Source organism: Enhydra lutris, unplaced genomic scaffold, assembly GCF_002288905.1.
Source record: "Enhydra lutris kenyoni isolate GAN:26980312 unplaced genomic scaffold, ASM228890v2 scaffoldscaffold17, whole genome shotgun sequence".
Lineage (NCBI taxonomy): Eukaryota > Metazoa > Chordata > Mammalia > Carnivora > Mustelidae > Enhydra > Enhydra lutris.
In genome coordinates, this window is record NW_019154101.1 from 17518757 (window position 1) to 17662935 (window position 144179).

At 38.0% G+C, this 144179-nt stretch overlaps 1 protein-coding gene across 7 annotated transcripts; it reads left to right on the plus strand.

Annotated features, from left to right (window-relative positions):
- Positions 1–4187: 4187 nt before the first annotated feature.
- On the plus strand, positions 4188–112591 carry LOC111147601 (cAMP-dependent protein kinase inhibitor beta). Of its 7 annotated transcripts, none has more exons than XM_022503735.1 (6): positions 4188–4350; positions 28548–28645; positions 66803–66836; positions 70753–70820; positions 106340–106516; positions 111761–112591. In XM_022503735.1, exons 5-6 carry the CDS (start codon positions 106348–106350, stop codon positions 111826–111828), a joined length of 237 nt encoding a protein of 78 aa, XP_022359443.1. In that variant the 5' UTR covers positions 4188–4350; positions 28548–28645; positions 66803–66836; positions 70753–70820; positions 106340–106347; the 3' UTR covers positions 111829–112591. The 7 variants fall into 7 exon arrangements, with proteins under 7 accessions (XP_022359443.1, XP_022359445.1, XP_022359442.1 ...); XM_022503737.1 differs by lacking the exon at positions 66803–66836 and adding an exon at positions 52039–52048 and having other exon boundaries at positions 28548–28641; XM_022503734.1 differs by lacking the exon at positions 66803–66836.
- The last annotated feature ends 31588 nt before the right edge of the window (positions 112592–144179 follow it).

Sequence of the window (144179 nt, forward strand, 5' to 3'; positions counted from 1 at the left end):
GAAAGTGTTTTAAGGACATGCCAAAAACTTGAGAAAAATACCATTTTTCTTTTAATTTAAAATGATGTACTCCTCAAACTCATGGCATATGTTTGAACAAATGATCAGAGATGGAAAAAATTCAAGAGGTCTCCATAAGTAGGTTATTTGTAAACAGAAGTGTGAAGAAATTAAATGACATTGCCTAAGCATAAAAGGTGTTGGAAATAATCATATTTCCTACACCAATTATGAATACTGGAACACAAAAGTCATTCACAGGGACTGTAAATTGACTAGCTTGTCTGGAAAAAGGATTTGTGTTGGGAAATTATAAGAATTGAAGTGAGATTGAGATGGGTCTGTATGGTGTTCTAGATGTTGAGCTGAGGAGTTTGGAATGAAAAAGAAAGTCAATTCAGACTTATAGAATTTTAGATCAGGACAATCTTTTGATCATAAAACTTCTGTTTCCCTTCAGCGAAAATTGACTTTAGTGAGAATACACACTATTAATGGCATTGCCACTTGGGATCAGAATCCAAGATTCCTGGTTGTCAATGTTTGTTAGTTTTCGTATACTCTGTTACTATGTGAAATAATGATCCATTGACTAGGAGCAAGAGAAACTGTAATGATCATTGGGAATACTTTGCTATGAAATTTCTACTTTAAATACTAAGATGAAAGCACTCTCTTCCACTTCCCTCTGCCTCACTGTATAGTCTCAGATGGCTGGATTACCAGCCCTTGATGTATGTGGGTCTGCGATATCATTTCTTCCACACAATAGGAGCAAAGTCACCACTGGGCAATTCAGGCTCCACTCCCTTCTGCCATGGCCACTATGTCATCCAAGCTCTGTCTCAGGGCAACTTCCTTCAAGGTCACCCAAAGATGGATGCCTCTCTAACCTGCTGGGAATCTCAGCCCAGTTATGTTTATGCTCTGTTGCTACAACTTGGGATTTCTCACTGTTATCACCCAGAAAATAATGGATGGAACCTTAGATGGAATTTATGGCTCCTGTTCTATTTTAAGCAGAAGAGTGTGACTTCTTTTAAGGGGAATCCATTTGATTTTGGTAGCTACTCAACCATTTCTCTGAGTGCCTGTCAGCTGGAGGAGGAGGATGGGGTAGTACAGTTAGAATCAGTTTCAACATTTCTTTCTTCCTTCTCTAAGGATTTTTAAGACTGTTCTTTATAAGTCATGGTTTGGGAATCTAGCTCAGCCTCTGCTACAGATTCACAAGTTCACTCTTCCAGTCCTGAATCTTATATTTTCAGGGAGCGATGAAGTGCAATCATCCTGTAGACTCTCCGTAGTACCAGGAAAGGGACCACATATGTCCTCCAGAAAGGAAGATGGCTGAAGAGGAGGAGTGGAAGGTACCATTTGGTCAATTCTCTATAACCAAGTGGGACACTGTCCCAAGTACACAACTTCTCTCCTCAGTGCATCTTGTTTCCAAAGACAGATAGCCACTTCTAGGGATGTCAAGTCTTTCTAGGCAGTTTCATATGTGTTAAATTTCATGGTTGGAAAACTTTAGAACATTGATAAGCTTCACATTATTATATATCTTGGTTTTCCAAATAGACTTGAAGAACTATCAGCCCCCAGTGTCATTCAGAATGGCTATTTCTGTGGCCTCAGCCAACCTTCCTGTGTGGACTGAATGCCAGTCTCTGAAAAGATATGTTTGAATCCTACTCAGTCCTTGCGAATGTAACCTTATTTGGAAAAAGGGTCTTTGAAGATGTAATTAAGATCAGGAGCTCCAGTTCCGATCACCCGGGTTTAACCAGGTAGATCCTAAATCAGATGACTATCTTATAAGAGGAAAATACAGACCGCAGAGAAGAAACAGAGAATATGTGAAGGTGCACCAGAGATTGGAGTTAGGCAGCTATACTCCAAGGAGCACCAGTGATGACCTATAGCCAAAAGCTATGGAGGCAAAAAAGGATTCTCCTTAGAGCATTCAGAAGGAGCACTGTCCTGCCAACACCTTGATTTTGAACTTTGGCTTCCAGACTGTGAGAAAATAAAATTCTGCTGGTTCAAGTCACTAAGTTTGTGGAGGTATGTTATAGCAGCCCTAGGAAATGAGCACACTAGCCAATGGCAATGTAAAGCAGGCTGGTAGGGACTGCTGTATGCCTCTCTGGCCCAGGTCTCAGCTAGCCTGGCCCTGAAGACAGCAAAACCGGAGGTCATTGCATCATCTCCCTCACTTGCCTAATAGAAGTGAGAGACTACCAAAAACCTTCAATCCACTATAAGTAGACAATAGCATTCTATAAATAGCATTTTCTTAAGTCATTATTTTGTCTTAATTGAAGGAAATGAGATTACATTTTTTCATTTAAAAACTGCTTTTAAGCACTTGTTTTGTACAGGTACTATTCTAGCTACTAAAGATACAGTGTTCATGGAACATACATTCAAGTGTTTCTGATTATTTCAAATACATAATTTAAAAGTATAATGAAGACTAATGATCATATCAAATTTAACCAAAAATATAGGTCTTACAAGACAAATTTTGTGAGTATAAGGAATACAGTTGCAGAATCATAAAAATCCAATCATGGTAGTATAACTCACATATCTAAACATTTTAGTATTATTCTCTATTAAAATAATTAAGACTCAGAATAATTTCCTTTAGTAATAATATTTAGAATATCTTTGTTATATAAATGTATTTGATAATGTCAAATGGTAAATTTTAAAGTTACACTAAAAATATAAATAACTCAATCTCTTGAATCAATATTTGTATGAACACACAAATAACTATGTTTTCAGAAAATAAAACATACAGGTCAGCTTTTAGAAAAATCACAAGCTTTATTAACAGTGTAGGTTTAAAAAAAGTCAATCAACCTTCTTTTTTTTTTTTTTAAGGGGGAGAGAAGGACGGGGTAGGGAGGGCAAGAGAATCTTAAGCAGGCTCTCTGCCCAGTGCAGAGCCTAAAGTGGGGGCTTCACCTCGGTCTCAGTCTCACAATCCTGAGATTGTGGCTGGAGCCAAAATCAAGATTTGGACACTTAACTAATTGAGCCACCCAGGTGCCCCAAAAGTTGATCAACCTTAAAGGCAGAAACATTTGCAGTCTTGTTAGCTATTTCAATTCATTCAAACCTTATCTCACCTTGCTGGGCTTCAGTTTATTAGGTGAAAATGGCAAGCAATGATTATTACTACACTGTGGAGGTAGAAATATTAAATAATTTAAAGGACCTGATTGTATCACCATTAGTAGGTATCTTAAATGAATTACTTCCCTGATTATATTTTCATATCTCACATAGCCTTTGCCTAAAAAGGGAATTTAGAAGTAGTCAGTAGTGAAGTGGCAGGTATCATAGGCCTTAGATAGGAAGCCAGAGCACAGTACCAATGAGCACCATGGTATTAAGATTTTGAGCACTAAAAATGACTTTCAGGAAAGCAGATGTGATCTCAGGACTTCAGTGAAGATAAACCACCTTCTCAGCAAGCAGAGAATTGTACCTTAATTTTAATTTTTCAGCAGTATTGTCATCCATTTAATATGGATTTTAAAAGACACAATGAAACCCTAATAATAAGGTCCTCATTTTCCTTGGTGAGAATCTTTGGATGAAACTGGATATGCATTGTTATCTGTTTTACTTTGTCCAAAAGTGGTCCGCATTGTATATTGCTTCCCAGTCTGTTAAAATAATCTTCTAATAAACACGAAGACCCAAATTCCGGGTGCAGATAAGAAAACTATGCACATTCCTACCTTCTCCAAACAGCCACGATTAGATCAAAAGGCAACCTTATGACACTTGGAGCACAAACCCTCCGGGCGCGCACAGATGGGTCAACCGACAAGTCACAGCGTCTGGGAAGCGAGAGAGAAGCGAAATTCCCGCACTTACATCAAGCGAATTCTTAGCAGAACCTAAAACAGTCACCCAGGGGAACTGAGAGTGGCAGGCGGGGAGGACATCGGTCCTGTGACGATCCCCGACGATCAGTTGTCTGTTACGTGCGCGCAGGACAGCCAACAAAGAGCCTCCGTTGCGCTTGCCCTCCAGTCCCACGTCGCCCGGGACTGTACCGCAAATGGACACCGCGGAGGGTATGGAGGGCGGGGGCTCGCTCCGCGCTGGGGGCGGGTCCCGGCGGCCGCTCCCTCCGCCCCTGGAGTAGCTGCCACCTCCTGGCAGCGCCCCAGTTCAGCAGCTCAGACGCGGCCGCAACCCGTGGACTGTAGAGGCGGCAGCGAGCTCGAGCCAGCATCGCTGCTCTCGGCCACAGCGGGACTGGGCGAGCCCGAGCGCGAGGACACCTGGCCCAGGCGCGGCGGGAAGCTCTGCGCGCCGCTGGTACGTACCAGGTGGAGGGGTAGCGGGAGTGAGTGTGGCTGGTGCGTGGGAGGAGGGAGAGGACTTGGGGAGTCGGGGGCGACTGAGTGAGAGAAGATGTGGTAAGTGCAACTTTTCCATTTGCCGCTCAGTCTGCGCTAGCACCGGGGGATTCAAAGCAGGTGCCCCGTATGCTAGAGCGACCGCATCACTATGCAAACTAAGGTACCTTTAGAGTGGAAGGGGGCGCTTAGGTCAACAGGGGTAACCAGGGAGGGCTGGTCACCTGCTTTTTGCTGGCTCTGCTCTGAAGGTGGACATTAGTGACCTCCTGTCATAAGTTGTCGAGTCCTTAGTCTCTATCGCCCTCAAAGCCACGTCGTTTTCCGTGGGCTGCGTGTTCCAAGCTCGCGGCCACCGGATCGGCAGGGCCTTGAGCCCTAATCGGCTCTGCCAGCGTCCAGCTCTGTGGCTTTAGCCAACTTGTCTCACTCCCCTAGTTTCCGTTCATTCTTTGACAAAATATGGTACTAGTTAGACCAGATGATCCTGAGGGTCCCCTACGGCTACTGGGATTTCCCCGAGCCTAGGACCCCTGCCCAGGAGGAATACGAGTGTAAAGTCGTCTCAGGGGTTTAGGAGATGGAGGGCGTGGGTCCTGGTTGTTGCTGCTGCAACCCCTTTGGGGAAGCACCTAGATGTATCTTTTGGGGAAGAGGGCCCAGCTACCGCTGCCGGTACCCTCCTGAGTGAGGCTGAGACCGAGAAGCCAGTACCGTCTTCTTAGAACTCATCCCAGGAAGCTCAAAGGAACTCGGTTCCTTTGGAAAGCGCTTGGCATGAGCAGGACAAACGGGAAACACACTAAAAAAACCCCAAAAGCCAAAAAGACACCCCCCCACCGCCCCAAACCAAGCAGGTATTATTTTAGTCAGAGTCTGTAGCACTGGAAAGTGGAGTTTTCAAGGCAGAAGACCACTTAAACATCCACTTAGAAAATAAAAACTAAAAACAATTAATGGTCTGGATACCGAAAAAGTAGTGGATATAAATTACTATGAGCACTGCATCTCTCTTTGTGTACATGTAGATTCAAAATCCATCTCTCCACTCCTCTCCAAGATGCCTTTCTTCATATTGACATTGCTACACATTTAAAAAAATCCTTCTGAGATTTAGTATTTAGAAAGCTCAGAATTTGGATTATTAAAATGAGATGTGATGGTCACATAGCTCACAGAAAGTAGTGTAATGGAGTAGATAGATTCCGGATCAAGGTTGGTTAGACCAGCATTTTGAAAACCTTTTTTGTTTCCTGCTAGTACGATCCATACTGGTCAATGCCTCTCTGTTGAAACTATCTCAAAAGAGTTTATTTACTAAAAAGATGTTCTGGAAGATAAAATGATTGAATTTTGAAGCAAAGTATGATGGGGGGGGAGATGTCTTTAGTAATTGACTTTAGTGTTATCTTTGCCACATCTTTCTATAGCAAAAAATCAAAGGCTAATGTAATACTTTATGCAGGATATTTTAAAATGTGTCGCATTTTATTTGTGTTAAACAAATTTTCTCCTCTTTAGTTGATTTTAAACTAGAAATTTAGATCTTTAGAAATTTACCCCTTTCAGTGATTTTTAAGGAAAAGTTACCAAGTTGTAAAAACATCACTACAATTCAATTTTAGAAAATTTTCATCACCCCCAAGAGATCCCTCATGTCCATTTATAGTTACTCTCTGTTCTCATACCCAGCTTCAGGCAACCACTAATCTCTTTTCAGTCTTTTCTGGACATTTCATATAAATGGGGTCATACACAATACCTGGTCTTTTGTTTATGTCCTCTTTCACTTAGCATAATGTTTTTGAGGTTCATCTATGTTATAGCATGTAGCATGTAGCAGCCTTTCATTCCTTTTTATTTAATAGTTTTCTATTGTATGGATATACCACACTCTATCTATTCTTCAGTGAGTGCTCGTTCGGATTGTTTTCGGTTTGAGGCTATTAGGAATCATGATGCTAAGGACATTTACATTCAAATCTTAGTGGATATATATGTTTTCATTTCTCTTGGGTAGATAGCCTTGGAATTGCTGGGTTATATGATAAACTTATGTATAACTTTGAAAGAGCATTATAGAATGGTATTTATGTAGAAGTTATATATTTATGAAGTGTAGAAAATTCTGGAGAAGTAAGTGTTTCTGACTGGATCATATATGATTTGATACACATGTAGACAGAGGGTTAAAAGAGGAAACACTTTGTTTCCTTTCAGATTTAGAGCTTAAATAATTTTGAAAAAGAAGTAGTATTTCTCAGAAATAAAATATTTTAATGATAGTTGTTTTGGAGCAGTTTATGATTTATAGCAAAATTGAAAGAAAGGTGTAGAGATTTCCTATATACTCTGAGCCCCCAGACATGCAAAGCTTTCCCTGTTATCAAAATCTCCCACAAGACTGGTACATTTGTTACAATAGATGAACCTACATCGACACATTGTAATCATTCAAAATCCATAGTTTACCTTAGAATTCATTCTTGCACATTCTGTGGGTTTGGACAAATATGTAATGACAGGCATCCATCATTATAATATCATACAAGGTATTTTCATTGCTCTAAAAATCCTCTGTTCTCTGCCTATCCATACCTCTCCCCAATTTTCTTTTGTTTTGATGCTTAATGAATGCAAATCAGGCCTAATGAAGACTAAATTTCCTTTAGTGTCCATTGAAAATGGAAAAGAAAGCAATTTGAAAATTGTGTTTTAGAAGTTGATGAGGGGGCGCCTGGGTGGCTCAGTGGGTTAAAGCCTCTGCCTTCAGCTCAGGTCATGATCTCGGGGTCCTGGGATCAAGCCCCGTGTCGCGTCGGGCTATTTGCTCGGACTGGGAGCCTGCTTCCTCCTCTCTCTCTGCCTGCCTCTCTGCCTACCTGTGATCTCTATTTGTCAAATAAATAAATAAAATCTTTAAAAAAAAAAAAAAAAGTTGATGAGACTCAGACCTGAATGGCTTGGTAGTAAATTCAATGGTTTTCCATTCCTTCAATACAAGATTTTAATTGAGTTAAAAAATCTTTTTTTTCCAAATATTAAAAAACCCCTATAAATCCTGTAATAAAATAAGCTTCCTTAGCCATGATGCCACAGAAATCTTTTAAATAATTAAGCATATTCTATTCTTAGATATAGAGATCTAAGGCCCATGATTGATTTGTGAAAGGTACAAAAATTATGTATTAAGAATTAATTAAATATAATCAAATGATTCAAATCATGTATTATTATTTAATTTATTAATTTATTTATTAATAATTTATTAAATTTACTAATTATTAAATCACTATTTAATTAAATAATTAAAATCATGCATAATTAAATAATTAAAATCATGTATTAAGAACAAATCTAGGATTTCTGTATTCCTGTTTTAAAACTTCTGCCATTGGGGAGCCTGGGTGGTGTCAGTTAAGTGTCCAACTCTTGGCTTCAGCTCAGGTCATGGTCTCAGGTCGTGAGATCCAGCCCTGCCTCAGGCTCTGCTCTCAGTGTGGAGTCTGTTTAAGACTCTCTCTCCCTCTCCTTCTGCCCATCCCCCAAGCAAAACAAAACAAAAAAACAAAACAAAACAAAACAAACTTCTGCCATTAGTGCAGTGCTCTTCTGAATCTTGTTGGTCTCAGAAATTTTCATATTAATATGCTGTATGTACTTTTTATAAGTCATTATCAGTTAGTGACATTACATAAAGAGAACATACTCAGAAAATCAAAAGTGGTTATTATTATTTTTTATTTTTATTGGAAATACAATTGATTTTGAGAAATCAAACAATCTACTTTTCACTGAAGTAAGATAAACTATTTTAGCTCTCAAAGGCAAAAGCAGTGTTATGCCCAGGAATTGTATGTTCTGGACTTTATAAGTCAGAGAAGATTGGTGTCCTTCAGTCAGTCCTATTTTTAAAATATGATGGCATCCAAGAGTTGGGATGTCTAGTTAGAAAAGAAGTTCAGAGCTGTCTAAATAAGAATGAAATGATTTGGATTTGTATATATTCATTTTACAGGAGGAGGTAATCTCACCTAGGATCCTGGATCAGTTAGAATAGGATTTCTCAGACTGCAAAGAGGGTCAGGGATATAGAGACACTTAAAGATTATGTAGTCTGGAGCCAAGACAGCTTGAACACTTGTTAGAAGCCTTTACAGGTAAAATAAGTGGAACTAAATTTTTTTCTTCTACCTCTTAAATTCGTTCTTCCCATAGACCCTACTTCCTGCTAAGCCCTAATATCTACCATGTTGATGAAAAAGAATCCCCATTTTGGAATATGGAAATCATCATGGTTAACTCTAAAGCTTTCATTTTTAAAGGGGTGAAGGAAAGGAGGAAACTGAGGTCCAATGTGATAGTTTCAGAAATAAAACCATGGAAGACAGGGAAGAGTTAAGCAGTCTTCCCAAACATGTGTCTTCTTAGGTGACTATATCATTCTTTACTTCTGGACTTCTAGACTAATCTTTATGGGCTGTGCCAATATGTCTCAAAATAAAACAATATAGGGTGCCTGGGTGGCTCAGTTGGTGAAGCAACTGCCTTCAGCTCGGGTCATGATCCTGGAGTCCCAGAATTGAGTCCTGCATTGGGCTCCCTACTCAGTGCGGGTTATGCTTCTCCCTCTGACCCTCTCCCCTCTCATGCTCTCTCTCTCTCTCATTCTCTCTCAAATAAATGAGTAAAATCTTAAAAAAAAGAGAAAACTATATATATAGTTTTTTATGTATATATAGACTATTGTCTATAAATATATATAGATAAATACAAATATGTATATAAATATATATATAAATTTTTAAATTGTTTTTGAGAGAGAGAGAGAGAGAACAAGTATGAATGGGGGAGGGGCAAAGGGAAAGGGAGAGAGAATCTTAAGCAGGCCCCATGCTCAGCACAGAGCCTGATGTGGGGCTTGATTTTGCAACCCTGCAATCATGACCTGAGGTGAAATCAAGAGTTGGATGCTTAACCCACTGAGCCACCCAGGTACCCCAAAAACAATATCTTAAAAGTCAGCGTGTGTATGTGTGTGCACACGCTTGCGCACACATAGTTAAGGATGACTTACAACTCATGCAATTGTATTAGTTTATTATGTTTGTTTATTTTAAAAAATGAGAATAAGTGCTTCTCTCATGGAGTCTCTGGAGCCAGATACACTGAAATGTCAAAACACTGAAATAAACCCCTCTTGTCTCCCTTTCCTAAAGAGGCCTTGAAATCTAATAAGAAGCTAGATTGTAGAGATGATGGATTTTTTCACATTCCAAAGGTTTATAAAGGGTCCATCAAGCCAAAAGAAGATGTTATAAAGTCCAAGGCTTCCACAGAAACCACTCTGCCTCTTAGTTCCTACATCCCTGGAAAAGGCTATCTGTCATAATTGTGTTCATTGCAGTAAGGGAGAAGTAACAAAAATAAAAAGCAATTCTACATCTTTCTAATATGCCGTGAAACTGTGTATTTGTATCTATAGATACTCTTCTAGCTCTGAGGAGGCTGAATTTGAGGGGATTGTAGTAGCCCAAACAAGAGATGCTAAAGAGTAAGTCAGGGATTAGGGATAAAGAATTAGAGATGCACAAGAGTACCTGAAGTCTAGAAATATTAGAGGCTGAAAACGAGGCTTGATAAGTGGAAGAGGAAATTAGAGGGAGGTGGGAGTGAAGAGTGCTTCTCAGATTCTTGGCTTGCGTTTTGAGGCTGTACAAGAATGAGGGCAGATTTGGCAGTTTTACTGGGTTGGATTATGTCTCCTCAAAATTCACGTACTTCTCGATCCTCAGAATGTGATCTTATTTGGAAAGGTCATTGCAGTTGTAACTGGCTAAGATGAGGTCATCCCGGAGTGGGATGGACCCTTAACCCAGTATGACTGCTAGCCTGATTAAGAAAAGACTCAGAGACAGAGACACGTAGAGGAAGACAAGCACATGACAGTGGAGGCGGAGATTGGAGTTATGTAGCTCCAAGGGCTTTGCCAGCCATCGCCAGAAGCTAGGAGAGAGTCATGGAACAGATCCTCCTTCTGAGACCCCCAAGAAAGAACCAACCCTGCTGACACCTTGGTTTTGGATTGCAGGCCTCCCAAGCTGTATGGGAGTAAATTCATCTTGTTTTAAGGCACTTAAACCAAGTGACAATTTGTTACGGCAGCCCTAGGAAACTAATATAGTGCGCATGGGGGAAGAGGATGAGTAAAAGAGGAATCAGAGGTAAAGATGCCCAAGAAGCTGTTCTTTAGGAAGCGTACTCTTAGCTGACGTTACAACCAGGAGGTAAATATAATAATTAGGCCTCCCATGGCAAGCGCTGGAAGGAGAAAGGAAATGGGAGAAAATGGAAGCCTGGGAAGTAAGTTCTTTTGGGAGCCCAAAAACAGAAGCTGGAAAGGGCATTGTTATAGCAACATGGGTATGTAGAGCATCAAAATGTGTGACATAATCAATAGGTCATAGTCACAGGATGAACCAGTAGGAGAAGGCCTGAAAGGATATTTTATTTAACAAGTAGAAAGGCTGTATGATTGGGAGGTGGAAGCCAGATTTTATTGGGTAAGAAATGGAAAGTAAGGGAATGGGGTTAGCCATTAATTTTAGAGAGAGAAAGAGAGAGAGGGAGAGCACAGTGGGGAGGGCAGAGGAAGAGGAAGCTTCTTAAGTGGAATCGGTTCTGAGTGCAGAGCCCCAGGCAGGTTTAATCTCAAAACCCAGAGATCACAACCTGAGGTGAAACCAGGAATTGAAAACAACCAACCTTGATTACCCAACTTCACCACCCAGTTTCTTGGGGGGAATGGAAACTTCTATTTACTGAGCAACATACCAGGCCCAGGCCAGGTGGTTTCACAAATTTTATTTATTCTCCAACCTGTGGAGTTGGCCTTATGGCCAACCTTATGGCCCTATTTTCTAAGTAAGTAGGTGAAAACAACATCTATTCAAAGTCATTTAATAGAAAGTGGCAGAGTTCAGATAAAAAGCCAGGTTTGACTGATGCCTAAATTCACAGCCTACCATTCTAACTCGAAATACTCTGCTCATTCATTCATACTGAACATTCTTTTTTTTTTAAACATTTATTTATTCATTAACACATTATTTACTTTATATCTTCCTAAATTAGCCATCTGTGAGGTTTTTTTTTAATTGTTGTTGTTGTTGTTGTTTTGTTTTGTTTTGTTTTTAAAGATTTTATTTATTTATTTGACAGAGAGAGAGATCACAAGTAGGCAGAGAGGCAGGCAGAGAATGAGGGGGAAGCAGGCTCTCTGCTGAGTAGAGATCCCGATGCGGGGCTCAATCTCAGGACCCTGAGATCATGACCTGAGCCGAAGGCAGCCGCTTAATCCACTGAGCCACCCAGGCGCCCCTGTTGTTGTTGTTTTAATGAAAGCTCTGCACCCAATGTGGGGCTCAAACTCATGACCCCAAGATCAAGAGTCGTGTGTGCCAGGCAGGCACCCCATTTTTTTTTCTTTTCCTCCTTCTTTCTTTTTCTTTCTTTCTTTCTCTTTCTTTCTTTCTTTCTTTTTGTTAAGATTTTATTTATTTATTTGACAGACAGAGATCACAAGTAGGCAGAGAGGAAGGCAGAGAGAAAGGAAGGGAAGCAGGCTCCCTGCTGAGCAGAGAGCCTGATGTGGGGCTTAATCCCAGGACCCTGGGATCATGACCTGAGCTGAAGGCAGAGGCTTTAACCCACTGAGCCACCCAGGCACCCCATATAGAACATTCTTAAGTCACTGCTGAGCATGACACATGTCCTGTGCTCCTCCTCATTATTAGTTGTTAAAGATGGTTACAAAAAAAGCAATGCGATAACTTGGGCAGTCCATCCACTGTGTCCTGACATAGTCAAAGTCCTGTACCACTGAACCAGGTTTGGTCTACTCCAGGTTATTTCAGGTTTTTATTCATTTGTACCATATGGATTTGACAGTGAAGAAATGAGACCAGTCTGCAACACGGGGTGCAATATTTTTTATTTGTTTGCCTCAGGGAAGAGTGGAAGCAGGTTTTCAGGAGGAAGTGAGACATATTTTCCTCATAGGGTAGCTCCTTGAAATGTTTGTGGAATTTTGCCAAAAAATATTAAGGCTCAGGTAAAACCCAGCATGAGTTGTTCCAACTCTGAGGATTCCATGTTTTGGGTTCTAGTTTGAATCCTTTGAAAAGACATATAAACCTTTCAGTTTTAACTGCAAAATGAGGGAAACAAAGCACTTTTTTCCTCATAGATGTTTATTTTTACCAATTTAAATAAGTACCCTATTTTATCCTAATTTGTCGAAAACTTTTTATATTACTCATCAATAATTAGTATTGGTTTTAATAGTCAATGGGTTCAGTTCTTCACTTTGCTGATTTTATCTCAATATGATCCACTTGAAATATGGTTTAATGAAATAAGGATTTTGTGTAACAACAACAGTTTATGCTTTATTTAAAAACATCTCAAATTATCTTAAAAAAAATTGTTGGGGAGACTGGGTGGCTCAGCGGTTAAGCGTCTGCCTTCGGGTCCTGGGATCAAGCCCCACATCGGGCTCCCTGCTCAGCGGGGAGCCTCCTTCTCCCTCTCCCAACCCCCATGCTTGTGTTCCCTCTCTCACTGTGTCTCTCTTTGTCAAATAAATGAAAATCTTTAAAAGAAAAAAAAAAAGATTGTTAAAGGTTTACCTTATTTGTTAACTTCTTTCAGATATTTTTATCATAAGGCCATAATGTAATTAAGAATAAAGATTTTTAAAATTTCAATTTTAACATTCAATACTAATTATCTTCCAGTCTTGGTACATTTATAAGATTATATTTTTATAATCCTATTGCAAATTTTTAAAAAACTGGCATTTTTCCTTATGCAAAGTGACCCATGAAGTAGTTTTTGGCTAGGTGAACTTTTAGCTATGAAGCATAATTTTCCAGTTTACCAAATGGGTACATTCTAATTTTGCTCCATTCTGTGGTAATCATTGATTTGAGAAATGAGAGAACAAAGGAAAAATATACTCAATCCATTAAAATACATTGCTTTAAATATTAGCAATGTTCAAATGTACATTTCAGTTTTTCCAAGAATAATATGTGCTTACTATTGTAAATTCTTCACCAAAAATCTCAGATTCTTACTCTCATCTTTTTGTCAATTATACCTCGTTACGTTATAATGAGTTATTGTACATGTTATTTCCAGACCAGGTAATGTTTGCCACTTAAAATACTCAGTTTTAAACTTTAAAATTTTTAAAGTGTTTTTGAGGCAATATACATTGCAGTGAAAATCAAGAAATTTCAGAATTGTATTAAGAAGAAAATAGGCTCTCTATATATTTCCACCATGAACTATAAAATCCTTTGCACATATGTAGCTTTAAAAAACCAAAACTGATGTAACAGATACCGTATCTCTCACTTAATATATCATCTCATATATGTTTCCTAGGCAACAAATTATATTTTTAATGGCTGCATAGTGTTCTGTTATATTTTTAACTAATCTTTTTTTTTGCAAAGTTATCCTTTCTTTTAATTAGAAAAGTAGTTCTAATAAATCTTATCTCTCATGATTTATAGTCAACAGGAATCCAAGTATATAATGTGAGATTCTGATAGTAGTCAAGTGAATCTAGAACCAATATACATAGAGTAAGAAGAACTATTTTTTTGTCATTGTTTAAAATTAACAACATATTTAGTAAAATAAATTTTAAATAACAACATAAATTATGGTGAAATAATCATAGAGCAATAAATAGTTTGATTACAAATAATTTTTTGCTTAGAAAACTTAGACTCCCCTACAACTCCCTCTATTTTATTTTTTTTTAATTTTTTATTTTTTCAGCATAACAGTATTCATTATTTTTGCACCACACCCAGCGCTCCATGCAATCTGTGCCCTCTCCAATACCTACCACCTGGATCCTCCAACCTCCCACCTCCCACCCACATTTTTAACTAATCTTGATAAATATGCAGAATGTTTCCAAGTGTGGTTTTATTAACTGTCATAGTAAATAACTTTGTTCATAATTTTTACACACTTCACATACCTGTTTGATTAATTCCTTTGACTCTATTTCTTGACATAGAATTGGTAGGTCATAACATATTCACTTTTTAAAGACTTCTGATACATTTTGCATAATTTCTTTCAGAGGGCCTATAAGATTTATACTCAAAATAACATTTTTACTAATATACAAATACTGTTGGAAAAATTTAGAATTTAGAAATCAGTGGGAAAAGATAGCTCATATTTGTATTTCTTTGATCAAATATCTTTGGCTATTTTTAGTTAGTTAATATGTTTATTGGATATTTTGGTTTAATTGTTCTGAGTTACTTTTTTATATTCTTTGCCTACCTTTAATCCTTTTATATTTTGAAGCTTTTTATTGATAAGTATATTAATTCCTTGTATGTTTGTTACACTGTAATTTTTATTTTTTTTTAAGATTTTATTTATTTATTTGACAGAGAGAGGGAACACAAGCAGGGGGACTGGGAGAGGGAGAAACAGGCTTCTTGCTGAGCAGGGAGCCCAACTCAGAGCTTGATTCCAGAATACTGGGATCATGACCTGAATCGAAAGCAGATGTTTAAACTACTGAGCCACCCAGGTGCCTGCATTTTTTTAAATTAATTATTTTTATTCACATATAATGTATTATTTGCCCCAAGGGTACAGGTCTGTGAATCATCATACTTACACACTTCATAGCACTCACCGTAGCACATACCCTCCCCAATGTCCATCCTCCAGCCATCCTATCCTTATGACCACCGCCCCCACCTGCAACCCTCAGTTTGTTTTGTGAGATTAAGAGTCTCTTATGGTTTATGTCCCTCCCGATCCCATCTTGTTTCATTTATTCCTTTCCTACATCCCAAACCCCCCACGTTGCCTCTCAACTTCCTCATACCAGGGAGATCATATGATAATTGACTTTCTCTGATTGACTTATTACACAGCAATTCTAAAATTAGTTTATTTATTTATTTATTTATTTGTTGCCATTACTCATTTAGGGAACATTGCTTTATAGAATACTTAACTTACATTTTACAGATGTCAAAGCTATCCATTTCTTTTATAGTTTTTTATTTTGTTGAGCTTGAGAAGAACCTTCCCACTTATAAAATATTCACCTATTTTTTTTGGTAGGACTTATAATTTTTTTTAATTTAAATTTTAATCCTTTGGAAATTATTTTAGTAGGCATTGAACGAGGGGATCTACATTTATTATTTTATTATTTTATTTTATTTTTAATGGTTAGTCTTGTCTTGAATCCATTTGTTGTATAACTGATTCCTTCTCCACTAATTTGAATCTGATGCCTCCTCATACTTGTACCTCCTGGAGCCCACATTCCTCATAGCTGTCCGACTATCCTGTAGTCCAGGCTTTCCACTCATATGCTTTTTTGGCCACTGTTCCTGCTCATGACTGCGGGCTCTTTGATTGCCTCTCTGAGCTGCCTTGATCCACATCTGTCACTCACCACCTCACCCCAGAAGGAAAAAGAATTCCAATCCCCACATTATAATTGCTAGCTCTTCTTAAATTTCCATATTACCAGTTTTGGAACATAGAATTTTTTTTAGCCTTGCAAAACAGATAATTTTTTAATGCTTCAAATCTGTTTTCATCTTTTGTCTACTCATTTTTTTCTTGAAGCTTTATTATGCTTTGTGCTGTCTCTCCTTGACCTGATCTTGCTTTTTGTTCTTCAAAACCATTCGCTCATGCTCTCTGGAACACCTGTTCAATCACAGTAAACTTCCCTTTACTTCCACTTTTTTCCCGAGCTGTGAAACTTGGTATCTCCCTTCCTCTGAGCTCTTTCTGTTGGAGACTGTTTAATATTTCATAGTTCACAAATCTCAAGGCAGAGAGGTGGGTCACATGCCCTCCATATATCCATATCCCACCTCTAAATCATTATTTCTCCACTCTCTTAGACTCATCCCAATTTCTTTGAGCCATCTGGCTGTACTGCCCTCTATCATTACTCACTCCTATCATCTACTTACTACTTGAACAAAACCTTCCTTCACTGAACACTCTAGTGACTGGTGTCCAGTCATCTTTTCCCAGCCTTCTTCTGTTCTCACTATGGGTGGCTTCATATCTACATCTAACATGACCTCTCAGTTTTTTATCTCTACAACTCAAGCAGTAATCTTTACTATTTCTCACCCAATCATTTCTGTGGCCACACCCTGGACTTTTTATTATATGAAATTATTCCTTCCTACAACTTCAAATTCAGAAACTCCTAGGCATAGCACTCTCTATTCTTTTTTTGTTTTGTTTTGTTTTGTTTTGTTTTGTTTTGTTTAACACCAATCCAAAGATTCAGACCTATACTTGTCCTGTGGGTTCATTAGGATGGCTGATTCTTTGACTCATCTATTTTCACTCTCCATACTCTTACTGCCTGGAGTAAGATGTTTCAAAATGGATTCCATGTTTCCATCAGCACAAGTCAGTGAAGAACCTAAGAACTCTGTGTGGTTCTGGCTCGTCCCTTACCAGCTTCTCCCCTACAACTACAGCACCTTCACACCTTCATCTGTTTTGAGTACTTCATGACTTAATGTCCCCATATCATCTTGTTTATGCAAATTACTGGAGGGATCCATATACTCCCAAAGAACATGAGCAACTTTCCTGGCTTTTCTGGGCCTGAGAGGTTTCCCAGGATGCTATCTATGTAGAGTACGTCCTTGACTTAAAGAGTCTACATGTTTGAAAATTTTGAACTCCCTTAGTTTCTTTTTATATATCTCCTGTCTTCATCTTCATGCCCTGCTTAGTGACAAAAGAGCTATCAAGAGACCCTGGCCTAAATTCTCAAGTTCAGATTCAAAGAGAAAAAGTATTTTTACCTAGTAGCTTTTGCACCAGTCCTAAGATGGACAAACTTGCATCATGAACCCACTCTGTAAGCATTTGCTGGGTTGGAAACATGTAATAAGCCTTTTGGGGCAGGTTTGAGTCACGTACCACTTCTGAACTAATCACTGTGGCTAGGTGTATCTGGAGCTCAGATTTGTAAGATCTGAGTCTCAACTTTATTCTTGGAAACAACTGAATCACATGGAGTAAATATAGGAGGGAAGCCTTCTCAAAGTGGAAATGGATGTTGAGAAGATGAAATTTTTACTATCCATTAAACTAGCGACACACAAGTTAAAATGGAAGCACAAATGGGTGCTGATTAAACTTGTAAGACTGTCCTGTGAATAAAGACTGTGAATGTTATTAGTGCATAGATTTTGTGACATTTACTCAGCAGCATTTTTAATATCTTCATTCTTGACTCTCTTCTTTGTAGTTAGGTTACAAAAGAATTAAGCTTTGTATAAATAAGTTTTGTTTGTTGTAATCCCCTTTAGTCATCATTACTGGATTTTATTTTAAATTCTGTCTGTTACAATAATATTTTGAAGATAAAAAATAAATAAGGGAATCCTTCTTTACACAAATACTTTTGCAGCTAACATTTAAGAAGACATTAACAAAAAACAAGAAAACATGTTGATGCATGATTTGGGAGATAGCAATAGAAATTATAACTAAATTTAAAAAGCTTGATTGTGAGACCAACTCAGATCTTAATTAGTCATGTGACCCTGAAGAAGTCTCTATCTTTTCAGATTTCAGGTTTTTGTCAACTTGATTATACTAATATGAATAATAGGATTTAAGTTTTTCTTCATAAAATCAGCACATTGCAAAAAGTTCCTGAATTATTCTATTAGAGTCTGTAATTCCATATTTTAATGCTACATGTGCCCATTAATTTTCAGGTTCATTTCTCTAGATGGTTATGGATGTCCTTCATTAAAGCTTTTAATGGGGGTGCCTGGCTGGCTCAGTTGGTGGAACATATGATTCTCAATCTTGGAGTCTTGAGTTAGATCCCCACATTAGGTGTAGAGATTACTTAAAAATGGAAGTAAATAAAGTGTGATAGTACTTAAAACAAAAAAAGCTTTTGTGTGCCTGGGTGCCTTCAGGTCAGGTCATGATCCCAGGGTCCTGAAATGGAGCCCCAAGTCAGGCTCCCCGCTCAGCGGGGAACCTGCTTCTCCTCCTCCCTCTGCTGCTCCCCTGCTTGTGCTCTCTCTCTGTCAAATAAATAAATAAAATATTTAAATAAAATAAAATAAATAATAATAGAAAAAGCTTTTAATGAATTTTGGAACTCATCACATGCATCTCTGATATGAATATTTAACTAAATTTAAATAAACAAGTATCTATTAAAAAGCACCTCTTGGATTCAGTTACTTGTGGTTAGTGATATAGTACATACAAGAAAGAGTGAGACTCCATCCTTTCTAAGGACACTTAGAAATATCTGTTTTGAGAAGGAAGGGTGAGATAATATACACAACTTTCCTGCAGGGCAGACAGTAGTAAAGACCACAAAAGAACCAAAAAGTGCTGTGGGGTTTCAAAGAAGACAAAGATAAACTTTGAGATTAATCGGAAAGACTTTATAGAACATACAGTAATTGGGATGATCCTTGAAGGTCTGATGGAATTTCAATGAATAGGCAAGACATCCCTGATTAAGAAAACAGCATGAACAAAGTTACAAATACAGAAAAGAGTGGGACAGACTTATGTATAATTATTTAGGGACTGGGAGAAGATAAGGGTGGAAAGATATGTTGGAGTCGTAGTGATGAATCTTAAACGCTGGCATGAAGACTTTGGACTTAAATTTTTAATTTGCATTCTTACAAGTTTTTGAGTAGCGAGTCATACAATCAGTGCTGCATTCTGAGTCAGAAATAATTATTTTGACAGTTTCTTTAGATGAGGATAAATACAGGAGTGGTGTACATTTTTTTAAAAGAAACCCGATAGAGAAAAAAATGGTTATTAGTAGAATTGGTTTAAAAAATACTAAAGGATTCTGTTTTATGGCCAATTCAATATTAATTGATACTGTCAAGTGGCTGTCCAACAAAAGTAGTATAGTTTTAAATTGGATTAATAGCAGTGTCTTATCCAGAACAAAGGAAGTCGTAGCCCAACTCTGTTCTGCTGTGGTCAAATTGTTCTCCTTCTTTTCCACCAAAAAATTCCCAGAAATCTAGAGGCATAACTCAAATTGCTCCATAGAAAAGGGCAGTTTCCCTGAAATTTTGTACTTACCTGTTCTACTTAATTCTACTTAATAATGTGCTTATTTTATTTTAATATATAAATATGCTTTAATATATAGACTATCAAGTAAGACTCCTTTGTTATGCAAAATTTATCATGTGGTTGTAAGTACTTTCTGACACACAGTCAATTACTTCCAAGAATACAGGTTTCCTAGTTTCAGAAGTGCACAGCCTTAGCAGTGTGTGGACCCCACAAGCTCTTAATAGACTAACAATTCATAGGCTCACAATGCAGATTTCCATTAATTAGGGTTTGTGTTGCATGGGTTAACCTAGACAGTCATATTACTGCTAATGTTAAAGTCTTTGGCAATATGGTTGCATAATCATATATGTGAACTTGTTACAGAAAAATCCTAAAAGCATTGTTATATTTGAAAATGGAGGGGTGTATGTCCAGCTCCTGAGGTGGTGAGGTAAGAGGTTGAGCGACTTTGAGATACTAGGTTTGTTGTGACATTTGTGGGCTTTTGTGTTTTGTTTGGTCATGTTCCTATCTTTAAAATTAGTGCTTTGAGGAACACATGTTGAGTAAATAAAGTTTTGTGAATTACTATTTAGGAAATTTAAAAATTAGAATAACTTTTCCTTGCTTTTTACTGGCCTTTAGCTAGTTAATTTCTTTTATACTCTCTTCTCTATTTTAGTTACACCAAGATTTCTGTAAAAATATTTTAAAATTTATTTATTTACTGAGAGAGGGAGAGAGCGCACACATGTGAGTGGGGGAGGGGTAGAGAGAGGGGTGGAGGGAGACAGAGAGGAAGAGAGTGAATCTCCAGCAGACTCCCTGCTGAGCACGGAGCCCAACACTAGGCTCAATCTCAGAGCCCTGAGATATCATGACCTGAGCCATAATCAAGAGTTGGACGCTTACCCGACTGAGCCACCCAGTCGTCCCTCTGCGAAAGCCATTTTAAGAGTTACTAATCTGAATGGGAAGTTTCCTTCCCAGAGACTAGCTCCAGACCAGCTTTTAGTGATTTGGTTGCCAGACCATGTAGTTCCCTTGACTTTCATGTTATTTTAATTACAACAGAATGGGCACAAAAAATCTGGTTATTTTAGCCATAATACTGAATGGATTGTATCAATTCAGAGATATCTGCTTATTTGCCCTCAATGATTCATCATAGTTTATGGAGAAGAAGACCAGACCCAAAGTCAGGAGATTAGTTTATTTTTGTTTCTTAGTAAATTGTTTAATTAAGAGGTTAAAAATGCCCAGCCCTCATTTATTTTACCATTTAGCCTCGGTGCACAATTTTCTTATCATTATTAAACTATAGTATAAACTCATTCTTAATGTTAAGGAATATGCTAGGCACTGAGGAAACCAGGTTGAACAGAATAAGACTCTAGCCTTTGAACAACATGGGGTTAATGTTAAGTAGGGAAATAACTGTGAAACAGTATGACCAATGCCATCATGGCTGTATGAATCAGGAATAAAGATGCTCAGAGGTGGTTATGAGTAATTCTAACAGAGACAGTTTCTCAGAGGAGGTGATGATATTATTACATCTTGACATCTAACCAGTAGTTTGCCAGGCAAAGGGGAATGTGTCCTGGGAAGAAAAAAGAGACTTAAAATGCGTGATGTTGTTTATGGAACTATCATTAAATCGCATTGTGGACTGAGCAGATGTGGCTGGAAGTTTGATGGGAAGTAGATTCAGAAGTGCCTTACATATCCTGCTAAATAGCTTGGACTTGACTGAGGGTTTTAAATGAGCACAGTAGCAGAATCCTATTTGTATCTTTGGTGTACTGGCTAAAAGACCATGTCTCTTGGAGCACCTACCTCTTCCTCATGATAGAGATCTAAGGGACAGTAAAGAAGATTGGGTGAGGCTGTACTCATGCACTGATGTGTAAGTTTTTAGATTGATTAGGCCTTTGTCCTAAGAGGTAGGTTGGATGTAGATGGAAAAATATGACAATTTAGATTTGTTGAGTGTAGAAAGAGATATTGAGATTGAAGATGTAAATGTGGGTTTAACTATTGATTAGAATTGAAAGTCTTTCCTAGAAACTGCTGTACTTAGAGTTATGTATTGAAATATCTTAGGAACAGGCTTGGAAAATTCTTATGTTTTTCCCATTTTTTGGTCTGTTAACAGACGATATCTAAATAGCAAAATTCTTTGAAATTATGAAAGCTTTGAAAGCCACATTTTAAATGTGATTGAAAAAAGAATGACCTCCTTTATGCGTGTGTGCGCTTTTTTAAATAGACTTTTTTGGCGACAGATTTTGGCTCTGATGCGTTAGTTTTCTGTCAGTTTCTCTAAAGATCCAGGGATAGAGTTTAAATTAAGGATACATTCCAGAGTACCCTTCAGGGGAGGAACTAGCTGTGCTCTGATTTTTCTTTAGCGACAGTCGGAGAGCATTCTGAGAAACGTGTATGGATTATGTAATTAGTCACTTAGGGCCCTTGGCCTCCTGTTAACCTGGCCCTCTTGAGAAGCCGTGCTCTGGGAGCAGCTGGGTCAGACTCAGTGCTGCTGTTGCCTAGCAGTCCCCGAGGAGCAGTCATAAGGGGTTGTTGCCAGGCAACCAGGGGGCCATGGTGGTGGATCATCCCCTACGGAGTTTTACAGTAGTGGGGCCGCCCCCATGGACAAAACAGTATAGTCTGGCAGGGGTCCAAGTCTCCCTGAGAGGCACAAGGGTTGTTAGCAGTAAGTATTTGACCTTAGAATCAAAGATGATAACTTATGTTCTATGAACATGCAAGCAATTTATGGAATTATTGATGTAAATTTAATTAAACATGAACTGGGAGCAAGTCAGGTAGCTGTAGCAGCTAGAGTTCCCATTTCAAATACTTTCTTCCCAGTTTTTTTCTCCTTCAGGCTTAGTTGCAAGGGAAGGTTTCTGGGTAATAGAAAAGTAATTTTTCTTTATGCCTCATGGAATATGTAACTTTCCCTATTAACATTATTTAGCCAAAGTAAATATTCACATTTGAGAGAAATCAGCAAGCTAACTCTGGTCTAGTCAAGTCAGAAGATAATTTACCAGGTCCACTTATTTTATTTTTACTATTTAACACGGTGCATAAATGACTCTTCAGGAGAGTTGATAAAATGTCAGAACTCATCAGCTTTCATAAGAAGGCTGAGTTCTGCTTTTAGGATTTAAAGTTGCCTTTGTTGAGCACTGGCTTCTCCTGAAGATCCAAGCACATATTTTGGAGGCCAAAATTGAGCTCTTTAAATATCTTGGAATAGCACACAGTTGCATCAAAGGCTAAAGTGTGAAGCAGAGGAACATGCGGCTGTCAGATTTGAGAAATAATTAACACTGACCAGCTAGAGACAAATGATATGAATGAACCTTATTTCCCTTCATCCCACTTAGTTTTCATCTAGTACTCCTGGCCTTGGGCTGTCTCTGTTTGCCTGCTGCTGTGGGGACAGAGGAAGCTTCTTTGTTGCATTAGTGTCTATATTCTTTGAAGGAACTATTTTCTTTAAAAATAACAAGTTAAAAGCTTAAAAATTCCTCTCAAGAATTTCACACAGATTTTTGTTTTATACACATAATGCACACTCACTAATGTGTTTAAGCCATTCAGTTAGAGGACTACTTGGATATTTATATCAATACTACATAGAAAATTTTAATGTTTTCTAAGATGTATTATTTATAGCTACTTACTATTTATAAATGATCATTTTGCTCTTTTTATCGTATGTATCATTGGTAGGAGTATTCTATTTATATAAAGTTAGAGAATAGTAGTAATAAATCTAAAACATTAAGCACAGTATGTACTGAGCTTTATTCTTTTTGACTTCAATGAAGTACCCATATCATTTAAACCTCCCAGTAACTGTATATGATGGGTACTATTATTAAAATTATTTTACATGTGGGGAAGTGTAGGCCTGCCCAGAAAGGTTAGGTAATGGGACCAAATGTACACAGTGAAGATTTGTAATCAGAAAGTATGTCTTTAGAATCTGTGCTCTTGATCATTACAGAATACTTTAGGTTCCATGTTGTTTCATGAGGGCAACCCAGTGGGTATTCACAACAGACTTGTTTCAGGTTCTAATGATATGATGAGAGAATGCAAGAGAATGCAACTATGAAATCATTTTACGTAACTAAGTTTGCTTATTTTATGCTATGGGCCAGTAGTCCACAGAAGGGAGCCTTTTAATTATGCTTCTTTACATCCACCCAAATTCTGTGAACGTGTAAGATAAATTCAGGCACTTGGCATTGAAGTTGTTTCTCTTCAGTATGAGATGAGAGGTATATATATATATATATATATATATATATACACACACACACATATATGTATATATTGGTGTATGAGATGTGCAAAAATGGGAAGTGGTTAAAAGAAAAATTAAAGGAAATGAATAAGTGAATTGTTTTTGCATCAATTCTCAAAAAAATATATTTCCTAGAGCTTCGAGGCAAAACAATAAGTGTTAAGGAACTACTGTTTATTTTATTTTATTTTGGAACTACTGTTTAGTCGTAAGAGGAAAATAATATAGGGGAGAAGCCCCAAAAGAAAATATCTCAAGAATGTTGTGAGGCATCATGGTGCATAGTGGATCAATCAAAGGCTTTAGAGTCAGATAGAACTGAATTTGAATCCTGTCTCTGTGGCTTATTAGCTATGTGACCTTGGGGGGAGGTATCTCGCCATTTCTAAGCTTTGAAAAAAGTCCTCTATCTGGTAGATTAATTATGATGATGAAATGGAATAAAATGTTAAGTGTCTAGCAAGGCTTATCACACAGAACACGTGTTTATTAAATGTTAAAATCCCTTTGTCTCCTCTCCCTCCCCATAGCAGTACACTGACAATGAAGTAAAAAGAGAATTATCCTGGGGACCAAAATGTTTAAGGGAATTTCATAGTGGGATTAAGGGGGCAGAATTTGTCAACATTAAGACAAAACTGGTCAACTTTGCCAAATTCCTATATAAAAGCAGTTGTACAGTGCAGGCAGTACATTTTTAATTAGAAAACTTCATTTTACTTTGCCTATTAAAAATGTTTATGATATCAACTTGAATCTAAGAGGACAGCTGGCTGTTTAACTATTTGTATTAACTGAATGGGAAACATGAATAGATGTCTGATTCTTAGTCATTTTCATTGGGTCCTATTAATTCATTCTTCAGCTACTGAGGCTTCATTCTAAGAACGTTTAATAATTTCAGATAAATTAGAAATATGACATGTAGGTAACATTTGATTTTGCTCGTTTGTATATATTTCTTATCAACTACTCTAGCTATAACCCGTTTCTCTCCTGAAAGGGTTTGTGTTTCTTCTGCGGTATCTACCACACGATAGACAACAATGTTTGCTGACTGAATGAGGGGACCAGGTTATTTAGAATTTTATATATGTACAATAGCTACTAAAGCTTTTGAAATTGTAGCAGTTGCCGAGGATTTCATTAGCAGGTTGGTTTAAAAACTGTTAATAGAAATCAATCATATAGGACATCTGGGTGGCTCAGTTGATTAAGGGAATGCCTTTGGCTCAGGTCATGATCCTGGAGTCCCGGGATCCAGTCCTGCATCAGCATCAGGCTCCCTGTTCAGTGGGGAGTCTGCTTCTCCCTCTGACCCTCCTACCTCTGGTACTCTCTCTCCCTCTCTCTCAAATAAATAAATAAATCTTTAAAAAAGAGAAATCACTCCTATCTAGTAGGAAAAATAGGAGAGAGTAAGTTTGAGTTAGTGAGAGGGAAACTTAAGAATAAGTAAATAAAGGAATTTGAATAAAATAATGCTAATTTTATTGTAAAGACTTTTATAAACGAATACATGAGTTTTCCATATTTTCACATTCAAGGTATAAATTTATCTTTTTAGAAATACATAGAGCAAGGGTGAACACAAAACATTTACAAATCTTTAAAGTTATGATGTATCTTTTTCTCATGCAAGTAAAGATGTATGAATTTTCCATTCAGTAATCACTAATTGAGTATTTACAGTATGTCATGCTAAGTCCTGCGGATGGATGAAAACAACATTACCACTCAAGATGTTCACAGGCTACTAGGGAAGATTGTCACACACAATGCCGTAATGCAAAGCTGACCATGGTTAGCACATCAGAGTTTTGAACATAGTGATTTAGTGGCCGGGATTATGATTAGTGTCAAACTGGAGGAATTCCAGAGAGCTTTAGAAAAGGAGCAGCGTTTGAGCTGGAATCCTTTAAGGATGGTCCAGAGTCTGCTAGTAAGAGCAAAGGGTGATATGCATTCTAGGCAGAAGAGCAGTGTGTTTTTTATATGGCCTATTTGTGCAGTTCTTTTGACATCTGTTGTTAACCCAATATGGCCAAGGGGTTCAAACCAGCACATCTTATCACATCTTGTGCAAAGTCTCATGCATGGAAGGTACTCAGTAAGTATTGGTTTTGAGTATCTGAAAGGAATAAATGAACACACTTTTAGATCCTTCTAAATATGTGACAATAATTTCAAGAAAAATTGTACTTCATGGAAGCTTATTTTCTTTACCTGATTATATCTATGCAATTTAAAGGAGAATTTAAACTTTGTAAACTCTGATTAACATTCATCTCACCAAATTTTAGGAAAATAGAGCTCGTGGTCTTTATTCCTATCACTCTGCCCTTCTTCTCTACTTTCTTTGGTTTGTTTATATGCATGTGTTCAAATATATTCCTCCCTCCTTTTTTTTTTTAGTCTAAAAGAAAAGCATCTTGAACTGAGGCTACAGTGCTGTTTATATATGAAGTGATGTTTGGGTTGATATTTTGTGTTTCCTCTTTAAGCAAAACAAACTCATCCTGTTATATATAGTCCACATTTTCCAGTTAAAACCTACAACACAATGATAGAGAATAGGCAGATAGTTCATATTGAAAAGGGTCCCCTAATGTCTAGAGTAATTATTTGGGTTTTAAGGAGATTGCATGAACATTTGTGCCACAAATGACAGCTTATTTTAGTTATGGTAGTTTCAGCCAATTAAAATTTGTCACTGTTTTGAGGCCCTTCTCCCTTTCTTTCCTCTTTAGATTCATCATGTCTTGGAAGTCCAAATATGTTAGATTATGATTCCTTTGGCATTTTTCTCCCTCTGGAAGCCAAAACAAAACTCTTTAGAACATCACAGTCCCAAAGGGAAGTTGCAAGACTTAAAAGTGTGATCACAGCTACCTTTTCTAGGATCCCAATCTGAATCTAGGGTTAACACATAAGAAGCACAGTTTTTATCTCTGCAGTCCTTCAGGGAGGGTAATAGCAGTATTGCACATTTGGTATTTTATTGTATGGGATCACCCTTGATTCCCAGAACAACCTAGAGAGATAAGCAGGATAAATATTTCCATCCCCATGTGATAAGCAAGGCTCTGCCATTTACCTAAGAAGGAAGGAGAGATGATTCGTCAAAGTCAACAGATGACAAGGGATGAGCTGGAACTAGAGCTAAGGTCACTGCTTCTGCCTCTTTATTACAATGTCCTTAGGACTTTCTTGTGCTCTGGGTTACTTGTAAGCTATGAGGAAATATGGAAAGCAAAGGAAAGAGAAGTGTAGTGACATTATTTGAAAACTGTCTTAAAAGATGGCTAGCATAGTGCTATTGGCACTTGGGAGACAAGATACTTTATTTCAGAATAATGATTCAGTATTTCCACTATGTATAATTCTTGGGATTCATACAAATGGAAAGTTCAGTGAGTGTCCCAACATGAATGATCTGTGGAATATGGACTGGAAGGGGCATGTGTCAAACCAGAGAGCCTAGTGAGAGATGTCTTAACATGTCTAAGAACTGAGGGGGTGGAGGAAGGTGTGGGCCTGTGGGAATGGAATTGGAAGAGTGAGCTGAGGATCTTTCTGAGCCTGAAATAGACAGAATTTGGTGGTTTATGAGGAAGAGGGGAGAGGAGAAAATAGCAGACAGCACTGGACTCCTTCCTGCTCTGAATAACCCTCATCAAGTTAGACAGAACATACAAGCATAGGAATATTGATGTTACTGGCCCCACATTTTGTATAAAAAGGAACAGATAAATCTCTGTAACATGAAACATGGTGCTCTCATCTAGAACAACTAGGCATTTACCACGTGCTCAAATACGTGAAAGGGGGGCCTAGTTTACCCAGTGATCAGTTGAAGCCACCTCCATCAGGAATCTATGTGGAAATGAAAATAACCAAGTTGTTTTCTGTATTATTAGTTGTAAAATAGGGGCTTTTGATATATAAGTACTGAAAAGGATATGAACAGGAAAACCAAACAAGTGGGTCGGGTGCTTATTCATAGCAAATTTTCAAGTTACCTCTTGATGTCAAGGCAATACCTGCAGGCCAAATCTCATTGGGGTTGTTTTCTCTTCCAGAATTCCAAATATTATGGGAAAAACAAGGTTCTTCCTCCTTGGCATTGGAATTTAAAGATGAACTGCTGTGGGGATTTATTGCTTTTAAAATCACATGTTTGAGAAAAGTTGTCAGTCAACTCATGAATCTATTTCCAATAGAAATTTGAAAAGCTGAAGAAAAATATGTATCTTGCTATATTGTTGATTTTGCTATTTAGTAAGAATGTGTGTGACTGCTCTTGTTAGACAGTCTTGGAAGCAAAACAGGAGAAAGATTATGCAGAATACAGTTGATGAGTTTGAACAGTGAACAAATGAGAAGAAACACGCTCCTCATTTATAAGGGAGTATTGAGCTGCTTACACAAGGAAATTTATCCTCTTCCTGCTATAAATCAGGAGAGTGTAAAAATGAAATCAGGATGGGGAATGAAAAAATAACAATGAATGTTGTTTTAAAATTGTGTGGCATTGTGGTGTTAAATTAGACAGTGTTATTGCCCAAGGAGCCATTTGTTCTTTTCCAAAGTAGACGAGGAATGAGAGATGTTAATCTTAATAAATCTTTCCCCCCCTTTGTTTCTTTCAGGGATCACAGTATACTGAAAGGCACTCGATCAAGAGAATCTGGGGGAAGCTGGGAACCATCAAGTTATTGAGGCCACACAGGGAGCAGGACAGAAGTAGGTAAGCTTTTGATCCATTGATCCCGCTCTTGAGGATGTCCCTAAAAATGTCTTTGTTACTATAAACCCAGATGACAGCAAAGAAAAGGTACAGTGGTAGGTCTTTATTTTAGAAAACAAATCAATACAGTTTAATCAAAGCTTAATAGAATCTATTGTCATTGTCAGATTAATAGCAAATAATGCATGCTGAGAATCCGAGATAGACATTTTCATCCTGGTGTTTGCCAGAGACCAGTGATGAGTACAGAGGTGGAGCCTGCTTTGATATTTACATTCTTAGCTGGGCTTATTTAAATTGTTCTTAACAGAGGAAGTCAGCTTACCAAAATAATGTTTTAAATTTATAGCCTTGAAAACAGAAGAGAAAGTCATTCTATTACCTATTGGGTCAATTCTAATCTCCTCAGAGACCATAGTAAATGCAGCCAAATATTCCTTGATGACACTGGTAGACATAAATCTGAATTACTCTTTTTTAGAGAAACAGATTTCTTTGTGCTGGTGATATGTGTCTATATATCTATATATCACATATTTCATATTTATAAATATATATATGACAATGGTGCATATATATATAAATGACACCCATTTGTACAGGTGACTATGAATATCTATCTATCCAAATATTTGTATATACTCATATATCTATATAGTATATATAGTGTATGTATCTATATTTATATCTGTATATGCTTATAGACACCTATCATGGGTCCCTTAAAAAGGAGGCTACATTCATATCACAGTCTTAAAATTTCACGAAAATGCTGTTATTTTGGTAGGACTTATATTTGAGGCCACTTCAATCTCTTGGTGATGCATTCTCCCTGCCAGAGAGAGACACTGACACCCCCCCATCCAACGTTGTAGTTCAGAGGGCTGATCAGAAAACATCAGACTGTGTGAAGGGCCCAACATTCTCCTCCCACTCTCAGATTCCCATGAGAACAAAAAGCTCCAAGGGAACAGGGAAGAGTGGAAGATATTAAATTTGATTTAGGCTCATTGCCTGTTTTTCTCAAAACCAGTACAACTTTATTTTTAATAACCCACAGTAGTTTCGTGGAGACAGTGGCGATGTGTTCATTTTCATGTATTATCAGAGCATTTTTGCTTTCATGGCCAACTTTAAATTTATTACTGTAGAGAATAGCATGTCTTAATTGAAATTACCTTTTATTATGAAGCAATTTATTTATTTTTTTTTAAAGATTTTATTTATTTATTTGACAGAGAGAGATCACAGGTAGACGGAGAGGCAGGCAGAGAGAGAGAGAGAGGAGGAAGCAGGCTTCTTGCTGAGCAGAGATCCCGATGCGGGACTCGATCCCAGGACCCTGAGATCATGACCTGAGCCGAAGGCAGCGGCTTAACCCACTGAGCCACCCAGGCGCCCCTTATGAAGCAATTTATACCAATAATTTTATCGAGAGCATTTCCCTTTATCTATATACAAATAACTAAAATCTCCATACTAAGAAAAAATAGCAAATAAAATTGTAAAATTTAATTTTTTGTTTCAGGAAAATTGAGACTAACGTATTTATTGAGTCTTTATTGTGGGTGGAGTGTATAGTGGTTTATAAACATAATCTCCTATAATCCTCACATGTGAGAAAGGTAAGGAAAGTATGATTTTTTCCTGTGATAAAAATGCACCTTGCCAACTGCACACATTTAGCCAGTGGGTGGTGAAGTTAGGATTTGAGCCTAATTTTGTCTGATACTTAAGCCTATGTTCTTGACCAGCTTGGGTAGGAAGATTTGGCATGAGCTAAAATATTCTGTTTAGATGAGCAAAGTATCGTGTTTTCATCAGGTATTTATAATCAGTGGTTGAAAATACTCATTTTTTTTCAGGAACACATTATCCCATATTCTATGAACTCTACAAAAGAGATGAACATATTTCTGATTCATTTAATAAAAAGTATAACACACACACACACACACACACACACACACACACACACACCTCTCCAAAACACTGATAAAAGTAGGACAAAAAGGAGAATCACAGAAATTCATTGAATCAACTGGATATAGAAATGTAGAAATCAACAAAATAGAGTAATACAAGTGATGTTTATTCTAGGAATGTATAAGTAGTTCAATATTGGAACATTTATTAGAATAATTCATAGTCATAGGTTAAAGAATAGAACCCCTCCTTTTTTTTCTAATAGAATTGCAAATAACATTTGATAAAATGCAAATGTATTTCTTTTGAGAAAACACACATACAGTCAACATAGTAATTTAGAAATAGTGAGATATTATTAAATTGTGAAAAAGCAATTTCAAGAAAACAGAAAAATGAGGGTTTTTCTGTTTTCTTGAAATAACCCCAGAGGGTTACTGGGTGCCCAATTTCATCATTTACAGTTAACATCATTCTATACATTCTATCCAATACAACAAATTTTAAAAATGGCTAACATTTTAAAAGTTTTTATATATGCTAGAAAGTATTCTAAATACTTCACAAATATTAAGTCATTTAACCTTCACAATCCTAGGATATGAACTATTATCATCTTCATTTTATAAATCAAGAAGCTGAGGCCCAGAGAAGCTAAATAACTTGGCCAAGGTCACACAGCTAGTAAATGGTAGAGCTGACTAGAACTAAAGTGGTTTAACTCATGTATCTCTCAAACGTTATAATTACTAGAAAAGAGGAGACATCTTTTTCACTTAAAAATGTTTATATTTTTTACTAAAAATCCCAAGAAAAGTAAATGAAGAACTATTGGAATAAGAAACTTTATTAAGTGGTCATACAAAAGATAAGTGTGAATAAATCCATTGACTTTCCTATAACAGCTAAAACATGATGAAGAAATCCCATTTATAATAGCAATGAAACATTACAATCAGTAAACTGTATAAGAATGTGTAAGACTTAAATGAAGAAATCATAACATTTTATTGAGAAACACAAAAGAAGATTAGCAGTAATGGAGATTTACAATGTATTCCTGGATGAGAATAACAACTATTGTAATTGTGTTGGATTCCCCAAGTTAATTTACAAAGTTAGTGCAATTCCATTTAAAAACAAAGAGATTTTAGTGAGATGTTGGCAAAATGATTACTAAAATTATGTGGAAGAAAGGGAAAACACATTTTTGGGAAAGAATAATGAAGAAGGAATTTCATTTCCAAATATTAAAAAAGATTATAAATTTATAACTACTAAGATGGAATAGTACTTTTTTTAAAAAAGATTTTATTTATTTATTTGACAGAGATCACAAGCAGGCAGAGAGGCAGGCAGAGAGAGAGGAAGGGAAGTAGGCTCCCTGCTGAGCAGAGAGCCTGACGGGGGGCTCCATCCCAGGACCCTGGGATCATGACCTGAGCTGAAGGAAGAGGCTTTAACCCACTGAGCCACCTAGGCACCCCAGGAATAGTACTTTTTACTAAAATAGAGACTTAGAGGAACTAACCTTGAAAATTCTCCAGATTTAAGCATATAAAGATGATGTTTAATAAAGACAGCATTTCATGTTGGTGGAAGAAAATATTACTGCTTCAACACAGTTCCAATAGTTGGATAATGTTAGGAAAAACTCTAAAGTTGGATCTTTTATTCATACAATATACTATTATCTATTGATTAAAGAAGAAAAAAACAGTGAGACATAACCAGAAGAAAATGGCGAATACTCTTATAATCTTGTCTAATAAGACCTCAAAGGTAGAAACCATAATTGAAGCTTGATAGACTTGAATATGAACATATCAAAATGTCTATAAATATAAGGAGAGAAAAGACTCAAGCAGCATGCTTAGCAATGTGAAATTTGAAAATTATTTTTTCTTGATTTTTTTGGAATTAATAGATCTGCAGTTTCTTACTAATATTCCAAATACGCTACTGTCTGAAGGCTTGATAAAGCAGAGCCCATCCTGGAATAGTAGTCATTTGGTATTGTACCTGCTGTAGGCACAAAGTATTACTGACATTTTTGTAGATTGAATATATTATATGTCTTAGCTAAAAATTCTAGAGATGATTCTAGATTCTAGAGATGACCAAATAGTGACATAGAAATTAGAATTATTCCACCTAAAAGGTCAACTAAATTTGAGTTATACCATCCGAGAGAGTAAGGGATTTCAGCTAGACAGTTTTATAATTCTTAACATATGCCAAGGCATTTCCTTTCAATAGAAGTTATTTACAACATCATTGAGTAATTTTGAATTTATATAATGTGTTAAAATATGTTATCTCTAATAAAAATGAAATCATTATAGTTTCCTGTCTTGGATTGTGGTATAATTGATAATTGAAGAAGGGTGTCACAATGATCAAGTTTGGAGAGAAGTATCTCCTGTTTTGTTATAGACTATAGTACAAGAAAGATTGTTTTCTTCCTCTCCCTCTAGAGTAGATTTGCTCCTTCAATGCTGGGACCCTATGGCAAGTGAGAAAGCAAAGTTAATTGTCATCAATGGACAATGAAATAAAGAAAAAAAAGTTTTACTTTATTTTAAACATCCAGGTGATATCATCTTGGACCATGACAATTCACATTAATACCAACAAAACAGTGCTTTTCTATCCCCAAACCTATTAGAAAAGTTGCTAAATTACAAGCCCCAAATATCTCATGAGAAAGAGGAAACAGCAGGCCCATGAACTTCCTAGTCTTTTTTTCTGTTCATATCCAGTCCTCCTTAGTGTCTCTGGTCAATGTGTAGATACCTGGCCACTGCTATTCCTCCAGGTCTCTCCTCCTACCCCATGGCTTTGTGTTTGCAAAACTCATTTTCTCATTCCTTGGTTCAGTGAGTATTTACTGAGCACTTACCCCTTTTACCCTGTGCTAGGCTTTGTTGTGAGCAGTGAGGTTACACAGTGGAAGACACTTTGCAATTCCCCAGAGTGTGGGAAATACCAGAACTGTGAGGAGACTCAAAAGAGAAGCTGACGTTTATTTAATAGTTTGGGGAGGTCCTGCAGATGCCATGCTAACTTTCTTCAGTTACGTGAGGAATATCATCTGTTCTGTATGATTGAGAAGGAAAACTAGGTTGAGTGGTTGGGAATCAGAGGAGACCCATTTTTATTTAATCAAAGAAAAAGCTACCTGAAGTTAAATAATAAGCTACCTCTGGTCATTGAGATGGTTCTCAATGTTAGGTACCAGTTAGGTACCGGTCAGGTACCACTAGAATAGGTTAGGTACCAGTAGGTACCAGTAGGATAAAATGTAGCACAAGGAATTAATATATGGGATGGTAAGGGGCTGGGGATGGAGGGGTTGTTCACTAACCTATCTCTGAGAACAAAAGTTCTAGGACCTGTTATTGATATCATTGATATAATAAGGGTTTTCCTGAAGACAATTCAGTGAGAGACTCTAAGGCTGCTTTAGAATCAGGCTTACCAGCTTTGTACTTAACTCCTAGACCTTGGCCAAATTTCCTATCTCTGGGCCTTAATTCCTACATCAGACAGATGAGGATAGTATTAGTATTTGTCTCACCAAATGAGATATTTGTTGGTGAGAATTGAATAAAATAAGTGTAAATGAACTAATTTAAAATGTTTAGCCTGTAATAGACACTTGATAAATAGTACTGTCATAATGGGAACCTAGAGCCTTATCTTGGGAAACACTTGGACAGCCTTAATCCAGAAAATAAAAAGGATACCCATTAATGTAGAAAGTCCCTCTTGCCCTATCCTGGGATTTATAAAAACAAAATCTTTCTAAAATGTGCAGTGAGAAATAGTAAACACATAAACACATACAACATTACAAAACACACTGGGTCAGTAGTTGCATTTTGTTAGCATTTGCTTATTATTCATCTATTCTTAGATGCTGGGAAGATTCTTTTTTTTAGCTCAGTGTCTAGCTCTCTGAATTATGCTAAGGGACCTGTATGGTCAGCCTCTGTCTGTTGTGTCAAAAAGGCTCTTGGACAATGTGTTATGACCTGTTCAAGGAGAGCCTGCTTATGCACACTGGATGACTTTGAAAGTTGCAGGGGCTTTCATTGTCATGTATGTGTTGCAGTACAGTTATGTACTTGGTATCAACCACTGAACAATTTGAATTACCCATTAAGAAGGCCAGAAGAACCTCAGGTGGTTGTCCTAGAGTCCAGTCATGCCAACATGAGCCAGTAAAGCAATGAGTGATTGCCTGGAATACCAACTCAGCAGACCCGCCGACCGCAGGTCATGTGTACCAGCTGCAATTAACAAGCATTCTGTATGCTTGCTTTTCCAGGTCCGCCTTTGATTAGCTCCACCTCATGTTCTGAAATTTCTATCTTGAGACATTTCAGCAATGCAGAGCACAAAATCAACAAAGAATAAAATCCAGTCTTCCTTAGAATTATCACATCTCATTTTATAATATTTGCTTAATTTTTCTTTTTAAAGAAGTAAAAAAAAAAAAAACTAGAATTTGTGAAGTCTCCTTTCAGAAGCATCTATGCATTTGTGTCTATTGTTCCAATCCACTTTATCATGTTACTCATGTATTTAGGCGACCATTTCGATATTTAGTCCTGTTTTGTGTTTTTAAAATTCACACAAATAATATTACAGTGCTTTTCCCAACATTATGTTTTTGAGATCTGTGTAGTTATATATAGTTCTAGCTCTGTTCTCCCTAGTGAAATTTATGTTTTCCTTGGTAAGACATTTGCTATTCACATCTACTGGCTTCCCTTCCTCCTAAATCGGGCTCATGGATGACATCATTCTAACTTACGTCTTTATATATTGTCAACACTGAGACCTTTTGAAAATGACAAAACCTAAGCCGGATGGGAAGTCAGGAAAATGTAAATAAACTAAGACTTTCCCAGGCAAATCACAATGGAGAATTCGCCCACAAATGAAAAACAAAACAAAACAAGACAAAACAACAACAACAAAACAAGGCTCTGGGAGGTGAAATGACTTTCTGGGCTACACAGATGTTTAATAGAAGTCCTTGAAATACCCAGCCCAAATCTCAAATTCAAATAATTGCATGGGGTAAGATAGATAAAGCTTTCTAGCCCATTGTCCTTTTCATCATGTTTTCTTATGTTTAAGAAAGATAGAGAGAATCGCTATGACCCTGCAATTGCACTACTGGGTGTTTACCCCAAAGATACAGATGTAGTGAAAAGAAGGGCCATCTGTACCCCAATGTTTATAGCAGCAATGGCCACGGTCACCAAACTGTGGAAAGAACCAAGATGCCCTTCAACGGACGAATGGATAAGGAAGATGTGGTCCATATACACTATGAAGTATTATGCCTCCATCAGAAAGGATGAATACCCAACTTTTGTAGCAACATGGAAGGGACTGGAAGAGATTATGCTGAGTGAAATAAGTCAAGCAGAGAGAGTCAATTATCATATGGTTTCACTTATTTGTGGAGCATAACAAATAGCATGGAGGAACTGGGGAGTTAGGAGAAGGCAGTTAGGGGAAATTGGAAGGGGAGGTGAACAATGAGAGACTATGGACTCTGAAAAATAATCTGAAGGGTTTGAAGAGGTGGGGGGGTGGGAGGTTGGGGGAACCAGGTGGTGGGTATTAGAGAGGGCACGGACTGCATGGAGCACTGGGTGTGGTACAAAAACAATGAATACTGTTATGCTGAAAATAAATTTTAAAAAAAGATTAAAAAAAAAAAACAAAAAACATTACATTAAAAAAAAAAAAAAAAGAAAGAAGATAATGGCTTCTTAGGGTCACTCAACAGGAAAATGCCTGATAGCCTGCTTTCAGAATAGCTGGTTACAGTATGGCTTTCATCCATAATTTTTCCCCTGTGATTGCTCTCTCCCTTGCCCAGGTGAACCTAATTACTCTTTCCACTGGATTAGACCTCTGTCCCTTTTGTCCCAATAGGTAGAAAAATGTGGTTAGGTGGGACGCCTGGGTGGCTGAGTTGGTTGGACGACTGCCTTTGGCTCAGGTCATGATCCCGGAGTCCTGGGATCGAGTCCCGCATCGGGCTCCCAGCTCCATGGGGAGTCTGCTTCTCCTTCTGACCTTCTCGCTCATGCTCTCTCTCACTGTCTCTCTCAAATAAATAAATAAAAAAAATCAAAAAAAAAAAAAATGTGGTTAGGTAAGTCAGGTTTCACTTTTGATCAGAGGTCACTTATTTTCCAGTTACTTGTCAGCTTTGCTTTACTCTATAGTTTCCTTGTTAACAGCTGGCAAGTTAATGAACATGACATGTCTATTTCTGCAATGTTTGGGGGTGCCACGATTGTATGGGAAACAGAGCACTCACTCCCCAGTTAGCCAAGGGTTTTCAGTTCCAACTCAGGTCTGCAGTTCTCTTTAAACAGGTTCTCTCTCTGGCATTCTCCATAGTAAGGTGGTATTGAATTAGGTCATTTAAAGTCTATGGAGTTAGGACAAAGAAGTCATCATTTCATTTTTATTTTAAACTTGTAATACAACTCCTTGGATTAAAGGCTTGAAAATAGTTTTTAAATTTTACTTGTTTCAAATTTATTTTTGTTTTTCCAAGATGTTTTATGCAATTGTAAGGTACATAAAACCAGTATTCTTGACTACCTGCTGAAAACAGAACTACTTAATTGCTAATGTCCTCTATATGAATTATATGGTATTCTGAAAGTACAGATTTATCATGTATTAAGTATCAAGTTTCACCTAAGTAGGTTCTTATAAAATTGATAATTTGATTATTTTACAAATTTTTTCAGCCTGTAAAATTCTAATTTACAGATGCTTGAGAACACATAATTTTTTTATTAATTTAACATCTGTTTATTATTCTACTTTGTGAATAGCTTAGAAATTTTAACTACAGTCATAAAAAATAAATATCCTTTGGTAGGGAAGTGTTTGTGCTTGTTTTAAAACACAACCCTGGGCACCTGGGTGGCTCAGTTGGTTAAGCAACTGCCTTTGGCTCAGGTCGTGATCCTGGAGTCTCAGGATTGAGTGCCACATCTGGTTCCCTGCTCCACAGGGAGTCTGCCTCTCCCTCTGACGTTCCCCCTCTTGTTCTCTCTCTCTCTCTCTTATTCTCTCCCTCTCAAATAAATAAATGAAATCTTTAAAAAAAAAAACAAACCCTAAAAGGTCAGAGATACAGCTTTTGAAAAGATGAAATCATCGTCAGAGCTGCACATGAATTGGTTATTGTCAGATGACTTACCTTCACATTGCTGGAAGACGTCATGAATCTCTTAGCTGCTGATTACTATTAAAGTCTTCCGTGTGTAACAGTTCTGTATGTGTGGGTGTTGTGGCTGCAGGGTGGCCAAAAGGACACTGTGCCTCAGTCATATCCACACTGCCGAACTACGAAAGATACTCTTTGATTTAGTCTGGTTTGTGGTTATATGTTATTTGTCTATTATGTGGAACATGGCTCAACTTTGTGAGCTGACTGCCGGAGGGTCCCCCAAAAGGAGCCACTTCACTTAACATTACTACCGTTAGTTTCATGAGTCTGTTGTTAGTATTTAAATGCGTATCATAATGTAACCCCATCACATCAATTGTAATTTCAACAGTACTTAAAATATTCTTCGGCTGTTTTGCTTGTGGCCGTTTAATAGCTCGCCATGTCATTTCAGGTCTCTCGGACACTAAGCGAAACTTTGAGCGCCACAAAAGATTTGGTAGAAAGAGTACTGAACGTTGGAAGTGAAATCTCTGTACCTAACTTTGCCACCTTCTAGCTGCGTGAGTCTTAGTAAGTCACTCAGAGATAGAGCATGTGCAGTGGATCAAATCATTGATTCCAAATTTCAGTCCTGCTTGTGCCGTTTATTAGCTGTTTGTTCTAAGGCAGTTTACTTAACCTTTCTGTTTCATTGTTTTCATCTATAAAATGGAACTGACAATAGTACCTATCCTATAGAGTTGTTAAGATTAAATTAACTGGTATTTATAAAAAGTCTTAGTGCCCATAGGACTATTTAATAAAATTTTGTGATTGGACGTCATTGGGTTTGATTTCTATGAGAGTATCTCCAGTTGGAAGACTGTATCATTTTAAGTTTCTGTTTCTTGCCTTTTTTTTCAACACACCTTTAACTCATTAAATTTATGCTATTGAAAACATTGTTTCTGTACTGAATATTAGTGGCTATGTGGTTGAACATGTATGATTTTTTTCTTTTTTTTGGTCATTTAAAAAATTTTTTAGGGGCACCTGGTTGGTTCAGTTGGTTGAGCATCTGACTACTGATTCCAGCTCAGGTCATGATCTCAGCGTCGTGAGATCGAGCCCCACATCAGGCTCCATGCTCAGCAGGGAGTCGGCTTTAAGTTTTCTCTCTCGCGTGCCCTCTGCCCCTCCCTCCACTTACACGCATTCTCTCTCTCTTTAAAAAAAATTAAATATAAATAAATAAAATCTTTTTTAAATAAATAAAATCTTTTTTTAAAAAAGTATTTTTTTTTTAAGATTTTATTTATTTACTTGACAGACAGAGATCACAAATAGGCAGAGAGGCAGGCAGAGAGAGTGGGGCGGAGCAGGCTCCCTGCTGAGCAGAGAGCCTGATGCAGGGCTCTATCCCAGGACCCTGAAATCATGACCTGAGCTGAAGGAAGAGGCTTAACCCACTGAACCACCCAGGCACCCCAAAAAAGTAAATTTTTAAAAAATTTTAAAGAGGGGCACCTGGGTGGCTCAGTGGGATAAAGCCTCTGCTTTTGGCTCAGGTCATGATCCCAGGGTCCTGGGATCAAGCCCCGCATCGGGCTTTCTGCTTGGCGGGGAGTCTGCTTCCTCCTCTCTCTCTGCCTGCTTCTCTGCCTACTTGTGATCTCTGTCTGTCAAATAAATAAATAAAATCTTTAAAAAAATTTTTTAAAGAGTTTATTATTTTTTTTAAGATTTTATTTATTTATTTGACAGATGGAGATCACAAGTAGTCAGAGGGGCAGGCAGAGAGAGAGGGGGAAACAGGCTAAAGTCATTTATTTCATTTTTCAATTCCTGTCTTTATAAATGTGCTATTAGATGGCAAGCTGTGTGGAAAACTGAATTTGATGATTGCTTTCACCTCTGTAGTATCAGTGAAAATATTCCACTGTCTCTCAGGTTTCTTTATTGCAGGTTGGTACAGGGTTTCTGTCTTCTTAAGCGTCTCACACGTACATAACTCTTTGTTAAGGAACTCGCAATATCTTTTAATTAAGCTTGAAACCTATTAAACTGAAATATTTTGTAGGGCATAGAGCAGTCTAACATCAGAATAAGAGCTTTTTGGTAGAGGGATGGATTAGTTTGTTCTTTAAAGACAGGACAGCAACACCTGCCGGAGTAAAAGAGGCTACTGACATTGGCATTTGTTTCAGTTGATGGAAGAAAATCCAGTCAAGCTAGTGGGCTTATCTAGGGAGGATGATGACAGCTCCAGGAGGCTGTCCTGACAGGCAGGGAGTCGGAGTCCAAGAAGACCAGCCAGGTGCAGCAGATGGTGTCCCAGCAGGTGGGCGTGCCATGGTGACACAGAGTCTGGAAGCAGGTGATATCCAGGCAGATAAACAGAGAGGTCTGATCACAGATAGTGGGGCCCCAGGGTTAGGGATGGGGCTGGGGCCTGAAATTCAGGTCCTGGGAAAACTGGGTTGACTAGTGTACAGGCCAGTTTTGGAGGGAATAAGGTACTATGCAGGACATTAAAGCAGAGACTCTGTTATGGGGGCATGGGAGAGAGGCCTCAGAGTAAAGGGGACTTGTGACATCCTGAATCTGGGAGTTGTGTGGCTTGGAGGGAAGCGGGAGCAGGAAGCCAGGCAGGTCTTTATAGGTAGTGACTTTGATAGTCCTTGGTATAGACTCATGTGACTGTCTTTTGAAAACTGAAAAACTCAAGCATGTTATTATTAAACTGTGCTTTATTTCTAATGAGTTAGATTAAAAGGCATCTTTGATGTAATGAACTTTGCCATTGTTGTTTTTAGTTTTTATTTTTGTTTTAAGACTTTCAGATAAGATTGAATTCCATGCAGCTGAAACTGCTCGCATGGGGCCTAGGTTAAGTGAAACATACAATGTAGAGGTGTTGTTATTCCTTCCTATCTTGGGTTTATTCTAAGAGGTCATATATCCGAGAAGAGAGTGTAAAAATGACAGGATTAGCAAGTAGGTGGTTGTTTTTTGCTAAGATTACTTGAAATGGAGGAGAAAACAGTATAGAAGTGGCTGAAATTAATTTCCTTACAACTACATGGAGTGTTCACTGGCCTTGCCCTGGCAATCACCATTTAGGGGAATTCAGGCCAACTTATGTTACTTAGAAATGTTCGGCATCAAACTAAAACCTCTACTTCCAAGGACTAAAAGAGGAAATGGGAAATTGCATCTTTTGTCTGTGTCTTAGCTTTTAACAGTTTTCTGCTAAAATTTCCTTAACTATTATGAAATTCCAAAGCCTCAGTCATTATTTCTCCAAGTACTGTTTTCAATAGCAGAAAATCCGTGGTTCTTTCTAATAGATTTTCTTTATAATGGTGAATATTGTCTAGAGAAACCTTGCATTTGTTTATCAAATGAGATGGCTAGTTGATTGGTAATAGTGAGTGATTGGTAACGGTGAGTGGTGCCATTCCCATTTCCACCGCTTGATTCCTGCTCATGAATCCTAGCTGTGGGAGACAGAGTATTGTAAATTAAATGTTGCTTTGGAGCATATGTAACCTATTGAAGGATATTGCCAGAGCCCAGCCCAGTGCTGCCACCTCACTAGCATGGTGACTAAGTCTTCAAAGGCCATTCCACTGTTGCATCATGCCATCTGCTTCAGAGTGATGGAGGACATGGTATTACCAGTGAGTGAGTATTGCTGGTCTTCATTTGCTGTGAACTCCTTGATCAGAGGCAATGTTGTGTGGAATATCATGAGTAGAGAAAACATTCTATAAATCCATGGATGCTAATTTGGGGAGAAACAGGGCCTATAGAGAAAGAAGCTCTATATCCAGATTATCTGTTATGGTAAGAAGAAAATGTGGCCCCTTCCGTGGTGGAAGCAGATAGCTGGCTGAGCTTCCTAGGGAATGGTGCCATATTAGGAGCTCAGTGTATATCTGCTGCTGGCCGATTGAGCACTCAGTGGTGGCTGTAGCCAAGTTGGCCTGGTGAGTTCAGTCTCTTGTAGCTGAGCCCATGTATCATCATCACCTCTGCTACGAGGGCCACTGTTCATGAGTCCACTGGGCAATGACACCGGGGCTGGGGAAAGAGGCCCAGTACCCACACAAAGAGTCATTCTACCCATTTGATTATTAAAATCTTCCTCTGCTGAGGGCAACTTCTAGTCAAGATTCACACGGGACACAAACATCTTGTTTGCTGCCCATTCAGAGTGGTCTGAGTACCAATACACCTCTTCCCCTAATTTCCTTGTCACCAATAATCTGAATATTTTCTTTCCAAATTACTGACCATTTAGTCAAAGCATTTGCCACAGCCTAGGAGTCAGGATAGTTTTACAGCTCTCGCCGTTACTCCTTCCAAGCAACACGGACATCTGGCTGCACTGTTGGAAGTTCTGCCCCCTGGGAGGGTTTCCCTTCACTGTTGTGCCTCCAAGATACCTGAGAAAGTCCTGCAGTGCAACAACTGCCCACTTTCAGGTGGGACCTTCCTCCTGCACAGAACTGCCTGGAAACCAGGCCCAAGTTTTCTCTTCTGAAATCGGCTAGCTTTAGGGAAGTCCTCATGAGACAGTAGGTATGGACTGAGAGAGATTAAGTTATGTAGCCGGAGTATGGGCCATGGGCATTTGCGTCACTTCATCCTGTAATTTATTTATGCCTTCAGGCCTGCTTGAACCTGTTCCCATATATGCCTCTTCCGGCTGATACTGGAGTGCTGCTGCGCATGCCCAGGTTTATGGCTTGCTGGGTCAACAGCCATGTGATAAGTAGCTCAGGTGTCTTGGCAATTTGGTAGCCCATGATAAGGTGTTCATTTTTTTCCAAGGCCCTGTAGTAAGCCAAAAGCTATTTCTCAAAAGGCGAGTAGGTATCTGCAGAGGAAGGGAGGGCTTTATTCCAAAAGCCCCAGGGTTTGCATTGTAATTCACTAACAGGGTTTGCCACAACTCCAGACAACATCCCTGCCTGCCACTGGCACTCATAGGCTGTGAGAAAGATCAACCATATGATTTTTTGTCAGTACAATACATTCTGACAGTTGGCCTCCCCTTCATTCAAAGGGTTCTAGGTCTGTAAAATAGGTCAAGGCTAGGGATTGATTGAGAGATCATGACACTATTTTGATGACTAAAGAGAGATGTCTGTTCATTAGCCCTAGAACACTTAGGTTTATTTGGATCAAGTATCAGATAGCCCATCCATTGACTAGGGGTACCATGATCACATACCCAATGCCATCGGTTTCTCTCTGTAAGTTAGACTATTCTTAGTTTTGGCTTTGCTGTCCATTATGGTAACCACATCTACTTTGTCTTTGATGACTAAGTGCTACCACCTGTCCCTGGCATCCAATTTTCCTCATTGTATTTAGGGAATCCAGTTCAGTGGCAGAAATTCTCACTGTAATTTCTGACCTATAAGAGTGACCCCAGATTTCTTCAAGGGTACTGCAGCTCCCCTCACAAATGTATTTCTCACATCATAGTGAAAGGTGTGTCCTTTGGGTTCTCCTTGGGGAGGTAAGCAGGTATTACATAATAAGACACTTTAACAATTATTCTATAGTATACCAAGGCAATCAGTTCTGGCCCTTTGATTTCATTTAATGTTGGTTCATGTTTCAACCAACCAACCAAAATGTTAGACTTTTTTCTAACCCTTGAACTAAAACATTGAATCCAGAATCTGCTTAGGGAGCCCATATCAATAAACTCATTCTGACCCAACTTTATGTTTTCTGCCACAACTATTCAACAAGTTAGAAAAACAGTGCTTCTTATTTGGTATGTAGCATGCTTTCTCACAGGCCACACTTTGCACCTAGCCCTTCGGATTCTGCTGGAACACGAGTCTAGTTATTGGTTGGTCTAGAAACAAAAAGGGGTGGCAGGGATAGGGCCTGAGGAGAATCAGCAGTGTCTTGCAAGGCATCTACTTCAGAAGAAACTATTATAAGACTTTCAAGCAAAGCAGGGGTGGACCTCTTTAGACAGAAGTGGAAGAATGACTTCTACTGGCTAATATGACTCAGCACAATTTAGGGGTTTGACATCCTCAACTACATTGGAATTTCTCATATGTCTGTATTGCAATTTTCAGGATCTCATTCTTTCCCAGTCGTACCCTCACTTTAACAGATGCTCAGCAATGTTCGGATTTGTATTGTAACTTAGCAATTTACAGGATGAACCCTACAGCTACAGAAGACAAGGGTTTCCCTCTGGAAAGGAAAACTTTCAGGTAATTTATGCAGCACTTGAATTGGGACTTTGAAGCCCTGAGCTCATCCCTGTCTTTCCCTCCGTTCCTGCCAAAGAGAGGATTATATGATTATAGTTTATGAGATTATGGAGGCTGGCTAGACAAGTCCAAAATTCATAGGTCAGGTTGGCAGGCTAAAAACTCTCTGGCAGGACCTGAATTTTCAGTCTATAAGTGGAATTTCTTCTTCCTCAGGGAAACCACTGTTCTTATCCTCCAACTGATTAGGTCAGGCCCACCCAGATCACGAGCATAATCTCCTTTATTTAAATCAATTGATTATAGGTGCTAATTACATCTACAGAATTTCTTTAAAAAAAACTCCTAGATTAGTGTTTGATTGAATAATTGGGGACTATAGCCTACAGTAGTGAACATGTAAGACTGACAATTCTAATAGCTCAATTTTGTCTGTGATGACTTGTAGTCATCACACTTATAGGCAGATATAAATGTTGTGTCCATAAAGATTATGGCTAATTACCCAAGCACAGGCCCTAGGACTTGGTTTCTTGAAAAACTTCTAGATAATAGTTTGCTTTTTAGTCATTTGTTTTTCTTAAAAATAGTCATTTATTTTTCCTTCAAAATAGAATGAAGTATTGCAGCTACATTATGCTCTTTGGTAGCACGATGTAGTCCTTTTTTTTCTTCCCAAAGAGAGGTAGCCCTAGTGACTTTTCCTCAACAGATTTTCTCACCTTCCTGAAAATCATCTTATTTGAAGTCTGTATCTATTAGTGTCTTTAAATTGTAGACGCTTTAAGTAGTGTCAGTGCTATTAAAACATCCTTAAGTGGGTCAGTCTTGATCTTTGGGTCCAGGAGTCTTTTCCATTGTGTTCATTTATTGCTGCCTATTGAGGGCTGATTCTTTTAACAGGTTTGGAATTTAGTTTTGTTTATCTAGGAATTCTAGAACTTGAAAATTCCAGAAAGCTGGCCCCTGCGTAGTTGAGTGTTTAAAACGTACTTCAGAAAAAAAAGGTTGATATGTAACTAAAATTCTATCTCTTCTGAGGGAACCATTTCCCTCCCGCAATTCCTAAAAAAAGTTTGGTTGTCAGTTACAAAACAAAGTGACAGGTCCTCCTGGATTTTTTTTCCAGGTGACTACAACCTTTAGCCAAGCTTGTGGGATTTGTTTATTGGAATAATGATGTGTGTTAGGCCACTCTGGATTCTTGCATATGCTCTAGTGGCCAAAAGGTAGGAAGTAAATTGCTCTGACAGGATTTCAGTTGCAATCTATGGCTGTGAGATGTTTGTAGGAAACCTTGAAGGCAGCTTATCTGATGTGTTACAGTTCAAACTGAGGGATGGCAGGGGAGTCAGCAGGGGTGTAGGAAGGATTGGGAGTAGGAGGAGTCTGGTTTCAAAACATGTGCTTTTCCCTCTGTATTAAATTCCCTGTGCCATTTAGTACAACTGAATAGGATTGTTTGAAGAAAAAATATTGGGGTGGGGGGTGTTCCTGGTAATGATCAGCAGCCCTCTCTTCCACTGGGTGCCTTTCCCCGTCTCTACATATCATCAGCGGGACATTACCTGTGTTTTAATTTAGACCAGATTATTTTAGTGCTTGAGGACATCCAAATTCCCTCTGTCGCCTCTCCTAGACTGCCCAAGCTCAACTCCTGATGTTCTATTCTGGTAGCATGATGTAGTATGAGGAATTTAAGCTCTGGAGACTAACTAGTTACCCCAGGATTGGAATTCTTTCTATCTTGAGAGGTTAAATTTTCTAACTGTTGTTTCCTCATAAGAAAAAAATGGAGATAATTCAGATTATATTGGAATGAGATCAGGTGTGTGAAAAGTGCATGGTACAGGGTAGGCACTTAACAGAAGGTATTTTTCTTGCTGATATCCCCTACTTTACCTTCTGAACATAAAAATGTGGACAAAAATGTATACACAAAGGGTGGAGATGAGAGGAGTCATTCCAGACATTTTCTCTAGTCCTTCAGCTGTGTCTCCATAATTTATATTCTAAAGGCAAACCCATAATCATTACTTTTACCTCGAGAATGTTACTTGTATTAACAGACATTTATTGAAAGTCTACTATATTCAGGGTTGTTAGCCAAGGCTAAGGAGAGCCATGAATACCAACTGGCATTATTGTGTGATTATACATGTTAAGAATGTAGCCTACATTTTGGTATTCTCTCCTCACACTCTAAAAACAGATGTAAGCTTTGCTCCCAGTTATTAGTGTTCTGTTTTTCTGTGTTGATTTACTCATAACCTATTGGAATATATTACATTATCTTTTTTTTTTAAGATTTTATTTATTTATTTGACAGACAGATCACAAGTAGGCAGAGAGGCAGGCAGAGAGAGAGGAAGGGAGGCAGGCAGAGAGAGAGGAAGGGAAGCAGGCTCCCTGCTGAGCAGAGAGCCTGATACAGGGCTTGATCCCAGGACCCTGGGATCACGACCTGAGCCGAAGGCAGAGGCTTTAACCCACTGAGCCACCCAGGCACCCCTATTACATTATCTTTTTAAAAATGTTATACTCTCTCACAATTCAGTATTGGGAAAAGAAATTTTGAAATCTGAATACTTTAGATTTATTTCGCTCGTGTACAAGAAAAATATGGCTCATGTCAGCTTCCCTTTTTGTTTATACTACTAATATGGTGAAAAATCAAAATAACTTTTGGTCTCCATGTTTCCTTTCCTGCATTTCACTCAGGAATTTAAAATTCTTACATACAAATACCATATATCCAATAAAAATATATTGAGCGCCTACTGGGGCCTGGGGACATGGAACAAAAGTGGAAATGGTACCCGCTTTCATAGAGGAGGTAATAGTCTAGCAGAAAAGATAGACAAACAGGAAATATACAGCTACTAATTATGATGAGTATTATGGAAAAAATATGTTATTGGAGAGAGTAGACAATACTTAACAGTGCTAATAAAAGTAATTTAATTTTTTAAAAAGTCTGTATTAGAAAGTTCCTAGGAAAATAGTCATTTGAGCTTGATTCTACCTATAAAACAGTCAGGAAGAAACAATTATTTATGGTCTGTCCCGCTGTAGGACTTTGAAATTTAGAAACCTAAGAAGGTACTTATTTTCATATTTTTTTCTGCCGTTGATAGTAATTTGTCTTCTGTGGTATTGTTTGCCTAGGTACATAATATTATTAGTTTTTCTTTTTTTTTTTCTTCCTAACTAGGAATCTTCAGATTTAACACCTGCAAATGTTTATACCTAAAAACAACAGTTGGTTATTGAGCTATTGTGTATGTCAGGAGAATCTGACCAGGGTAATGTTTATCTCCATTAAATAATAGATCTAGCAAATCTGTTATATAAAAGACTATTGTGTTATAGACATTATATCATCAAATTTTCAATGCTTTTTTAAAGATGAGTAACAATAGCATAAACCTCACTTTTATTTTAGGTGGACTGAACACTAAGACCTCAAGCATATTCCTAAATAATTGGAAAGAATCAGTTTATGGAGAATGAGATGAAATTTGTTTACTTAGATTTTTAAATGTAGTGCTTGAATTTGAGAAGAATAAATATGGCCTGGCTATTGTGGTACGGAATTGCTCCTATAACATCAGGAAAAGCTTTTTAGCCACAGTCACTCATCAGTGCTGAGACTTGTCCCCATGCATCCTTATCACCTGGCTGGTTCTCATTCTTCCGAGCCTGACCCCAGAGGGCAGCAGGACCAGGAGCTTGAGCTTTACTCTGACGGCCAGCTAGGAGAAGTACGATGGAGGCGGGAAAGGGGCAAAGAGGTTGATGGAGGAGCCGGGGCTCCTGGGAGTGAAAGAGAAGGGAAACAAGGGCATCCCTCAATTGTAGATGTGGTACTGAGGTGCAGAGAGAGAACTGGCATGTAGTCAAAGACGCATCATTTTATCAGTGGGTCGTGGGACCCACACGTTTGCCCCACGGTGCAGTTGGTATATTTGGCACGTGAAGCTCTACCAAGTTTGCCTCAGGGTGCTGTCTCTGATCTCTCTACCTGATTTGAACTGTCCTTGAGTTCTCATTTTCCCCTTCATAGCCTTCATCAGAACTGTAGATTAGTAGGATATTGTCTTTCTTCTTTATCACATTACCCACCTTCAGGTTCTAATTGTTCAACACATATTTGTTAAAGCAGTGTGTGACAATCAAAGCTTTTGATTAGTTGCTCTCAGCTTCCCCTTTTGTCCACTAGGACTTCAGTCTAAAAGTGCTGCTCTTGGTTATTTCTTCATTTGGAGTCTCGTGAGCATCACTAACATGCTTGGAAATGTTAGTGTTGTTGGTTTTTTCTTCAGAAAAATCATTCAGTCGGCTTGCAGTTAGATATTGGTGACTGTTCCCATCCAAAATGCAGCTGTTCATCCTTACGGAGTGTCACCATTCGTGTTAATGTTGTTAATTATTTTTATTTGATATTAAGATGATATTTTAGAGCTAATTTAGCTTTTTTTGATGCTAATATGGAGAGTTGTTGGTGAGGGGAGTTTATGAGTGACTGATTACAGAAGTATTTGGATTGTCTCTTGTTTTGGGCATATCTGCATCCTGCTTCCTTCTTTTCCATAGTTAAGCAAGAGCTTCTTGGGATCTTTCTTACATTGGTGTTTTCAGCAAACTGTGTTGACATATATTGAGCTCTTTCTTTCAGCTGTGTGTTTCTAAGCTTTGAAAGATGAGGGAGTAATTCAACTTGAACACTTACTTTCAGCCAATCTCAGTGTACTCAGCCAGTAAAAGTTCTCAGTCCAGCTTCACAGCTGCAGGAATCTGAAGCTCTTGCTAGAGCAAGTAAGGGAAATGAATAAATATAAGAGGCTTACCAATTATCAGATATGTGGTGACGTATATGATAACCCCAAAGAAATACTCACAAGTACTTTTTAAAAAAAATATTTATTTATTTTACACAGAGAGAGAGCAGGGGGGAGGGGCAGGGAGGGTGGGGCTTGATCTCACAACCTTGAGATCATAACCTCAACTGAAATCAAGAGTTTGTCGCTTAACTAAATACACCATCAAGGTGCCCCTCACAAATCCTAATTCTTGGCTGTTGTCCTGGATCTCTAGATTAAGTTCCTTACTTCCTTACATGTTGATTAGGATATACATTAAATTTACTAATCTTTCATGTAAATTTCAAATTTAAAAATGAGCCTGGAAACTTAATTTGTGAAGTAAGAATTGTTAGAAATATTATATAGTTCTAATTTTCTGGAGGTTGCTGAAATAGTTTTGGAAGAGGTTAGTTTTATGCTGGTCCTGGAGTAATTAGTAGAAAATGTTAGATATAACTTATATTTGCAGAAGTGGTTTGGGTGAAGTCATTTCTATGGTGTCTTGACAATACCTTGCATTTAGGCACTGGATTAGCTATGTAGCTATGATAATTGAATAATCCTAAGTAAATGATGAGTCAAATTTGATTTACAAATTTCGAAAAGTGATTATTCATATATATTTATGTATATGTATATTAATTATATATTTATATAATTATACTTAGTATAATTATAATATGTAATTATTTATATACATTTATAAATTTTTGGCTACATATTATTCATGGAATAGGAAATGTATTGGCTTAGGTTGCTGAATCCTTTAAGACTGACATAAGTATTATCCTTTGAGATACAATAAATCCAATTGCCTGATGTCTAACTTTTCAATAATTGCCTTCATTCATTTATAAACTCATTTGTTCTTTTTCCAAGCTTGCAATTCTTGCTCTCATTATGATGTAATGTGCATATTACTATAGAAATTTAATGAAGTTGTAGTTCAAGCTTGACTTTACCTTAGTAGTGGGGAAACTCTATGCAGAACTCTTTCTAAATTAGGGAGAACCTCATGTTCTTGGCAAGAGCAGATCTGACTCGGGACCATCACTGGCTGCTACATCTTTTTGCCTTAAATCTGAACCAGGGGTCATTGAAGACAGGGATGCGAAGAAAACGTGGGTTTCTTTGATAGGGAAGTTCTCAGCATTCATTCTTTTTTTGGGGGGGCATTTTTTTTTTTTTAATTTTCAGCGTAACAGTATTCATTGTTTTTGCACCACACCCAGTGCTCCATGCAATACGTGCCCTCCTTAATGCCCACCACCTGGCTCCCCCAACCTCCCACCCCCTGCCCCTTCAAAACCCTCAGGTTGTTTTTCAGAGTCCATAGTCTCTCATGGTTCACCTCCCCTTCCAATTTCCCTCAACTCCCTTCTCCTCTCCATCTCCCCATGTCCTCCATGTTATTTGTTATGCTCCACAAATAAGTGAAACCATATGATAATTGACTCTCTCTGCTTGACTTATTTCACTCAGCATAATCTCTTCCAGTCCCGTCCATGTTGCTACAAAAGTTGGGTATTCATCCTTTCTGATGGAGGCATAATACTCCATAGTGTATATAGACCACATCTTCCTTATCCATTCGTCCGTTGAAGGGCATCTTGGTTCTTTCCACAGTTTGGCGACCGTGGTCATTGCTGCTATAAACATTGGGATAGAGATGGCCCTTCTTTTCACTACATCTGTATCTTTGGGGTAAACACCCAGTAGTGCAATTGCAGGGTCATAGGGAAGCTCTATTTTTAATTTCTTGAGGAATCTCCACACTGTTCTCCAAAGTGGCTACACCAACTTGCATTCCCACCAACAATGTAAGAGGGTTCCCCTTTCTCCACATCCTCTCCAACACACGTTGTTTCCTGTCTTGCTAATTTTGGCCATTCTAACTGGTGTAAGGTGGTATCTCAATATGGTTTCAATTTGAATCTCCCTGATGGCTAGTGATGATGAACATTTTTTCATGTGTCTGATAGCCATTTGTATGTCTTCATTGGAGAAGTGTCTGTTCATATCTTCTGCCCATTTTTTGATATGATTATCTGTTTTGTGTGTGTTGAGTTTGAGGAGTTCTTTATAGATCCTGGATATCAACCTTTTGTCTGTACTGTCATTTGCAAATATCTTCTCCCATTCTGTGGGTTGCCTCTTTGTTTTCTTGACTGTTTCCTTTGCTGTGCAGAAGGTTTTGATCTTGATGAAGTCCCAAAAGTTCATTTTCGCTTTTGTTTCCTTTGCCTTTGGAGACATATCTTGAAAGAAGTTGCTGTGGCTGATATCGAAGAGGTTACTGCCTATGTTCTCCTCTAGGATTCTGATGGATTCCTGTCTCACGCTGAGGTCTTTTATCCATTTTGAGTTTATCTTTGTGTATGGTGTAAGAGAATGGTCGAGTTTCATTCTTCTACATATAGCTGTCCAGTTTCCCCAGCACCATTTATTGAAGAGATAAAGATTTTTATTTTTATTTCAGAAAACTGTGATAATTCATTAATTATATAATATATAATTAGTTAATTACATATTATATAATTAATTTTTTATATTATTAATTATTTATACATATGTATAATTATTTTTAGATAGGGCGAGGAAGGGAGAGGCATGGGGAGAGGGAGAGAATCTCAAGCAGACTCCCTGCTGAGCACAGAGTCAGACATGGGGCTCCATCTCACAACCCTGAGATCATGACCTGAGCTGAAATCACGAGTCAGACACTTAACTGACTGAACCACCCAGATGCTCTTTAATGAGATATTCTAATGAATGGATTTGGTCAGCTTTGAATTGGATAAAACATGAAAAATTCAGTATTATAAGCATAAGGCGCTAAATTACTAAAGACAAATGGAAGAGTTTATATTCCACAAGCGAGTGGAGTGAAAACAAATCAGGTTACCATCAATGGATTTCTTGTCCAGGAATTACTCTGGGTCCACTGTGGAAAAGAATTCTAGAAATATGTTAGTACCGAGTCCCATCCAAACACACTAACCTAACCCTTCTGTGTTTATTGCTTTGATACATCTAAGTGTATCACAGTGGTGAAGCTCATAGAGAAGAGGCTGCTTTGAGGAGCAAAGTCGGGAATGGGTCAATTTTAGTTCACCAAAGTTCTAGGAAAGTTTTTGTCCCCAGAAGATGAGAAGTACCAATAATATTTGGTTAGTGTGTTTGAACTGGACTCAAGACCTGAGGTTGAATCTTGACCATGGCACCAACCAGCTTGTGGTTTGGGCAACCTCTCCTAGCCTCAATTTTCTCATCAATGAAATGAGGATAATCATATCTATCTTCAGGATGTTAGGAGGACTGTGATAATAAGTCACATTAGTTACCTAGCATATTTCAGTTGCTTTGGTAGAAGTTAATTTTATCATATGTTTATGCCCTAGCCAGAGTCCCACCAGAAACAGGCCTTGGAACAAAGTATGGATATACCATAACTATACTTTTCTTCTTTGGCTTATTATTTGAAAAAGCCATAATAAAAACAAGCCTAATAATTGGAAATAATTGAGGGGAAAACAGACTAACAGACTGTCTGCTTATCTGTAAGTTGAGAATTATAGTATCTGATTTATAAGAATATTATGAGGATTAGATGAATTGACATGTGTAAAGGCTTAAAACCATGTGTAACACACACAGGAAGGGCTCAACAATATTATTATTATTACAACATTGTTAATATTATTAGTACTATTATTGTTACTGTAGAGTAGGGATGAAGGTCAGGCTCTGCGGTCAGGGAAAACTAGGTTTATATCCCTAAACTTGCTCAATGGGCCACCCTGGGGATTTACTTAGCCTTCTGAAATTAGCCTCATCTATAAAATGGAGATGACAATAGCTTGTCTGCAGTTGGTCTGTTAGAGGATGGAAGTAATGAAATCGAATTTAGCACAGTTCCTGGCACATTCAAAGCACTTTTTAATTTTAGATGTGTATATTAACAATGATATTTGCTCATTTATTTACCACTCTTAGACAAATTTTTATGAAGCACCTACTTACCATCTGCCAGGGGCTCTCTTAAATATTGGGAACATAGTGTTGAATACAATAGAATCATAGCCTGATGTTACTAACATTTTATAATATTAAACAGTAAGCTCTATTTAATAGTTTTAATCAAAGCAATTTTTTCATGAGGAACAAAAACTAGACTTCAAAGAGAAGTCATATGGACTATTTAAATGAATCAAATGTCTTTATCTGCATATTATTTACACAGAAATAGATACTTCTAAATATTTTAAATTAACTTGTTTTCTTGACAAGTTTGAAAATCTTTACTTCTCATTAGAATTTTATTTACTCCATAAATGTACATAGCAAAATTAATGAGACTATATATATATATACATAAAATATACTTGAATATAGTTTTAAATTTCAAGCCATAGAGTTATTAAATATTTTCAAAATTATTGATATCAAGAATATTCAGCCCTTACCATGCTGTTTCCCTCAGAGATTATGTGAAATTTAATTATGGTTTTAAAAGACATTGTGAATCATGAATCTTTTGATAAATCAAAGTGTGAAATCATTCTGCAAGACTATTTGGCTGTCATATGATTTAACTATAGGTATTTGGCTTACTTTTTTTCCACACAAACACTGAGTAAGCTTTAACTCAGTAGAAGAGTATATTATTCTGTCATCCTTACTGTTCATGGCAACAATTTCACGTATTTGAGAGAAGTCATATTCTTAACTAACATCTAAAATTCCAATTTCGTGAACTCTCTGTCTCAAACTTTTTTTGGGTGAGTTGTCTATGTACAGACTGGCATTGATTAAATGAAATAGCAAGAGGAAAATCTGTAAATGCAAAAGAAGTAATTTCAAAATCTATTAGCTGAGAGATTTCTGCTCAGACTATTTTTGGAGGACACAAGTAAGGAAAAAAGTAAGATACAAGAAACTTTTAAATAAAAAGGCAGAGAATGACAGTCATTTGAGTCATTTTCAAAATAGAAAACACTGCGCAAAAGAAAAAGAAAATGAGAAAAACATTTATCCTGCACAACATATTAAAATATTCTGAAAGAACATGAAAATTAATTATGTATTTCAGTTTGCCTTTACAAATGAGCTAGAAATGTCAAATTTCTGGATGAATGAGAAAGCTAAATGCTGAATCACTTTGCAGGTGTTTTCTGAACACAGCAGAACCCAGAGGATTCTGACACATGTAAGATAAGCCCCACAAAACATGGCAGGTTTATCATACTCGTAAGCACATTGTTGTTGACAACATGGTCAGGAGCAAAAAAGCCCATCTTTTTTGGACTGGCTGAAAGACAGTCTAATGTGGTAAAAAGAACAATGGGGAGGCACTCAGAAGACCTGATCTAATTCTGCCTCTGCTCCATACTTTGGCAACTTTTTCAGGAACTATGGCATTGAGGGCCTCTGTTCTGAAATTAGAGAATTGAGATTAGAGAGTTAAATATATTCTTCTCTAAGGCTCCTTCCCACTCTAGCATTCTGTAGCTTTGTGATTTGTTGTTCTCTTAGAATCTAAACCATAGACGTAGTCACATCCTCCTTGCATAAAGTTCATGGCAAAGAGAACTTGCTCTATGTTTAGAACAGTAATCACTGGAAAGCATGAAAGGCTTGAATATCTTGAAATTAAATAACTACATGGTTACTTATGCCAAAAAATTCTGGTTCCATCAAGCACAAATTCTTTTTTTTATTTATGTATTTTTGTATTTATTTATTTATTGATCAAAATAAGATAAGGCAACCCCCTCGCCATACGATTTTATGGTCAAAAGGATGATTGTATCTATGATTAAGTGACCAAAGAGAGCATGCTTTTGTATGGAAATGTGTGACTTCTTCAGGAAAACAGTTTTGGACATGAGTTGTAAAAAGAGGAGAAAATCTCAGTGATTTGTGCATTCCTGCAATCACTTATCTAAAACACTTACCCCTTTAATAAACTTTTCTATATATGAACATTTAGACTTGTAGATTGAATATTCATGTTAGATATTTCTTACTATTTTAGAAAAATAATCAAAAGATAGAGAACATATACAAGGTATATTAAATGTAACAAAAGGGCATCCTAATTCAAATTCTCTTTTTCAAAAAAAAGAATCAAGTTCAAGTTGAGATCTGTTTTTCCAAAATTCTTTAAGAATAAATGACTGTATGGATAAACTTGGGTGGCACACTGCACACAAATCCTCTCTCATATTAGTATTCGCACTGAACATTAACATCCTCTGAGGATGTTTTGCAGTAAATTTAATGTTGTTTTACGTTGTTGTTGTTGTTGCTGTGTATTAGAGATGGAGGGAGAGAGGTGGGGGAGGGGCAAAGGGAAAGGGAGAGAAAGAATCTTAAGTTCTTAAGCAGGCTCCATGCTCAGTGTGGAACTGGATGTGGGGCTAGATCTCAGGATCCTGAGATCATGACCTGAGCAGAAATCAAGAGTCGGACACTTAACTAACTGAGCCACGCACGTGCCCTAGTAAGTTTATTTAACTTAAAAAAAAAACTTCTTTGACATTAAATTCACATACCATAAAAGTGATCCATTTGAAATATACAGTTCAATGGCTTCTAGTATATTCATGCCCCATCACCACAAACAGCTTTAGATCATTTTAATCACCACAAAGAGAAACTCTAAAGCTGTTAATGTGACTCCCCAGGTCTTCCCAAACCATTCCCTCCACACCAGCCCTAGGAAACCACAAATCTACTTTGTTTCTATAAATAAGCATATTTTGGGCATTTTATATAAATGGAAACATACATGTGTTTTGTTTCATTCAGCATAATGTTTTCAAGTTTCATCCATATTATGTCATGTATCAGTACTTCGTTCCTTTTTTATTGCTGAATAATATTCAATGGTGAAGACAGACTACATTTTGTTTATGCACTCATCAACTGATATTTGTGTTGTTCCCACTTTTTGGTTATTATGAATGACACTGCTGTGAAGAAATGTTAAAATGTTATGCCTGTATACGTTTTCAGATGAGTATATGCTTTTTTTTTTTTTTCTCTTGGGTATATACCTGGGAGTAGAATGCCTGGGTCATATAGTAACTATTTAACAATTTGAGGGATTGGCAAACTATTTCTCAATGAGGCTGCACCACTTCACATTCTAACCAGCATTGGATGAGGCTTTCAATTTCTCCATATCCTTGCCAATACTTGTCGTTGTCCACAGTCATCCTGCTATGAAGTGATATACTTCATTGTGGTTTTAATTTGCATTTTTCTATTGAATAATGATGTTACACATCTTTCCATGTGCCTTTTGGCTATTTGCATATCTGCTTTGGAGAAACGTCTATTAATGCCTGTTACCTGTTTTCTAAATTGGGTTATTTATCTTTTATTATTTAATTGTAATAGTTCTTATATATTCTAGGTATAGGTTGCTAATCAGATATATGATTGGCAAATAGTTTCTTCGGTTCTGTGGATAACCTTTTTACTTTTTGAGGGTATACTTTAATGGGCGAAAGTTTTTAATTTTAGTGAAGTTCAATTTATCTATTCTTTTTTCTTTTGCCACTTGCACTTTTGGTGTTATATTTGTGACACTCTTGCCTACCCCAAGTTCATGAAGATTTACTTATTTTTCTTCTAAAAAAGCTTTACAGTTTTAGCTCTCACATTTAGGTCTCTGATCCGTTTTTAATTAATTCTTGTGTGTGGTGGGAAATGGATCCAACTTCATTCTTTTGCACCTGGATATCCAGTTGTACTGGCATTGTTGAAAAGACTATTCTTACCCCCATTCAATTGTCTTGACACTTTTGTGGAAAATCAAGTGATCATAAATGTGTGTTTTTGTTTTTTTCTAGACTCTCAATTCTGTCCCATTGATCTACATGTCTATCTTTATGTCAGCATCACACTGTCTTGGTTACTAGAGCTTTGTGTTAGGGTTTGAAATCAAGATCTGTGAGTCCTCCAACTTTGTTCTTTCTCAAGATTGTTTTGGCTGTTTCACATTTTCTACTTTCCAGCTGAATTTCAGAATCGGTTTGTCAATTTCTGCCAAAAAAAAAAAAAAAAAAAAAGCAAGCTGGGGTTTAGTGTTGCTTATATTTGAATCTGTAGGTCAGTTTGGGGAGGGGGGAGAGTATTGCCATGTTAGCCATCTTAAGTCTTCAGATCCAAAATCTATCTATAAACTCTATGTTCCTTTCTTGGATGGACCCATTTCAAGGTGGAGAAAAACCTCTAGTGATATTCTCCTTAGCACTGTTTTTGGGTGAGCTTTTTTTAATACTAGAAGACATTTTTTTTTCCATCTTTGTTGATGGTACAATATTGGAAGAAATGATACTTATTTCTGATCAGACTGGTGAACTGAAATCAACAATATTAAAGTTGTCAGCCTAAAAAGTAAATAACTATATTTACGTTCAAAAACATAACTGTTCAACATGTCGGAAGAGGTTTTAAAAATAACAAGTTATAAGTAGTTGATATTTATTTTAGTTTGATAAGAAAAGAGTTAGGGTGGGGCGCCTGGGTGGCTCAGTGGGTTAAGCTGCTGCCTTCGGCTAGGGTCATGATCTCGGAGTCCTGGGATCGAGCCCCGCATCGGGCTCTCTGCTCTCTAGGGGAGCCTGCTCCCTCCTCTCTCTCTGCCTGCCTCTCTGCCTGCTTGTGATCTCTCTGTCAAATAAATAAATAAAATCTTAAAAAAAAAAAAAAAGAAAGAAAAGAGGGCATGATAAATGGTTTTTTAGATATCTGAAATTCTACCTGTGGAAGATGAAACAAAATGAAGCAGAAGAATAGGATAACATTGTAAGGGTATAGATTTAGTACAGTGAGCATGCTTTGTATATTATAGAAGGCAATTTTGATATATTTATTAGTTTAAAGTATTATGTAAAAAAGATCATCTTAATAATATTTGATATTCAGGGTATGTAATGACCATCAAAAGCTGTGAGAGCCTCAGTGATTAAAAAGATAGTGTCATATCCAGTATCTTCCATTTACCAAGCAGGAGAAAAGGATTAGAATATTTTAGAGAAACTCTTCTCAACAAGATTTGCAAATGATTTTCTCTTTCTGTCCAATTGCATGTAGTCCAAGTAAGGCTACGGCACTCTAGGTATTTTTTAAAGTCGACCCATTTTGCAGCTGACTTTATTTCTTTCTGGATTAAAAATAGATGGCAGAGGTATGGAGGCACACTCTTCCATGACTGAAGTGACAACTTAAGTTAACATGGAGATTAGTAATAATAATAATAATTATTATTATCACCAAATGCTTTCTTTATAAAGTTGGTAGGATTATTAGTCTCATTTACTAATGAGTGAATTGAAGTTCAGAGAGGATATGTAACTTGCCCAAAGACATAGAGCTCATTAGCGGTGGGGCTGGCATAACTCAAGGGTGTCTGAATTTAGCTGCCATGTTTTTCTACCTTGCAAGAGAAAAACTTAAGCAAGAATTATGAAGATTTAATTTAATGGCTCAATTCCTTGAGCATATTTCTGTCTCCTTTATCCTCATTGTGCAATTTCTTCTGCATTTCCTTTGCTTTGAAAAACTTCATGGAAGTAGGTACTCTAGTGATTCTAATACATCTGTTCATTTTTTTGAGTGTGTTGAAACTTTTAGGCATAAATAAATGTGGTGACAGCTTGACATCTCTTAATACTGACAGGTCATGAGATAACACCAGGAAGCACTAGAAACATAAGGTGTTATGGGGTATTTGGCTCCTCTCAAGCTATTTTTATATATTTTAAAGTCTAAGATCTTTTAGTTGTGTCCTGATTTTGTTTATCCTCAGAATTATCTATACACTTAAGGATGCTTTAACTTGAGAAAAGTCTCTAATCTGAGTAAACGTGGCCCGTGAGAGAAGTCTATGTAGTCACTATGGTTCCCTGGGTCAACGCTGTTTATACCCGTGCCCTCCAGGAGCAGCTGAAGATTCTTTGACTGTCCCCAGATCGATACCCCAGAAGGGCTGCCATAGCAAAGTACCACAAACTGAAGGGCTTACAAAGAACAGAAATTTATTTTTCACAGTCTGGAAGTCAAAAGTCTGAAACCAAACTGTTGGCAAGGCTATGCTCCCTCCAAAAACCCTCTAGGGAATGATCATTCCTTGTCTCTTCCAGCTTCTGGTAGGGCTCGGTACTCCTTGGCTTGTAAATGCATTACTCCAGTTTCTGCCTCCATCTTGCCATGAGGTTTCTCTCTATAGCTGCCTCTTCACATTGTCTTCGCTCTTTTTATAAGGATACACAGTCATATTGGATTAAGGGCCTACCTTAATTCAATATAACCTCATCTCAACTCAGTTATATCTACAGAGATTCTATTTCTTTTTCTTTTTTATTTTTTTTAAAGATTTATTTATTTGACAGAGGGAGCGAGATCACAAGTAGGCAGAGCAGCAGGCAGGGAGAGGAGGGGAAGCAGGCTCCCTGCTGAGCAGACAGCCCGATGTGGGGCTCCATCCCAGGACCCTGAGATCATGACCTGAGCCTTAAGGCAGAGGCTTAACCCACTGAGCCACCCAGGTGCCCCTAGAGATCCTATTTCCAAATAGGATCGCATTCATAGGTACTGGGGTTAGGACTTCAAAGTGTCTTTTTAAGAGACACAATTCAACCTATGATGCCAAATCTGGTATTTGTGACACTTGCTGGGGTCTCACCTACCAAGGTCAATCCCCCAGAGAAGCCCAGAAGTGGGGGGGGGGGGGGGAGGGCTCATTCGACTAAAAATAGGTTTGTCTCTTAGCAGTTGGAATGATTGCTCTTTCACCAGCTCCTTCACAGAACGGTCGTATTTTCATGATGATGTGAATTTTCTCATATTTGAAGGGTCCCCAAGCTGATGTTATTTCAACTAGTGCAGTGTGATGTGACAACAGTAGTGCTGCAATGCAACGCAAATATCAACAACCGCGAAATCAATAGACGGGGCAGATGCTGTGACTCAACTAGCTGTGACAATCAGTAAGTGATTGATGTGAGAAGCACAGCTTTCGGTGGCAGCTGCTTCACTGAGAATTGGTTTTAGTGAATCACCCCCGCAGCTGCCATTTTTCTCTGAGTCAGATAAATCCTGACGTGAATAAGCTGCTGTTATTGGAGATGTAAATGCAGCCAGTAATAAATGTCACTGGCCTCAGTCTGAGACATGTAGTCACTCACAAATTCAAGGAAGGGGGGATGATTTTGACGTTAAATATATTTTTGTGGAGTTTTAGCTCTTTATTTTTGATCCTGTCTGTCACCCTGCATTGAATTTAATGTCTTAATGTGAAGCTTATCTACATCAGTTCAAGTGAAGCATATGTAAATCAGTTAATTCTTCTAAAAGCCAAATATATTTAATATGAGGAATTGAGTGGGCCTAGTAAACAACACCGGGGAAAAAAATAAATCCTTATAAAAAGTATTAAGATTTTCCTTTGTTCTAAATTTGTCCTTCAATGACAACAGTGTCTTCAGTTCAGCTGTGAGTGTGGGACTACAGTGTGAGTGGTAGTTGTGATGCCCAGTCTACACAGCCTAACGCAGTGGCCTGCTCCGAATAGCTCTCCAGTTCTAGACAGACCAAAAATTAGAAAAGCGAAGTTTTTTTTTAGTTGACCCAAATACCTGGATTAAAGAAAACTCTTTAAAATGAAAATGACAACAAGCAACAACAATGTCAAAAAGAAACAAGACTAGGCTGCATCCCTTAGCAAGGATAGATAGGAAACCGGAGATGAGCATTACGGCTTACGTCTCTTTACTGACGAACTGAGTATGAAGTCTTTACTTGGTTGCTTTGCTTTTTAGAGACTGTTTTTACAGTTGGTGCTTACAAGCAACTCTTGAAAGACCCTTCAAGAATGGATTTATCTCAAAATGCTATTTCAGGTTTTTTCTTTTCTTAATATTATTCTAAAATCTGAGACTGACATTCTATATCTTATTCAGTTAGAAACATCTCTAAATCTGCAGCATGTTAAATAGTTAGCAAAGATAAATGCCTTTCGAATAATGTTCCTCTGTAGAATTCTCTTTTATGTGTGTTTTTCCTAGACTATAGGAGAGAGAAATAGCTATGACTGAGAATATCAGGACAAATAGATGCAAGGAGACCTTTCGCCCAAGAACTAACGGAATCAAATCACATAGGAATTCACACAGTTAGATTTGAAAGGAAATGGAGGTCAGGAAGAGAAAAAAAGAGTTGGCTGTAACGTCAGTTTTGTTAGTGAAAAAAAAAATTAGAGTGCATTTGAAATTTTCTCAGACCTTTTCTGGTCCTATGTTGGTAATTGGTTATTTATTTAAAATTTTTAAAAAAACATTTGTTTATTTGAGAGAGAGCGAGCAAGGGAGCATGTGCACAGGTGGGGAGGGGCAGTCTTTAAGCAGACTCCCTGCTGAGCGCCGACCACTAGCCAAGGCTTGATCCCAAGACCCATGAGATCATTACCTGACCTGAAACCAAGATTCAGATGCCTAACTGACAGCAACCCAGGTGCCCTGGTAATGGGTTATTTAGAAGCAATTTGGCTTTAGATGCAGCTGAGTTTGTATTCCCTTCCCCCCACAATAAAGAAATGGCCTATGATCTTGTGCTAGTCACTTAGCCTTCTAAAGTACAGTTTCTCCTTGGGTACAAAGAACATCCTAATAATGACTATCATTTATTAAGCACTTACTACATGTTAGGCATTATACTGAGTACTTTTCAGACATTGTCTCACTTAACATTCATAACATATTCTGTGAGGCAGAAGTTTTCTTTCCACATTATAAATACAGAAAGTTGGGCCAAAGTTATCCAAGTTATAGCTATTAAGTTCTAGAGACCATCTGGCTTCAAAGCCCATGTGTGTAGCATTATACTGTCTTTAGTATTAGACTCTTTCCCAGCGTTAGCCTTCTCTGGCCAAACCTTTTGGACTGTCTGACTTCCTTTGCCTAATGTTCCTGCCTTTGACACCATCTCTTAACATGGCTCAGGAAGGGTTATGTTGCATAAGCCCTTAAAGCTCCCACAGGCTATCTGAGCAAATATGGAAAATGAAGTCCAAAGGCTTTACTGTTTCGTCACAAGTCAGTGTGTCCATTTCATAAAAGCATCTTGTCTTACCCAAAAGAGCACTAAATAGTAACAGTAACAATAACAACAACAATAATAAATGTATTTATAGAGAATAATATATTGTAATATTTTTATATTTAATAATATATGTCATTTAAAACTGAGAATCTATTTATTGTGCTCCTCTTCCACTTCACACCCGTTACTCTAAAAGTCCGTGAAATCACTTTCTGGTAGATATAGGAGGATGGAAACACTTTTTTTTTTTAATATTGGTTAATTTGTCTTTATTTTTTAATTTAAATTCAATTCATTAACATACGGTGTATTATTAGTTTCAGAGGTAGAGTTCAGTGATCCATCAGTCTTATATATTACCCAGTGCTCATTACATCATGTGCCCTCCTTCATGTCCATCACCCAGTGTTGTCCTGAACTGTCCTCAAGGATATTGTTGTGCTTCTAAAAAAACAGAGCTGGCTCCTTTGAGCAGGTCACTGATCTCATCAAGGTGAGGATGGAGCATCTGGCATTAAAACGCAATGCCAATACAATGTCCTACAAAAACCACTTTGAAAACATAATGTGGCATATTTTCCACGTATTTACTTTTTGGGGCTCCTGTGGGTTGAATGAATCAAGTTTCACTGCTGTTCATGAGACAGTATGTCTCCGTGTCAGGCAGACTGGGTTCCCATCTTGACACTGCTTGGTGCTGGTTCCATTATAACCACAGGCTCTGTCAGGTATCCAGTAGTATTAATATCTACTTTTGAAGGCTTTTGTAAGGATTCAGTGTGAGAATGTCCAGCGTGAGACATCTGGAAAATCATGAACACTCAACACTTGTTAGCTCCCATGTTGGTATATTCACGTTCCTATATAACATCGTTTTCATTGGCTTTCTTTGTGAACATAAACGCCAGATCTAAATATGCTAGTGTCAATGTAAGAGTATTGGGTTAGTACTCAGAATTTTAACTCTTTTTTTTTATTACCACCGAAATTACTGTATTAACTGTGATGCCGGACAGTGTTCTCTTTAGTCCCAGATATACCTATTAAAATGTTGTAAATCATTTAGAGCACATCTGAGGCTTATGAGATGATTTCCTGGTGTTTGAGGGTTGTGATATAAGCAAGAAAGTACTATAGGCTAAGAAGTTTAATATTGTTGGAAAATTTTAAAATATAGGGTGCCTGGGTGTCTCAGTTGCTTAAGCGACTGGCTTTGGCTCAGGTCATGATCCTGGAGTTCCAGAATCGAGTCCCACATCGGGGGGCTCCCTTCTCTGCTGGGAGTCTGCTTCTCCTTCTGACCCTCCCCCTGATGCTCTCTCTCATTCTCTCTCAGATGAATAAATATAATGTTAAAAAAATTTAAAATATAACTTCCTTTATTGAAGCTTGGCAAGCAAACATTAAAAAACAGTAAGTAGTTTATAATAAATGTGTAACTGGCGCTTTAGCAATGTGGTTTTCCGATGACACATGATAAGGAGGTAGAGAAAGGGGCTTTCCTGAGTGATCAGAGTGGCTTTCAGTTTATATGTTCAATGCCAGGAATTTTAAACCACACAAGCCACACCTGAGGAGATGGGCAGGACAGATGGGAGTGAAGCATGACAGTTTTGCATGTTGTATGCTAAGTACCATGAAACACAATCCTCCTTCCTGCCCCCGCCCCTGATACACGTATACCTTCTTCCCTTATATCAGCTCAAGATTAGAGAAAAGCTCTTTTTTTGCCACAAGCTAACTTGATGGTGTATGGTAACTTTTGTTCAGGTATTCTGCAACCATTTATAAAGGAGAGGTTATTTTAGGGCAAGCCTTTCAACCCTGATTTACTTAAAGGAATAAATAGTAATGTCTGGTCATTATTTAAAAAAAAAGGGGGGTGGGTGGAATCCCACAATTTGAGCCAGTATTAAGAACTTTAAAAAAGATTATGAAACTCAAGTATAATGCTAGAAACAATAAGGACAACCCCCCCACACACAGACAGTTTAAAGACCATGCATAATGCAGTCACTATGTGAAGAGGAAAGATTACTAACAGATTTCTCTTCAAAGGAAAGGAGGGGAATATCAATTCCTCATACAAAGTGAATTACTATGATTGGTTTCAATAAAAATATAATGGTAAAGAATCCTAAAATTTTGATGTCCTTGGGTAGCTACAATGTACATTCTGCAGACTAAAGCTACGGAGAAAATAATCTTAAGAAAAAGCTAATATAGTTATCGTCATCAGTCTGAAGTGGATAGTGGTGGCCAGTGGAATGGAGAACAGAAATCTTTGGTCTGATGGTTCCCTAAAAAATATCCTCTGGTGGCAGAGGCCAGGTGGGAGGATGAGCTATCTAAGAGCATGGCACACAACGCTGCCTGAATATTCTGGAATGCTGGTGATCTTCCAGTAATAGGAAAGCATCTGGCGAGTGAAACAGATTCCCAGACTCTTACATTGTCACAGTTGACTTGCCCATTGCCAACCTTGTATTAACTTCAAAGCATAAATTTAGATCCACTGTGACTTAAATTTAGATCCAGAGTGAAATTGAGATCTACTGCGTCTTTGAATGTAACTTAGTAAAAGTTGGGGAGGCTTTTGTTTTATTTTGTCATTTCCAGATATTAGCCTTGTAGAAAGGATGAGAACAGTAACAAAACACTTCTGCTTCCACTTCCCTCTACTCCTCTCCTCTTGTTCCTTCCTCTACCGTGAGAATAAGGAAAAGAGAAAATGGTGTAAGTATCTGTTGCTTGTTCTTTTCTGTCTTGGCCTTCTGGACATTTAACTGGAAACTAAGGCATGATTGAGGCTTGGCTTGTTCAGAACCCTCATTAGTGCTTTTTTATTTCAAGAAATGTTTGCTTTAATTTTTCATGAGAACTTTAAACAGATTGAAGAACTATAAGCTGTATCAAATCCCTTTTAAATTTGTTTGTCTTCTTGGATTAAGGTTAATTCTGTTCTTTAGATTTCAAATCACTACCCTTCTCTTATTAAGATAAGAATAAACATTTTTATTTATTTATTTAGCCTTTGCTGATTACTGATTCTTCTTCCTGCCTTCTGGGAGAACACCTGTTAAGTTTTTGACACACTGATCTCTCTGAGCCTGACATTCTATCAATTCTCATTTCTTCAATTATATTCTATACAAAATTGCTGAAGTTTCCATTTTAAATTTTCTCCTCTTGCCTGAGTCCATAGTTCCATGACTTATTGTTCATGTCCCCTGGGCTCTATTGGGACCATTTAAATGTCACCAGCTCATCAGTTATTTTATTAGTGGTTCCACTCTCCTAGTTCCCCAAACATAAAACCTTGGAATTGTTCCAGCTCATGGCTTTCCTTCATTCACTAGAGCTATCACCATATTCTACAGAGTTTTCCATTTTGAAGTGTTTTTTAGATTCATCTGTATCAGATAAGAGATGTTTGCCAGTTTTCACAAAGAGCCAAAATAGCTGGATTCAACACGATGCAAATGTAGTTTTGTACTGTGGACAGCTCAGGTCAATGGTACAGGGGTGGAATAGTGGCATAGCCCTACTAAGAATGCAGGCTCCTTCCATCCTTTGTCATCCCCAAAGTCTTGATTGTCCTTGTCTGCTTGATGGGTGATGGCTCAGCACAACAGGCACAGACCGGTGTTCAACAAGGGGACAAGAGGAGGCAGAGGCCACATTCTCCTTTCTTTTAGGAAATAACCTAAAAATGAAATACATTACTTCTGCTCATAACCCATCTTCAAATGGCAAAATCCAGGGCCTTATTTAGCAGCATGGGAGGCCTGGTTATATGGTCTTTAGCTACATGCCCAGCTAAACTTCCTATTTCTATAGAAGACAAGGAGAAGAACTTTGGGAACCAACTAACAGCAGCTGCTACACCTTCCTTACTACAATTTTATGGTCTTTACCCTTTGGTGTGCCTTTATTGCCCATTGCCAAGATTATTGCTAGAAGACTTTTAGCTGGATTTACGGATGGCTCATTATCAAGACACCCATTCTTTCTTTTAAAGAGCCACTCCCCCCCCCTCCCCCCGCCCCTTGTTTAACCTCCTGCTCTTAACCTTCAAAGCTCTTTATTATCTGGTCCTAGTCTACCTGTTTCAATCTTTTTTGCAAAGTTCACTCATTCATTGATTCATTTATCTATTTAGTAAATATGTGTTGAGTGCCTGCTCTGTGTCAGACATGGAGTCATTTATTTTCCTAAACTAGGGCTGTGGATGGAAACATCTTCATGAATGCACGTACTTGCTAATGTCACAATGATTCATTTCTTTGAAGCTTGTTTTCACCATTGTCACGTTTGAGAGGTTAAATACATTTTAAGAACAGCCTTTTGAAACTAGGTCTTGCAGTTGAAGTAGTTAATTTGCTTTTAGGAATCAGATGATGTTCACTTGACCCATTTCAACTTTCAGGTTTTTATGCATTTTAGAACTACGATTTGCTTTTAAAAACAAAATGAAAATAGAAGAATGTTTATTGAAGCAACTATAACTAGATTTAGTAGCTCACTGAAATTGTAAAATTGCTCAAATGCAAGCATGAACTAAGGATTACTTCATGTGTTACAGTTGTCCAGCTGCTTCTTTGTTCCCAAACACCTTAACCTCGTCCTAGGTCCTTCAGACTGAGGTGTGATGGTATATATCACAGAACACACCTGGTTTGGACTTTGTCCTCCAGATTACATTTGCTTCTTTTTCTAGGTAATGTAGAGACAGACATTTATTTAATACGAGTAATCTGACGTTATATTTATATTTAGTTCTTTATTCTTTCAGAGAAGATACTGGAGCAGGTCCAGGTCCAGGCAAGGTATGTGAAGCTGAGTTGCACAAATACAGGTCAAATCTTTATTTAAATGTTTGATTTTTTTTATCATAGTTTTTATTTATTGTTTTATATATATATTCTTATATTTTATTTTTTTATTTTTTTTAAATTTTTTTTTAAGATTTTATTTATTTATTTGACAGATAGAGATCACAGGTAGGCAGAGAGACAGGCAGAGAGAGAGAGGAGGAAGCAGGCTCCCCACTGAGCAGAGAGCCCAATGTGGGGCTCGATCCCAGGACCCTGGGACCATGACCTGAGCCGAAGGCAGAGGCTTTAACCCACTGAGCCACCCAGGCGCCCCCTTATATTTTATTTTTTTGTCAGAGAGAGTATAAGCAGGGGGAGCGGCAGGCAGAGGGAGAACCAAGCTCCCCGCTGAGCAAGGAGCCTGATCTGGGACTCAATCCCAGGACCCCGGGATCATGACCTGAGCCAAACACAGCCTCTTAACCGACTGAGCCACCCAGGCGTCCCTCATCATAGAGTTTTCAAACTAATTTTGATTTTTTTGAAAAATGCATTAAATATTACTCACCTTGATTTCTGAGGATTCAGGGACCTCCTAAAATCTTGTGTTTGAGATGCTCCAGATCCTTCTTTATGTAAATTAATTGTATATCGACATGGCTGGCTGCTTGAGTCATTAAAACTTGCAAGTTAGGAAATATATATTTCAAAGAGAAAATAAATACTCATTATTTTACCAAACACTAGGAGCAAAAATTATCTTAAATGCTATCAGATCATCATAGTTTAAGTATTTACATTTACAACTGAGATCAGATCAGGATGCACAGGGAAGCCTCTCCATGAAAAAAGGCTGGGGCATTAAATGGGAAGATGAACAAGTGCCCAGTCTGAGTAATTTTAGCTGCTTTTTTACATTCTGTCTTGAAATGGCTGCTCTCGTTCCATCTCTAGCCTGGTAACCTCATCTCTAATGGCAGTGTGGTTATGTCATTTTCAGACTACATCTTTTGGAGGAGGAGGAGGAGGAGAGGAGGAAGAGGAGAGAGTGGGTAGAGCCTGGGAGCTGCTTTAACCAGAGCAGTTCTGTGTGTATCTGTCTTACATATGGGCCATCTGCTCATCAAAGAGTTCATTTGGGAAAAAAAATAGTTTGAAAACCACTGGACTAGATGATTCACAATTCTGAGTGTACGTGGTTCTGATATGATGGATTTCTGCTGACCTGCCCACACCTTGCTCTGCTCCTCTTGTCAAGCCTGCAACCAACACCCTTTGGTGAGACTGCTGGCTCCTCGCCTTGAGTATCTCCTAGCCTTTGTATATAACACTATGTTTTCTCTAGATTTAATAGCAGTTCTAAGAGAGATAGTAGAGAGAATTAGACCTTGTGCAGTAGCAATGTCTTACAGATCCTGCATCTTATACTGAAGTTCAGGAAGAACATAGTAGAATAGCCAGTTATATTATTTTTATTTCATTTTAAATTTCTGTCAATGTATCTAGTATATGTAATAATTTATAATATAACATATAACTTACATTAGTCTATTAGTAGAGTGATACTTATAATTTATAAAAATAAATATTCATAAATAGGAGATGTGTTACTCAAACAATTTTGTTGTTGTTATTAAGGGCATGCCACTGTTCTTGAAATCTTTTCAGAAATTACTGCTCTTTTGTTAGTAAAATTGTTGATAGTTGATAACTTAGGACAAGTAAAGACTCTCCCAGTCTCTTAATCTTTAATTTTGATCTGTGTGAGTTATCAAAAATATGTATGGAATATTATTTTCAAAGTCCATCCTATAATTATACTTGGATATAACATAAACTGCAAAGAGGTAGAGAGGGAAAAGTAACTATGTCAGCATACTATTTCTTTTTTTGTTTCTTGGTTCTATTACAATGGGCAGGAATAGTGGAAATTCATAAGATGAAAACACTAATATGGTAAAGGTATACAAAAGGGCTTTTTTAAAACATGCATTTGAAAGACACAAATAACAATGTTTAGTTTTATCAAACTTACTTTAAATTGAGTTCCTGTTTGCAGTTTCTACTAGATCTTTGCCAAGAGCTGTATGCAGATGTTTGAGAAAATTAGAACTACAAAAGTATGTTTTTGTAATCTTGTTTTTAGGGGTGAATATTTATATTACAGTACATAAATTTTGAAGCTTATACATTTTTATTTTATTGCTACTTCCCCCATGATCATGTTTTCATTTATTTTTCTCTTCCTCTTCTCAGTTCCTTATATTTGGCCTGAACAAATTAGACTCAACTGAAGGGAAATAGTCCCAGATACAGAATGAGAGGAACAGTGCAAACCATATGGGAAGCTGAGTACAGGAACAAGTTAAAAGATATCCATTTTGGATTTTAAAATTCTTTCACAGTGATAAAGTATGCATCCAGGCAGCTCCGAGTCTGAAAAATACCTCATGCACCTTGACATTCAACAGATATTTATTTTATTCCTCCTACCATGTACAAAATGTTGTGCAAGAGGAATGAGTCACAGCCGATGTCCTCAAAAGGCTTTAAAAATTGGTGAGGTGGAGATGGGAAGCAGTAATCAGAAATTTGTAAGTTCAATAATGGAGATACACCAGAGTGTTTCAGAGCACAGGGGAAGGAGCATACTAGCCCAAAGGGCATAGAAGTCTTCTGGGATAGGGGTGCCCAAGTTAACCCTGAATGGGAGAATGTATGCTAGCCAGGGGATAGAGAGGGAATCGCGGGCAAAGGACCTCAGTCACAAGGCCAATATAAATAAGGCAAAGAGGTGCCATTAATTGGGTATGACCTCAGAGCTTTAGGACTAATGCAGGTTGGGCATGGGTGAAAATGAAGGAGAGGTGGATTGGGGCCAGCTCCTGGAGGGCACCATGCATTCTGCAAAAGGGCTTGGACTTGATCCTTGTAGGTGATGGGAAGGCTGTGAAGGATTAATTAGAGAATGACCATGAGCACATTTACTTTGAAATAATTCCATCTGACATCTGAGTAAAGAATGGATTTGCAGGAAGCAAGAATGCATAAGAGAAGAGTCATTTAGGATGTCGTTGCAAGAGTCCGAGAAGAGTAAATGGCTCCTATTATTTTTCATCCTTCTTGTGTCAGGTGCTCAACCCTGGGATACAGGGCCCATTTTGTGAACAGAAATTATACGTACATTGTTTATCTTTGTTTCTAGGAGCAAGATTGTTGGATTCCTTTCACATGGTTCCCATTTGGGTAGTGGAATATTGGTACAATGCCTCAGGGCACTTAAGAAAGATTTAAAAAATTTTCTACAGTCCTATTCCAAAAGTATAATAAGTTTCTACAGTTTCCCAAAGGTGTAACCATGCCAAATATTTTCTTACATTTTTCTGTGCCTATGAGTATTTGTTGTAATGGACAGTCACTTTTAGATGATGACCTTCTCAACTTGACATTAATCCCTAACAGCACTGATGCAGTAATTATCCACTGCATTTTGTAGCTGGCAATTCTAGGTACTAACACCTGTTATTTGAGATGAAGGCCTTTTGACTTTTAACAGAAAATTTTATTGTAGAATTGGAGGTGTTGATTTTCTTAAGAAAGTCAAGTCATGGTGTTTACCAGTTGTAACTCTATAAAAACAAAATGATTAGAATTTGTTAATGTAAGGGCACCTGCATTAATGTAGGGACTCAGTTGTTTAAGCGTCTGCTGTCAGCTCAGGTCATGATCCCAGACTCCTGGGATGGAGCCCCACGTCGGGCTCCCTGCTTGGTGGGGAGTCTGCTTCTCTCTCTGTCCCTCCCCGATCATGTTCACTCTCTCTCTCTCAAATAAATAAAATCTTTTTAAAAAATAAATAAAATTTGTTAATATAATTGAATTTGTTTCCTTTCTGGTACTTAATAGTTTTTTTTTAATTAATTTACAGGAAAGAAAGTTTATCAGAGTTTCTTCCTAAACCTCTTAGAGATAACAGCATATTTTAATCAGAGACTTGTAAGTATCCTTTTCTTCTTTATTTAGAGAACTAGATATTGATTTTGTGGAAGAATTGGCTCCTTCAAGAATACTCTTGACAGGATATGGCTAAACAATCTGAGTTGGCACGCAAAATTTGAGTGAGAGTAAAACACACAGAAAATCACCTCTCAAAACCCAAAACAAAGAAATCAAAACTGCTGTTAGAAAACCATCAAATCTATCTATAGCTTGTGAACGTTTGACTTATTTTTTGGCAATTTCTCTTTCTTGATGTCACTGTCATTACTTTTTTCCCCTTTGTGAAAATATCTGTGTGTCTGCATATTTTAGGAAGTCTGTAACATCAATGAGAAGGAAGAGGAAAAGGGTAGGGTGTGAACACAGGAAAGGGAAGAATTTGTATTCTGTAAAAAGTTACATGGATTTGGGGGACCTGGGTGGCTCAGTCATTAAGTGGCTGCCTTTGGTTCAGGTCACGATCCCTGAGTCCTGGGATGGAGGCCCATATTGAGCTCCCTGCTCAGCGGGAAGCCTGCTTCTCCTTCTCCCGCTCCCCCTGCTTGTGTTCCCTCTCTCTCTGTGTCTCTCTCTCTCTGTCAAATAAATAAATAAAATTAAAAAGAAAAAAAGTTACATGGTTTTGGACGACTTTGTATTTTCCAGTCACACTTTCAGGGTAATTTTGTACAAAATCAGACCTAGGTCTCCTAATAGCTAAGGTTTAGTCACTTTCATCATATTTTTGAAGTGTCTGTTACTCTGCTAGATGCAAAACTGGCCAACTCAGGAACAGGGAACTGGGGACACCCTTCCTGCTTCAATTTAGCAAGAGGCCAAGACAAGCATATCTTTTCACAAGCAGGTATTTTATCAGATAAATTGAGAAGACTCAATGAGAAGAAGAAGAAAAATCTTTGTCTTAAAAGCATATCTGTAGCAACAGCATTTAATATTTTGTTCCCTGAAGGACATTTGACATCTCATGTAGTCCTCTTCTAGCACTAAGACAAATAATCGTCATACTGAGTTGAGAGCAAGAGTCTAGGGCCCGTGGAGTAAACACAGACAATGAAGCAGTCAGTATCTAAGGTCTGGAGCTGAGAAGTTCTTCACTAGGTGGTAAGAGCTTAGCATACTTCTGGGCTTCTCAACTGTAAATATTTGTGTTGACTAGAGTTGATGACTACCTTAGATCATTTTATGATTTTAGGACATCCCTGAAACTTTGTTGCTTTGTAGTTAATAGTCATTTTATCTTGGGTAATCTATGCTTATTATACTGACTTTAACATGTGCGTAGTAGCTAATAAAACCAACCAGCAGGAACAGAGACATATTTCTAGCTTGCTTCATCAGATAAGATCTCGACAAATTGTTTAATTAGAAGGTGTACTGAAATCTTAATTACACATGCTGTCACAATATAGGTGGTTTCCTAGCTAGGTGACATTAATTTTTAGTACCAATGCATCCATATTTGAAACTTGTGTGTTTGAGCGAGTTACCTGAATTCTCTAATGCTTCAGTTTATCAGTAAAATCAAACTAAAAATGCTTATTTTTTAGGCTTGCATGGGGATTAAGTAAAATGATGAAACAATATAATATAAATAATAATACTGAAATAAACTACTATAATCATAATTTCCTATCTTTATTATATTGTTTTATAGACTTTGAGGTTTTGCCCACATAATGATTTCATTTGTCCGAGTATATAAACTATTTATAAAATCACTGAAAGAATTATGAGAATGGAGATTTCTGGCCACATTCCCAGATATTTTTAACAAGTATCTCAGATAATGCACATGAAATTGACCTACAGGCCACCCTTTGAGAAACACAAATTTTCTCTTAAAAATAAGCCTCAGAGTAGTTGATTTATCAAATCACAAGTGAACTTTGTGCAAAATATATATTCTTGGGCGCCTGGGTGGCTCAGTGGGTTAAAGCCTCTGCCTTCGGCTCAGGTCATGATCCCAGAGTCTTGGGATCGAGCCCCGCATCGGGCTCTCTGCTCAGCAGGGAGCCTGCTTTCTCCTCTCTCTCTCTGCCTGCCTCTCTGCCTACTTGTGATCTCTGTCAAATAAATAAAATCTTAAAAAAATATATATATATATTCTTAGGGCTCCATTTTGGAGATTCCAATTTGGCAGATCCTGAGCAAGGCCTTGCAACTTGTTTTCAACAACTTGCCATGCCGATTTTTATATTTGCAAACCACTGCTCTACAGCCTCACCATATTCTAACTTTTGATTGATAAAGCTTATAGCTGTGCTTACCATATGTAGATGAGGGGATATCATTATGGGTCAATGCTTCAACTAGTCTGGTTCAAGTTCCAAGAGTGAAGGGATGAGCGTGGATGTCTGCATTTGCGTACATGAACAAGGCTGACAGTCTTCTTTGCCTTGGTTATGTAGCTGCTTTAAGTAAATCAAGTCAAGCCCATAAATTGTGGAACCCCGGAATGAGAAAGAACTGTTGGAGACCACCTACTTTGAACCTGTGTTTCACGGGAAGAGGACAGTGGGGCTCCAAGGTCTGCCGAAGGCCAGAGGACAAGACCAAACTGACACTTGGATTTCTGTTCCCAGCTCGGTCCCATTTCCATTGCAGTTGGTTGACTTTGATTCTGTCATTTCAATGAGGTGCAACCTGTGAAACCAGCTACTCTTGTGCTGGCTGTGGGCTTCCCGGCAGGCATAGAAAGTGCTGTGTGAGTCAGCTTTCCTACTTAACTGTTCAGCTGTCTGAAAGTGACAGCTTCTTCCTTTCTATTTCTAGTTCTCTCTCTCGAATAACAAAGAGGCAGGAAGGCCACTGAAAGACTGAAGGTACTCCCCAGGAGAGGCAGCCTGTTCCAGCAGTGGCATCATCTTCTCAGTTGCCTTCCTGATTCTTTATCTTAGCCAGAGTCATCTGCTTTTTCTCTCTTTATCTCTAGATGGCAGAGCCATCATTGCTTTTGTCTGTCATTTTACTCTTGCATCATTTTCTCTTAGCACTCTTTACATCATTTTACTTGCCCTCATTTGGACACCATTTAGCTCTGGCGTGCCATTAAGTTCAACAAATATTAAATACTACTGTGTTCCAAGGACAGTCTTGGGTACCTGAAATGCAAAATGAAGCTAGCATGGTCCTGGTTTCAGAAGAGTTTTCAGTGTCATGGGGGAGAGAATCAATACAACAAATCTGCAGGAGTGTTTGAGAGTGTTACAGTAGCCAAGGATACCATGTCAAGAGAGTCAAAGAAATATTGGGAAAGGAAGTGACATCAGTCTTTTTTGAGTGAAAAAATCATAACCCATAAGATAAATGTGCAACCACCTGAAGAGAATGTTTCTAAGGCTTAATGAAGAGAGCTAATGCCATCAGAGATGAATAAGGTGGGTGTTGGCATGATGATGAGAAAGGGACACTGCAACGTGTAGCAGGAGACCTGGGTCTTCTGCTCACACTACCAATCCCAACCTATGTGACTTGCGTCAATCCAGTAAGACTTCTCTGGCCCCACTTGAGTGCTCATTGGCCCCACTTGAGTGCTCACTGAATTCATTCAAATAATGAAATTCAAGTTATAGGCTGTCCTACATTTTTGAGATACGGTCAGGTGGAAGAAAAGTGCCTCCCAGATGAAGTGGTATCTGAGCCAAAGCCTCAGTTTTGAGCTTACCTCAATACCTCAATTTTGAGGTATTGAATGAGTGAAGAAAAGCTTTGGAAGGAGAATGCTCCAGCCAGGAGGAACTGCGTCCATTCACTGGCCTGAGTCTGGAGGTGAAGGGAGTATTTCTGAGAGCTACAAGTCCTGAGTGGGGAGCAGTTTCTTTCAGCTGCGGGACCACAGGGGAGGAGAACCAAAAGGCAAGGCTGATATATAAGCAGAATGTAGATCATGCAGGGTGTTGTTAGTCATGCTAATGAACTTGGTTACTTTTTCTTGGCTTAAGGGCAACGGTCAAAGATTAAGATAGTAAGATTTGCGTGGCTAGCATAAAGAGTGGAAGAGGAAAAGAAAACTGAGGCAGGATGAAGGGGATACTCCAGTCTGAAGATGTTGGTGACCTTAACTAGGTTAGGAAAAGTGAGCAGAGAAGTTGGTCCATCAACTAAATAGCTATTTGAGAAAAGAGTTTATATGACTTGATGGTCGTAGAGGTGAGGGAAAAAGATGCCTGCTGGGCTTCTGACCTGTGCAATTGGGTAAATTTTAGTGCTGTTCATGGAGAAAGAAGCCCAGGGGGAGGAACCGGCTTCAAAAGGAATTTGGGAATCTCTAACATGAGGGGATGAAACCAGCCAATCTGTCCTGGGGCTCCTCATACTAACTGGCCTTCCACATGCTGAGAATATCACACACGTTGTCACACTTAGTCTTCTCAGCTGTGGGAGGTAGTATTCTGTGCTCAAAAGATGTGAAAGCTGAGGCTCAGAGAGCTTAATGCCTTGTATAAGGTCCCTTAGCTAATAAGTAGCGGAGCCAAAAGTTCAGACCAAGCTAAACCAGGTGCATTTCATTCTAAAGCACACACACCTTCTATTTCATCGCTCCCTTTTCCCTTTGAGCCTGATATGTGTAATTCTGTGAAAATAGGTCACTTGTAGAACACAAATAACTTTAGACTTTATGTATTGTTAAATTGAAGGCATAAACTCTACCTTCTAACCAGTTATTATCTCTCACCTGGAATACTGCAGTTGTCTCCAAACTCATCTCTTGAATTCACTCTTCAATTTGCACCGAAGTAATCTTTTTAAAGTTCAGTTTTGATCATCATGCTATTGCTTAAAAAATGTCAATGACTTTCCATTGCTTTTAGGATAGAACAAATCCTTAACCTGCCCCAGTGATGTGTAGCCCCTGTTAACTGTCCCACTTCATCTTGTGCCATTTTCTACCTTCTTCTCTGTACTTAGGCCATACTGGCCTTCCCTCAGCTTCTGAAGTGTGCTGTGCTCTTCTCCTCTGCATGAAATACTTGTCTTCTGTCTCTGTATCAACCAGCTAGTGCCTTTTCTTCATAGCTCAGCTAATCTTGTCAACGAATCAGGTTCTGATACACTCAACAAAACAATTTTTTCACCTAAGACCGCAATTTGTACTTATACATGGATTGTGTTCATTTTTTTCCTCACCCATTAGATTCCTTAAAAGTAGTTCTATAACTGTTTTGCCAGGCATATAATTGGCACTCAATAGATATTTTCTAAGCAAATTAATAAATTTACAAAAGAATGAATGCATTTCTAGATTAGTTAATTTATATTTGATTATTTATTTGGTATATTATTTAGAATAGAAAAAAGAACAGTTTCTTTATTCCCATAAAATAACTAATTTCAGTTATATATAACATTGTTTGTGTTTTTCTTAAGATTTTATTTATTTGACAGAGAGACAGAGATCACAAGTAGACAGAGAGGCAGGCAGAGAGAGAGGGAGAAGCAGGCTCCCTGCTGAGCAAAAAGCCCGATGTGGGGCTCAATCCCAGGACCCTGAGATCATGACCTGAGCCGAAGGCAGAGGCTTAACCCGCTGAGCCACTCAGGCACCCAACATTGTTTTTTAATATCTTGTTGATACAGCATTTCCCCTGGTATTATATTATAATTGTTTTTCCCTTTCTGAAGTCAATTTTCTTTTGCACGATAGATGAAGCTAATTCCAACAGCATAGTGGTAATTACTGAATTGACATTTTTTGGATTAAACCAATTAAACCAAAGCAATTAAGACTTGGAAATGGCAACTATAGAAGAACAATATGTCATCATTCAGTGTACCAATGAAGAATGGAAATGTGTTATAATTAGTTTGTAAATGTCACATCTTTATTGGACTTGCTAATTAAATGAGACTTTTCCATCCCAGCCTTGCTGAAAATAATTTGGAATTTTCAGGAGTGATATTTTATTTTTTTCACTCAAGAATGATTCTCTGCCATGTGACGATCATAGTCTAACAAATAAGGCTTGGATTAGACCTAGTGAAGAATGCCACTAATGTGTGAACCCTTGGCCCTCAAGTGGTGGTGGACTATCAGTGCTCAAAATAGGCTACCAGGACTCAGGACTGAATAAATGATAGGGCTGGACTGGGATAGAATCTATCATAAGATATTTTTGCAATGTATTCTACAGATACATTGTTGAGACCCCCCCAATTGTCTATGAACATTGACTATGATTATCTAGCATTTCAATCTCAAAGAGCCAACTGAAGGGATTAGATTACATGAGCACCCAACAAAGTTCTTTAGCTTGAATAGTTTGTAATTCTACATGGAGGAAGGGACAAATTAAAGGCAGGTGGAAGAAGGCTTATATATTAGAGATTAAAGTTCCGGTTGTTATAGGAAATAGGTTTTTGGCCATTAGGACAACAATTTATGATATAGTCCAGCATTTACCAACATGGGCATCCTGGTCTTCTAGGATTCTACAGAATTATTAGAGGGGTCTACAAGCCATGTATGTATCTGTGTCTAAATAAATACTGTCATATATCATACATATTACCATTTTCCAAATATATATAGGTTAGTGTTATAAAAATGAGAATTTATATTTCATAGAATCTTTTCATCTGTTATGTATTTTCTCAGTCAGATATCTAAAAAATGTGGGTTCTTCAATCCTGAGGCATCATTTTGCATTAAATCTCAATGAACAAGTTATATCTGTCATACTATGGGGTATACAAACTGTTTTTTTCTCCACACCTAGTATTTCTGAGAATCTTCAGATGATAGGACTCCATCCTGAGTGCTACCTTCACTTTTCTCATCTGATGCTCTGGTTTCTCTGCTCACCACTTTCTACTGTTTCCCACAACTTTTTTGATGCTGCTGCCAAACTCTCTAGTTGAAATCAGACTAGGATTGTCCTCAGGGTCCTCTCTTTGTTGCCCAAAGCAAAGATATCATTAGGATGGTTGTGGCGTATAATAAAGTTTACCCAAGACTGGAGGATAATATGAGAGAATTATAGTGCAGAAATGGGAAACCTAGCATTAGGTATTCAACATCATTACTACTAGAGTCAGTTCATTATGCCCATTCATGGGAGATCCCTACTGGTTGGCTCTGTCCTTAGTGTCTAGCCTTGTTTCAGGTTTCTACCCTCCTTCCACAGGCAGTTGCCTCCCTGGGCTCTAGGCTAGAATCCCTCTCCCTGCACATAAAGAAATCACTACATGTTGTGATTTTATATCCTAGAAGTTATTATGCCATTCAGACCCTAGTGTATACAACTTTAAAATTACAATAAGTAACTGTTATTGTCTGAATATTATCATTCCCAGGTAGGATTATCATTTAATGACCCTCTACCCCAACAATCTACTCCCAAGCAAGGGGGCTTTCCAATCAAAAGGGTGAATGATTAGTTTCACAAAGTCTCAGAAGAACATAGATTGACTTCTAAGCACAGCACAGAGTCAGGATATGGAGATGTCTTTCCCTAAGAGATTTTGCAATCAGAAACTTTCCCTTCAGCACATGAAGGCATAACCTTCATGGAATGGGGTAGCAAAAGGTCTACCTTCTTCTCCTTTCACCCAAAGGCTTGGTCTTTTCCTGTTGCAAATTACATCCACCATGTCCATAGGTGATCTGATATTTAAAAAATGGTTTTGTCCTTGAAAAAATTAGAAATCATAATTATTGTGGGATAAATACCAGCCCAGGTGTCCAGTGACATGATGTCTAGACTTGATTCTGAAATTAATGAGATCTCTGTCATACCAGCAATCTGGTCTCCTTTTTCTCATCTTTGAAATCAGGATTGCTTTCTTGTTAATTTGATTTTTGTTTATTATTTGCTGATGACTAAACTTCTTCTGACTCCAAAATTCTCAGGTATCTCCAAGTTACTTATGGAATGTCTATTGTTTTGCTTTTCTCTGATCTTCAGTAGCATTGAGTAGCTTGGCTTTGCATCAACTCTATGAAATTGTAAAATAGAGGACACCTGTGTGGCTCAGTCAGTTAACCATGGCTTAGTCAGTTAAGGGTTTACCTTTGGTTCAGGTCATGATCCCAGGAACCTGGGATCGAGCCCTGCACTAGGCTCCCTGCTCAGCTCCCTCTGCCCCCTCTCTGCTCATGCAGTCTCTCTCTCTCTCTCTCTCTCACACACACACACACACACAAATAAGTAAATACAGTCTTTAAAAAAAAAGAAACTGAAAAATAGAGAAAAAAAACTAGATTAAGTGTGCTGTGGTCAAGGTCAGAATAAACATTTGAATGCCTTGTGCAAAATGTTACATCTCGATTTTTTAAATTAGTCTATTGAAATATTTCTATATATTCTTAAAAGCAGGAAGCACACTTATTAATTTTCACCCAGCTACTGAACTTCACAGGTCATTAAAAATGTGTTGTGAAAAATTAGTCACTTGCCCCCAGTTATAGATGGTGATAGAATTAGGAGTTGAATCATATGTTTCCATCACTACTCTTAACTTTAAAAATAAGAGTTAACACTAAGATAATTTAAAGGAAGAGACTGTGTCAGGGTGCAGATAATATTTTAAAAATGCAATTTTAAAGAGACCAAAAATTCTACTTACATTTATAATTATTACTATGTGTATGAGAAACAAAGATGAGAATATTTCAATATATGTTCCCCAGATAAATCTTGAGGCAAATTACAGAAAGTATCAAAGGAAAAGGAAGATTCTTAAACTCCAAAGAGTTTACTACACGCATTAACTAGAGGCAAAATGCCCACTCAACTTGATGTTTATGGGAAAAAAAATACTCAATGAAAATATTGTTATGACTGGGCTAGCTTAAATTAAAAACACATCAAAGAAACATGATGTTTTCAGACTACAGAAAGCCTTCTGATATAGAACTTACTAGGAAACAGGTTTTGAATTTTAATTTTGGCAATTAATATTTTAAAATATGAAGACTATTTAAGTTAACAGAAGACAGGCAGCTCTGCTTTCCCTCCATGCCTCATGGATGATTTGCTGGGGAAAGTCACACACATAGGTAGGTATAAAAAAGACCCATGAACATCTGTATTGTTTTCATTATTTCCTAATGGGGCTTCTGAAAATGCCAGAATGTTCCTCTCTCCATACAATGTGATGTATGATTATTGTGTGTATGATTATTGTCACCATCCTGCAGTCCCCAATATGCAAGACTTCCTGGTTTTCAGAAACCTTACTACTCTGAGGTGGAGTATGTAGCTTAGAACTTAAGAGTCATCTCTTCTGAGATTGAAAGACCCAGGGACAGTCTCCTGGTGACACAAGAATGACTTGAATAAGAACATTCCTCATTCAAATGAAACAAGAGCTATCATGTATATACTGATTCATTTTTCTTTAAGCTCACACTTTTTAGTGCAAGTAAAATATATTTTTAGTTTTTATCTATCTAGCTCAAAAAATTCCAAGTTTTGAAGTTATTGCAATAAATGTACCTCATCTGTAGGTCTTGAAAGTGAAACAAATTGGTTTATAAATCCTTATAATTACAATATGCTTTAATGACTACTTTCCTGTTTAGTTTCTGGCTGCTTTTGATGAATGATTGGGAAGTTTAGGTGAATTTAGGCAGATTTGTGTGAAGGTAAGAACAGTGAAAGAGGTGACAGCTAAAAGCAACTTAAAACTCTAAAGATCTAGGTTCTCATGCCTACACTGCAAATGGAAGATAAAGGATTTAGTCATTGAAGAGACATAACAACACAGGGTTAGGGTAAACTGAGGCTCAAAGAGGTTGAGGAATCTGCCTGATGGTGTGTAATTGGTGTTGCTAAAAACACAGATGCAACTCCAGCCTCCCTGCCCCAACCTTAAACTTGGGCAAAAGATAAAATGCTGATAATTCAGGAAAGTCTTCCCACTACTTTCCCAAATAACACTTCTTTTCTATTAACTAATTTGCAGAAGTGCCGCCATTAATGATTTGATTCTTTGGTCTAAGACTTTGGAGTTTTTCTTGTAGGGAACCACACAGCATATTTCTGTGAATGAATTAAGCAAATTTTTCCAAGAGTTGGTCTGAATAGGATAAAGAGGAAGAGGACATTGGAAGGTCTACAGCAGGAGTGGGGTCAGGAGAACAGGAGAAAATTGATGAAGGAAGACTGTGAAGGGTGCAAAGCAGTTGGCCTGGGAGAGTCTGTAATTGACTAAAGGCAGTGCTGACTGTTGTAATGAAATTGTGCTCTAAATGTGTTTTAATGTAATCATGTAATGTTTGTTTCCCTTACTTCACTGCCTTCATAGATTTCATTCACAGTATTTATCCTCTTACAAACAGCTGTTTTACATGCATCACATTTCAAAAGATTGCTTCTGATTTTTTTATTCAGAAGATGCACATTTATAAATGATGCTCTCCAAATATTAGTTGAATTAAGCGAAATCTTCTTCAACCTTGCCTTTTTCTTAGTCCATTGTTTTTTTTACAATGTCTTTGAAAGATCCAAAGATATCTTGGTCAATATCGTCCAGAGTGTTCTGGCTCCTCAGGCTGACTTTACAAGGTAAACAAGCTTTGGTGAGCAATTGTGTCTGCTGTATTCAGTGTATCCACGTTTCCATGCTTCCTTCCTCCTCTGCTTCCCCTGCTAGTGAAGATCTTTAGAAGTGTTGATAGTTACACTAATTTTCAGATTATTACAAATGAGCTAGGCTTTTAGTATTTTCTTTGGTTATTTTAATGATGGATTTGGGAGAATTTTTCTATGCTGAAATTCTTCAGCATTCTTAATGCGAAATCTGATGTGAAATTGGGGTGCAAAAGATCTACCTTCTTTTGAACCTTCCAAGAGACCTATTTTTTGGTCTTCTTCTTTCCACAATTTAATGTTCCTGGGTGACTCAGTCAGTTAAGTGTCTGCCTTTGGCTCTGGTCCTGATCCCAGCATCCTGGGATGGAGTCCCACTGAGCTCTTTGCTCAGCACGGTGTCTGCTTCTTCCCTGCCTCTGCCCCTCCCCCTGCTTGTGTTTCTCTCTCTGTCAAATAAATAAAATCTTAAAAAAAAGATAAAAAGAAATATGATGTGAAATGGATCAGAGTGTTAGGTTGACTTGCAACATCCTTCTTGATTCAGAAATATTGCCAGGCCTAGAGTATAAATGTACTAATGCTTAAAATGCCAACGAGTGCTTTCAGGTTTGATAACATAAGCTTCCTATCTGCTCAGACAGGATTTACAAATGATGTGGATTGCAAAGTCAGATCGATGTGAGGTTCATTTGGAAAGCACTCATTGAACAACTACTATCCACTGTCCACACGTAGAACGTATTTTTCTTTCCTTCCAGGAGTTATGGTCTCCTAGGGGTAAAACAAATCATCCACACAGAACACATCATGAAAAATATATTAAACTTATTTAGAGGTGGACTTTAAGGTTGACTGTTAGAGTGAATAGTGAAAAAGCCCAGGGGATGACTGATACAGCCAAGGCCATCGTATATGTCCTAATAGAGCAGGTCTGGAAAAATTTAGTGATTTAATTTTTAATCTGCTACAAGAAAATTTGCAATAACCTTGGAAATTGGATGAACAGATGTCTAAGGTTGTGCACATGCATTGGTATACTTTGCTAAAACAAGCATTCTTCGGGGTCATACATGCCGTTAGTCCCTGAAGCCCAATAACTTATAAATAACCTCGATTCCAGTTCAGTCATTCCCAAATTTGTGTGACAGCATGAATCTCCCTGGGTGCTTACAATGCACATGGTGTCAAACACACTGAGTTGGAGGTTCTAGTCTGTATTGTTAACCGACTACCCAGGTAAGCCTGATGGGCAGGTAAATTTGGGAATCTCTAGTTCATCTGGCATAAGATTAATTTTCGTTAAATAGGCTTTTTACCCACCCTTGCCCCCTCTCTTTCTCTATTTTTCTCCCTCTCCCCCATCAAGACTTACAAAAATAAATAAATCTTAGAAAGAGCTAATTTGCTTTAAATTTACTTTTAGTCTCCAGGCTGGCATAAGTGAGATACAGTTTTCCAAGAGACCTATTTTTTGGTCGTCTTCTTTCCACAATTTAATCAAGTGTTAAGGTGAAAATTTGATTCTTCTCTGTGAAGTGGCTCATAAGACAGAAGAGGAATTAATTTACACTGCCTGGTGTTAGGATGCATTATGATTATGTTGGCAAAGCTATAAAAAGAAAGTATCCAAAGCTTATTAAAAAATTCCATGGAGGTCCCTGTTAAAGCAGATGGATGAAGCAGAGTGCCTTATCATTTAGCAGCTACTGAGCTAAAGGATCTTCGAGCCAAGGTGTATATAGCTGGGGCAGCTTGGCGAAGGTCACCAAATCATAGTTACAGCTTTCAAGGGGAAAGTTCAGAATTTTACAGTAAAATGCATACTTGTTTGTCTTACTGTACAAAAATGACTAAACAGCCTGATAAATACATTGCCATCACTAGTCAATTACCCCCAGGAAATCTAATAGTAGATTTCCTTTGTTGCATTTGTTGGGTCGTCCTCTCCTTTGTAATCAGAAAATGTCTTTCCACAAAATGCCAACTAGAACAACAAAGATAGGATACAGGAAAAATAAATAAATAAGCAATTAAATAGTCTAAAATTACCCTCCCCCCTAACAAAAAGTTTTATGGTTTTTACATAAAAATTTTATCGACCTCATACTATTTTCATTGAATTCTGCTACTTATGATATAAGATAAGTTGAAAAGTAAAAGTAACAACCTGAAAATAGCAGTAATTAGATTATAGAGAATATTATACCACCAGCAATAGGAATTTGCTCTCATTTTACTCTGGAAAAGAATTTTAAGACATCTGAATGTGTGTGTGTTCACAGATTATATAATTATACTATATATGTATGTCATGTAATAGTTAATTAGAAGTATAAAGAGAACAAAAAAATTGATTTTTATTCAAAGTGCTTATTATTGCAATTTGTGAGCTTTATTTTTAAGATTCAAAATTGAATGGAAATTTTCATATTAGATGACTTGTTTGAAAAATGTTATGAGTTTGGTTCAATACTATGGAGAATATGAAGTTCAAATCAAGAAAATATTCTTTTTTTTTTTAAAGATTTTATTTATTTATTTGACAGAGATCACAAATAGCAGAGAGGCAGGCGGAGAGAGAGGAGGAAGCAGGCTCCCTGCCAAGCAGAGAACCTGATGTGGGGCTCGATCCCAGGACCCTGGGATCATGACCCGAGCCAAAGGCAGAGGCTTTAACCGACTGAGTCACCCAGGCGCCCCCAAGAAAATATTCTTGATAAGGTGATTCATGTGAATGGTATATGGCATAGTAGGCGAATTTTAGGTGGCGTCTGTCCCTAACTTTATAATTCTGGGCATTTCTATGCTATCTAATCTCTTCTAAACTTCTAAGGGTTGATGATTGTAGAAGGGAGGCAATAAAATGAAACTATGAAAAACCATGTTTTGGAATCACAAGTAACAGGGCTTAAATCCTAATTTGGAGCAAGTTCCAAATATCTGGAAGATTCAATTTTTGGTTGTCTCGTTTGAATTATGGGTATAATTCCCACCCTATCTCACCTGACCTTGTATGTCTAACATTTGTGGTAAAGAGTAAATAAAATAATGTATATAAAACAATCCATTATACCTAGGTAAGTAAAGGCTCAATTAAGAGTGGCTGTTTTAAAGGTGTACAGCTGATAATTAAAATAATTATTCCTTTACACTTCCTTTAATGCTTTCTATAGACATTATTTGTTGTGTAATGATACATGTTCACTTAAGTTTCCGATTAGGTTTTTAAAGATTTATTTATTTATTTTTAGAGAGAGAGCAAAAGCAAGAGGGGTAGAGAAGAGAATCCTAAACAGACCCTACACTGAGCATGAGAACCCAACATGGGACTTGATCTCATGACCCTAATCATGACCTGAGCCAAAACAAAGAGTCAGATGGATAACCTGACCGACCAACTGGACCACCCAGGCAGCCCTGATTAGTTTTTTTTTTTTTAATCATTTTTTTTTTAATTTATTTTCAGCATAACAGTATTCATTGTTTTTGTACCACACCCAGTGCTCCATGCAATCTGTGCCCTCTCTAATACCCACCACCTGGTTCCCCCAACCTCCCACCCCCCCACCTCTTCAAACCCTTCAGATTGTTTTTCAGAGTCCATAGTCTCTCATTGTTCACCTCCCCTTCCAATTTTTTTAAAATGCAAACAAAAAGCCGAAGTGTCAGAGGTCGGAGTTGTCTCTGGAAATAACCTGACTCTTTGAGAGAAAGGACTTTTTAAGGCATTTGAACCTGGAGAGTTGAAAACAGACTTCAGAGTGGGAAAGAGTACATGACAACATAATAGTTTTTGTTTCTGGCAAGAGAATTGAGTCATTCATTAGCTGGTGAGAGAGCAATTCAAGATGTGACAAGGCCCTGGGTGTTATCTGAGTTTCTGGGAAGATGTCCAGAACCCCAGTTTTCTGGGTTGAGTTACAGAGGAATTAAGCAATAGAAATTTGAATGAGGTTAGGAAATCCAATTATAGACAGAACTGTGACTTAATTCTCAAGGAAACATAGTACCTTCAAGAAGCTTCATATTTAGTAGAACCCTAGAAAGATAGAGGAGCAATGATGAGGAGAAGCGCCCCAGCAGATGGCCATGTGGAGCTCCCAGACCCCCAAAGGGGTGCAGGAGAAAGACTGAAATGAACTCAAGAAGGGCACAGGGTGGTTTAAGTAGACCCTAAGCCCTAAATACCTTAGGGTTGGAACAATGAGGATGCAGATGCACACACCTCTACCTGAGGTCCTGGTCATGCATGAGACGATGGCAGTGGATCTCAGCACACAATGATGAACAAGACAAGTTGTAACTCCCAAGAGGGTATGCCTGGTCACAGGTCATCTGTAAACTGGATGCCTCTCCTCCCTAATACTTAAGGCTCCCTTTCAAGAGAGAAAGGAGAGTGGTATTGGTGTTGGTGTTTTAGTTGCCTCATATTCACCCCATTGGTGAAGGAGAGATTCCCACCTGAGGATTGTGGGGATGGTAAACACATGACACCTGACACTGGACAGAGGGGATTGTATGAAATCAGGAGAAGTTTATTAGTCACATATATTCATAGCTTTGGGTAGGCAGACACTGTTCAGGACTACCTAGGGCATGCACTTGGGAACAGAGTGAACAACAGGGCTGTGGGAGGCAGGCTCTGTAGTAGTAAGAAAGTGGGGTTCCAGTGCACCTGGGTAGCTCAGTTGATTGAGTGGCCTTTGGCTCAGTCATGATCTCAGGGTCCTGAGATCAAGCCTGCTTCTCTCTCTCTCCCCTTGCTCTTGCTTAATCTCTCTCTGTCAAATAAATAAATAAAAATCTTAAAGAAAAAAAAAAAGAATCTGGGGTTCCTCTTGGTTCATGTGGGAAGATATGATTGGCTTGTCTGAATAATTCTGCTGGCAGTCAGGAAACTGAAATCTGCTACTCAGGGATGAGAGAAATTAGGCCTGGTCCCTTTGATAGAGGGAGGGTTGTTTGGCAAAGGGGCCTTATCTACAAGGGCTGTGTGGGGAGGGAACTTGTGGTTAGGCCATTTGGGATCCCCGTTCAAGGTGGGCTAATTTTTAAATAACAACTTTAGTGACATTAAGTAAAATTTGTTATTGAAGAATATGTTACCCCCAGAACCCAAAAGGGACTAAAGATGGTGAAATTGTCTTAACCATGTGAGTGCTGAGAAGGTCAATACCTGTTTCTTTTTTTTTTTTTTTTTCTTTTTAAGATTTTATTTATTTATTTACAGAGCATAGGAGTGGGGAGGTGCAGAGATAGAGGGAGAGAGAGAATCCCAAGCAGACACCTCGCTAAACATGGAGCCCAGTGCTGATTGGATGGAGTCAGCAATTTCAGTAATTAGGTTGTTGGCTGTAGGACCTTAATGGGATGGCATGTGGCATTACAGTTGCAGCAATCAACTGTAGGCCACCATTCATTTGTTCCAGATTTAAGGAACAAGCCAAATAAGGCTGTTAAATGGAATACCAGTGGAATCAGGGAAGGATTCACTCATTACCTGTTAAATAGCAAGTTTTTAATCCTTGAGGACCTTGTTTTAAATTACATTGAGTCATGTTAACTATTTAATGGGGTTGGGGGAGTAGGGAGTGAGGGATGGGTCATGAGTTCTTATTTTGTTAAGCCAGTAATTTTCATCTATTTTTTATTGGGTCAGAGTATCCATGCTCACTATGGGATATTTTAGGGCAATGAGTGCTAAAACCATAGGGAATTTAAGCTAGACAGAATTTCCTGTAGTTAAGGAGAGTCATATCTCTTTGTGTTCTACTTTACATTCAGTAATTCCCTCATGGTAGGGGATACCATGTTTACTTTTAGTGGGATTCAAGGTATAACTGTAATTTTAGCCTTAGTATTTGTTAAGATCAATCAATGAATTTCTGCAGATAGTAAAATTAATTCAGGGGTGCCTTGGTGGCTCAGTCAGTTAAGCATCCAAATCTTGGTTTCAGTTAAGGTCATGGGATTGAACCCCATGTTGGGCTCCAAGCAGAGCAAGAGGTCTGCTTAGAGATTCTCTCCTTCCGCCCCTCCCTCACTTCTCTCTCTTTCTCTCTCTTAAATAAATAAAATCTTTAGAAAATTAACTCAGAATCTATATTATAAAGGCACACAAATCAGTGTCCTTTTATCTTTTGTTATATAAAAGTTTCTAGTAAATTTTGGATTTCCAGTGAGGTCAAATTATGGACCTTTGTTTTAAGTTGTTTCTTGTTGGTTTTCTCTCCTTGTATTCTACATTCTTTCTTTCTTTTCTTTTTTTAATTTATCTTATTATTATTGTTTGGTCACTGGATATAGGTGAGGAATGAGGGTGAGGTGGGGAATGGTGCTCTCTACTCCTATCATACTTATAAGTTTCTTCCCCCAGAGAACCTCAAATCAGTATCATCAGGGTTGGGGACATTCCCAATAGCGGTAGTTGGTTTATAAACCGTGGGCTTAAATTCAGTTTGAATGAACCCCTTCATGATGCCACAAGGGTGCCGTGGGTGTTTTGTGGAGGATTAGGATCTTTGTTACAACTGAAACATGGGGAGCAGAGTGGTGCAGGGTAAGAGTTGTGGGTCTACTACCAGGCTTGTTGGATCAAAACCCTCCTCTGCTGTGGGCCCACCTCCTCTGTCATGTGGAATTCTTTCTTTCTTTTTTTCCTCTGTTCAAATTCCACAAATTTGAAATATTTTAGGTTTTTAGCCATGTAAAGTTGCAGCTTTCAGTTTCTGTCTGCACAATCACCTATAATGCATACTTTTGGGGTATTTATGGGGAAAGTTTCAGGAGCTTGGTAGCCTCCTTTGTCGGGGGTTGCCTCTTTGTCCAGGGAATTCCAGTCTTCCTGGAATCAAGGTTCATATCCAGTAAACTCATTTTGTGTATGGCTTGGATGGAGACCATAAGGCCAATGATTGCAAGATTAGCCCTTTGGTGTGTCGGTAGACAGGAATACTGAGCAAAACCTAGGTAGGTACACTGGCTGCAAGTTTTGTTTTGGGAGAGCAGTTGAGTACCAATGTTCCTTCCTCCCCCTACCTTTTTTTTTTCACCAGCCCCTGGGCCACAGGCCAAGATGGATGTGCACCTCGATACTCCTGAGGGTCAGGAGAGCGCAAGCAACAGTGGCAAGGGGAGCAGCAGCACAGGAAACCAGCAAGGTCACTACCCTTGCATGAACAACTGGGATGCCATGCTTAATTCTCTATGGGGTGGTGATCTCCTTTCTTTCCACAAATCTCATAAAAGGCTATCTGTGGGCCTGTCCCAGAGGTGCACAATTACAATGTCTGTATAGCTTCCCAAGCAGCTGATGGTAGTCCCCAGGCCAGACACAGTGACTTGGGCTGATCCTTGGTAAGCAAAGACGACCTGCCAAACAGACTAAACCTGACATCACCAGGTTATAGCAGGATGCAGTGAAATAACGATACTCATCTTGGGGACAAGAGAGTTTTAGGGTGGAAAGTGATGGCAACACCTAGCAAAGACAACAGAATACCACACAGGACATAGCCCAAATCTGCCGGCAATTAGCTATTCCTTCCCAGGCAGTGTTACCATATCACAGAATCAGTTTAGTTAACCAAGAGCAGTTAATTGAGGTTGACCAGGTGTCCTCAGTCATGGTGGAGCATGTCATGTGGTTTGGGACACAGTGGTTTCTTAATCGCCCCATTGGTATGGGAATAGCTAGACATTGAGCACTTGCCACTGAACAGATGAGATTGACAGCAAATTTTTAGTCACATGTATTTATAGCTCAGGGAGAAGGATACTGAAGGCCATGCAGGGCTTCACAGGGATTGTACTTAGACACAGAGTAACCAACCGAGGACGATAGGAGGCAGACTTTGTAGTAATATGAGTGTGTGATGCCTCCTGGTTCTTACAAGATGATATGATTGGTTTGTTTGAATATTCCACAGGCTTGCAAAAGGATAAATAGGAACTGTGCCTGGTCCCTCTGATTGTTTGGCTAGCATACCTTATCCTTGAGAACAGAGTGGGGAGGGAAACTTTTATATTTAGGCTATTTGAAGCCCTCCCAGTTTTTCCATATGTCAAGGCAGCATATAATATTGAGCCTTAATTTTAGGCTTTACACCACATGGAGAAATGAATTCTGTGTATGATTGTGAATTGGTTGGAAATTTACCCCAGAGAGAATAAATTTTAATGTGGAAATGAATGATTACACTTGAAATCACAAGACTGTTTTCTTCTCTGAAGGAAAAACAGGGATCTGTGGATTAAAATCAGTTCTGTTAAAGAATAATGCATTTATATCATTGCACATCTGTTTTTTGACTGAATAAAATGAGTATCTTGCTATTACTTGGATAAAAAAATTATTGAGGAACACCTGGCTGGCACAGTTGGTAGAGAATCCAACTCTTGATCATAGGGTTATAAGTTTGAGCCTCATGTTGGATATAGAGATCACTTAAAATATAAAAATAAAACCCCTTTGTCTACCACTATACTATCAAACAAGACAGTGAGCATTATTTTAAAAAAAATATTGAAACTGAACTAGAACTCCCTTTTATAAAATAATGGAAAACTTAATGTCCTTTAGAAAGCCCTAGTACACAATGCTCTACAATGTAGGATATATTAAAAATTTTTTTTAAAGATTTTACTTATTTATTTATTTAGAGCATGCACACATGCTTGGGGGAGGGACAGAGGGAGAGGGAGAGAATCTTTTTTTTTTTATTCAGACAATGTTTATTTACTGAATTTTTTTATAAACATATATTTTTATCCCCAGGGGTATAGGTCTGTGAATCGCCAGGTTTACACACTTCACAGCACTCACCATAGCACATACCCTCCCCAATGTCCATAATCCCACCCCCCCAACCCCCCTCCCCCCATCCCCCCTCCCCCCATCAACCCTCAGTTTGTTTTGTGAGATTAAGAGTCACTTATGGTTTGTCTCCCTCCCAATCCCACCTTGTTTCATTTGGGAGAGAGAGAATCTTAAGCAAACTCCATGCCCATCATGGATCCCTATGCAGGGCTTTTGCTTATGACCCTGAGATCATGACTGAACAAAAATCAAGAATTAGACACCTAACTGACTGAGCCACACAGGTGCCCCCTCTTCAAAACTTTAAAATGGATGCTCATGTTGATACGATTATTTGTCATAATCCCAGAACAATGAAAAATCCCAAATCTAGAGGCATGTGAATGGTGTACTCAGTTCCCTGAGTTCCCCAGTAATTCACAATTTCTGTTTTAAAAAGCCATGCTCTGGGAACAAGGAAAGAAACTTAAGAACCACTCAAGTTGGGAAATCAAATTGAGTCCCAAATATAAGGCTTAGGCTATTGAAGAGTGACATATTCAGTCCAGTGACAATGTGACAAAACCCTAACCTTCAAAGGAAAACAGTATGGATACTTGCCAGTCTTGTCCTTGACTTGTGTGGAAAAGGAGGGAAAATTCTCCTGATCACTTATTACAAGGGATTACAGGTTTGCAACTTTGTAGTGTGAAAAATTTCATGCTGAGAATTTAAGGCTAACCAATTTCGTAGTGCTCCCAGACCCCAGTAGAGACAAATTCAGAGCCTGTATAAAGGAAAACACTTTAATTAGTGTCTCAGGTAATTTCAAGGAAAAAGTTTTTAAAAATGTAAGTTTACAGCCACAATCATTAAACATGCAAGGAAATAAGCTACAATGAGATAGATTATACAGTTTATAGATTATACAGTTTAGATTATACAGTTTACAGATTATACAACATAATCACAATATAAAGAATTCAGAAATTAGGATTATTCATAAAAATTTTTAAAAAAAGACATTATATTTGAAAAGATAAATGAGGGTATGTAAGTTATGTGTGAATAAAGAACAAAATATAATACAGTGAGGCAGACTTGAAAAAGAGCAAAACAGATTGTCTATAAATGGAAAATATAGATTAAAACTTGATGTGTAGTTTATGTAGCAGGTTAGACACAGATGAAGCGATAACTAGTGAATGGGAAGGTAGGGCGGAAGACATTATACAGAATATAGCACAGAGAAATGAAAGAAAGGGAAACTATGAAAGATTGAGAGACACGGTTAATAGACTGTCTATCTCATGTGTCTAATTGGAATTCCCAAGGAAATAATAAAGGATTAAAGTGGTATTCAAATAGCTACCACCTGAGAATTTTCCAGAATCGATGAAAGTCTTAAATTCAGGAATACTAACAAATCTTAAGAAGGATTAAAAAAAAAAAAACAACGTTCTTAGGCACCTTGTATGACATTTCAGGACATCAAAGAGATAAATCCTCAGAATAAGTCAGAAAAATAGACTCCACAAACTACCAAAAATGGTATACCATTATACCAAAATGGTATATCAATTATACCATCAGTGTATTAGTCAGGGTTCTCTAGAAAAACAGAATCAATCAGGTATATATTTATTATAAAGAATTGGCTTATGCTACTATGGAGATTGAGAAATTCCAAGGTCTATAGTCAGCAAGCTAGACACCCAGGAGAGACAATGGTATTGTTCCCTCCCAAGTCTGAGGGCCTGAAAAACAGAAGAGTGATGGTTTAAGTTTCAGTCCCAGGCGGAGTGTAAAGACAGCAGAGAGACTGATGCCCTAGCTGGGGCCTGAGACAGGCAGAGAGAGAAAATTCTTCCTTACTTAGTCTTTTATTATATTGAGGAATTCAGTGGATTGGACGATGACCATCCACATTGGAAAAGACAATCTTCTTTACTCAGTCCATTGACCCAAATATTAATTCCAGAAACACCCTCACAGACATACCCAGAACATTGTTTGAACAAACACTAGGAACCCTATGGCTGAGCCAAGATGCCACATAAAATTATCGTATTCAACAACTTCTTAACAACAAAAATGGAATAAAGTATGTTAATATTGTGAAGTGCCTGGAGAAGGTAACTTCAACCTAGAATAGTGCACGAAGATGAGGATAAAATAGATCTTTTCAGACATAACAAAACCATTGGTTTCCCCAAAGGAATTTCTAAAAGCTATACTTTAAGAGAAAGGGGAAATTATCTCAGAATTGCAATGTATATATAAAAAAATGTCATGGAAATACAATGGTAATATGGATATAAAGAATACAGTAGTTCTTAAATAATGCTGAAATATTTGATGTGAGTGTCATATCAGAAGCTTCCTTTCAAATGACTGACAAAAATTGTGTGTATGTTTACAGAGAAAGAGTAAATATAGCTGTTAACAATTCTTGAAATCAAATGGAAGTTACACACTGTTCTTTCAACTTATCTATATGACAGTATTTAAATACAAAATTCAAGGGAAGACACCATAACTTGAAGTCACTTATTTAATAATCCTAGAATTTGTCACAAATTATTATAAGCCCCATCTGTTTTTTCCATGACGAACAATCTTCCCATCAATGTCAATGTCAATGTTTCCTCTCTGTGAATCCTCCAAGATCACCAGCAGTAGTTCAGTGACCACATCACTAGCTTTACTTTTTTCAGCAATCAAGGACCCATATGTATATGTGTCTATTTCTGGAATCTCTATTTTATTCTATTATGCTGTTTATTCTTGAAGAATGCCACTCTATCTTAATACCTAATATTTGTAATGAATCTTTATATCTGATGATCTAAGTCCTTAAACTTTATAATTAGTCTTCATTGTAAGTCCTTCTACCTTTTTCCTTCCTTTTTAAATAAGAAGTTATTCTTGGGTATGTTGCATTTACATATAAATTTTATAATCAGCACATCACTCATGCGGTGGATTTGCTTACAGAACTTCCATTTTTAATAGCCTTCGAACAATACTCCTTCACAGTAGTCTCTATTTACACATAGTGCATCTTATGCATATTTTTATTATGTGACTTAGAAATGTTCATGGTTCCTCAGTGCTCAGAGGGACAAACACAATCTCCTCTTTTTTTTTTTTTTAAGATTTATTTATTATTTTGAGGGAGAGAGAGAGCTTGTATATGTGAGCGGTGGTTGGGGGTAGGGGCAGAAGGAGAGGGGGAGAGAGAAGAGAGAAAAGCAGACTCCCAGCTGAGCATGGAGCCTAACACAGGGCTTGAACTCATGACCCTGAGATCACAACCTGAGCTGAAATCAAGAGTGAGGAATATACTTAACCAACTTAGACACCCAGGTGCCCCCACAATTTCCTTTTAAATGGCATTCATTTTCTTTGCAATCTGTGTTCCAGTGATGACTGCACTCCAACTTATTTTTCCAACTCTATATGGCTTAACATTCCATCAGAGCTAGATGTTTCCTTTTCCTTTACTTAGAAGTTGCTTTGTACACTCACTTCTTCATGAGTTAGCTTAAATTATTTCCCTGGCTTGGTAAGTCTTTCATGTTTTTTTTTTTAATCTGTATGAACCCCTCCCAGATATTAGGGTCTGATGTGTGTTCTATAGCTTCTATGAAGTCTCTCTTAATTACCAAAATTCAATAGCCATTTCCCTTTTATACTTACATAGCATTTTTCATTTATACCATTTACATGGATATATCATATGTGGACTTCTGTTTTTACATTCCCTTTCATGTACATGTATTTCATCTGTACAGTGAGGTCACATACTTTTTCAGAGTAAAGATCATGCATTATGCTTTTTGTGTGTGTCCCGCTCTGGTAATTACAGTGTTTGGTCTTATTTCTCTAATATCTTGCACTGAATGAAGGATGCTCAATAACAGTTGGCTGAATGAAGGCTGCGTCTCTGTTCAAGAAATATTTGGTGAAATGTAATAGAAGGAGCAATGTATGAGGTGTCAGATGGAATGGGCTCTGGTCTTGCCTCTGTCACTCGCTACCTCTGTTCCTTAGCCAAATCATTTCATTTTTATGATCCTCAGTTTTCTTACCTGTAAAACGAAGATAGTATTGATCACCCCCACGGTACAGAATCACATACGTTGTATCTCACTAAAGTGATTTAAAATGGTGTGTGCTCAACACATGCTTATGCCTTTTTTCACATAATGAAAATCTTCATCATAGGAAATTTAGAAAACACAAAGTTAAACAAGAGAATAGAAATCATGTATAATAACACCACTCACAAAGAACTACTGTTAAAATTTTGGATATTTCCCTTATGTTTTTCTGTGCAACTGTTTTGAGAATTATTGTATATACTGGCTTTGAACTTTTTTATTATGCCCATTGAATATATTTTAGATACCATTTTTCATGAAGATTCATTTTTTCCTAATGAACTTATATAATATTAAAGAAACATAGTAATAGAATGTATTATTTTTTCAAAAAAGGCTTTTGTAAAAAGTTAGATGCATTCATATAAATAATTTCATTTCTATTAACTTAATTGTAGACAAACATCAATATACATAATTTGATGAACAAAAATATTTCAATGGTATAACTTTTCTTTCTAAAGTTACTCGCTATTTGGTTGGGAATTTTTTTTTGCCTATATGACCCAGAAAATCCTCAGAACAGCTTAAAAATTTTTGCTACTGTGATTTTGATTGAATTTTTTGCTTGATGAAACACTAAAATGATTTCTTCTTCTGCAAAGAAAAATAAAATACTGAAAAGAACTTAGGAAACAAATCAGAGCTTGAAAAGGCCCAATCATTTCCTCATTTTTCTCAGTTGGAAGAAAAAAAAAAGAGATGAGAATGAAATCTATTCAAAAAGGGACTAAAAGACATCCCAAAGAATTTTTTTTTTTTACTTTGATGAAATAGGAGAAAAAGACATTACTGGAACTTTTTAAGTTGTTTACATTTAAAAAAGCATCTTACCTATAAATCAACTTTATCCAATTCAATTAAGGAAAGGTTTGTGAATGATTTCAGCCTCAGTCATGTTTTTCATGTTTGAGCTTGTGGCTCTGTCTATTTTAAATAGTTGGTATATGCCCTGGAATGTTGGCTTTCTAGAAAATTTTCTTTTTTCAAACTTTAAAAATTCAGAATTGTGTTGGCCTGAAAACAATTATATTTTTAAGAGATATGATCAAATGATTTATAGGAGATATGAAAAAATGATATTAAATAAATATATTCTAACTTCAAAATCCAGACAAGTATGATATTTGGTACATCTATGTATGTGAATGCTGAAAAAATTCTGGGAGGATATGCGCCAGAATTATAATAGTGCTGTCACTGAATAATGGGCAAAAGGCAACTTCCTTTTTTTCCTTCCAGAAAAATTATCATTTTTCCCCAACAATGAGCATATATTATTTTCATATGCAAAAAGAAAATAATTCCTTTTGAAAGAGAGACAAGGAAGGATAATTGTTTCATTCAGTAAACAAACTCTGTATCAGAGTACCTACTGAGTGAATGACCGGCATGACTAGTGCTGTGGTACATCGGTCAAAAACCTGTAAAAACCTATGCCTACAAAACCTGTGCCTACAGAAACCTATGCCTTAATGGAGCTTACATTGTAGTAGAGCGAGATAGTCAGTAGGCAACAGTGCAATCACAGCAAGTTATAATATGCATTCAAGCTACTAAGTGCCAAGGGAAAATAGAGCAAGTTAAGGGAGGTTAGGAGTAACAGAGAGAAGACAGTTTCAAATGGGCTGAGGAGGCTTACTGAGAAAGCAGAATTGTCTCACAAATTTTGTGATTCTTTTTTCCTCACCAGATAGTGTCGTTATGTTATTACTCAGATTAAGAATTGTTTTTCAGGTGTCATGAAGAAATTGATAATTCCAATCACATCTTAACTAGTAATGAAACACTCAAACATGGCTTGTTGCTGGAATTACACAAAATGTTCACGCTTAGGGAGAAACCATGATGAATGGTGTAAGGGAGATTTGGTCTTCTGTGACAGGTGGCTTATCTAGAACAGATATTGCAGAAAGGTAGCCAACTTGGAGGAGCTTCGGGGGGCAGAATGTAATTTTTTATGCTCTTTTCCCCGCCTAAACACCAAATTTCTGGAAATATCTGTGCGTTAATCTTTTCTTGTCTTTATAACTTACAATGTCAGAGGCTGTTTCTAGAGCCAAAAGAAAAGCCTACTTTAACAGGATAATCAATGTTTATAATGATAATCTATTATAGTGCCTATGACTTAATATGATCGATTACTGAACAAATTTCATTTGTGTGGTCATTAACTGAGCACATTTATATCCATTAGTTAGTTGGGTTCCAAGGTAGTAAAATAGGTAGTATTAATTCTACTTTTGATAAATGTGGAAACTTAATTAACAGAGAAGTTAAATGGCTTATTGAAAGTTGCAAGTTTATTAGAAGACAATGCAAGACGCCACTACATGCTCACTTTTAGGTGACCAAAATTTCCATTGCGCCATTTGGACTGCTCAATAAATATGAAGACTAATTTAAGGGCAGTCATTCCAAGGGTATATTAAGGTAGTTCAGTAATGCTGTCATTGCTCAGACCTCTGCTTTGAAATCTCGAAATAGAATTCTTTTGAGTATATGCAAATCTAAATTACTTAAGGAAGCTTTGAAAAAAACCTGAAGTCATTTCAGTACAAAAAAATGGGTGATCGGTTGGGATAGTTTTGTTTTGTTTTGTTTTTAAGATTTTGTTTATTCATTTGATGGAGATCACAAGTAGGCAGAGAGAGGGGAGGAAGCAGGCTCCCTGCCGAGCAGAGAGCCCGATGCAGGGCTCGATTCCAGGACTCTGGGACTGTGACCTGAGCTGAAGGCAGAGGCTTTAACCCACTGAGCCACCCAGGCGCCCCAGTTGGGATAGTTTTTAACTAAAACAGTTTACTATAAAATATAATGTTATATTTTAAATGTAGCATTATTCTTCCATTATATTATATAAGAGTATAAAGTGGGTTGCACTGATGAAATCACAAAAATATTTTAGGTGGTGGAATACATGTGTAGCTTCCTAAAGGAATGGTTTTGATGAATATGGCACACACACACACACACACACACACACACACACACACACATAAATATATAACATTTGTATATGTTAGTAAAATTAGTTCTTTTGTGTTGCTACATTTTTCCTTTTGAAGACATATAAGCATATATGTTATAAAAGTTTTCTGAAGTAAAAGCATGCAGTTTAAAGTGTCCAAGCTTGAGGTGCCTGGGTGGCTTCACTGGTTAAACGTCTGCCCAAGGTCCTGGGATCTGGCCCTACGTAGGGCTCCCTGCTCTGCGGAGAGCCTGCTTCTCCCTCTCCCTCTGCCTGCCACTCTGCTTGTGCTCTCTTTCTCTCTCTCTGTCAAATAAATAAATAAAATCTTTTAAAAAATTAACAAATTGTCCAAGCTTAAGCTATTCCTTTAGATGACCTTCACACTGAAGAAAAATTATGGAACTAGATTTTGTCATTGATGTACCACTCTCAATAATAATCCCAGGAAAGAAAATAAGCCCAGAGGATAAAGGACTCTATTTTCCCCCTTGTTGAGAATGAAAATGGTAAAAGAGAATTTGTTAAATGAGTTAAAACTGTAGGATCTCGGCTATTTAAAGTGTTAGAGGACTGGGGCCCCTGGGTGGCTCAGTGGGTTAAGCCTCTGCCTTCAGCTCAGATCATGATCTCAGGGTCCTGGGATCGAGCCCCACGTCAGGCTCTCTGCTCAGCGGGGAGCCTGCTTCTCTGTCTCTCTCTGCCTGCCTCTCTGCCTACTTGTGATCTCTATCTCTGTCAAATAAATAAAAAAAAATCTTAAAAAAAAAGTGTTAGAGGACTGCATGTTTGTACGAGGGAAAGCTGATAGAATTGTGTCTAACTGACTTTGGTAGGGCAGTCTTCAGTTTAATGTTTATGAATCCCTCCTAGAGACCCAAAGTCTGAAGAGTGTAACTATTCAGATGCCTTGGGTGAGGGTGATTCCAGAAGAGTTTTTGCATTAACTTCTGCTCTGCGTGTGACAATTGATGTTACCCACACGGGCAAAGCATTTCATTTGCCGCTAGGCTACATCCTGCCCCCAAAGCTACTTTACTGGTAATGTCATAAAATTCATTTTAATATATGATTAACTGAACTTTCAGTCTTTATTGAGAATATTAATAATTAAAAGCACGATCACTAGCTATGTTTGCCTGCCCAAAATTTAGAGATATCAGCTATTAATTCAGCATTTATTGAATTTATTAGATAACTATGTGTCAGCCCATGTACTAGGTAGAGGGATACAAAGGCATTTCTACCATGACCATGTTGGTCAGATTAAATTCCCTTTTCCTCCTTCCTATTGATGTCATCAAAAGTCACTTGACATTTTAAAACCACGGTCTCATTAAAAAAGGAATTGACTTCTTAGAACTTCCTTTGAACCCCCCTGCACAGACAGATTGTGTTCACTCTGACATGGGAATGGTGCACGCAAACCATAGGATCCTCAAAATTATTTCATTTTCCCAGTAGTGCAAATTCAATTCTTGGGCTTTTGTGAGCTTGGAGAATCTTTGTGCCTTTTTTGAAATCTAAGAACGCTTTGTGTCCGACAACGGTTGGAAAAGGCGAAGATGAGAGGTGGATGATCTGAGAGCAGTCTCTTGCTGGAATTTGCTCGCTCTTTCTCTGGAACCCCCCTCTGCAGTTCTGCCCCATCTTCTCTTTTGGACCCAACCACTCCCTCCCCTGTGCACGTCCCAGAGCTGCCTGGCTTTGCGGCCTTTCCAGGTCTCCAGCTGAGGCAAGGGAAATCCTTACTTGGCAAGCATCAGAGTGCTTTGCACACAGTTGGTGTTAAATAAGTACGTTCTGAGTTGAATACAAGTACTTCCTTTAGTAGCCTGCAGTACCTTAATAAAATAAGAAAACAATGATATTTGTGTCCCTTGAATGGAAAAAGGAGAATGTGAGAAATATGTGAGAATGAATGAGTACAGGCAGGGTGTGAGGTAAAGTGGAGGAAAAAATGAGAACGGTTCGTTCTAATTCAAGCTAAGTGGTCTCAATTCTGATCACTCAGAAAGATAGAAATAAAAAGGTGGGAAGTAAAAGGCCAAAACTACGTCAGACGTAAGATAGGAGGGATGCTCTGCTACAACTTACAACCATTTAGAATGACATTCATCTAAAGGAGAACTGAAAATATCACTGTGTGTCCTGGATACCACCCATTACGCATAACACCCACATGCACAGATGTGCTACCCAAGATGATGTACTGATAATTAGGGAAATCTGTTTTGGAGAGGAGCAGGGGGAGTCATGATAATGGCAGAAAGAGGACTGTCTGGACTTAGAAAAGACTTTGACACAAACTGGCTGCATTATGGTAAATCACTCAAGTGTTTGGGTCTATACCATTTACATGGAATGGTCTTTTGGGGAAGCTGCAAGGGGTACGGGGAGGCGAACTCCCTATAATCCTTGATGGAGGGTGTGTTTCCGGTAAGTTTTTCTAGCAGGAAATGAAAAAGTAGGATGACCAGTTAAATGTGGACCCCTCCACTCAAGGAGGTTGAGTGCTTCGTAAAGTTGAGGTTCTTATCCATATCAGTCCACATTATTATTCTAAGTGACCCTATCTTAGCATAACAATGTTATTGTGTCAGAAGGGTATTCAGATATGTGAATTACTTTATCTGGAAGATTATAGGAAAGTCAATTTGTTTTTATATTTAGAATTTTACAGGTTTCAGTTGTCCAAAAATTCTGCATGGTAAAAATAGCTTTCATGTGCCCACAAATGTATATTGAAGGGTTTAATCATTTGTTTATGTTTAAATCATTATCAGGAAAGAGTCTAAGCAGGAAAAATAATATGTGTGTCAACAGACTAGAAGTTGAATTTCCTTTGGCTTGTACTTGAGGCACAGAAACTCCCTATGTAGAGGAATTACCAAAAAAAATAAGAAAAAAAAAAAAAAAAAAGAGGAAGGTCTCTAAGTTAAAAAAAAAATCATTTTTATACAGGTATATGTTTCATGTTAGCTCTGTTTAGCCTAAAATGGTCTTAGTACTTAGGTGAGTAGATGTGTTAGGATTCCCATTTTTAGAGGTGGATACTTTTACTTTATTTCAAAGAACAGGATTTGAGGTCAGGAAAGCTACTGAAAAGATGAGAATGTGTTTGATCTCACCAGACTGTGGGTTCCTCTTTGTAGCTTGTGGGCCTAGCACAGGGCCTGGCACTTAATAATTTAGCAGGAGCTTGATAAATGTCGACTGGATGAATAAATAATTATCCGTTTTTGTTGGTCCACATTAAGAGGCAATTACTAGGTTTCTCTGACCTTGTTTGGAAGAAGTTTTCGTACTCCAGAACAGAAAATCTTGCAAAATAAGAGCTGTAGGCAGACAACTGAAGAAATATAGCATGAGGGGCTGAAACTTGGAGAGAGAGAGAGACATCAACGGAGACCAGTCTGTGTCTCCCTCTATCTCAACTTCTCTTTCTTATGACCAGGAAAAGCACTAATTTTCCAAAATATATGTTCTTCATTGTTACTTTAAGTGTTTTTTTTCAGAGAGCCTGACTCACATCTCCAGGGAACTGATTAACGGGTAAGAAGTTTATTTCAAGTCATACATGCAGAATGAGTTTCACTGTAGGAGGTGAAGTGAGTGATACCGATCCAGAGATTAGAGAAAAGGTAACCAGCTCCTTGCAGTCTCCGCTTCAAGTAAGGGAACTTGAGAAGAGAGTGAGTGTGAGCTCTGAGGCTGGAACATCTCAGCTAGGAGAGAAAGAAGTTGCAAAAACTTTAGTTCCTGGCTATACTTTTAACCTACTAACACACTCCTTTCTTAGCTCACTGGGAGCTGACCAGTGATTTTATATACATAAATACACATGCATACCTACATGCGTATATATAAGTACACATGTCTTATAGATATGTATTCTTCCAGTGCTTCATTTAGTTTGAACATGTTTGTCCTCTTCATGCTGATGTTGCATTTTCGATTTGACAGAGCTGCAGATGCTGGCATGTGTGTCTATATGACCCGGTAATGGGCTTTTGTTAAGGCACCTTGAAAACTGTGTATTTCCAAAAGAGATGAAAGAGATGAAAATTACATCACCTTGCTAGAGGCATGCAAGGACTTCTGTGAAATCTCCAAATGTCCAAATGGTTTCCACTCTGTAATCATCCACAGTTGACAAAGCAGAACTCATCCAGATTCCCTACTAATTCTGTAGAAGAAAAAGAGGAAGAGTTGCTAGTGAGTCAGCTGCCTTAGTTAGCAAACATAAATATAATTAGCTTTTCAAGCCCAAAAAATTAGGACTTGGAAGTTAATCTCTCTTCTGTGTTTATTTATTAGTACTATTTCCTCATCTTTCTATGGGTTATGTTACAAAGCATTTGAAAAGAGCAGTTCTCTCTCCCTATAACGTTGACCAAGAAAGGATTCACCGAAAATTAAAGCAACAGACATTTATTTGGGCAATTAGAATTGCAATACGGGAAACACAGATTCAGGTAGACACCTAAATTGCGTTCCAACAAAGACAAAGGTGGGAGGGGCAGAGCTATAAAGATGGAAGGATAGGAGTGTAGCTTTCATTTAGGTCCTCTGTGCAAAAGAGGAATTGAAAAATTAACTGGGATTGGTTGTGTATGCAAATGAAGGACTGAAACTTGTTAAACCGAACTGGCTCCTTTAGAAGTGAAACACCACGGGTGATCCAGTTGCCATGGTGAGGAGGAAGTTAAGTCCAGGCTGAGGGCTTGCAGCTGGCTTTAAAGCTCAGAAAGTTTGGGCATCTGGGTGGCTCAGTGGGTTAAGTGATTGCCTTTGGCTCAGATTGTGATCCCAGGGTACTGGGGGATAGAGCCTTGCGTGGGGCTCCCTGCCCAGTGGGGAGTCTGCTTCTCCCTCTCCCTCCTGGGGCTCTGCCTACTTGTGCTCTCACACTCTCTCTGTCAAATAAATAAATAAAATTTTAAGAGAAATTTCATAGTTTCTCTGTTGAGGGTGTGCATAAATTCCTCTCCTCTTATGGCCTCCTAACAACCCTTTTTTTTTTTAATTTTTTTAAAGACTTTATTTATTTGACAGATAGAGATCACAGTAGGCAGACAGGCAGGCAGAGAGAGAGAGAGGAGGAAGCAGGCTCCCTGCCGAGCAGAGAGCCCGATGCAGGGCTCGATCCCAGAACCCTGAGATCATGACCTAGAGCTGAAGGCAGAGGCTCAACCCACTGAGCCACCCAGGTGCCCCCTAACAACTCTTTTTTAAAGGAGACTCTCTTAACTAGGCTTGCTTGCTCCCTTTTGAAATCTTCTTTTACAATGTATATAATTATCCCTCTAAAAAAAAAAATCAGACATATGTAATCAATGTTGCATAGGACAATAATGACAGGCAGGTAAGATGATTCTTTGTTACAGGAAGAAACTTATATTTACAGATACACTATTTTCAGTTAAATTGTCAAAGTGTGACTTTTAGAGACTTTCTGTGCTAGAATATCTGTGTATTCTTAATTTTGTCAGGTGACTGTATTTCAGTACTTTTAAGTTACAATAATAATATATGCTCATTATTACAAGTTAACATATGTAAGGAAGTACCAACAAATGGTTAACATTCTTCTTGTTCTCTCTTACATTTTCAACTAGGGTTTTTTATTCTTTTTACAAACTTTTACAAAGTTGAGATCATATTGCATTCATTGCTTCCCCTCCCCCACGCTTTTAAAATTTGCTTCATTTTGCAATGTGTCATGGACACATCTCTGTAGGTAGATCTAACTAAACTTAACACATTCTTTGTAGCTGTATAATGTTCCGTAATGTAACATAGTTTATTCAACCATTCTTCCCTCACAGACTTTTACATTATTTCCAATGCTGCAGTAAATCTCCTTGCCAGAGAAATCAGAAGAGCCCATTTGAGAATGACCCTGTGGGTTCCAGAGTTCCTGCCACGCAGTGATCTCTAAGTCATGGACACGTTCTGTCAGGAAGATGAGATGACTTTTCACAGCAGACATCTCCCTCTCCCCACAGCCCTGGAGGGCTGGGCTGGGTGAACTGCTGTTTTGTGGAGGAGCCTGGCATCCTCCACAGTCCTGGTGTCAGTGGCAGGCTCTGAAAGGAAGATTATCCTGGGAAGAGGGAGAGCTTTGAAATGACAAAGTAAAGCTCCGGGGTAAAGCAGGCTCTCATGGCTTGGCCTCCCCGCACATCCAATTCTGTTTCTGATCTTAAAATGGTAGTTAACAAATATAACTTTGACAAACTTTTAGAGAGTTTTGTGATGATCTTATTTTCTAACACTAATAGACAAAAAAGGAGTCATTTAGAAAGACCATGTCTGAAGTAATAATGTAAAGGTAAGAACAAAAACTTCTAAAATAGCAGCCAATAGCCAAGAAGCCTTGAAATAAACTTGGAGACCAGAATTTCTTCTTCTGTGTTAACGGTCTACTCTACAGGCCACCTTTTGGAAGTTCCCTTTTGATATACAAATTCTAAATCAATACTTCTTTAACATAGACCATCTTACTAAAGAAGTTTCCTCACTTCATTTAATATAAAATGTATAGCGTTTAAGTATTCTAAATAGCATATCTTAATATCTTTATATGTGTTGTTATCTTCAACTTTAAGATTTTAGACTCGGAGGTCGGTAGTCATCAAAGTATTCACAGAACTGGTCCTCGAGTCTTAGCATAGTTAACTTACTTGTGTGACACAGGAAAGTGCTCCATAGAAATAAACATTTGATCATGGCCATGGCTCCTGATGTGCTGTTAACTGGCTGAGGACACACTGGAAGCCTGTAAATGGGGTCTCTTTCCAAACTTGGTGTCAGGCACCTCTCACAAACTACAGAGAAGAGCTCTATAACTGACATTCCTGTATTATAGATAACTAAACATTTAAGCCAGAAAGGAATACCTGTGAAGAGTTAGGGAATCTCTCCCTCTCTCCCTCACAAACCTACACATGTACATATATATGCATATACATAATTTTCCCTATTTAAAGAGTAATGAAGGACAGAATCAAAAGTAGCTATTGTATGTCTGTCTATACCTATCACAGGGATTTGGAAAGATAATTTTGTGGCAATCCATGTCATCGTGCCTTAACAGTGATGTGACACCGGATTTGCTTGCTTGGGTGCTATAGTAGCAGCTTCGCGACTCCCAGTTAATCATTTAACCTCCCTGAGCCCTGGGCTCCGTATCCATGTAGGGAGGGTTGTTCCTTACTACCTCATAGGATTATTAGGAGGATTAAAATGAGATAATAGATATAAAATGTTCATGTTGAATTGAATAAACCTAGTTTCCCTCTTAGGAAACTTAAGTGGTCTTCCACTATGAAGATGTTTCTTGGTAGGATTAAAGGGATACATAGAATGGCGGTGGGGTAAAGAAAACTTTGCAACGTGAATGATGATACCAATAAACAAACATGGTTTTAGAGTTATGAGGAATTTCAGTATGCTTTATCTTATTAGTTCTTCACAAGAATACTGTGGATCAGGCTAATATTTTTACACCCATTACATGGGGAGGAACTGTGACTCAGAGAAATTAAATGAATTAGTATCACCTGCAAGCCTGTAATGGCATGAAGTCCTTTTTGACTAACAGTCCAGTGCTCTTTACATCACTCTATGTTGTCTGTTAATGCCAGACAGCTGGCAAATACTAAACAGAGAGAATTCTAATTGGTTCCAAAGTTGTGTCTGAAAATCTAGCTGTGTTCTCAAATTTTCCACGGTTCCTGCAAAAAATGCGCCTATTTGGGGAAGGAGCCTCGCCTACTCCTGGACTCCCGAGGGCCACACTGAGCTCAGCGTGCATTTCTTGGGTCTTCGGAACCAAAGGAGTTGTAATTCTAATACGAAACGCACCGTATTTTGTGACTATTTCACTTTAGTTTTAGCATTTCCTGAATCGAAGTTAAGCAATTGGAAAGGGCTCCCTTCCAACAATGGTGAAAAGCTTGGTTTGCTCTGTGTAGGTCAAGACTTAGCTATTTCTGCCCTCAAGCACCATAAGTGATTGTCTCCCTCCCTGGGTAGATACTCAGCATATTCTGTGGCATGATGGTATCTGTCTTCGCATGTATACCTTCTTTCTCCTCTTTGAGAGCACAAGTCCCCTAAAAATGGAGAGTCTAGTGTCCCTTTGTACTCTCAGGGCCCGGTGGAGAGCCTAGGGCTTCATAGGTTCTCCATAGATGCTTGCCCCTGCTGCCGCTGCTTTTGTGATACCACTACCATTGACTTCTTAGGGGAGATTCATTAGAAAACAACCTATGAACGAGGGTTAGTTTTAGAATAAACAGTGTCTGCTGCCTCCCTGCCTCCCTGTACCATAAATGATTTCCTAAGACTGCTTTTATAGAGACAATTACTAGAAAGATAAAGGTTGCTTCAGAAAGCACTAGTAATTACCAGGTCCACTTAAAGGCGAGAGAAGGTGATACAGGTTCTATTCTCCTAAACATGAACATGAGGCTGTTGAAAATTAGCTGTGAGACTCGAGCAGACCGAAATACACAGCTGTCACTGGGGCACAACGCCTTTGAGATGAAGTTGAATTTCTTATTTCTAAGGAGTAGAAGCAGAGTGTGTTTTGTTGGGGGCCTGCAAATTATAGTGATTTGGTTTCGGCCTGAACAAGCACCACAAACAAATCCTGGCAGGCAGGTTCTCTGCAGGAGCGGCGAACAAGTCAGTTTTCATTTCCTTCCAAGCCCTGGTTGGGCCAATCCATGCACAGAAAAATAGAACAAAAGGCAAGAGATCACTGCCCCCTAAAGCATCCTAGCGGCTTACTCGGCTCAGGGGTTATTTATAGCGAGCCGGCTCACACTGAGCACGCCCCGGTCTAGGCAGCGGATGTGTGAATGTGCGAACGGAGGCTTCAGGACCGCGACAGTAGACATCGAGGCGAGGTGTGAGCAACGACTCCGTTCGCACGCCTGTCGTGGTTTCGGTCTGGCCATGCCTTTCACCACCACTGTGAACGTTTACCTCCCAATAGGCTCATCCTCCTCTTCATGTGCACCTTCTATCTGCAGATGTTGCTATGAGGACAGATTCATCCGAGATGACTGATGTGGAGTCCGTGGTCAACAATTTTGCCTCTTCGGCCAGGACTGGCCGCCGGAATGCCGTGCCGGACATCCAGGGCTCAGCCGGGATGGGCGGGTCCGCAGAGCTGCCCCTCAAACTGGAGGCCCTGTCCATGAAGGAAGGTAATGCACAAGTTCTCTCCTTGCCTCTGGAGCAGTCTCTCTTATAACTGGTTATAAGTGCTCTTTTTTTTTTACATGTAGACGAAGATGTCTCAGTTTTTGTTGCAGGCTAAGTGTCATTTTTTAGGCTTTCTGAAAGTGAACAGTTTTATCTTTTTCTCTCCCAATGTGTATGTGCAAGCTGAACATTTATGTATTTGTTGGACGTGTCTAGTCACACATAGCGCTCGAAATCGGGGATAAAATGTGAACAAATATAATCCCTTCCCTCAATAAACTTAAAAATTCATCAAGAAACGCTCCAAAATAAAATAGTTTCCCTCCTATCATCCCCTTAGCCAACCGCACTGGAGACTTGTGCTTTGCTATAGTATTCTATAAGCTCTTCTCTGTCTCAGATCTAAGAAGTTTATTAACAGTTAAAGATGAGATCTTTAAGGCAAGTATTTGTATAAAAGGTAACCATTCTTCAGTGGAAAAAGTTGAATTAAGGACAAAGGGGAGCTGTCAAACCAATGGAGGAAAACTTGGGTTTGTCTCCCCATTGCTTACATACAGTTCATCTAGCTTTCAGAGTTCAGTCTTCTGGAAATAAACATAAAGATACTTTCAATAGAGTTTTAAAGAAGTCTTTTTAGTCAGAAAACATTCATGGAGGTTAAAGAAAATTTCGGTTCCAAGTCATTACCAAGATACATGGGCCTTGAGCCCCATTTAGTCCAAGGTGGACTTTAGTATGGGTAGAAATTTATTGCCACTGTCAAGGAGGCAAGAGAGGCTAGCAGCTGCTGCATGCCCACTCTGTTCATGCAGGTGCCAGAAGAAGGCTCTTGGTCCTCTGCCTCAGGACATTATTTGTTACCTGGTAAAGTTATAGATGTTCCTTGTTTGATCCCTAGGAAATGTGGATGTCTTTGTCCAGGGACACCTCATGTGTTCCCAGACGTCATTGCCTTTCTCATATGAGACCCTACAAGTAAGAGCAAAAAAGTGCCTATGTCCATACAAACTATTACAAGATGAGAAAAGGGAAAGAAGGAAAATAAATAAAAAATGTGTGTAATGGTTTTGGCCTTTTAAGTCTGAAAATGGAATGTGGTTATCAGACTGTGATGTTGCTGTTGAAGGGCCATCCTCAACTAGAGAGGCAGAGAAGCTACGTTACCTGTTCATACGACAGGCCTAATTAAAGTGTCCGTTCCCCAGACACACACACAAAACCTTACTGATTCTTGACATTACCTCATTAAATGAAAGAGAAAAAAAAATTCTGTGGGAGAGTTAGTAGTCTTCACCATTTTTTTTGGCCACTAAAGAGACTGTTATCTGAAAGAATATTGTTACTATTTTTATATGTTAAAGAACAAAAATTCAACTAAGTAAATTTGAAGAGCTAATTGGCTTTATAAAGGGGTTCATGAATCAGGCAGCATTCTATCTAGCAAGCAGAGGGGAGCCCTGAGGAGCTGTACAAATGGAAAGAGAGTGGGGCAGGGAAGTTACTAGCAAAAGGAAAGAAAGGATTGTTCCAAGCGAAATCACATGCCCTTAAAGGGAAGGGAAAGGGGATTATTAGGTGGATTACTATGTGGTTATTAGGTGGTTTCCATCAGATCTGTCCTCTTTGGTTTTTGGTGTTGTTTTTGATAAGTATTTTTAGGTGGGAAGAACTGTAGGATCTCATAGGTCCTGTATCCTGCATGAAATTAACCTACCTAAAATTTGTCTCCTTCATAATTTGTCTTAATCTATCTCTTATAAATTAATAACCATGATAGGGAGGACAATGATGCCTGATAACATATCGGCAAGAAGTGACAGAGGGTGACAGCTGTAAATGTCACAAAGGGCCTTTTTAAAAATTATTTTTATTATCATATAATGTATTCTTTGCCCCAGGGGTACAGGTCTGTGAATCATCAGTCTTACACAACGCATAGCACTCACCATAGCACATACCCTCCCCAATGTCCATCCTCCAGCCACCCTATCCCTCAGACCACCCCCCCACCCACAACCCTCAGTTTGTTTTGTGAGATTAAGAGTCTCTTATGGTTTGTCTCCCTCCTGATCCCATCTAGTTTCATTTTTCCCTTCCGTAACCCCCAAGACAGCCTGCCCTACCTCTCAAATTCCTCATATTAGGGAGATCATATGATAATTGTCTTTCTCTGATTGACTTATTTTGTTCAGCATAATACCCTCTAGTTCCATCCATGTCGTCACAAATGGCAAGATTTCGTTTCTTTTGATGGCTGCATAGTATTCCATCGTATAAATACACACCACATCTTCTTTATCCATTCATCTGTTGATGGACATCTAGGCTCTTTCCAGTTTGGCTGGAAATACGTAAATAGTTTGTTCAAAAATCATGGACAAACAACTTCAAGACAGGAACAGTAGAGCATGACACCAAGTGCAACTCTCCTCTGAGCCCAGGGCCCTGTGCAACCGCACTCACCCACACCTGTGGAGCCGGTCCTGTTTACGTAGTAAATAGTAAAAACTATTTACTACGTAAGTAGTTTGGCTGTTGTGAACATTGCTGCTGTAAACATTCAGGTGCACATGACAAGGGTCTTTTCTTAACACCCTCTGTGACTATTTATTTGATCCATTGTTATAATTTAATGTCCAACAGATGCTAAACACCATTCTAAAAACTAACAGTGTAGTGGTAAACCAGAGAAAGTCTTGCTGTCATGGATTATATCTCCAGTGGGACAGTAAAATTATCAACAAGTAAATATATGTCAACAGTGATATGTTCTATCAGAGATTTAAGTAGGATTTGGGGGTAGAGTTACAGCATGGCTTTAGAATGAGAAATGAGGGCAGCCCTAACTGAAACCGGAATGAAAAAGGTGTGTTTTGAATCACAACTGAAGGGAGCAGCAGGCACATGATGATCAGCAGTAAGCGTGGTCTTGACAGAAGGAGCAGCTGGTAAAAAGCTCTTAGAGTGGACATGCCTCCAAATCCTTTGTCTCTCTCTCTCTCTGATCCTCACCACACCACCCCTCTATTTCAAGATCACAAATGACATTGTCTCAGATGCAATCAGTGATCGTTCTTAGTCTCCGCCCTACATGATCTCCTGGCAGTTGTGTCTTGGTGGATCACACCCTCTTCCCTTGGCTTCCTGGACCCTCCCCTCTCCCGCATTTCTTCCTGCTTCACTGACTGTTCTTGTCCCTGCTGTTGATTCTTTCTGTCCCCTACCTCTGAATGAATTAGATGGTACCAGAACTCAATCTTTGACCTCTTCTCTATCAGCATTCCCTCCTCTTGAGATATCACTTGATTTCACTGGGATAATATCATCTTCCTGATTACTCACAGATTTGTTATCTCTACCCAGAAGCTCCTCAGACTTCACACTCATAAGTCCATCTGCCTACTTGACCTCTCTGCTTGGCTATCTAACAGGAATCTCCAACTTCATGGGCAGGAAGGAGAACTCCAGATATTCTCCCTGACACCTGCTCTTCTTGCCTCTTCTCCATCTTGGTGAATGGGAGTTTGACGCGTCCAGTGGCTAGAGCCAAAACCTTGGGATTATCCTTGTCTCCCCTCTTTCTCTCAACTTTGTATCTAATCTATCTGCAAAAATTGTCAGCTCTACTTTCACATTTGTCCAGACAGCTGTCATTTTTCACCTAAAATATGAGGTCTCTTGGTACCTCTCGGACTCCATCTTCCAGTCTTTTTTCTCCCTTCTGTTCCACTTACAGTTTCTTCCTGCACACTGATGCCTTTGACGTTGCTGTTCCCTCTGCTTGGGATGAGCACTCTCCCTGCTACTGGCATCACTCACCCCTCCCCTTCTCAGGTCTTCAAGTGCATCGCTCGCATGCCCTTTCTCCCCAGCCAATCCTACGTAAAGCCTTAACCTCCAGGCCCCAAGACTTCTTGACAACTCCTATTCTTTAATTTCCTCCATAGCACTCAGGACACCTCACATACCACACATTTTACCTGTCCTGTTTGTTCCTCATATCCCTCCTCAGGCGTCTCCTGAGAGCTGGAATTTCCCCCCCCACCAACTGCTTGGTACATAATACATGCTTCACACGTATTTCTTGAGTGAAAGTTGAAGAACTGAATAGAGTCCATCAGATTAAACTTCAGAGATGCCAGTGATGATTTTAGTAAGCACTTTTGGAGAAGCAGTAGAAACTTAATCATTTCCATTTAAAACGGAAACAGCAAACAATAATACACTTTAAAGCACATACAACAAGACAGTCTGTGGAAGAATTGCGGTTGAAAGAAGGCCTTGTTAGTGTGAGGTTGGTAGTGACTTGAAGAAATGAGGAGTCGGGAGAAAGGGAGAGTCAGGTGAAAGGGAGGCAGGGATGATTGTTAGAGGCAGCTTCCTGATGAGGCAGAGATGGATAGGATCCCCGATCATGAAGGAATAGACCTGGAACGTCTGAGCAGCACCAGGACCGGCTCCACAGGTGTGGGTGAGTGCGGTTGCACAGGGCCCTGGGCTCAGAGGAGATTTGCACTTGGTGTCATGCTCTACTGTTCCTGTCTTGAAGTTGTTTGTCCATGTTTTTTGAACAAGAGGTGCTGCATTTCCACTTTGCACAGGGCTCCCATAAATTGTGTAGCTGGTCCTGAGGTTCACCTTTTCCATTGTAATAGGAGGAAGGGTAGTAGGAATAAGTACAGACCATGGGTTTTAAAGGTTTTTTGGCAGAAAGTCGAGGGAGCTTTTATCTGATGATAAACCTGAATGATATTTTTACCCCTGTGAAGTAGAAAGTCAGATCATCTCCTAAAAGCAATGGAGTTAGAAGTGTGAGGAAGTAGGAGAGAGTGTGATACACTATGGGGAGATCATTAAGGGGGTGGAGTATGGAACCACTTGGCAAGGTCCAAATTGTGTCTCTGCTTACTAGCTCTGTGACATGGAGCAAGTCACTTAACCTGTCTGTGCTTTGATGGGCCAGTCTATAAATGGAGATTGTAATAATACCTCGGGAGACTGCTTGGTATGTAATGCTTCTGGAGAGTCAGAGAGAAAGGTAACTAGGAGAATGTAGATTCCCCAAACGACGCATATGTCTTTTCTTCGTGTAGTGTCCATATCTAGATTGAGGGGAAAGCATGTCTGAATCAAGGAGAAAATGATTAAGGTGCATAAAGGAAATCCCAACTGTTTCATTGCAGTATAATGTGAAATATATTTCACTATATGCTATAAGTGAAAGAGATTATTTATTTTTTTAGATGTACAAAAGAAAAATGAAGAAACAACACAAAGGCAATTGGAAAAGCCGAAGAAAGAAGAAAAATGAAGACTCAAAAACTATCAAAAGTACTGAATTTCTGTACATCGAAAGACTTAGTGGCTCTGCATTCCTGAGATATTTGATCTGGTAGTAACTATGGTAACATTGTAGCCCTAAGCAACATGTGTGTATTAGACAATTTTGTTGTGATGCTACTCACTTGGAATGCAACCATGATGTCCAGTGTAGGTTATTAAAAAGCATATTACTTCCAAATTGCACCCTAGGAAAAGGCTAAGAATATATGGTCACTTAAATCCGTATCATTATCTATAAACCCAACAAAATCCACTGCTCTCTTTTGGATTTACTTAGCCAGGTGTATTTTTAATTCCATTTTTATGGTAATGGATGACTTGTTTCTTAGTAAATATAAAGCAAACACCATTCATTTAAAAATTATTGGAATTTCTAGGACATTATGGTTTTTTGGTAGGAAGGAATAATGGTCAAAAACACATAGAGAGTGTTTGTTTTGTAACCAGAAATACACCATTTTTCCCCAAACCCTAAAAGGATTTGGAAAAATTACAGAAGTTGGACAACCTAAATATCTCTAGGATGTTTTTGTTTGATGCATTTTGTTTCTAGTCTATGCATACTGTGACTTTTTTTTATGTGGACTCTTAGAACACAAAATTAGTGACAAATTGTTTATATGGAACATAATTATTAAATGAATTTCACTATCTTCCTTAACTTGGGTATATGTGTGTGCATATGTTTTTCTTTAATATTAATTATGCAATACAAAACACTTTACTAATTGCTTGATACTGTCTTTTTTTAATTCTTAGGGCTTTTGTGTATTGTGACTTGTTTCTAAAATGATTTCCTCAGGAATGCAGACCTGCATTTTTATATCTTTCCTAAAGTAGCTAACATAATACCTAAATATTTAGTGAATGTTGTAGGTAGAAATAGCAAAATATCTGCTTTTAATATATATTTAAGCATATATTTTGAAAGGAACAAAAACAAAACCAAAGTTTTAGTAAATTTTGATTCATTAGACATTTTAGGAAATAATAAAATTCTGTATTTTTTAAAAAATGGGTTAACGAATTTATTTTCATTTTCAGGTATATATGCATGCTGTTATATTTTATTTGATTGTTGACTTAGGCCATGTCTGTATATAGTTATCAAATAAACTCTTCACTGTTCAAGAAACTTGTTACTGATACAAGTCTTCTTAATTTTATCTTCTCAAGTATACCAACTGAAAATTGGCAACACATTTAAAAGGAGGAAGTTAGTAAACTTTACAGTATGAATCACCTCCTATGTATTATTTCATTGACAAAGTCTAACTTAATGTCTTATATACACCAGAGGGGTAGATTTTAAAGAACCCAATTGTTTTCTCAAATACAATTTTTAATAGAAAAATCTAAATTAATATCTTCAGTGTAGCACTAAATTTTCAATAAAATATATTATAGCCATTAAAACTGTATTTCAGAGCACTATGGAATGACATGCTATTATGCAAACAGTATAAAGAGTATTAGAGTAGAACAATACTTTATAACTTGCGGGACAGTGACAATTTGGCCTTATAAAGGACATTTGGCAATATCTGGAGACATTTGTGACTGCCTCTACTAGGGTGGGGGCCAGGGAGAGAAAGCGCTATTGCCATCTGGTGGGCAGAGCCTAGAGATGGTGCTAAGCGGCCAAGCATCATTCAATCCTAGTGGGTAGACACTCCCCGCAAAGAATTATCTGACTATGCGTGTCCATACTGCTGAGCTTGAGAAATCCTGGGGTAAACTGCTAAGCATGTGGATTTTTTTTTTTTTATTAAGCATTAGTACTTCATTGTCTATGAATTGTTAGATCATTTCTCTTGTCCAAATGTTTAGTATTTATACAATATTTTCTTTATACAATAATTTATACAATAATTTCTTGATCTGTGTGAGGGAATTATACACATTGAATTCTTTATAAAAACATGATGGCCAGCATCAAATTGAATCTTCATAGCTCCCCTGTTTTCTTACATTTATAAAGGCTCATTTTCTGAAATAAGTATTGTTTCTGCCTCATTCTTTTTTTAAACTTTTTATTTAAATCCTGGTTAGTTAACATACAGTATAGTATTAGTTTCCAGTGTACAATATAGTGATTCAACACTTCCATACAATACCCCGTGCTCATCACAACAAGTGCCTTCTCCATCCCCATGACCTATTTTACCAATCCCCCACCCACCTCCCCTCTGGTAACATCAGTTTGTTCTCTGAAGTTTAGAGCCTGTATCTCTCTTTTTTCCCTTTGCTCATTTGTTTTGTTTCACATGAGTGAAATAATAAGGTATTTGTCTTTCTTTGACTTAGTTTGCTTAGCATAATACTCTCTAGCTCTAGCTCTATCCGGGTAATTGCAAATGGCAAGATTTCATTCTTTGTTATGGCTTAGTAATATTCCAACATACATATATGTGTGTGTGTGTGTGTATATATATATATATATATATCTTCTTTCATCAGTCAATGGACGCTTGGGCTATTTCCATGATGTGGCTATTATACATAATGCTGCTATAAATATTGGGGTGCATGTATCCTTTTGAATTAGTATTTTTGTATTCTTTGGGTAAATACCTAGTGGTGCAATTGCTGGGTCATGGGGTAGCTCTATTTTTAACTTTTTGAGGAACCTCCATACTATTTTCTACAGGGCTGCACCAGCTTGCATTCCTACCAACAGTGCAAGAGGGTTCCCCTTTCTCAACATCCTCACCAACACCTGCTATTTTCTTACTGTTGATTTTAGCCATTCTGACCAGTGTGAGCTGCTATTTCATTGTAGTTTTGATTTGTATTTCCCTGATGATGAGTGATGCTGAGCATTTTTTCATGTCTGTTGGCCAACTGTATGTCTTCTTCGGAAAAACGTCTATACATTTCCAAGTCTCAGCTTTATCCTTTTAGAATGGTATTAAGAATAGCACATACATTGTAGGGTGAGTGGAAGTAGTAAATGAGATAATAAATGTAAGACACTTGGCAAATACCAGGCAAAGAAAATTTATTCAATAAATATTGGCTAACATCATCATCATTTTTATTACAGATGCTTTGCCATTATTCTCTGGTAGCAGAGGTAGTGGGCAACTGAAATCGTTAATTTGGCTCTTTTGTGCCTTCCTGTGTGATTTCACAAACATCCCAGTTCTTGGTGCTAGGAGAAGACACTATAATGGAAATTGATGATTCACAGTAATTACCACATTAATGCCAATTCAGACACACTAACGAGCTGCTGACAGGTGATGAGTATTATCCTTTAACAATGAGTCACCTCACTAATATTTTATGACAGTTACCACAACCAAACAGAATTTTGAGTATTTAAATGAGTAACTTATTCCATGAAAATGTCGAAGGAAAAAAAAATTAACAACTCTTGGGTCATAGTATTATATAGCATTTATTTCTCATTTAGAATTAGAAGACAAGAAATGAAGCCATGTCCTTCCTCACTATTGCTGGTAATGACACACATTCCAAATGTATATCCTAAATCACTTATTCATCGCAATGCACACATACATGTCCCATTATATACATATTTGTAAGTATTTTGTGTTACAGAAGGTATCAGGCTTGTTGAGTATTTACTAATGAAAGGATTTATTGTTATTATTATTATTATTTGCTAAGATGGACTCCAGAAAAAGGAGAATGAGAGGTCTGTTGTAGTTTAAAGACAAAATTGAATTTGCCTACCGACTTTTTGAAAAAATCAAGTTCTTTTGGGAGAACCTTTGCTGTTTTGTCAAAGACAGTGTCAACAAAACTGTCTAGCTGAGGCTCACTAAAGAAAATCTCCAAGCCCATTTTGCTGTTTATTTATAAGCCACTTGCTTTAGTCAATAGCTGTAAATTCTTCATTAATACTGTCAGATAAACCAGAACAGGAGGAAATGATAAAAGCTATAAAGTTAGTTGGAAACTTGAAGTTTAGGTGGAGAAAGCAGAACAACAAGAACAAAAAAAATTCTATTCCATGTGCTAAGAGATCTTTCTGTGTTCTGGGCTGGAAAGGTTGGAACTGTCTTAGAATGTGAGTGACTACACAGCACGGTGTCCTATTTGCAAAAGGAAATGGTACGTTAGCTTCAGTTTTGCCAGCTCAGTTGGCTTCGGCCACTTTGGAGAGATGATGGTAGTAGAGAGAGAGAGAGGGAGGGAGAGGGGGAGGAAGAGTTACCAAAGCACACTAGCCTATTGCCTTATCCAACACCTCAAATTCAAATTACAGTTTATTATTATTAATTATATTAATAGTAATATAATAATAATAATAATAATATTAAAATTATTGTTAATTTCCTGAGCGTAAAGAGTGGAAGAAACTTTAAGGTGAATGTCTGTTCTTTTCTATGTTATTTGCCAAAGTACATTTTCCTCCTATTCCTTTGTTCTCTTTTCTTTCCATGAGCAGCACCTCTTTAGCTAAAACCAGGATAGATTAATCACAGTGGATCCCATTTTTTCCAGAGTTATTAATGATAATTCTTACTGGACATTGATAATCTGCAGGTATTTAAAAATGGAGGTATTGGCTCAGACAAAAGGCTGGGAAGATGTTGTTGCTCCCTGTTAAAATTCTAGGACAGATTTCTTATTGAGCACATACCAATAGGAATAATGATAATAACAGTTATTATTATGTAACCATTCTTTGAGTGATGATTACTAAGTAGCCTAGAAGATTCTCTGAAGCTTCAGATAATGATCATACAAAATAGGCGCTAATGTTACCCATTTAACAGATGAAGAAAATTGTTTCAGGAAGTGCCTTTGGGGAATTCACACAATTAAGAAAGTAGCAACAGTGACCTGGGGTGAGGATCTCAGAGCCAGGATGTGCCCTGCCCCTCTGGCACAAAAAGGCACACTGTTCAAACCATCTCATCTGCCGGTCTTAATAAGTTGTTCCGAATTCCACTCAGGATTCCTAAAAAGTACAGAGAAGTTGTATGTAGATAGCATAGCACATTAGCCATCATGAGACATTTATGTCTTAGCAACAGGAATTTTGTTTGGCATTTATTCATTCATTCATTTATATTTTAACTTATTCCAGAAAAGATATGGCAAGTGCAACTGCCGTTTAATTCATAGTAACCTGCCGGACTCTGAGGCACAGAAATTGGTGAGGAGCTTATGGCTCTTTTGGGTGGGAGGTAGCACCCAGGAAATGAGGCAGGGGCAAACAGGCTGCACTGGAAAGTTCCTCAAACCAGACTCACTTCATGTTTGTCCTGGGGCTGCCTCTGACTGGAAAGCTCACACTGATAATCTGTGGGACTCCCCAAAATAATCCGTCATGAACTATCTTAATATCTTAATATTAACTATCAGGAATATCTGAAAGGCAGGGCTACACAGGCAAATGAAATGATTGCCTTTGTTCCACGCAGATCTATCTATTTGGGGATTGAATAATGTTTGACTGAGCGGAGGGTGAAGTCCCTGAAGCACCAGGTGGGGATAGACTGGGTAGACTTGGGGGACCATTCTCAGAGCGAGAAATAGAAAAAAAGTCTTGCCTCACCTTAAAGTGTATGGAATGTACTTTGATAGCTTTTTGAAGGGTCTCATGGGAGTTTAGACATATTAGACATACAAATGCTCCAGGTTTATAATAAAATTTTCACCTAAATTGGATTTCTGTTAGTTTTAAAAATTAAAAATTTTTAAAATATTTCCGTTATTTGGTATTATAAAGATTGTAGAAAACAATGGAAAAAGAGAAGGGAGGTGTCAGTCAATAAATCTGAATTTGGTTGATGAATTGTGACCTAACAAGCAGAGAGAGTTAATTATCATATGGTTTCAGTTACTTGTGGAGCATAAAGAATAACACGGAGGACATTGGGTGAAGGAGAGAAGTGAGTTGGAGGAAATCAGAGTGGAGACGAGCCATGAGAGACTGTGGACTCTGAGAAACAAACAGAGTTTTGGAGGGGAGGTGAGTGGGTGGTTAGGTGAGCCTCGTGGTGGGTATTAAGGAGGGCACGTATTTCATGGAGCACTGGGTGTGATGCATAAACAATGAATCTTGGAACACTGAAAAATAAAATAAAATTAAAAAAAAAATTGTGACCTAAATGTAACCTAAATTATATTCCCTGGGGTAAATTTTTTTTTTCACGTGCAAGAATTACTCAAAATTGACACTAGGTGGCGCCAAGCACCACATTTCTTACTGATTTCACATGCGTGAAATTTAATCCGTTTTCCCAAGGTTTCCAATTTGTTTTGTTTTGTTTGGCTTTACCAATTCTGCTCTGTGTGCTGTTCCGGATTATTGCAAAAGCAAATAAAACAATAAAAACAAACAAAAATTACAGTATTTCAGACACAATTTTTCTGAGATAGTTTAGAAAGGAAATGATGGGCTAAGTGTGCTAATCTCTGGCTATTGAATTTTTAGGACACCCTATGTTCTTAGGTACCAAAAGAGGGTGCTCTAATACATCTTAAAAATACACTTCTTAGAAATAAGGCTACAACGTTTTCTTCCATGCAACAAAGAGTTCTTTTTTCTGTACAACAGGGTCAACTGAATGGCTTTCTTTTTTAAAATCTAATATGGTTATGAACAAATGTCTTAGTCATTAAAATCGAGTTTTGAATTCTCTACAATCTTAGATTCAGAATTGGCCTTTGATGTTTTTAAAACTTAAAAGTACTATTTTTAGTTGTGACTTTGAGACTTTGAAAAGCCTCTGGCAGCTTGAGCCCAACCAAATGAATGGCATATGAATATGTGGCTTTCTTCTTTTAATTTAATTTAATTTAATTAAAAACATCTTCCAACACTTCAGAGTTTCTCTTCCACTTAGGAGAAAGATGGGTCTCATGAAACTAGAATGTGGGTTAACTAAGTGATTATTCCTGGTCTCCCAAGGGCAGGAAGGGAAGCAGAGAAACCTTTTCCCATAACTTCCTTGCATGTTGTGTGGGAAAGTTGAGTGCACAAAGGGGACGCTGGCCAAGTAGTCTTGGCAACGTCCCTGCTGGGTGTAAGAGGCCCTGAGCACAGCTTATTGATACCTCTGGAGTGTTGTCACTGGACACAAGTTCCAGATTGGGTGACAGGCCACATATGGGTGAGTAGTAGAGAAGGGAGGGGAGAGATACTGCTTACTATGCATTAACAGTTAATGTAACAGTACATTAAGGACAGTTACCAGTGTTTTATGTGTGTTCATTTCTCTTAACAGCACAACATATGAAAAAACAGGCCAGAGAAGTCCCTGCCCAAGATCACACTAGTAAATGGCAAAGCCAAGGTTCAAACTAAAGCAGACAGGAAACCAGAATCTGTGCTTGTAACCACTAACTTATACCGTCGTCTCGAAGGGAGAGCAAAATCAGTGTTTACTATATGCCAGGTACTTTTCTGAGTGTTTTGCCCACATACACTCTCTTAATTCTCATAAACCCGATGCATGCATTATCGTCCCCATTTTACAACTGAAGAAACTGAGGCACGGACCAGTAAAATGTTTAAGACAGTGATTGAAGTCAAGGGTGTGCTTAAAAACAAGATTTTAAAACAAAGTCCATTTCAAAAATGTTTGGCAGCTGCAGAATTGAGCCCTGAGCTGCTTTTCCCTGGGGTCCTTTGACCTCCATGATGCCACTGCCTCCAGGCTGTCCCCGAGTCCCATTGCCTCTTTTGGTAGTTTTGGTCTAGGTATGGGGATGAAGTAGTTTGGTTTTTGTTTTGTTTTGTTTTGTTTTGTTTTGTTTATGTTTCTTGTCACCACTGGGGTTTTCCTAAAAAGATGACCCTCAATAGGGAGAGCAAGAAATGCCAATGTCCTCTGCTGAGTGCTGTGTGCTGAGAGAGTACTGCTTTTGGACAAAAGTTCTGGGGCAGCCTTCTAGAAGCCTACCTTTTTCCCACCTCCAGCCTGCCCTCCATACATGCCATCTTCCTACCAGTCTTCCTTTACCCGTCCCCATCCCCAGCCAAGATGACCTTGGGTCCCCTTCCCCAAATGTTTGTCCCCTCACTGGTAAGTGACAAAATGAATGGCCCCACTCTGCCAGTGAGAATCACTGCTTCCTTGCAGAAATGATGTGGATGGTTGCTCAGGAGATCCTGTGAGGGTTTGTTGGGGCAGGTTGTTCATCAGAGGCTGTAGACCCAAGGACACAGTTTAGCAGTTACTTCACCTACTAGCAGAAAGTGAGGACCATGGGCTGGATGAGTCTGTCACCAGAAGGGACAGAAAATCCAAAATAGGTTATTTTTCACTGACAGGTTCTTTTCAAATAAAAGCATTCTTTATTTCTTGAAATTTTGGTTTTCTTATATGTAGAACAAAGTTATTTAGAAGCCCTCTAAATGTGGTGTCACACCAAGTTCCACCTGGGAAGGAGCCATCTCATCTGAGTGACCAGTGACCATAAGGACATCCTTCCCCTTTTCTTAAGACTTTCACCACTTGAATAATCTATGACTCCTCACCTCATCTGGTCCTTATCCTTAAATGGCTCTGGAATTTGCATTTGTCGGCAACAGTGGTCAGAGAAGAGAGGAGGGAAAACCTCACTGGCTACCTTTCTGGATGCTCTTTGCAGAGTATCTCCTGCCTCCCTGAATATGGGCCCAGCTGCAAATGATGGACAATGCGATTGGTGGAATGGGAAGAGCATCTCAGTCATCACCAAAGGCTGAGAAGAGACAGCAATGCAGATGGCATAGCTGGAGAGAAATGGGCTGTTGTGGTTGGCCTTGAGGTGCAGAGAGTAGCGGAGATATGGGAAATAAGATCAGAAATGAGATTCGGGACAGATTCTAGAGACTTGGGAAAGGCAGGCCAAGTCATCTGGCCCCTACCCAGTCAATAGCAACTCACTTCAAAGGGTGTTTTTCGTTTGTTGTTTTGAGTAGGGAACCCATAAGATGAAAATTATCAAACAACTTTAGGTTATAGAAATGAAAATATTTATGCTCCGTTCTTAGATGAGAAATGGGTGGCAACTAACCCAAACTAGCTGAATCTGTCAAAAAGATCACATCAGAACCAGATCTGGAAGCTGTAAGAACCCTCAGTCCATACAAATGACTGTTTAGCATTCAGGGATTCCCCTCCCACAACACTTAATCTAATTCTTACCAATCCAACTTACCCTAGTTAGCAATCTAACAAAAGCAATCTTTCCTCAGATCAAAGGTTCTTCACCTTTCGTTTTTGGGTTTTTGGTGTTGCTTAAGAAATAGCATTTCACATGCCCTCAGCCTTCAGAGAAAGCAGATGGACGTGGAAATTAGTCTGAACCACTGTTGTCTCTATCACGAAGGCTTCCTCATTGTAATAAACTGGTACTCAGCCGTGCTCTGGTAGTGTAAGTGAGCAGAATTCCCATATTTATAAAAGGTCTACAGTTGATTTTTAGAGTAAGTGAGCAGAATTTCCAAACTTACAAAAGGCCTAAAATTGAGTTGCAGGGTAAGTGAGCAGAATTTCCAAATTTACGAAAGGTCTACAATTGAGTTTTAGCATAAGCGAGCAGAATTTCCAAATTTACGAAAGGCCTATAATTGAGTCTTAGAGGAAGTGAGCAGAATTTCCAAATTTATGAAAGGCCTATAATTGAGTTTTAGAGGAAGTGAGCAGAATTTCCATATTTATGAAAGGCCTACAGTTGATTTTCTAAAAAGGAACAAAATAGTAACCAGATGGCAGTTGACAGGCCAACTTTAAAGGCAAATATTTGTTTTGGTCTCTTTCCTAAGGGAAAGAAAGTTTGGATAGTTAGTAGAAGAAAAGAATAAGAGAAAAAAGCAAGAGAAGAAGAAATACTAAAGATAGTATATAAAGAGACTTGTGAGGAGGAATAGATATTGGAAAATAAGAGGAAAGAATTAGCCGGTTCTAGAAAAATAGGTGAGAGAAAAAAATTTTTAAACTGCAGATTTTGTCCAAATGGTTGCCTAGGCAACTTCACTAGGAGTGGTTCTCTCTCTACTGAATAGTTGTTCAAAGACACCCTGAATTTAGAGTCGGCTCCAAGAGTATCAGCTGGAAAACAAACACGTTTCAGGCATTAGTTACAGGCGCCATGTTTTCTATATTATGTTTTTCTCCTAACGATAGAAGTGGTTGATTTCAGTGATTTGAAACACAGGCATGGTGAGGGTTTAGAAGTCAGATTAGCCTAGGATATTAGTATGTGTAACATCAAGTAACAAACTGAGGGAAGAGTAAATTAGGAAGCAGCCCAAAGCCCATTTGGCGATGTGAGATCATCTTTACAGACTGCCGCTGATCCTGTCAAAAAGCATTTTCCATGTAAAGAGTTTGATACACCTGAAGCCATTTAGTGTGGAGACAAAAATATGTCATTTTTTACAAGACAGTTTTTTATCTTCCATTAACATGCGCCTCCTATGGATACTGTTATCACTGTTGTCTGTTTAATTGAATAGTTATAAAAAATATTTTAAAATGCTTTACTCCCCCTATTAGAATTTGTCTTTCCTATAGTTTACGGTATTTTCCAGAAAATGTTAGTATTACATTGTTATAAATAAATGCATCTCTACAAAGTTGTCCTTCTTGTATTTGGGGGGCTGAATTCTTGCGGGGGTGTTTGTAGTAGTGTGGGAAGGGGTGTGGGGTAATAGGAGTAATAAGAGTGGTTGTTTTCCATCATGACTCACACCATCTCTTTCTTTTAAGCAAAAACAGGAATAAAGAGTATGAAAATCTTTGCTGTTGTTTGGAAACATACTTTGCTTGTGTCATCCTCTTTTGCCTTCATATGAACACGGGTTTCTATAAAGAAAACAAATTCATATGCTAGCCTGTGGGATATAATGAATCCTAGATATAAACATTTATGCTTATAGACAACAAATTGGAAAATCATAGCATGAAATAAAATTATCTTTGCTTTTGGCAAGTGTTCGAACTTCCTCCTTGGGAATCACTTTGCCATTCATTTACTCTTTACTTTCATCTAGCAGAGAAAAAAGCAAAATCTAAGTTCACAGTAGGACCAATAGCAAAGCAAATGCAATACTCAGTCCTTGGCCACCTATTTGGATTAAGGTCAAGATTTTTTCAGAAATGGGAATGAAGTAGAGAAAGCCAAGAACAGCCTAGTGGATTTTTGCTCAGTTGTATTCATTCTCCTGGATCCAAGGAACACTGAAAAGAAAGTCAAGCAGATATAATAAATCTCTGCATATTTTGTATCACTTATGCATACATTTTTTAGGCCTTTTTATGTTTCAGTTGAACAAAATAGCCACACATTTTAATTCTTTTTTTTACAAAGATTTATTTATTTATTTTATTTATTTGAGTGAGAGAGAGAGAGAGAGAGCAGGGAGGCACATGTGACAGCAGGGGGGAGGGGCTCAGAGAGAAGGAGAGAGGGAGAGAGGGAATCCACAAGCAGATTCCCCGCGGAGCTTGACCTCCATCCCAGGGCCCCACCTCCATCCACTGGCCCTGAGATCACTACCTGGGCTGAAACCAAGTCTCCAGCTTAACCCAGGAGCGCCACCATACATTTCATTTCTAAGCAAATCTTATAGAAGTGTAAAAAAGTGGTCTAATTCAAATAATGACTGTAATAAAATAAATAATTTTGGAAGGTATTCTGATATTGTACAATGTTAACATAGTAAATTTCTTACCAGCGGCCTTCCAGGTTATACTCAAAGAGATTAGCAATTAGCTGAGTGTATGACCTTGATTCTTCTCAAATATTACGTGAGGGAATTAACCCAGATGATCTTTTACAAATTCTATTCTGAAAAAAATTCTCTAGGTTTTACTGTTTAAGAGTTCATTATACAAAAGAAAAGAAAGATAAAAATTGTGCAAAATATAATTGCTTAGACAAAATAAAAGAACTCAAATAAAACAATCATGAAAATCATTAGTAGTCAAATTAAAAAATAGAGGATGATACTAAAGTGGGAGAGAGAGGTGGTTGTCTCATGGAGTCGAAGAATGAATCTCACGGACAAAGAAGAGTGAGGAAAGTGATAGTTTTACTAAACAAGGATACAGAAAAAGCTCTCAGTGAGTGGGGTCCTGACAGAGTTGCCAACACGGGCCTCCACTGACAGTCTTTTGTTTAAAACTTACCAGGGAGCATGTGACCTTAACATTCCTGTGACGTCTTGATTTGAGTAAGGATTGGTGATAACACATTTCACAGCTTCTTTTTGGGGGTCTGGTTATTCTTTGTTGATCACAATGTGACTGCCTTAAAAGACCCCACCTCTGATGCCCAGGGCAGGGTGGTCTGGTTTGTTCCCTTATCTCTGATTTTGTCAGGCTTCAGCATTTCTGGGATTTCTGTGAGCCTGATCACAGCCCCCTACCTATCTTTCCTTACCTAGCCCTGCCTGTCCCTTACTCAATGAGACCCTTCAGCTGTGAACCGGTGGGTGGGTCGTATGCTTAGAGGATGATTGCCAACTTGTATCTTGGGGGTAGAGATAAAGTTTCCAAAGGCGTATTTATGTTAATGTAGACTTACAGGATCCTGCGGGTTGGGCTAAGATTGCCTTTTGCCCTTAGCAAAGTGTTGACCCTTGATTCTTTTATCCAGGCAGTTGGGTCCCTAGGGGAAGGTCACTGTAGCTGTTTCAAGGACTCGAGGAAGGGCTGTAAGTAGTAAAGAAATTTCATAATTATTTTTCTTCTGCCTTTGCTTCCCACATCAAAGCCGGAAAACAGTTCACAAAGGAGGAAAAACAAATGTTTGAGAAAATAATAAGAGAATGTGAATAAAATACATATTTTATTTTTTCCAACCATTGAATTAGCCAAAATAAAGCAATATGGTGTGGTGATTAAGAGCCTGGGTCTGAGGCTGACAGACCTGAGACAATTGTGGTTATGCCTCTGAGATTGCCAGCCCTGGGCAAGTCTCTATTTTCCTACAGCAAATTGAGAATAACAATAGCACCTACTTCCTACAGTGATTAATGATGATTTAAATGAGCTTAATGTGCTCAGCACAGTTCCTAGTATATGTTAAGAGTTTAATCTTAATAAGTTATTGTGTCTCTCATGCTGGTGGAAATGTACAGTGGCACAGACATTTTAATAAGCAATCGGATGATGTATTGATGAAATATTTAGTCCTTAACTTGGTTTAAATAATTTTATTAACAGCATAAAGTGGATCTAGCAATCTTAGTTTGGGAACCACGAAGAATTAAATGTTCCCTAGATGGTCCTTTTAGCGAAGACTGTTCACTTCCAAGCTGTTTTGGTTCAGCACCTCACTTAGTGCACACACACACACAGAAGTATGTATGTATGTATATATTTATATGGTATATATAAACACTAAAAACAACAAAAACCTATAAAACTCATCAATGTTGTTTAAAGGGTATATTTTATCATCATTGTGTAACAAATTCTGTATCTTATTTTGAAAATTTGAACATAAAATTCTATCCAAGTTAAGAATTTATTTCAGGTGCATTTTCCACAGGCATATTAATTTTTAAAAATTTTTTTGGGAATGGCCACAGGTCTCTAAAATTCTTAGCAGTACAGTTTTAAAAACCTAACCAACTTGCAAGTTTATGTTTAAATTAAACATTTTTATTTGCGAAGATACTGACATGTTTCACTACTCAACTGAATTATTTAACCACATTGCATATTTTTCATGAAAGAGTCTTAAAAGAGTCTTCTGTTTTAATATATTACAATAAATCTGTATATAGTTAAACTACTTAATCTCCAAGAAGTATGGCATTATTAAACATAGAACATGCTTTTATAGCTAAGAAAATACCTTTTCTATTTGTTAAATTACACATAATAAAACAAACTACCATTGATAATAAATAAATGCATTTATATTATCTATAATAGCTATACATTTCATACAGTCAGTTTGACTGCAACATTATAGTTTTTGAGAATATATTCAGAATAAAAGGTCCAGTAATGAAGACACACCAAGCTTAAGTCTGACCATAGTTTTTAATATTTGGTGAGAATGACTTCATATTTTTTAAAAGATGGCTATCATAATGCTCTTAAATGTAAAACCTTTGGCTTATGGTGGTTCTTAATTCCTTTACAGTAATGAAAAGATTTAAATCTTGATTTTCAATATATTGTCTCGAAACACTTTAATCGGATTAATATGCTTTTCTATGGCTTTTCGGTGATGAACTAATTCAACTTTACTATTGGGATTATGTGGTTTCTTTTTTGTTTGTTTGTTTAAATATTTTATTTACTTGACCAGCGATCACAAGTAGGCAGAGAGAAAGGAGGAAACAGGCTCCCCACTGAGCAGAGAGCCCGGTGCCGGGCTCGATCCCAGGACCCTGGGATCATGACCTGAGCTGAAGGTAGAGCCACCCAGGCACCCCTGGATTACATGGTTTCTTAGGCAACTTGATTACTGGGATTTTAAAACTTAATGATTTGTTATTCTAAATTTGTTATTTCTAGTCGAATATGTTTTTTAAAAAGAGAGAAAAGGCTTTAACTCTATTTTACTATTTTTTTTCATATATGCAACTGCTCAGAGAAAATTAACATGGATTTTCCCAAGTATTCCACTTTCATTTTCCATAACGATGATTAATTTCTCAATTTTTCTTACTATGACTTTTAAAAATCTGCATCTCTCAAAATAAAAATAATTAAAACATTACAACTTGTCCCACAGGTTCAGGATTTTCAGTTCTCTGGAAGACATGAACCAACAGGAGGGTGTGGGTAGCAGAAATGGAGATAACTTACATGGAGACTTTCTTCCTCACGTTACCAAACATCACTCACTCCTTGAATACTTTCACTATTTTCAGGCCTCTAAATATCTCTTATTTGAGGACACTAAACCAATTCTTCTTTGCGGCACAGATACTCAGTACTACTAAACTAGCTGGCAGAGGATCTTCAATACACACTTCTTATGACAGGGTGATTTGTATCCCTCGTATCACCATTGAGTACAGAGACACTCTCCCATCTGCCTTCCTCCAGCCTTGTCATGTCTACATTGGGTCTGTTAATCATCTTAATCAGGTTATTATAGATTAACTTAAATTACTCACAGTGCTCGTTGACTGCAAGATGCAGACAATCTGAATTTAAACAAAAAGAATCAATCGATTCATGTAACTAGAGTCCAGAGGTATGCCTCCTGAAAAAAAAAAGTCCAGGCCCTTCAATAATGCTGATGTTCTCTATTTCCCTACCTTCTACATCTGCCGTATTAATGGTTGTGTTCAGGGGCTCTAGCTGTGTCACCAGAGATCTGCCCCTCTCCCTTGCTTTTCTCCTTGTCTCTGTCTGGCTTGATTTTTCTAGGACTAAAAATGTGACGGACAAGAAAGCCACCAACAAGCCCAGACTCCTCCCACCTTAAACATCCCATGGAAGAGACTGCTGTTCCCCAATAGTTCTAGCAAATAATTCCTGGAATATTTGGGTCAGTTTGACTGGAGATATGCTCCTGTACTGAACCTTTTAGCTCTAGAAGAAGGTGCTTGGATGGGCAATGACTGATATCGGTTCTCCCTCTGTGGCAAGAAACAAAGAGGGTTAGCCCCATATGAACCCAGTGAAATTCAACAGAAGGAGAATTTGATACCTATACTTATTAAAGGAACAAATCAACAAAGAGGCTAACACCTTATTTCCCTGAGTTTTGAAAAAATTTTGTGACACTGAATACATTTTTAAAGAACACGTGCCCATGGTGGTAACAGTGAGCACTAAGCGATGATTCATATTCTCTCTATATGGTGTATATGTGAACATTTCCGTATTAGGGGAACGAAGTGCATGTCTGTTTTTAGGGTTCTGGTGCTCCTAAATGGAGTAGCATGACTTATAACCCCACATATCCCCTCTCATGACTAATACCATATAGGCCCCAGGGAACCACTTTTTGTGCCTATAGGAAATTAAAGACTTGAAATGAAAGGTAACGATGCATAACTAATGTGCATGTTTGTGGTCTGTTTCTTTGCCTCTGTCAGAGACAAACAAGGCTTCAAGGGCAGGGAGGATTTGAGGGGGAGAAACATTTAGCTAAGATAAAAGCCAAACTGGTCAAACTATTTCTTACAAGTAATAAGAATGCAGTAGATTCCTGACTTACAAAATATTATTTCCCATAATCCCAGACGAACTGTTTCTTGCTTCTTTTCATACTGCAATTTGCGGTTCCAATTTTAACTATAAATTCTAACAGCATTCACAACAGTTGCATGTGGTGGAGAAACACTTGACAGCCTTGTGAAAACTTTGAGGGAAAACCTCATTCAATATGGGGCTGGGAAGCTCTGGCTGGAGAGCCTTCACCCATGTACCATTTGTTGCAGTTCATTTTACCCAACAGGAAGACTCTTAGTTTACTACCCAAGAGGAGGAAGGGAAATTTTACTCTTTGTCCAGCAACAACCCAGCCAATTAGAAACTGCTACATTCTAGCCAATAAGTGGCCACAACCATGAGCACTGTTTCCTTCCAAACAGCCCCTCCTTACATCATTCTTTTCCTCTGTAAAAGAAACCTCCACTACCTTGTTCTCTGGACTTGCTTATAGCACACCATAGTTTCCATTTCTGAAATTCCGATTCCCCTATTATCCCCAAATAAACTCATTTTGCTGGTAAAGTGGCTGGATATTTTATTTTTAAGGTTGTCAGTAGTATGTAATTTATATTACTTTTAGATATACATTGTGAGGCCAATTAAACTAGATGAAAATTGAATGCTAGGATTTTGAGAGATTCACACTTTTTTGACACACATAACAAGACTTATGTGAATTTTAAAAATTAAAATGTTTAATATTTGTTAATTTATATACATTTAATATTCATTAGCTTTTTGTATTGGCTTTATGATTTTAGTAGATAATGTTGGAGACACATGAAAAAATGTTCATCATCACTAGCCATCAGGGAGATCCAAATCAAAACCACATTGAGACACCACCTTACACCAGTTAGAATGGCCAAAATTAACAAGATAGTAAACAACATGTGTTGGAGAGGATGTAGAGAAAGGGCAACCGTCCTACACTGTTGGTGGGAATGCAAGTTGGTACAGCCACTTTGGAAAACAGTGTGGAGATTCCTCAAAAAAATTAGAAATAGAGCTACCCTATGACCGTGCAATTGCACTACTGAGTATTTACCCCAAAGATACAGAAGTAGTGAAAAGACGGGCCTTCTGTACTGCAATGTTCATAGCAGCAATGGCCACAGTCACCAAACTGTGGAAAGAACCAAGATGCCCTTCAACGGATGAACGGATAAAGAAGATATGGTCCATATATACAATGGAGTATTATGCCTCCATCAGAAAGGATGAATACCCAACTTTTGTATCAACATGGATGGGACTGGAAGAGATTATGCTGAGTGAAATAAGTCAAGCAGAGAGAATCAATTATATGGTTTCACTTACTTGTGGAGCATAAGGAATAACACAGAGGATATTGGGAGATAATGAGAGGGGGAGACAAACCTTGAGGGACTGTGGCCTCTGAGAAACAAACTGATGGTTTTGGAAGGGAGGGGGAGTGGGGGGGATGGGGGAGCCTGGTGGTGGGTATTATGGAAGGTATGTATTGCATGGAGCACTGGGTGTGGTGCATAAACAATGAATTTTGGAACACTGAAAAGAAATAAAATAAAATGAAAAAAGTAGATAATGCTGGACATTTCAGAAGAAAAGTGTGTTGAAAACCAAAATAATTTTCATTTTTACATTTTTATGTTAATTTTAATCTACTTTTTAATGAGACTGTGCAAGCTTTTTACATATTGAATATAGTTACATATTTTCTTTTAATCCTTTAGAATAATTGCTTTCAATAGAATACAAAATAGGGAGGAAATCTTGATTATTACCACCTAATTATTTTGCTTAAATGAAGGCAAGAAAATATATTTTATGGAATAATTGTATAATAATTCATAAATTATGCTTGCTGTTATTACCTATTCATATGTTGGTGTTCATTAACAGTGCAATCAGACATGGGCAATAATAACTGAATTCTTTTGTTTTTGATATTTTACCAATTGTCACCCCATGAAATTATAGAACATGTATTTATTTTTATCCATTCTGATACCCTGTGTCTTTTGATTGGGGCATTTAGCCCATTAACATTCAGGGTAAGTATTGAGAGATATGAATTTAGTGCCATTGTATTGCCTGTAAGGTGACTGGTATTGTATATTGTCTCTGTTTCTTTCTGATCTACTACTTTTAGGGTCTCTCTTTGCTTAGAGGACCCCTTTCAATATTTCCTGTAGAGCTGGTTTGGTATTTGCAAATTCTTTCAGTTTTTGTTTGTCCTGGAAGCTTTTAATCTCTCCTCCTATTTTCAATGATAGCCTAGCTGGATATAGTATTCTTGGCTGCATGTTTTTCTCGTTTAGTACTCTGAATATATCATGCCAGCTCTTTCTGGCCTGCCAGGTCTCTGTGGATAAGTCTGCTGCCAATCTAATATTTTTACTATTGTATGTTACAGACTTCTTTTCCCGGGCTGCTTTCAGGATCTTCTCTTTGTCTCTAAGACTTGTAAATTTGACTATTAGGTGACGGGGTGTGGACCTATTCTTATTGATTTTGAGGGGGGTTCTCTGAATCTCCTGGATTTTGATGCTTGTTCCCTTTGCCATATTGGGGAAATTCTCTCCAATAATTCTCTCCAATATACCTTCTGCTCCCCTCTCTGTTTCCTCTTCTTCTGGAATCCCAATTATTCTAATGTTGTTTCATCTTATGGTGTCACTTATCTCTCGAATTCTCCCCTCGTGGTCCAGTCGCTGTTTGTCCCTCTTTTGCTCAGCTTCTTTATTCTCTGTCATTTGGTCTTCTATATCGCTAATTCTTTCCTCTGCCTCATTTATCCTAGCAGTGAGAGCCTCCATTTTTGATTGCACCTCATTAATAGCTTTTTTGATTTCAACTTGGTTAGATTTTAGTTCTTTTATTTCTCCAAAAAGGGCTTTTATATCTCCCGAGAGGGTTGCTTTAATATCTTCCATGCCTTTTTCGAGCCCGGCTAGAACCTTGAGAATCGTCATTCTGAACTCTATATCTGACATATTACCAATGTCTGTATTGATTAGGTCCCTAGCCTTTGGTACTGCTTCTTGTTCTTTTTTTTGTGGTGAATTTTTCGGCCTTGTCATTTTGTCCAGATAAGAGTATATGAAGGAGCAAGTGAAATACTAAAAGGTTGGCAACAACCCCAGGAAAATATGCTTTAGCCAAATCAGAAGAGATCCCAAATCATGAGGGGGGAGAAAGGGGATAAAAAGAGGTTCAGAAAGAAAAAAAAAAAAAAAAGAAACAATTAAAAAAAGAAAACCGATAAAGAAAAAATATAAAAAGGAAAAAAATATATATATATATTAGATAAACTATTTAAAAAACGTTAAAAAAGAAAAGGGTAAAAGTTAAAAAAATTTAGCAGAAGAAGAGAAAAAAATTGAAAAAAAAATTAAATTAACTGCAAGGCTAAAGAATCATGGGGAGAAAGCCATGAGTTCCGTGCTTTGCTTTCTCCTCCTCTGGAATTCCGCTGCTCTCCTTGGTATTGAAACTGTACTCCTTGGTAGGTGAACTTGGTCCTGGCTGGGCTTCTTGTTGATCTTCTGGGGGAGGGGCCTGTTGTAGTGATTCTCAAGTGTCTTTGCCCCGGGTGGAGTTGCACCGCCCTTACTCGGGGCCGGGCTGAGTAATCCGCTCGGGTTTGCAGGGTTTGCTTTCGGGAGCTTTTGTTCCCTGAGCGCTTTCCGTAGAGTTCCGGAGGGCGGGAATGAAGATGGCGGCCTCCCGGTCTCCGCCCGGAGAAGCCGAGAGCCCGGGGCCCCACTCCTCAGTGCGCCCTCAGAGAACAGCGCCCAATTACTCCCGTCACCCTGGCCTCTGGCCGCAATCTGAGCTGACCGAGCCTGCAACTGGTTCAAGGTAACCCCGAGCTTAGAGCTTACTCCTCGGCTCTGTCTCTGTAGCAGGCTTCCCCATTCTAATACCTGTAAGCTCTGCGACACTCAGACACCCCCGATCCTTCTGTGACCCTGCGGGACCTGAGGCTGCACTGACCCCGCCTGGGCTTCACCCCGGTTAAGCCTCTGGAGCGATGTCCCTCAGCAGAACAGACTTTTAAAAGTCCCAATTTTGTGCTCCGTTGCTCCGCTGCTTGCCGGGAGCCGGCCCCTCCCCCCGCTGTCTATCTTCCCGTCGCTTTGGATTCACTTCTCCACCAGTCCTACCTTTCAGAAAGTGGTTGATTTTCTGTTTCTAGAGTTGTTGTTCTTCTTCTCTTTGATCTCCCGTTGGATTTGTAGGTGTTTGCAATCTTTAGATAAGCTATTTAGCTGATCTCCCGCTACCTAAAGTAGTCTCAGCCTGCTACTTCTCCGCCATCTTGACTCCTCTAGAACCTGTATTTAATAGTACGTGGGCCTCCACTTTTACTCTTACTCTGGGATCTACTGGTGTTAAAGGCAGAATGAACAGGGACAAGAAACTTGGTCTAAACATGGCTGTTGTGAAAGAAACTTAAGCTGTTGATAAAAACAGCATTGAAATTACTTTAAGACAAGGTCCACAAAGAGAGAAAAATGAAGTTACGAGGACGCTAGTAAATGAGAAAATGAGGAAACACTGAAAGGCTAGGTTTATGTTGAAGAGGAAAGATTGTGGCATTTATCCTGTTCTTTTGGATTGTTTCAGTTTTTCTGACTTCTTCTGGTTTGGGGTTTTGTTTGTTTGTTTTGTGTGTGTGTGTGTGTGTGTGTGTGTGTGTGTCTGTTAACTATGTTGTTACTTGGATTTGCCATTATCTGTTAACTCATAATTAAGAATTCACACTAAGCATCTTTTCAGTGGGTTTAAATCTTTGTGTCAGAGTTCAAGCATGTCATACATTTATACATATATACATATATACATATATAATTTTTTGAGCAGTCTAGTTTAGAAGTTATCATAAAACTGATGTCAGTCAATTCTACTTAATCTAAATTAATTCAGGATTTTTGTTCTTAACCTGTGCGTGCCTGCTTCTTCATCTGCAAAATGGATCTCTTCACAGTACTTATATTTTAGGATTGTTGTGACAATTAAATGGGTTTATATATATAAACTACCTAGAATACTGGCTGGTCTGCAGGAAGCCCTGTATCTTGAACTACTACTATTCTTACCCCCACCTTCATCCTTGCTGTTAGGCATACAGTCCAGGTGATGATGGTGGGACCCCAGGGAGCAAAGTATGGTGGGATACATCTTGTCCTTGATTTTCATCACTATGCATGCCGTGGTACCCTCGCTGAGAAGTCCCATTCTTCCAAAGTTTCCCTCAGGTAACTACCACATCCTGGCTATAGGCCTTTCTGGTTTCATTTCACACTTAGCTATTTTCACACTTCTTTTCAGCACATTTAGCTCAGGAAAGTTCTGTGTCAGACTCACCTACTTAGATAAGCAAATAGCCACCCTATTTTAACATTGCTCTGCTTCTGGGTCTGAAAGGAATTTAAATAAGCTTGCTACCTCCTCTCTTTCCACCTGAGAACGGAGGTACAAACTCTGTTTCTCAGATTCCTTCAAACATATATAGGATTTCACTCTGTACTACCCCTCAGAACTCAGCCTGGGGAAAAGTAGCCAGGGAAGTACCCTGGGCCCCAAAGGGACTCACTAGCTCCCAAGCTCTCTGGCTTCTCTTCTCAGCAACCTTTGTTTTCTCTCATAGAATTGCCAGTGGCCTAAGCCACTCCTGCCTCTCCTTGCCCTCCTCTGAGAACACTGACCATCACGCAGGCTGAAGCCATCCTTCATGAATGAGCTCTGATGAAAACTTTTACATAAGGGGTGAAGGGTTGGCTTTGCTTAAAGCTAGGGTGCATTGTACACTTTGTCTAAGCTTTGGACACTTTTGAAAGTGAAAGGGGACACTATTTCTCATTTTTCCCAGACAATAGGTATGAACTGGGATAGTCTCTCTCCCTTCCAGCAAACCAAGCCTTATGGCGCTCAGAGTTTACAAACAATGTAGCCAGTCTCCCCACCAAAGTTCTAGCCATACCCACTCCCTCTGCATGGTGACTGGCTAGTCTTTGCCACAATTGATCAGTACAAGAAAATGTTGGTTGAGCTTAGGCTGCCTAGGGTCAGGTCAGTCTCTCTGATCTGTTGAGTCTTCCTAAGTCTGCATGGTCTCTGTTGTTTTTAGCTATGGTTTCTTTTTAAGAGTGTAAGCTAAGAATGAAGTAACTGTTTTCCTAAAGGCAAAGAAAAAGAAAAGTGCTTCCTCCAGACTAAATACTTAGCAGTTGTCTGATGGAGTTCTTTCTCTGGGACTAAGTGGTTCTCTCTGGCTTTACTGGGGAGTCTGAACTCCTCTCATACCCCAAGCCACTGCTTGATGGAAAATCTGCAGGGTAACCGGAACTCTGTGTCTTTCTGTGCTTCTGTAGACAGTTTTTTAAAGAAATTCAGAACCTAAGGAATGGGCTCTAATATAACTTTCACTCTTTCCTAGGTATTTTCCAGGGATTTAGAAGACTGAATTTCTGTAGCAATTCATAAAGCTCTGTTGATTGTTTCTTTCCTTACATAGATTCCCATACACCTACCTAGAAAATTTAAAGGATTTAGTAATTTGCTCACACCCAGAGGTTTATCTGAAATTAGTTTGACTTTGGAGTCCACCTCATTCCCAACCACCAATTCTCCCCCATCTCTCACCTCAGGATGATTTGGTTCCACAGTATGTCTGTTTGGTAGAGAGAAGCTCCTAGGTTTGGAGGGTATCACTATGATCCCAGCCCATAAGACTCAGTTGTGTCAGAAATGTAACTTTATTTTCCTACATTCAAACTTAGTTTCAAACAGGAATTCCACAAAGCTGATTCTACCTCATCTCCACCACACCTAGATAATCTCAGTTCACTTAAGGTTTATTTTTAGTTGATGAATGTATCCTTGTCACGGCAGAAAATCAGGCAAGTGTTTTCTCATCTTCTCCCCTCCAGTCCGCCAGATTCTCTGCTTCTGCGACCACACGCTGTGCCATGCCTTCTATTTCACTGAGAGAAATGCTGCCACTCCCAAGGCAACTCCTTCACTGCCCTGAATTTCTCAGACTTTCCACCCTCTCAAGAACTTCTCTCCACAGACTATCCCCTTTTTCCTAATTGTCCCTGAGACCTTTAAATAACTCAAAAGTGTTAGCTTTTACAGCTTCTTGGTTTGTTTTGTTTTGGCTTTCCCCTTCCCAGTTCATCAGTGGTGACAATAGTTGCCTCGAAGTCTAGCTTCGAGCAGTGGCTCCAGCCAAAAGTCTTGTAATGTTTCTTGACACTGCCCTTTCCTTCATGTGGGTCAGGGACCACCGACATTGAGGCACTGGGGATGAGTGCCAATGTCCAAAGGCGACTGAGAACTAGATACTGAGATACTACCCTAACGCAACTCACCTCCTGGCCGCTGTTCTCTGGTACTTCCATTTCATTCCCTGTCTTTAGATCTTGGATGAAACCTCATAGAGAAGGAAGAAGAGGGACTCTTTGAATTGACTTAATGTAAACCTAAAATGCCTCAATAATCACAAATTTTACTGAATTTGCAGAAAAGTGACTATATCAAGTCTTCTGCCCTTAGATAAAAATAGGAGTTAAGTTAGTAATCAAGTTCAGTTATAGGAAAGGAAAGATGTATATTATAATATGTAGGTCTGGACTACAAATTCTTACCCCATGCCATCCTTGAGGGTTCTGTCCTGTGTAGGTGGCTTGTGGACTTTCTTTCCTGATTGGACTCTCAAGGGGGGTACTTGAATCCCAGTGAGTCTGCAAGATAATCTATTAAGATTCCAGAAGAAATTATTGGTCCTCCTATTTATATTTAATTTTACTATCTTTATGTGCGGATTGATACTGGCCCTTCACACAGGCATAATGTCAGTCACTTGTCATGACATGTCCTGATGGGAAAGCGATGCGGTAGTCTAGTTGTTTTCCCATTTTTCATCCCATTTCATCTTACTGTGAATAAGATTGTATGTAGACCCACTGAAGTGAATTCTCAAATAATGTTTTCTAGTTTTATTTAAGCATTATAAAATGTGATAAAAAGATTAGAGAAACGTCTACAAAAATACTGAAGATTTAAGACAATGTTAATAATGTATAACATTATAACAAAAAATGAGTGCTGATAATGTGTTCTATTCCTAGTGTGAGTTTTTCTAAGCCATATTCTCAAATATAAATTGGGAGCATATAAATCATTTTAGCAAAAAAATGTTGGCTTGGAAAGTTCACAATTACAAGAAGACTGCTTGAAACGTGAATTTATGTTCATTATTACTGACGATAACCCTTATTCTTAAGTGTATATTTGGCCTCGAAATAGTAGCTAACAGTAATAGGAAGCTATCGGAATTAGCAAGACAGCATACAAAAATATTATTCATTTCATCTTCATCTCCTGTTCATATTTTTATGTAATGTTCATACTATATTAACATAATAATATATACATTTAAATTATGAATAAATAAATAAATAATATATATGAAAGACAAACATTTTTTATTAATGGGGTGCAAAATAAAAAATATTTAGAGACCATTGCTCAATAGGACAGCAAGGAGCAGGGCTGCTTCTAAATCTTATAAAATGTTAGAGCTGCATGGTGCTTTGAGAAGTTTGTGAGACTCCCTTGGGCCAACATCATATTTTGTTGTCTTCTTGGGTTTTTCCTTTATAAAGTTATGAAGTTGGGCCACTAGTATGAGTCTTACACCCTCTCATTCATTCATTTATTCAAACATATTAATTAAGCACATCTTATCTGTACAGTGTAAAAGGACAGAGTCCAGAAGTTCTTCCTAAAAGTGTCCAGATCAAGTAACAAGAATTCTTGGCAACAATTCTAAATTGTATTCGGCGGCCATCTTTCCCCACAGGGTGTCTGCCAACTATGCAAATAAAATTACAGGAAGAGGTTTGGCATTGCTCAAGCTAAAAATCTAGATGGGCAAATTAGTTCTAATTAATCCCTAGGTTAAAAAATGATTTCCAATAAAGGGCTATTTTTCTTTCTTCTTCTCCCATTCCTCTCCTTTCAATGCATTAAAATAATGTTACAGGTTGTCAGAAGCGTCCACTGTTAATCAGGGCTAAGCAGAAAATACAGGACATGATAATTGCTAACAGCTGAGTGCTTACTAAGTACTTTCTTTGTATTAATTAATTTAATCCTTACAATGACCATTTAACTATGGCTGTGCTCATTTTAAAGAGGAACTGAAGCACAGAGAAATGAACTGATTTAGCTAATTTTCTATATGGTAAGGAGGAGAGGCAGGACTTCCCCTCTTATAGTTTGGCCAAAAAGCATATAATCTGAATCACTATGCTGTAATGCTACCTTTAGCCCACTTATGGTTTACTTGGCAGATGTCAATTTTTCTTCTTCTTTTTTTAACTTTTTTTTTTTTAAAGATTTATTTCTTCATTTTAGAGAGAGAGAGGGAGCTCATGTTGGAGGACAGGAGGGTCAGAGGGAGAGAATCTCCCTGCTGAGCTTAGAGTCCAACATAGGGTTCAATCTTATGACCCTGAGATTATGAGATTATGATCTGAGGTGAAATCAAAAGCGGGACACTTAACTAACCCAGGTGCCCCTTTTTGTTAACTTTATTAAGATATAATTCAAATGCAACAAACATATCCACTTTAAGACACACTTTAAGTGTGTCTTTTGGTAATTTTATCAAATGTATACCCAAGTATCCAACAGACCAATCAAGACAAAGAATATTTTCATCATTCTACATTTCATTACTTCCTCAGTCCCCTTTACAAGAAATAGTAATTGAGACATTCATCATCATAAAATTCCTACTTTGTCCCTAGTAAGTTTTCTTGTGCTACTTTATTTTGTCTCATAATAACACAAGCACTTCAGCTTCCTTAGATTAAAATTTGCATGATATTTTTTCTATCATTTTTAACACATGTGACTTTCTATTTAAAGCAAATGTTCTATACTAGAGGTATATATGCATATATATTTAATTTGGCCATGTTGTTCTTTGTTTGCTATTTGTCCAATCCCATTTGTCCTTTGTTCCTTCTTTTCTTCTGCACCTGCCTATTTATGGGTTAATCAAATTTTTTTTTTTTTTGGCATTCAATTTTTATAGCCATTGTTAGCTTTTTAGGTATAATTCTTTTCTTCTTATTTTTGAATGTAAAAATATGACTGAGGAGTAGTTTTACATTAATTTTTAAATTGGTCAGTTGAATAGCTGGTTTTTTTAAAGTGGGTTTTTTTGAAAACAATAAATATCTTAATTTGTTTTAACATTCTAATTTTATTTAAATAAGGTCACTCTATTGTTACATTTTTATATTATATATTATATCTTATTGTATATTCTTTTCTGTCACATATAGTGTTATTATATATAATATATACATAGTCATATATATTTTATATGTTGTTTTGTCCAAGATGGATAAGATGAAAACCACAAAATGTAAGAAATGAGAAAATGGAGGTTTTTGAGGGATGAATCTGTAAATGTGGCTTCTTCAATACATTACTTGTTTCAAAATGGATGTGAACAATAAAATGAGTCTTTGCTGAGCATTTTCTTTGATGTTGACTTGGGCCATTTTGTTAGCCATAAATACTTGAAAGATAACAGCCAGTTGAGCATGGATCACCACAACCACCTGAAATGAGTGTTTTTGCATTTTTGAAGGTGATTAGCATATAGTTCCTCATTAAATGAATAATCACATTTTTAAATAAAACTTATTCTGATTGTTTTGTGTGTATGGGCAGAAGATATGAACAGACACTTCTCCAATGAAGACATACAAATGGCTATCAGACACATGAAAAAATGTTCATCATCACTAGCCATCAGGGAGATTCAAATTGAAACCACATTGAGATACTACCTTACACCAGTTAGAATGGCCAAAATTAGCAAGACAGGAAACAACATGTGTTGGAGAGGATGTGGAGAAAGGGGAACCCTCTTACACTGTTGGTGGGAATGCAAGTTGGTGCAGCCACTTTGGAAAACAGTGTGGAGATTCCTCAAGAAATTAAAAATAGAGCTTCCCTATGACCCTGCAATTGCACTACTGGGTATTTACCCCAAAGATACAGATGTAGTGAAAAGAAGGGCCATCTCTACTCCAATGTTTATAGCAACAATGGCCACGGTCGCCAAACTGTGGAAAGAACCAAGATGCCCTTCAACGGACAAATGGATAAGGAAGATATGGTCCATATACACGATGGAGTATTATGCCTCCATCAGAAAGGATGAATACCCAACTTTTGTAGCAACGTGGACGGGACTGGAAGAGATTATGCTGAGTGAAATAAGTCAAGCAGAGAGAGTCAGTTATCATACGGTTTCACTTATTTGTGGAGCATAACAAATAGCATGGAGGACAAGGAGAGATGGAGAGGAGAAGGGAGTTGAGGGAAATTGGAAGGGGAGGTGAACCATGAGAGACTATGGACTCTGAAAAACAATCTGAGGGTTTTGAAGGGGTGAGGGGGTGGGAGGTTGGGGGAACCAGGTGGTGGGTATTAGAGAGGGCATGGATTGCATGGAGCACTGGGTGCGGTGCAAAAACAATGAATACTGTTACGCTGAAAAGAAATAAAAAATTAAAAAAAAAACTTATTCTGAAACAAAATTTGTGAGATTTCCAGGTTAAAGTTAGCTTCGTTTACCCAGAGAAACTCGAACATAGCTACATAGTTCCTTCTCCCTTCCCCAGTTCCATTTGGGTGAGTGGATAAGGCTCATACAAGGTAAGTGTTAAAATAAATAGGTCCAAGATCTCTTAACCTGACAGGATTTCCATGAAGTTAAATTTGAAAACAGACCAACATAATATAGAAGTACCAAGGAAGCCTGGGACATTTAAGAAAGAAGGAAGGTGAGTGACGATCTAGAGTAACATCATTTCTAGACTAGGACTCGGATGGTAATGTGGTTAGGTAATTTATCTAAGGAAAAATGTACAGAGAGCCAGTGGAAGAAACCCTGTGGTTTTAAGTCATTAATGTCAAAACAAGAAAATCTTCTCATAATAGGATTTTAATATAGGGCAGCCAAAGATTATTATATTAATTTATTTAAGTACTGAATTTGAATAGATTTAAGATTAAAAGTGCTAATCCCTGGGTTATGGAGTTTTGTTTCATTATGTTTTTATTTTAATTATTTGTTCAGTTGAAAGCTGTCTTGAAGAGAGTAAAAGAATTGAGGACACAGACTTAATGTGGAAAGTAAACATTTTCCTGAAAGAAGTATCACACTTTGGATAAATGGAGATAAAACCTATGGTCTCTAAATAGAAAGACTACAAAATGATTCCATCCTTACTGACGAAATTCACAAATTTTAACTCAGTTCTGATCTGTTAAAATTTTGAAAAGGAATGTTCAAAGAGACGGAAAGATTATACTCTCCCAAAGAATCCCCAAGAAATCTTGAACCAAAGCATTTCTTCAATCTTCTATGACCTGTCACCTCTTTGATAAAAACTGCATGCTGACCCTTGACATGATAAGTCAAAACAATGAGTATTTTGTATATGCTTTCTTTAACTGAACACATCCTCCCCTCCCACACGCAAGATCCTCCCTTTAGAGAAAGGATGAATGTATGTACCTTTCCTGTGAGTTGCAATCTGTTTCCTTAAAGGGTTCGTCATTGTTCTAAATTTGGACTCGATGATTTTGAAACAAATTTTAAAGACAAATCTTGATCTTGTCCCAGAGACAGACAAAATTAGGCTGTCAGGATTGATGTATATCATCAGAATTTACTAATTTGTAAGAGAAGTAAAGTTATGGAGTAAATTGGGTTCTCAAGTCCATTGCCTAATGTAGTCTCTTCCTGCAGCCAAGCAACACATGAAAATGGTATAATAAGAACGGCTGATTGATTTTTCAAAGAGAACATGTCTTCTACATTCACATATAATGAAAACAGATTTGAACCACAGCTGTTTTCAAACACTCTGTGACATTACTCTATATTGATTTGGTATGTAAATGCTATAATGGAAAGACATATCATGTCTTTCCATTATAACATGTCATGCATCTTTTCAACTCTGAATGACTATTGGCTTTTCGTCTTATTTGTATATTTACTTATTTGAATTATATTTGATTCAAAATATTGCTAGAATTAGAGTTTGGGTTCTGTTTTCACTTATTATATCAAATGATGTGGTATTTTGATCTATATACTGATGCCTATATTCTATTCAGCTATAGAAGGTTTTCCTCAGTTATGATTTTGCTTATTCCCTTTGTTTTGATGTCTATCTTAATAATATCTGTAATAACTAGGCTACATTTTCATTCTTTTCATATCTAACATTTTCACTTTCACTATTCACAATGTGTCCCTGCATTCTGGAAAGTCTCTTCAAACAGTATTGTTCTATTTATTACTGTTTCCTTCATCGATATAATACCTTCTATTTAGTTATTAATTTCCTTGAGCCTTTGATCACATTCAGCTTATTTTTGAATCTCAGTCTTTTTGCTGTTTTCACTGTTAACCTTTTTATTTCAATCTTTTCTCTTCTTATAGATTCTTGCCCCTGTCTTTTTTTTTTCTTTAGTATCTTATTTATTTATTTGAGAGAGAGAGTGCACGCACTTGTGAGAGAGCCCAAGCAGGGGGAGCAGCAGAGGCAAAGGGAGAAGCAGCCTCCCATTGAGCAGGGAGCCTGATGTGGGACTCCATCTCAGGACCCTGGGATCATGACCCGAGCTGAAGGCAGCTACTTATCTGACTGAGTCACCCAGGTGCCCCGGTTCTTTCTCATGTCTTATAGAAGCTACTCTCACCTGTTGATATACCAGAGATATTTTTCAGACATTTTCTTCATCTGTTTGTTTTGATAAATAATTTTTCAAGGGTATACTCTCATTCTCTTGTCAGGGCAAAGTGACCTCTGCTTTTTTGTAGATATGCCCACACATTTCATGTGTCATTTGTTTATTATTTTCTGGTTTTCCTCTATAGATCAAAAGAAACAATCAATTAGATGTGACATTTGTTACACACAGTGTGAGTAGCGCTTTTTTTTCCTTTTTCTTTTTTTCTTTTTTTTTAAACTAAACTTGCTACACAGATAGTAACTGATGGACCCCTCCCCTCAGATACAGGAGCTATCTGAACCAGCTCTCTTAGCTACAGGGTAGGTTTGGTGGGATAAGCTTCCAGTTTTGAAATAAATATGAAATGAATTAGAATATTCTGTCCTCACTGCTTACTTCTCTGACATTTTTGGGATATTATCTGCAAAAAAACCTACCATATCCATCATTTACTGCTTAAGTGGTTTTAAAGTATTTGCTTGAGATAATAGCACCTTGTATATAGAAACCACATTCTAAGCTAGCATTGTGCTAGCTACTTCCAGCCCTTCTCTAATTTCAAGAGGAAGAAGGAAAGTGTAGGAAAGAGGGAACAGAATTATAACAATTTAGAATGTAATGTTCCCATCTGCAATAGCCAAGAAAATATTTCTTGCTAGGGTTCTGGTTGGCAGAGACCTAACATCCCATAGCCAGGAGGCAGATGGTAGAGTAGATCAGGGACTTTCTTGCTTTTTAGGCTTTAAAGGCAAAAGGGCATATGACCCACCAGCATACCCATTCATAATAAAATAATTAGGGAACTGGGAATTTAAGGGAACATCTTTACTATAAAACAGATGATTTATAAAAATCCTGGAAATGATATAGTAAATAGGTGAATATTAGAAGCATTCTTTTAAAAATTAAAAATTTTAAAAATTTACCTTATATCTGACCTTAAGTTGAAGTTCTTAGTACAATATTATGGGAAAAATCATATCAAAGACAAGTATTTAAATTGCATAATTTACATATGCTGTCATTAGTTACCTAGGAAAATAATCTATGGGTTATTAAAAATAATAGGATAGTGTAGTGAACAGGCTACAAATCGGATGTTTCCCAAGGTCAGTTATATTTCTATTAAACAGCAGCAAACCACTAGAAAATGTAATTAAGGAGAAGATATTATTGTCAGTAGTCTCAGGGAACCCCAGTTAGATAAGGATAAGTCTATATAATATATGCACAAAAGCCTTAGAGGAAAATGATGAAACATTATTACACAGTATTGAAGAGTATATCTATAAATAGATACATCATTGTATTCATTGTATCTATTTGGATATAGACATAAATTGGAAGATAGAGATATAAATTGGAAGACAATATCATAAAGGTGTCAATGCTTCAAAATTGATAGATGCAACTCTAACTTAAAAAAATCCATACAAAAAAGATTTTGTATGGATATTAATAGAATCTTAGTATATTTATATAAATAGGGCCATGATTAGTTAGGATATTTCCCAAAGAAGACTAATGAGTTGGGGAGACTTGCTCTTCCAGATACTGGATTGTTCCAAAGCTATAAAAATTAAGAGGGCTTAGCAATAGCAGAGAGATTACAAAATTTATTAGTAGCTAAATAGGATGCAGAGATCAACACATGTATGGAACATTAAAAATTATGGAGGTGAAGTATATTTTGGGTCCTACTTCTCATGACATGTAAAAATATAGTCCAGATGGTTAAGCACCCAAATGTTAAAACTTTAAAACTCTTGGTAAAAAATGCAGATAATTATCTTTTGGAACTTGAGTAGGCTGTTTCCTTAAGTAAGACAAAACACATTGACCGTAAAATAAAGTATTAATAAATTCAACAATATTAAAAGTATGAACTTAAAGCAGTGCCTGGGTGGCTCAATTAGTTAAGCCTCTGCCTTTGGTTCAGATCATGATCCTGGGACCCGGGGTCTAATCTTACATCCTACAATTTGCTCAGCAGGGAGCCTGCTTCTCCCCCTTCCTCCCCCTCTGTCTGCCGCTCCACCTGCTTGTACTCTCTCTGCCAAATAAAATAAAATCCTTAAAAAGTAGGAATTTTGGCTTTCAAAAGCTACATTAAAGAAAGTGAGTTCCAAATTTGCAAGATGATATTCATGACAACCACACTCTAAAACAATTAGGATCAAGAATATGCAATAAGAAAAACACAAACAACCTACATGATATTGGGCAGAAGATGAACAGATGCTTCACAGACAAAGGAACCATAGACCAATAAAAACATGAAGAGATGTTCACCTCATTAGAGATTAGGAAAACATGAATGAAGACAAAATTGTCATTTTATATGCCTCTGAAGGGCCAACTTTAAAAAACCTGTCAA

What these genes read in the sequence shown, in the direction of transcription:
- LOC111147601 (XM_022503733.1), top strand. Translation starts at nt 88,434, where the DNA reads ATGGATGTGCACCTCGATACTCCTGAGGGTCAGGAGAGCGCAAGCAAC. An exon ending in CAGCACAGGAAACCAGCAAG is followed by an intron (nt 88,519 to 106,339) that starts GTCACTACCCTT and finishes TTCTATCTGCAG; the next exon opens with ATGTTGCTATGAGGACAGAT. An exon ending in GGCCCTGTCCATGAAGGAAG is followed by an intron (nt 106,517 to 111,760) that starts GTAATGCACAAG and finishes TTATTTTTTTAG; the next exon opens with ATGTACAAAAGAAAAATGAA.